General features: G+C 37.0%; 1 protein-coding gene across 5 annotated transcripts; it reads left to right on the top strand.

The window, feature by feature from the left end:
- The first annotated feature begins 77,774 nt into the window (after positions 1-77,774).
- On the top strand, positions 77,775-135,426 carry POT1 (protection of telomeres 1). 5 transcript variants are annotated; one of them, XR_007203125.1, is made up of 21 exons: positions 77,775-78,238; positions 78,873-78,881; positions 82,632-82,765; positions 86,901-86,973; positions 88,342-88,433; positions 92,162-92,272; positions 94,093-94,140; positions 95,315-95,429; positions 101,689-101,819; positions 108,125-108,415; positions 112,371-112,526; positions 118,615-118,775; positions 121,184-121,272; positions 122,401-122,445; positions 122,863-123,019; positions 124,297-124,502; positions 125,778-125,913; positions 128,486-128,580; positions 130,143-130,234; positions 130,788-131,025; positions 132,374-132,462. XR_007203125.1 is itself a non-coding variant. In XM_048301080.1 (21 exons), exons 3-21 carry the CDS (start codon positions 82,643-82,645, stop codon positions 133,621-133,623), a joined length of 2,340 nt encoding a protein of 779 aa, XP_048157037.1. In that variant the 5' UTR covers positions 77,775-78,238; positions 78,873-78,881; positions 82,632-82,642; the 3' UTR covers positions 133,624-135,426. The 5 variants fall into 5 exon arrangements, 3 of the variants coding, with proteins under 3 accessions (XP_048157037.1, XP_048157039.1, XP_048157038.1); XR_007203126.1 differs by having other exon boundaries at positions 130,620-131,025; XM_048301080.1 differs by lacking the exon at positions 130,788-131,025 and adding an exon at positions 133,511-135,426 and having other exon boundaries at positions 132,374-132,479.
- The last annotated feature ends 8,753 nt before the right edge of the window (positions 135,427-144,179 follow it).

Genomic DNA, 144,179 nt, shown 5'->3' with positions numbered 1-144,179 from the left:
ATTATCGTGGAAGTCTTTTATTGTATTACATGGAAACCAAACACACTTTAAACACTAATCTTAAAAGTCTCATAAATTTTTAAACAAACTCTTTTTTTCATTTTACCACCCAGCAAAATCCTTCCTTATGCTGCTCCTAACACAAATTTTTTTAACCAAGATTTCTCAGGTAAGTTTAATACCTTGTGAAGTGAGCCACGTACACTGAAAAGAGTTCAAGTAGTCTTATGAAAATGGGTGCAGCAGTTTGGATGCACACACCAACCATAAAATCATAGAATAATTTTTCTTGGAAAAGACCTGTAAGATTGAGTCCAACTGTACAGCTAACACTGCCAAGTCCACCAGTAAAATGTTTTCAGAGCTCATATGGGAAGAAGAGATGACTGCATGCTTTTTTTCTGATTCTCACCCTGTAGGAGAACCAGATGGGAATCATATGTCAGGTCCCTCAACTTGCACACAGGGAGTGCAAGGTATGTGGTGGATCACATCTGCACAACAGTTTAAATTCAGCTAAAAGAAGTTAAAAGCATACCAGAAAATATTTTCCTTTTAATGCTTTTTCTGTGTTTAGTGGGAATTGCCTTTCAGTAGTTTTTTCCGCTTTCACTTTTGTATCAGTGACTTACTCATTATTCTCTATTAAGCCACTGTTAGTTGCACATAAAACCAATTGCACATTCAAGAGTATGTTCTTAGGCTAACCAATACCTCTGTATGTAGACGACAAACTGTTAAACAATATACCATGCAATTGTTATTATTAATGTGTATAATTTGAAGAAAAATCAGAAGTTTCTTCTCACGTGTTTTTAGCTCTTTGGCATGACTGACAATGTGTTGGTCTGTTCTTCACAACTCTTTGGTGTGGAACTGCCACACAAGGAGTCTGTAACAGCATGAACATAATTTGTCATACTTTAGCAACACTTGATTCTTGAAAAAATCTTGGAAATATGCAAGGACACAAATTGATACTGACTCAGTGTCCTATTGAGAACAAAAAAAAGTGGAAGGGCTACTTCTTATGCAGGAAGAAATTGAAAAGGAGAGAAGATCCCTTCCAGCATGGAAAAACAGCTTTTTTTATGGTGTGATATTTCTCATACTGATATCAGTTTAATCATATAAATTACATTTAATTATGTGAATCAAGCTCAGGTCTTTCCATTGACTACAAGGACAGAAAAGAATGGCACTGTCAAAACCTAGCATTAGGTCAGATTAGCATCCCAAAAGACAATATAATGTAAGTGGGTTTGACTTGTTTTGTGTTTTAGACTTTAATGATTCTGTAATTAAGTATTTAAAACAAACACAGAATATTTGCCCACTTTGGGACCCTTGATTTGTGTATCTTAAATGGAAACAGGCTCTCATTATGCCTTACAAATCTAGCTAAGATTGTTAACTAAATCAACAAACAAAGGACAACAATCTGTCAAAAATAATGTCTTAGGCCTGTTTCCAGTGTCTTTCCTATTGCTTTTTATTAAGCATGTGGTAACAAAAAATATTGAAATTCAGCACATTAAAAAAGTTAACCCAGAATATCACATGCATTTATTTCCCATGCAACTGTTCTAATACCAGGGAAAATATCACAAAAAATAATCAAGGGAAAATAGCTTTTAATCTCATCAATTTGACAATTTATTGCCCATTATACTGTTGATGCATGGATTTCAAGTTTTGTGTCATATTAGTTATATATTGTAATTTAATGACCAACTCTTTTAAGTTGCTTTGAATATAAATATATATATATTAAAAGCCATGTATGTATATATGTACAATAATATATACATAGACACATTCAGTTTGTGCTTTTCTTATGCAAAATGTTCATCAGCACAGTTGCCTTGATGGTTGGCATCTGTCTGTTTTTAAGGGGCCACCTCACGAGGCCCCATCTTTGCAGCTGTGCCATGTGCAAAGGATTCCTGCACCCAAAGAAAAACCTTCCAAGAATGTAGATGTTTTAAATGTAAACTCTGGTCATGTTCTGCAAACAGTGATGTCATGACAATAAAAAGAGCTGGAAATGATGTCACCAGAAGGCTGACAAGTGGAACACCCTGAGCTGTTAGCATCCCCACACCACTGTGTATGCCCAGAGACTGCACAATATACAATGGGAATGACTCCAACTGCCAGGTCTTCTCTAGATCATATAAGTGACCTTAATACAGATCTTGATCTGAGAATACTCTCTCAACTAAGTTTTCATAAACCCCCTGCATTTTCCTGAAAAATCCCATGCTTCAGATTCTAACAAACCACCATTTTCCCAGGAAAATATAGCTTATTAAAAGAATAATCTTCCTTGCTGTAAGTGGGACACTTTTGTAAGCTGCTATTCACTTAGAAGGGTCTAGAATATCATTGTTCTTCATCAGGATCCCCTGCCTGTGTAAAGCACTTTTAGAAGTACTGTAGGTTGGATCCATCAAAGAACATGAAGGAGAACATTTTGGTTCTAAAATAATGATAATTATCTTATTTTTAAAAGCCTGCAAATAATCTTTAGCTTTTTTAGTGGACTATATTGGTTACGCTGTGTGGAAATGTAATACTTTCCTGACTGGTAATGAGATAGATGGGGTTTTTTTCTCCTTACTTTTCCCTTCAATCTCAGTGCTCCCTGAATTCCATGTGTCACTTGTCCCTCTTTCTCACTGTCCTTTCTCTACCATACACTAGAAACACAAACACATATATGTATGTATAACTTACACCTTCATGCACTCCTCCTCCTTCCTCTCCTACCTACAAGTTATTAGCTGAACACATCTTTCAAAAGCTATTATTGTTATAACTTCCCTTAAATGCCACTCTTATCTTTGCAAAACAATAAATGTTCCTGCATATGAAAGAGAATCCTAATTTCTTTGCCTGTTCTTACCAACATTCCCCCTCCACCCTAAAATTAGAGAAGCTGAAGTCAATTATTTTCGACAGTTTATGACCACATACCTTGCAGTGTATTTTCAAACTCAATTTGAACACATTTTCCCATTGCTAGCCTTAAAAATCAATTTAGTTCACAATATTAAAACTTCTCTTCTGAATCACATTTATTTGCTGCATGACATTTTTGAGTCAGCTTATTAGTGCGAGGGTCTGGTCCACATGCATCTGTGCATAGGATTGCATCTGGGATACCAGGGCAGACTTTGTCCCCATCCAAATAGGGACAAAGGTGGTGTGTGATTGCTGTTGAGTGATTTTACTGCTTGCACTGCTGACGGTCAGCAGACATGATTTATCAGAGAGAAGCTGTCAGTTTTAGTGAATGTACCTGGGGTTTTGAAAATATGCAGTTTGTGGCCAGGCAAATAGCAAAAATTTTAGCAAAAATGATTACATAAGCTATCAGTAAGAAGTTTAGCAATATTCATTATGCAAAAAGATTTATGTATGCTTATGAATGCATCCTAAAGTGAACTGCTTTTTTTGAACTATATTAAATTATTAAAATTCTGTGAAAATCTGATGAAAAATGTATTACATATATTTGCAATGAGTTAGTGTACTGGATGACACTAACAAAAAATGCTGTTCCTTAAAAATATTCTATAACGGCAATGATAAAAATGTAAGATTGTCAGAGACTGCAAAGCAGAGATAGATATAGTAGTCAGCTTTCATAGGTAGCACTCTTTAAACCAAAGGGAACTGCCTTTGGAATATTCACAAGATGGTGAAGAAAATGGAATGGGGCTCTGCAGTAGAAAAGACCACAGATTACATCTTTCTACTCCTACAGTATGAGTGGACATAGACAAGTTTTTAACACAGATTTAGCCAGCGTTTCAAACAGTGAGCATTGTAAATGTGCTACTGTGATAAACTTGCAGTCATCACCAAGGGAGCAAGAATTCTTATTCCATTGATGTAAATATTACTGTTCGTTTTACCAGCTCCTAAGTTCTGCTTTTCACCATTTTTCTTTCTTTTTCCTTTTGTTACTAGGCAACATAAGCAAAACTGTTCCACACCAAGAGAGCATCTTATCATTTATTTGAATGGGAAATGTCTGTGAACAGAAATAACAGATTTTGCTCTGATATTTTGACAAGTAACAAATAAATAAACATTTTAAGAATTAAGAAAATATTAATTTTTTGCCTGTTATATAGAATCAAAAGCCTTTTGGCTAGTCTCTAAGTTGGGATCTCCAAATCACCTCTTTCAGGTCACTGTCAACATATCAGCTAGTTTTAAGGGGAGCAGTCAGGCTAACTGAAAACTCTTGGAAAATTTCACAGAATCTCAGAATTACAAAATTGTTAAGGTTAAAAGGGACCACAGTGGGTCATCTGGATCCAACCTCCATGCTCAGGCAGGGTCATCCCAGAGCACATAGCCCAGGATTGTGTCCAGATCATTCTTGAATATCTCCAGTGAGGGAGACTCCACAGCCTCTCTGAGCAACCTGTTCAGTGCTCGGTCACTGCACAGTAAAGTTCTTCCTCATATTCAGGTGGAACTTCCTGTGCATCCATTTCTGCCCATTGCCTGTTGTAATTTCATGCCTTTAAAAAGTAGTATCATTAAAGCCAGCTGAATCCAAGAGACAATCATCATCCTCTAGTATGACCTAAATGTATTAAAGGCCAATGGCAATTTTACTACTTCTTAACATGTAAAGTGCCTGCTGGCATTAGTTTAGTGGGGAGTTTGGAATTCTTCTGTTGTAAAAACATCCAATCTGATGACTGGTTTTTATAGGTTAAGTCACAAGACTTGCAATGAAGGAAAGAATAAGTATAATAAAATATTATTAAAGAGAAAGTTAAAATACAGGGTGAAGGTAAGGAGAGAAACATCATTTTGAGTTTTATCTCAAAATACAGGACCACTTAGTTACGGTACTTGAATGAATCTGGAAGAGAGCCTAAAAGTTCTGTGGAACAGTGCTGCAGGACTGTAATACAATGGACCAGGGTAGCTATTTTGCACTTCAGCTATTGATTATGATGCTATTCATTCAGCCTTTATTCATCCTAAAGTATTCTTAAGGAATAACTAAGCCTAAAGCAAGCATCAGCTGAGAATCAACAAGAACTATTAAGTGCTCCATAAGGCATTACCGTAAGGCTGGCTTTACTAATTTATTGGTCAGCTAATTCTTTCTAGGAGGGGTCTCCTAGACAGTCCATCATTCCACTGTACAGAGGCAAATGACAGTGACCCTTTTCTTGCCCATACAAAGAAATCTAGTTCACACTGTTGATTTAGATCAAAAATCAAAGCTGAAATAAATCAATGCAAATTGATAGTACTGCATAAGAAAGACAAGGCAGGCCATATTCCCACACCAAAACAGAGCTGTAGGAGCAGTTATCTTTCAGGAGAGATCATCAATGTCATTATAAGCCAGCTCTTTTCTCTTTGGCATGACAGTAGGTATCTTCTCAACACCCCTCCTCTGCAGGAAAGATGTGACTTCTTAGGACATCTAGTAGATTTAGCAAAGCCCAGGGCATGTCATTGGTTAGCTGTGGTATAATTGCTGCAACCTTCTTCTCCTACCATCTATCTAGTTCTTTACTTTCTAAATGTTTCAGAAGATTTTAACTTTGCCTTCATCCTGAACCCAAAGCTCCAGTCCTCCTATACCTCATAATCCTTTCATACATATTTTATTGTGCACAAATCCACTATTGACCAATTGACTCACAAACCTGTACAATAGATGAATAAGATGTATTGATGATTATGAAAGTTCATCTACTGCTATTTGAAGGAAATCATGCAGAGAAATCTAGCAATATCTTCTTCTTTCAGTGAAATTGCCCAAATCAAGGAGTTGAATTAACATCTCCTTCCATTTCTTCTTTAATTTCATACCCTCATTTTACATTAAAGTCATAACCAAGATATTTTAACAATATAAAGTACTTTTCCCATTATTTTCTTTCACTAAAAAGCAGAAAGAAAGCTTTTTCAAAGTAAAAATTTATATAGTACCAAGAAGTGAGGTTATATTTTCTATTTTTTACTTTTCAGAATGTCCCATTTGCGTGGCTTCTCTCACAGATTGTGGATAACAGTCTTTTATAAATAATCTCCAAAAATAACCCAGCAGTTTCTAAACCTCCCACTCCTAGGAATTTTGGAGAGGTTTATATAATATTATTAATTGGGACAATATGCAAGTGTTCTGGAAGCATTTGTGCTAGTAAAGATGCCTTTGATCTTTGAAAGACAGACCTTGTTAACGCACACAAACTTTTAGCCACTTTCCATCTAGGTCTCACGAAAAAATTCATCAATGCCTGCTTGAGATGTCAAATAGCTAAGAACCTGGAAGAAACTGCATTTAATAACTGTTGTGCTTCTTGGAGATGTCTGAAAGAGAAGAAACTTAAGGAGAAGTTGCAAACTGAAGGGCTTGGACCACAGTTGATGAAACTAGATGAATGACTTTTGGAAAGCACAGAGAAAACTAGAGAGACACCAGATGGCTAGATCTCAGAGGAAACAGAGCTGCTCAGGTCAGAAACTGTCTGCAAGATTTTGATTCCCGAGCAAAGGAATACACTGTTTCCTCTTCTTTGTTCTTACTACACTCTTACTATACTCTTACTTCTTACTGAAATAGCACTTTTTTCACGTTCGTTCATTATCACAGAGAAATACAAGCAACAAAGAACTAACTCTGCCATCTTCTTGCCCTGATAAACAAACACATCAACAAGGATCCAAATAATTGTAAAGCACACAAACCCAAGAACTGTAAATGAGCAATTACTTGTACTTGTTTTTTAAAGACCAAAAGAACATGAAAAATATAATCTAAATTAGAAACTATATCCCTTAAGTTTGGCAACAAGGGATTTGGAGTGTTGTTGGAAGGGCTTGGAAAAAACATCAAAAAGAAATATGCAAAAAGATGACTTAACAGGAAAGATAAAAGTTGAGCTTATTGCCTTTCTTAAAACTAAAAATTAAAAAAAAAAGAAAATAAAAATGGATAATTAAAGAAAAAACATGTGAAATTAGATTGGTAACCAATAATCATGACTGGTCTTGCCTTATCAGTTTCCAATAATCCTGGGTTGGTTGTCATGCAAGTGAGAAATCATGGAATTTCTCTCTGATGTTGGCATTGATGGGAAACAGCACCCATGAGACAACCTGCTATGTAAACAATGATCCAACCAGAGATCTCTGTATGGAATAGCAACAGAATGAAAATGAAGGTAAGATAAATCCACTGGATTTTTAAAAGATTTTATACTTGTGGCTCTAAAGCATGAATTTCCACATGAAATTCAGGTTCCATGAAGATTTTCTAAAATGTAGGATTTTAATTTCTCTCTGCATCTCCATGAATTCTCCATACAGTGGGCTATCTAGGATTAAGTTAATGAAGTATCCCCTAATAGTGTAATGGAGTATTAAGAAATGCGTAAGTAATGGAGATATAGTGTGGATATTTTGGAGGCCAAAACTCAAATGATTTTCACATTGATTAAGAAATCCTGAGGAATTTGGATGCATTGGTTTTGGTAAAACCACAACAGTGGAAGATGGTGGGTCAAATCCTCAAGTAAGCAATGTAAGATAAAGTTTGAAGAAAGACTTTCATATCCCATTTAAATCTGTAGTAGCAGGTAGTAGGTTGGAACATTTCTTTCAGTGGTGATAGAAAGCTTAATGATGTCAGAACCATCAGAAGCATCACCCATGACAAAATTAAGTGTTTTCATCTGGGAAACAGAAAACAATATTTTGTCAGCAGCATTTTGCAATTTTTTTTCTTCTTGCTATGTCTCTTTTGTCTTACTATCTTGGTTTGATTTGCAGTGTTGATACATCATGTGCAGAAATAGCTGTATTGGCGGAGGGGTTCATCCAGGAAAAAACTAGAAGTGTTAAGTAATGCCATATTTTCCCACCTGATTTCATATTCAAGCTTTCCACATAAAAGGGATGCCATTTTCTATCAATTAGGTAGTTCAAAGACCTTCTGACAAATGGCAAATAATTTGAAAGCCATCTTCTATTGTAACTCATATATAAAATATATATGAGTTATATATATTTTATATATATATATCTTAAATAACAAGATCTTAAATAACAATTTGATTGAGAAGAGAATTATACATGGGAATTTAATTCCTGCCAACACTCAGGGATTTGGTTGTTTTTCCAGAAAGAAAAGATTTGTACCCATTTGTCTTAGAGGGCTAGTAATAAAATAGATTTTCAGATCTAGGCAGACTGTTCAAACCCAGACCTTTTCTGTCTAGGAAAGAAAGAACAGATATTTTATGACTGCTCCATGCCTTAGGTAGAATCAGCATCATTGTCCTTGTAAACTGCCACTTTCATTGTGTAGAAAAGATGTGAAGACCTGAATGGCAAAAGTTATTCCTAAATGTGATTTATGTGGGTCAGGGTTAAAATAAATTGTGTGTAAAATTTTACATTGACTTACAGTATTTTGAATATTAAAGACTCAATGGGATCTGTCTAAAATCTAGACATCAGTTTTAGAGACTTTAGAGTTTTAGAGTTCTCAAGTACTGCTTTGCTTCTGAAGAGGTGCCAAGCCTTTACTCAGACCCTCCAAGGCAGGTGCGCAGAGTTCTATTCTCTAAACATCAGAAAAATTGAAATTTTTGTTCCTAAGGCTACTCATCTTTCATAATTAAAAAAAAAAAAAAAAAATTTGCTAATTTTAACATTTCATAGAAGAGTAACTTGCTCTCTGCAATTGATAACAGACCTTGCTTCACGTACGTGAATTCCAAAGCAAGTTAGAAGTTTCTGTGTTTGAGCCTTTCCTGCCAGTGACCAGTAGCCAAAAGTTTGGTGTCTAAAATGTTTAATTACAGATAATCAAAATACATTCCACCTGTCATATCAAGTTTTCACCAGCACAAGGGCCATCCTGATTTAACAAGCAAGTTTAAAGTTCTTTCTGATTTTGTTTTTACGACCAAATGCAGCTTTATTACTCCATTCATATTCTTCTACTCATAGCACACTAGGTACAAATTCTTCAGACACATGCATTTCAGGCTGTCACATGTGTTCTCCTTCTGGAAACCTATATTTAGTCATCAGACCATAATGTTCATCACTATCATATTTGAAAGAACACAGGATTTATATTTATCACAACCTCATGAATGTAACTAATTCCTCACATGTAATACAAAAGAAAAAATCTCTTTAAGCTTTTCCTGTCTGATGATGAATTTGTACACTTTACTGCTCAAAATTCTTCAGACAAGGCTTTTTACTAATCATGACTTCATTAAATAAAATAAAACAAACGAGCAAACATATGGCCCAGTGGTGGGATGCCAGTAACCTGAAAGTATTGCTTTTCTTTCGAAAAAACTATCAGCCTAAATTTTCAGTATCTGGAGGGAAAGATGCTATTATCATAGCATGGCTCTAGAAGTCTCTTGATTCTAATACTAACTCTGGAGAAAGTGGGGGGAGGGGTTGGGGAGGAGGAAGGGAAGGGAGGAAGCCTAATAACTTCTTTAAAAAGGAAGAACAAAACAATAAACCTAGTGTCTAAAGGCAGATGACAAACTGAAAAATGTCTTGCTTATCTACTAATAGTGGTAACTTTATAATCAGTTCTTAATATTGAGTGTATTTTTTAAATTTGCTACATAGAATTCATGCCTATATTTACTATGAGAACTGAGTTATCTGAAATATCTGCAGTTTCTTAGCCTCAAAGTGCTCTCTCATGTGTCCCAAATCTGCCAGCAAAACTTTTCCACTGCTGTTGTCTTCTAACATAGTTGACACTAATGGTCCAGTCAACTTCTCTTCCAAACAACCTGGTATAAATAAATTAGCAAGCAGTGGGTTCACTTGGAGCTGCAAAGGGGCGGCAGCAGAATCCAAGTCTGTCAAATTGCCGAGGGAGACTTGGCCAAGCAGCTCCTGTGCAATGCGATGCTACAGTGTGATCCTTGCCTGCTCTGTGACCAAGTGTGCTGGAACCAGGGGGTCAGTCCAGCAGTTAGCTGCTCCTCATACTCAGGAGGGGAAGGAGTCGTTCCACTGGGGCCCAGCTGTCACTGGATCCTAACTGGAAGGTAGAGATATGGCCTTACCCTCTCATCTGCCCTGTCACTTCACTCCCTCTCTGTCATCTGCCCATTCATCCTGACAGCTTGGGAGAGAAGTTTCAGAGATGTGCAAATATAATTATGCAGTAGTAGCATAGTCAAGTGACCAGGAAATCCTATCTCTGAGCAGCTCAAATTCTTCATGTCATAAAATCAGCACTTAATTATTATTACAGGAGACTTTCTAATATGCCCTTACAGGAAAATCAGCCTAGCCAAATCTGCCAAATATTATACTGGAACTTTAAGATAAAATCCGTATTAGGCAAAGTGACCTCTACTTTGCGCATCTCATGGTAGATAGCTTTTTTAGGTCAGGAACTGCACCTACATCAATTCTCAGATTTTTCAATTTCAAAGAACTATAGGTTATTGGTTCTACATGCAGCAGTGTAAAAAGCAATCTCTAAGAATGCAGTGGAGATTTAACAATCTCTGAGCATTGTGGTAAGTGTTTTAAAGTTCCCTTTGCCCTGATATCTTAGTACATGGCCAGCAGTTAGTGGGTGCTATGGGACTTATTTGACATTTGATGCTTCTGAGTGCTAGTAAAAATAGCAGCCTTTTGGTTCAGAAGATCAGGTGTCTGCAATAGTGAGTCAGGGGATGACACATGCCAGTTAGTTGAAGGACTGGAGGTGGGATTCTAATTGAGTTGAGTCTGTGTGAATTGAATCAACAATCAAAAACCTAAAAATGCATGGCCCTGACAGGATCTGAGGGAGAAAAATGGTGGCTGGGATGACTTAGTGAAGACAAGTAAACCAACCAAAATCAGTGTCAAAGAAGGGGAGAGAAGGGATTTCTTCTCTCCCTCTATCATTAAAAATCAAATTGTAGATGTGCTGCCTGTGTGAGGCTGGGATTCCAGCTGCTGTCTTGAACTCAGTTTCTAAACTGTCTCGTTAGACTGGACAGGGTGGAGAGGAAGGGAGACTGGGACAGAAAGGAAGAAGGATAATAGTTTCCCAGGAAAGCTGGCTAGTGCTTACTAGTATTTATGCTTTAAGAGAAATGGGAGCATTTTGGGTAAGGAAAGATTTCTCTGCAGTATTTGATAGTCTGCAGAAGTACACAGGAAGAGAAAGCAGCTAAAGTTCTTGGCTCTTTGGTAGAGACACTTTCTTTCCTCCTGTTTGAGACTGGTAAGGAAAATGTTAAGGCTATCATCTCTAGTAAGGCTGCATTCAGAATCAGGACTAGGATGATGTTACTCTAATTCCAGCACTGCAGGCAGAAAAACTGATCAGCACAGATTAGGAGAAGCAATTACCCTAGTGAGGAGCAGCACCTATTTGGATGGGGAATTAAATACAGTAAACATAGTCTAAAAATACTCCAAGTACATTATAAAGCTCACTGAAAATGCCTAAACCTTATAGCTAGGTCTGTGCTTAGATTTCTTGAAATATTCCTGTGTGTCTTTGCCCCTGTAGCCATTGCAACCTGATCTCAAGTACTACTGTTGCTGGGTATGATTTGGACATGATTCAGGTGCCACAGGGATGCAAAACTCATGATCATCTTCGAAAACTATTATTATCTTCCATGTTATATTTTGCAGAAATACTTTACAACGATTTTCTAGCATTACATGAGAAGGATTAAATTATGTGGTGAGTAAAAGAAAACAACTCACATGCAATCTTTTTCCATCAAATATAGTCACGTTCTCTAGAAATGCAGCTTTTCACAATCCCCTTTCCCAGCAAAAAATGATGGCTGAAAATCCAAAACAGTCCAAAGTTTTAGATTTTACATATCTCTTTTCTTGACACTAATACTGGAAAAAGGCAGTAAATTATGAATGAAATGTTTAACCAGGAGTTGGATTATTCAAATAGAAAAAACTTCAAAATTATTCAAATTAAAGGTTAGTTCCATTAAAAAAAAATTGTAGGCATTTCTTTCTACTTGATCAATCTTAACAGACCTAAAGAATAAGTTGAAAAGGAAAATAAAGTGCATCAAAGATTCCTAACTAAATTCAACACTTTGGTGAATATTTAAATTAACAACTTGAATATATTCAAATTAATATATGGCAATGTGTACATTTTAAGAACATCCTTTGATTTTTTTCCAAACTAAAATTTTGTTCTGCAGGTTTTAGCCATACACTTGAAAATATTCAACCACCCAATTTTATTGCATATTTAGGCAGACAAACTGAATTCAGAAATGTGTTCATCTTGTTTTGCCAGAGGAATGTTAGCTTTAACACAGGCAAAAGGTTTTTCACTACAGAATCATTAACCAGAGCTGAAATTCTCAGCTCAGTGTATCTGTTTCTTAAACAAAAGATATTGCCCTGCAAAAGAAGTAAATGAGAAGAGGCCCTGCAAATCAAAGTTGCTGCTCTTCATCTTTTGTGTGGGAGGACTGCCAAGTGAATGCAATTCAACAGCCCATTTGCATCAGCCTGGCTTATATATGCACTGAGGGAGGCAGGAGTTTGGCAAGCTGTGTCAGCAGGTTACCTTGCCATTGTGAAAAAGCAAAGCAACAGCATGCTAGGCATAATGAGACAAATGTTGTGCATTCAGGTCTCCAAAGTCTTTTCTTGCTAAAGGAGAAGAAAAGACTGGCCTGCATTAACACTCTGGATATGCTTCTTGTTTACATGGCCCCATCAATTGCATTTTCCTCACTGAGGTGTTAAAGGTGCATTTATGAATACAGTAAGTCAAGCCTGTGATATGATTAAAGTCTTATTTCTTGTATATTATATGTCATGGAAAAGAACATGTTAAGAGTATGAGCCATCTGTAATTTATATCAGGACTGGAGCAAAAGTGTCTTGGTTCATTTAATGGAAATCAGCTATACCTTGTTGCAGGTTTCACATGGCATGTATGAAGAGGCCAGGAAACAGAAGTGACACGGAGGAAGAGGTGAATGAGACAGAAAATACTTGGTTCTGCAGAACAAGCTTCTCCTCATCAAAAGGGGAACACTTGACCAGCATTAAAAAAGGAAATGGTGACTTCTACAAACTTATGAGTTTGTAGAAGTTCTGAGTTGTAGAAGTTTGTTTGCAAAGCCTGGAGCATTCCCTAGGAGTTGCTATGGACAGCAAAGCTGGGGCAAGGGAGCAGCCTGAAGAGTGCCTCATAGAAGCACCCAAGGGTATGACATGGAAGGAGTAGGTTCAGTGTTAGCAGCCTGCTGTTGCTGCTGCCAGCACTTATGAGGAAAGTTAGCAAGGTGGACAGGAAGGCAAGGCCCAGGAGGAGGAACAGGAAGGCAGTGGACAGAGTGCAGACATAGTACTTTGCTATGTGTCTGGTTCAGTGAAATAACCTGACCCCTCTCCTTTCTTATAGATTCAGGCTCTCCTTTTGCACTGATACACTGACAATTGCTGCCATCTGTCTAAAGGAATATGACAGCAACCTCAATATTTTATTTAGCTGACACAATGGATTCACACATACATAGGGAGTCATATCATTAGCACTGCTTTCTCCACCACCTATAAGTAGTCTTATGTCCCTTCCTCTGCTAGAGCTGTAAGAGTAGCCCTAAGGCTGATCTAAATTACTGCGCTACAGAGTTGTCATGGTAACAGGAACTGGCTGAGCAACCCAGGCATTTTATCTTTTCCTTGAACATATTCTGAACGCTACATTCAGAACAGGGATTGCAGCTGTGCCATCCCCACGGGCTTCCTTTCTCTCATAGAGCATGATCTGATTCCCAGCTAAATCAGACTTCTGCCTGCTTTACAACATGTGAGTGGCAGATCTCTGCCAAAAAGGTTTCCAGAATCTGCTGAATGATTTTAGTGGTCAGAACTGTCATTCTACACTTGGTATATCAACAGGCACATTACATTTCAAAATATCCCTTTACTGGAACTTGCTAAACAACTTGTGGAACTTTTAAAAATACATACTCTCATAAAAATTCAACTTGTGTCAAAAGACACTCTTGTGTTTCCTTTCCAGAAGTATTCAAATGAATCACTCACTACAAAAGTGTTATAAAAGATAACAAAAAATAAGTAATGCGTGAGGAAAGGAAACCTTCTGGCAATAATAAAAACAGAATAATCTGAATTCAGGAACCTTATTTCTGGAGCCTCCTGTTCCTACCATAGAGATATTCTTTGCATGAACTTTAATGTTTATTAATCTTGTGGAACTTGGGTGCCCCTTCACTTGGAATTTGTCTGTCTTTAAGATTATAAAGTATTCAAAGAATAAAGAAAGATAAGCACGGTTATCCTGGTTATCTAGACAGTAAGTTGTGATATTAGAATGGTACTGAATTTGACAAAAGGAGAATACAGAGATAGAAGATTCTTCTTAAAGAGAAAAGACCTGCCTGTGGCTTTGCCTTGGATTCTTCACACTGAAGGGTAGAACACATGAGTGTCTTCTGTAAGAACTTTGTGGATGAGGCTCTGCTGATCATAAAAAAACTGTGCTGGATTAGCCTTTAGAGTCTGGGTGGATCAGTGGAGAACGGGCTTAATTTTGCCCATTTAACAGATTATTGAAACAGATGGTAGAGAGCTGAATGGCATATGACTGCAGCTAATGGAGCATTGCCTGTGCAGCTCTACTCCAGATTCTGATCTGATGATTAAGATATTTGCTGCCTGAAGTGGATGAGTGGAGAAGAACCATATACGGTGCTACCCAATTTACAGTTTTTAAAGTCAGGGAGCTGGAGCTCGTTATGACATGCTACTCAGCTCACTTTTGCACAGAATACCTCATTTATGGAGTAATAGGTTGGGCCACATTCCTAACACCAGGATTTAATTCCCTTATCATATGCAGTGTTTGTAATATTAGTCAGTTCTTCCCATTCATCTAACACATTTCAGCTCCACATTCAAAGATTTGAGTATGTGAATCCTTCCAAATAAAGAGCAATCATCTAAGAAAATGACCTAACAGGTTATTTTCCTCCTTCATACCAGTAGTAATATAGCCTTTGGTTCCTGTTTCAGCAATAGCTTTGCTTCAAAAGGACTTTCCTGTCAATACATGCTTAGCTATGATGGCTGCCACTGCTGAAAAAAAATATAAAGATTATCAGGAAAAAAAGAAAGAACATTAACAGTCTTTATATTACTGGAGCATTAAGACTCATAGTCAAATATTTACTGTGCTCAAAATAAACCCAGGATACCCAGAAAATATTTGGAATCAAAGCATTGAGCAAATTAATTAAGCTAAGGAGAGCAAAGAGCAATGATACAATGCAGGTTTACAGTTAGGGATATAAATTTTGTCATTCTTATTCCACCATATTAAATATTTGAAAATATTTTAAAATTGCACATCAAGAATTGTCGGTAGAGAATGGCAATGAATATCCTCCAAGGGCAAAACAAAGAAAATTTCACACTCCCTGGAGAAAACTGTTGCACAAAAATGCAAGTGAAGGATTTTGTGTGCATAGCCCTTCCGGAAAGAAGAGGAGGAAGAGGAATCACACAAAGATACTTCTCACTGTCTAATCTCATAAGTGCGGTAGCTGGAAGGAAAAATATCATTACTCACACTTCCTTTCCATCAGAAAGCTCCTTCTCATAACTAAGCACAAGACCCCTCTATTTTTGTGTGCACGAGAAATAGGACTGTCAGGCTTCTGCTGTGCAGAAAGTACTACCAGAGTAGTTTGCTTTTATTGGTTTGTGGGTTGGGAGGCTGGTTTGATTAGTTGCATAGCAATTTATTAAATGATAGAATCATGTCTTCCAAGTTTTGAGGGGATTTTCATGACAAAAGAAAGAATAATTTTCACTTAAAGCCAGCTTCTGAGTGGATTACTTATAGACTGAAGTACAAATTCTAATTGCTACATCTATCTAAAAGCTCTTCATTTTCTCTCTAGTCCTCTAACAAAGGAAACAGATCTATTGACCATCTGATGACTGCCATTTCTTTTGTTTTTCCTCTACTTCTGGACATCCAGGCTTTCTAATATAGCAGTCTACAATGTAAAAAAAATCTTCTGTAAGAAGATTTTTATTTTCTGACATAGAAAATATGTCTTGTTGCAGTCTCTTGGGAGCTTACATGACTATTCTTCAGAGTCAAGAACTTCCAAGATGGTACACAGCAGAAGCAGGATTCTTTTGGGTTTTCTGCTCGGGAAAGGATATACTCTAGGTATTCATACAGGATGCAACAAATACATGCTCAGAGATATGTATATGTGTATATACATATATACACACAAGTACGTGAATGTATATCTATTTCCATATGTGTATATAAATGCATATATATCGGGTTACAATTTGTTTTTATGCAAACTCTATTAAATGCGATGGAAATGTCTGAGCTCCTTTATGACTTTTTTATGCATATGCCGTTCTCATTCACATACTTAGTGAAGTAAAACTCTTCGTAATGCAGCATCCTGGAAGAGTTTCTGCAAACTACATTCTTGATCCTTGCAAATTTGAGACAGATTATAGCATTTAAAGGAATAAATTAATCTGTGGTTTCTCCTCTGTAATTCCAGTTAATTTTTCATAGTGTAAGTATTTAGCACATAAAGCTCTTCTGATTCCCAGTGTCACTTGGGGGGTTAATTTGACATCTAAGCAATCTTTATCTCTGCACTCCAGATACACATACCACAGGGAGTGACCTGACACCTTCTCAGGTAAGGTGACAGCTCCCAGAGATATGCACATTTTTCTGATAATCCATCATCTTTTCAAACTCTCTTTTTTTTTTTTTTTTTTTTGTCATGGTCTTTGAATCAATAGAAACAAGATGTTTTGATGGCAGCCTTTTACTGCCTACTTGCCTATTTCAGTGCTTTGCTTAGATACTGGCTCCCATGCCTGTTTCATAATCCAGTTCCTCCTCTGACTTGTAAACAAGGTAAGTAGTATGATTATGTTCACAGTTATGCTGTGCTTGAAATTTAAACAATACAAAAGGTTAAGCAGTGACTGAAATAGGCATTTAACTCATCTATTTTCCTGCTCCTTCCTGAGGAACATTCAAAGTTGGTATAAGAGCATTTTACTCTGACCTCAGTATGCTGTGACACCTGTTTTGACTGTAGTACCTTGAACGTGTGGGTTCTTTGTAACTCAAACAAAATCTTCCATTTCGAAGCTGGGTACCCCACCTCCACTGCTATAGAGGCAGGATATTGGCCAGTGAATAGTTGCACAAAAGCTGGAGAGACTGGCCTTTTGGATGGTTACAAGGACCAGGATGATAAAGAGTTTAGAGCATGTTTTGCATATTGAAAACATACGTTCAAATACTAGATCCCAGTGTAGAGCATGAGGATAGAGAAGGGTCTCCCTAACACTACGCTTTGTCTCTGAACTAGTTTCTTCTGATTCCCCCCTTCCTATTCCCACAGACTCCACACTGGATTTTGAGAAACTTTCCTAAATTATGATAAAAAAACACCAAAAAATTCTCTGTTAACTCGGCACTGAACACCCAATGCTTCCCAAAGTCTTAAAGATCCAATTTATTGGTTCATTGCCTAACCCATTGGTTCATAAGAAGATGTGAAATGGAGGGAACATGAAAAGTGTTTTTCCCTAAATCAGATTTCTGTCATTTTCTAAAGGATCCTCTAACCAGGGACTACAATGACAAGAGTGCCTACAGTCCACAGGGAAAAAAATATAGCAGGATTTTCAGAGTGGTGTCTTTTCCAATAATACCACCTGACTTCCCCAACTCTGCTGACTCTACCACATGGAATATGCAATTTCCTGCAAATTTACTTGTAGCTTTGCAGGCTGGAAGTGTAGCAAAGCAATGGAACTGATGTGTTGTTTCAAGCAGGATTTTCTTCTAAAGCTGTATTTATTTGGCTTAGTTTCAAAATACACAGGAAACTTCAATGTAGTGATGGATTTGCTTTCATCTGAAATAAAAAGAATTTATGCTACTCATTGTTCAAGAAAAATCAAACTGCAGAATTTGAATTTTGCTTAAAATAATTTTCTTTCTGACATATTTCACTTTAAGGACTGGAAACAAAATTCAACCAAAGCTGAAGCTTCCTGTTCTTCCAAATCCATGGAAAAGCTCAAGTCACAGCTTTCAGTTCTCAGAAAGTTCAGTGCATGAATACAGACAGAGATCTTCAACAAATAATACCTTTTCACCCAGCTGAGCTGAAAGGAGCTATCTATCACCCAGGAATCCTGATACAGCTGTTCACTGCCCAAGAGTATCAAGGGCCAGAACATCTCTATCCCACAGCAGTAGAACAGCTACTTTTAAAAAGTACATCTCTCTAACTGTCTTCCCTTACCATGCCAGATGTCTGTAGCTGTTTGGGCTGGAGTAACACAGAGCCAACAAGTACACTGTGAGGCTGGAAAGGAGGAATAAAGACTGTCACCTTGAAAAAGCAATAGGACTGTGTGTGGAATGGCAATCAACAAGGGTGATACAACGACCTCTGAATAAGCTGTTTGGATAATGTCTTGGGAGCTGGCACTGCATGAAGGTAAATTTTAAAACATAAACAATACAATGAGATTTCTTGATGAGCCTTCTGGGTACACTGGAGGCATGGAATCTAAGTCCACTGGTGCTTTAAGCATCAAAGCTCAAATACTTTAAATGATCAGAAGCTTAAATTAGTTATTTTTATTACCATATTTTAATTCATAATAATTGTAACACTACTTGCATACAGAATATCAAAAGAAATAGGCCATTGTAAATCTACACCTATACTTTTTAATTGGCATAATTCTTCTGAACTGTGAGCTTAAAAATGCAGCTAGAGCTATTTTTTAGAATATGCATTTTCTTATTTACTTATTTCTAGAATAAAATGGAAAAACTCTTGGGTCATTTATTTTAAGCCATAATTTCTGACAAGTTGTGAATTAACTTAGATTGCAAAATCACCTTGAAAAGCTCATCCAACTAGTTTTGTAGAAAAAGAAATAAGGATTTAAATACTCTGGGAAAATAGTGCTTTCAGTAATTTTTCTTCAATAAGACCATAAGAAACTTCTGGAGTTCTTACATCCTGTTGTATGTCTGTACCCTTGCCCTCTCCATCCCCTTCAAAACATTACAGAACATTGTGGATTAACTGGGTAGGATTCTTCTGTCTAAATATCGATGTCTACAGAAGCTAAGCAGAGTTGGCAAATATGATATAGCAGATGTAGACTTTGACAGCATTAGATTTTATGATTGTGACACAGAGAGGATGTAATGCAAAACTTCTCCAGCACTTTCCTGAACAGATGGGAAAGTATCCAGAAGTAACTTCCTTACATGAAGTCTCAGGGAGGGGGAGACATGACACAGAGAATAAACGGTCATGAACAGAAAACAGGCTCATGTATATATATATAAATAAATCTAAATAAAATGAAATCTTCATGTCACTTGTACTAAGTAGATTAATCACATCTGACTTGACTTGTTTCAGTAAACATTTAATTCCAAAGAATTATTCCTCTGTGTTCAATATATGAAAATAAATACAACAGTGAAATAGTTTTGAGTTGTTTTTAGAATACAATCTAACAGAATCAGTGTAGCATCACTGTGAAAATTTTAAATCAACATGATATTTTAAAAAAACCCCCATCAGATAAACTATTTGATAAAAAAAACCACCAACTCACATTTTAGAAGTTTCTACCTAAGTATAAATATGAAAAATTTGTCTGCAGTGCCATATGCATTTAGTGGATGTAGTGCAAAAATAGAGATGAGCATCTAAAGTCTCTTAAATCATGTCACCCTCTCTGATGTTCTGAGAGGCACTATTAAAATATACTTTTGATATAATATATCCATATTGACTACTTTGCATATAAATATATACACTAAGTCAGCATATACTTCTTGTATTTTGAAAATTACAGTTAAAGGTATGTATGTGCTGAATAACACTCAAGAAATTTATTGAAGGAGTTAGAAGTAAGGATGGAGAGAAATATAGCAGGCAAATGAGGAAGAAAGAGCTATTTTTTGCCGAGGGATTTCGAAAACATTCATTTTTGAATCCACTCCTCTTGAAGTTAATGATAAAACTCTTATGGATTTTGGTGACAAAAAGACAAGTTCCCAGACCTTTTGAAATTTCCTTCCTATCAGTATCTCTCACTACTGAAGTGTTGCTTCTGTGACTTCATGCTTAACAGAACAAAAGAAAACTCTATTCTTTTGAGACTGTGAGAGTGGAGGCAGAAGGAGTGAAAGAATAATGACAGAGCAAGAAATAAAGAGCTAGAATTTCTTTTACTGTGCAGCTGAAGCCAATGGAGCAACACATGCCACATAAGGAGGAAACCATGGAAGTTTGTTAATAATTTGTGTCCTCTGAAAACATATGCAGCACATTATTTCATAGCCACTGCCCTCAATATATAGTCTGTCCAAAAGTATCATTATAAAACAAACAAACAAAAAAATATGCATAGATTAGGAATCCCTCAGATCTTTATAGTTCTCAGGCTCTAAGAAGAGTTGATGTATTGTTGTAGCTTCTGCTTTTATACAAACAAGGCTGAAGTAATTATTCCCTAGGAATGATTTAGGGGGTTTCAGTATCTTACATGTTTTTATCACTCTGTTTCTGCTATCATCCTAAAATGAATTTTAGCTTGCTATTTTTTGAATATATTGTAATGAAAATTGCAAATTTAAAATAAGGTTTTCTGATATCAGGATATCCTTTTCATCAACCATACAACTTCTGTGATGACTTTTAAAGTAAATAGTCTCTTGCATGAACTTTCTAATTAACAGTTAAAAAGAAACTGAATGTATGCAATAAACTCCGTGACTTGAATATCTCAAAATTAAGTATCCCTTTTCTATAACTGGCTTTTCACTTAAGGAATAAATGTCCCGGGAAATCCCACTGTGTTGTTTTCTGTGTCTACCATACATGTGCTGAAAGTTTCCCTTTTACTAATTTCTTAGCTACATCACAACTAAGGACTGTAAACTAGCATCAGTTTTGCTGGGTCTTTGCAATCTCACATCCTTTTGGGGTCAAAAACGAGTTATGGCTAAGCACCAAAGGATAAGGAAATATGGTCAGCAAACCAGAAGTCAGACACAGATAACCAAACCCCGTTTCAAGGTGATGGAGGTCCCCTGCCCAATATTGCTGCGAGAGGCTACAAGTTTAGATCTCTTCATTGGCCAACTGCTGCCATTAGACTATGACAAAGCATTCAGTAACCTTAACAATTAAAGGCTAGACCAATGAGTAATTATCAATTTCTAGATTATTTTTCAGCTCTAGCACTGATCAAAAGCTGAGGACTTTTATGAAAAAAATTGCCTAGTGTCAGAGACTGAAATATTATAATTTATGACTTAAACATTTTCTTGAAGGACTTTTAAAAACTGTATTACAAAAGCTGCAAAGAAGACTACCACACCCTGAATGGGGGCCTGACTGAGGCCTTACACCACTCGCTGATGAAGATAAAGTAACAACTCAGGGCTGGGGACATTCACTGAGCACAGGCTCAATACCTCCAAGATGAGGACCACAGCCCCAGGGCTATCAGCTGCCAGGCTCACACAGACCCCCACACCAAAAGGGTGGGGGGAGGCAAGGCTTTGGGTGTGTGGTGGAAAAGCCTCTGGTCAGAGGTGCAGTGACTGCCCATCCTCCACTGTGCAGAGCCCAGCTGAGGGGTCCTCACTGCAGGGGGAGAAGCTTATCCACAGCAGAAGGGGGTGACATGGCCCATCACAGGGGCCCCCCAAAGGGGTCCCCAGACCCTGCACCAGAGATGATGCAACAGACCCTCAGTGTTCCAGGGGACGGTGTCAAGCCAGCCCCTGCAAAGGGAGATGTGGGCGTTCCCACCTGGCCCACAGTGTATATTAATCCACGGGATTCTGCCCTCTTTGGCATGCGGTGTTGTGGCCACGTCAGCAACGAGGAACCCTCACCACCAGCAGAGCAGATGGAGGGGAGCAATGAGATGTCATTGGGACCCTTGGATGGGTGATATGCTTCCACCTAACCCCTGTCACCTCTCCCTGTTCCCCCACCCCCACGCACACTTCTTTTTTTCTATTTCTTTCTTTCTCTTCTCTTTCCTTCTCTATGCCTCTCTATTATTAAATAAAATACATCCATTTTTTGGCATCAACATCTAACCTCATTTGGTTTTAATCTCATTTCTGGGAATATTTTGAACCTTCTAAGTTCTTTCCAGCACAGACTTAGCTTTCTTTGCTTTTCTGGGTTTAAACCAGATCGTAACACCTAGTTGATGCATTTTTATAGTGTCCTTTTTAAAAAAAGTCATTTAATATAACTTTTAGGATGAGTACAGTCTTATAGCCAAAAGGGAATAAATGACAACCAACCAATCCCAAACCCAATAAAACTTATGTTTACTTTGGTTACTTCCTGCTCTAAATATTACAGAAAAGGTTTTTTAAAATCTGGAAAAATTTTTTTTTTATGTTGCTTTTTATAAAAGATCATATTTAAGTGATCAAGTTGATTGGTAACAGCCAACATGGCAAATCATGCCTGACAAATTTTGTGGCATTCTATGATGGGGCTACAGCACTGGCAGATCCAGCAGAGCAACTAACATCATCTACTTGGATTTCTGCAAAGCATTTGACACTATCCCACATGACATCCTTGTCTCCAAATCAGAGAGACTTGGATTCTAACCCCTCAGCATTCTATGATAAGTTCCTTTGCAATAAACTGTGTTGAGAGGAAAGGGTTAGAAACAGAAGAATGGTGAGGAGAATGGTAGATTGGCTCAAGTACCCTTGCAGCTGGGAATGCCAAGGCCTGGAGAATGACAGCGTGGAAAATCACACATATTTTGCCTTCTGCTGTTGATCCTCTGTCTGTTTGAGAAGTAGAATTTCTGTGTAGAGATAGCATAGGTGTTTGCAGAGACTTGGAGGCACTCTCACAGACCTGCTTGAGCTCCCAGTCTTGGGAAAGAGAATATGAAACTCAGAGATCATAAAAGAGCACAGGGGAGATCACAGCATGGGTTACACTGGCCCTTAATAAATGCAGGCAAACAGCAGCCTCGCTGACTGCTAGGACAGGGTCAGCATGATGGTGCCAGCATTCCCACTTTTGTGCTCCACCTGGGTGTTGCCTTGGGATCCTCCAACCGGGGAAGTCATGAAATAAATTTACTCTTTGCATTTCAGCCATGGTTTTGTGGTGGTTCTGGATGCCTGCCTGTGTCAACTCACACAACTAGTATAACCATTTCAAAATGGCATAGAATAACCCAAAAGAGCTAAAGATTTTGCTTCTGGAACTGTCCTTCCCATCACCAATAAAAATTTTCAAAATATTTATACAAGTATAATATAAGTTTTATAGTATAAGTTTTAATAATAGACATCTGAGGTATGGCAATAATTCCTTGTACTTAGAAAGTCAATATAATTGTTCTCGCATATTTTTATAAGTTATAGCCCAGTGCCAACTGACTTTAATAGTTACTATTTAATAACAGTATTTCACATTATAACTGCTTACCACAAAATAGTGTATATTAACCACATAGAGTGTCAGAAATACAGCTGCATTTGGGTTTGTTTGGTAACTGAGATTGCCAATGATAACAAGAATACACAGCTGTTGAAAACAAAAGCCTTCTCAGGACAAAAATTACTTCATTATTACTACATTCAGTAAGGCTGGCAGGGGTCTTTCAAAGGAAGTGCTTTCATTTAATTAATAGCTGGAAAAAAATATAAATTTGGACACTTAGCTGAAATGTTGTTTCCTAACATTACCTCCCCTCATTTTGATACCTTTCATAAAAGGTATTATCGTTATCCAGATTCTCAGTGTCTCATAAAAGGGATATGCTAAAATGGATGGGAAATTCTATTGAGGCTAACTGTTGTTTTGGAAATCATATCTATAAGGTCATTACTTTATTTCTGGAAGCACAATCTTCAAATAACTAGGACTGTTCAAAGTATACACAGTAAATAATCCAGAAACCTGCTGATTCTCATCCAGCAAACTGATCCTTATGAAGAAAGAGAATTGTGGCAATCTGTTCACCCATTGTTTTTCCTGTTTTGCATTGCTACCCCTCTTTTCCTCGCCCCTAGTCCTGGCCACTCCCTTGGGCTCCTGTACCCCAACCCTGCCCAGCTACCGCCCCTGAGCCCCTGAGAAAAACCCCCCACACCTGGACCACGAGGTCTCTCTGCCTCTGGGGATCGTGGGGGCAAGATGTGATTAAAGTCCTCTCAACCCTCATGGGAGACCCTTCTTTCCTCCCTTGCCATCACTGGTTGTAGCGCTGATAGCTGCCGGAGCAAGACCGTGGGGCTGTCTGAAATGGACTCTGGGATGTGACCGGGTCGCATTGCCCTAAGCAGCCCCGCTGAGCTCTCAGAAAGCTACAGCCTGCTAAGCTAAATCTAGCAATTAGAGAATACAGGCTAGAATCTCAGCTTTTATTGCTACCTCATGGATGAGTTCAAGATGAATATGCAACATATCCAGCATATCCTACAGTGATTTAAATGTTTTATTCCCATTTCAGCAAAGAGAGCAATTAAATCCTACAAGAGAACTAGAACAACATTTCTTTCTTTTTCTTTCTTTCTTCCTTTCTTTCTTTCTTCTCTCATTAATAATCTCTCAGATATAATAAACATTCAGGCAACTTCTCTTTCTGGATGTGGGACACAAAAGGACCAGTGGAGTTTTAACCAAGTAAGAAAGGATGACTGTCGGATTCCTGGCAAATGCTGTGATTCTCTTGGGACCTCACCTTAGAAAGACAGAATAGTAATGCTTTCTGCTTTTGTTCGACACATAGACTTGTTAATTTATGACCAATGACTGATCATTTAAACTCCCATGGTGGTGATTCTTTGCTCTATTCTTCTGCATCACCTGACTTGCAGATCAAAGCAGATAAGGGAAAGCCATCCTAGACCATGTTCAGACCTCTCTTTATGGAGGAGACAGATGTTTACAGAGATGACTGTCATGTGGATAAAAGGACAATCTAGGTAGTTAAATTGTCTGTTCTACACCTCTGCAGACAAGAAAAGGTATTAATGCATTAAGGTTTTGTTCTCTGTGTGTGTTACTTTTTTTTTCCTTGAAAAGCAATTGTTTGAGAAAATTCACCCAAGATTTTCTTCCTTTAAAGTTAAAGGTAGATCTTAAATTTAAAAGCTGAGTATACACTAACTTTGACAGAAGAAAAAATACAGATCAGTCAGCAATCAATAGAAGAGTCTGGCCTTCTGCATTTGAATCCTGTAAGGCACTGTTGCCAGAGAGAGCTCCCAGGTTTGTTAAAACATCTCCCTCCCTCTCTTCCTTCTTCCTTTGAAGTAAATTTCTTTCTCCTGCCATTACTGCTGTCACTGCTAAATTATATATGCCCTCATTTTCTAAAAACTCTGCATCAGGTACAGTAGTCAAGCACCATTTTCTTCTGTAGCTTACAGCTGTACGAAACTCGGGTTTTCATGAGTTTTCAGGTAATTCTCCCTCCTTTAATGCATCACCTTTTTATTATGTATACTCCAAAAAGGAGGAATATCCTCCACTCAGAGTGTTGGAATAAAGTAGGCTTGTTCCAGTTCCACAGTGTTAGCCCCCAGCATGTCTTCCACAATAGAAAGATTTTCCATGGTTCAGAATCAAATTTAGGAAAACCAAACCAATTAATCAAGGTACAATTACACTGTAAAATTAGGACTGTCTCCCAAAATGCTTAAATCTGCTGGAATATTCAGTTTCTCTTTGGCAAATATAAGTAAATATCTTCATTAGCTGAGGTCTCAATAATATGAAACACTGAAAAAAAGAAAAAGCAAAAAATAAAAGTGTGCTGAACTGGAAAGGAAGAGTCATGTTACTTGTGCCTAAATATGATCTCAAGGTAACCAGCTAAAGTCCATAGTAAATCTAGTGTAACTTTGACTAAATGAGGCAGACCTGCAGTCTTAGAAATAGAAAAGTGTTGTCTTGGTTTGTTTTTTTTCTATTTTGGTCTGTTCTTTCTGTAGTAGTTCACAACATAATCAAATAAATACAATATCTGTTTGTCTATAATCATGTACCAAAAGGGTGAAAAACAAGATAAAGGAAATATATTCTCATCTTCTGCAGGAAGATAATGGACTTGTACTGAAATCAACCAGAACATTTTTTAGCAATTGTATTCTAGATTGCTGCAGTTTTCCGCTTCAAAGTTAAGCAACTAAATCTAAAGGCACTTCACAATACAAGAGGAATCTGAAGTCTTTTAGAGGTGGTTTACTGGAAATTGGGCAATTCAAGAAGTTCCTTGAAAATAGAAGATTAAATGAGGAGTGTCAATATCCATCTATAGATCTGCTAGTAAGGAGCCAAAAAGCCATTTTGTTGCAAAAAACCTAGCAATGCACCTTTTTATCAGATCCAAATTCCACCAAAGTCAAAGGTTTTTACATTGCCTTAAGTAGGCTCTATTTCAAGGCCAAAATTAAGGAAAAGGGTGCAGTCAGGACAGACGTCAATGCAAAATGCTCTTATATTGGGGAAGGTGTTGGTTTGAGTGTACAGACTGTATTAGTGCCCGCCAAACCGGAAAAATGGATGGAACCTTTTCCAAAATACAGCCCTAGTCTGACTGAATAAAATGGCCTTTTCCTGATAACTTCCCACACAAATAGCAGTATGTCTGTCTTTACCTGCAAACTGTCAGTCATGCTGCAATGAGCACAGACATCATGAGTCACTCTTCTTCGAGCTCTTATCTCTGCTCATAGCAACAAATAAGCCTCAAAAATCAATCCAGATCTGACTCCTCATATCTTTTGGGATTTTTTTTTTTTTTTTTAATATTAACTAAAGGTATTGCATGTTTTGGGTACAAAATTAGAGAATGTAAAATTGTGAGTATAATTAAGTGAAATGTCAAACAGCCTGGAATGCACCTGTAATTGTGTTACCACCTTGCAATAAAAATGTAAGCTAACTCCCAGGCCTTTAGAGCCTTTTTTATGTTACTCTTCTAGGCTTATGGCAGCCTAGTTCTTGCCTTTTATAGGCTACTACAAATTTCAAAGCAACACAGTGCATATCTCTTCTACAAGTCAGAAGAAGATACATACATAATAAATGCCTTGAAATACAGTAAAAGGATCTACAATTAATGACTTGACATACAATGTCTTCCCCAAAGGGTTGCTACCTTCCTACCTTCATTCTATTGTCGTCCAAGATGTACTAAATGGAAATATTAGTTATCTTGTATATCACCTATAAACCTATCTATTTAGGGACTTCCTTTGCCACTAGGTTTTGTGGAAATAACTATTCCACAAGTTTCCTTAGTTTGACGCCTTCTTCCAAAAGAGTATAAGGAGGTCTGCCAAAACAGAATTACCTTCCAGAGTGTCCGAGTTAAATATTTGAGAGAAATCAATATTCCACATTCTAACCAATATCCTTGCTGAATATGAAAATAAATACTTTTTCTGTAACTACATCTGTAATGGGATCCCCCATACTCTGAAAAAATACATCCATTTTGATTTTGGTTATAGTTTCAACAAAGTCTTACAGATCACCATCAACTGAAATACTTTCCTCCCTAAAAGTTTCACTGAAAATTTAAAGTCACACTGGAAAACACTGTAACAGAAAAATAGCAATCCTATTTAACCTGCAGATTTGTTACTGTTTAAACTACTTGAGTTCAGGATAGAACTTTGCTTAAAAATGGAAATAATTACATGACCAAAAGTGACACAATTTCTGCTTTGTGAACATCTATATCAGAAGAAAAGCATTCCTGTAAAAAAATTACTCCTTTTCAGTGAGTTTGGTGAACACTTAACTGACGGCACACTTTTACCACTATGATCACAATTGTACGACTGGCATATGTAAAGACCTTAGAAATGCAATGTGTTGTTTCTCTATTCTCCTCCTAGCCTTGCTGCTTAATTTGCTTATTTATCTTATATATGGTCTTTCCCATAATCAATAAGAAAGAAAAGCTAGTTCTAAAATCAGATTTAATTGATGGAAAAGCATCAGTTTCAATCCAAAAGTACCGTTTATAAGTTCAGTACCAAAAGCTGTTTTAATTTCCCTCTGGATTTGAGTAGCCTTCAATTGCATTATCACTTCTTCAAATGAGCAAAGGAAAATAAGAAAAGAGTAGTGAAATCTAGTACTTACATTGAATGCAAGGATGGATTTTATTTTTGTGAGAGGTAATTACAATGTTCATGAAGTGGGAGAGATGCATGAGAAGAGTGTTACAGCAAAGCTCGATACTGCAACCCCTGCCAAAAAGTCCCTCCACCTGTTAATCATTCTGCAAGATATTTCTAGTTTGGGCAAAAGGAAGTAAGGTGCTACACTGTGCAAGTTTGATATAACATCGTTCAAGACACTGCAAGAGGATGTGTCAGCACAAATACGAAAGCCATAAGTAATAAAAGCCTCAAATAATATATATGCACTCTCTCTGCCATCATTATGCACCATCATTCATGAATGTCACCATGCATTCTTGCTGAATCTTCTGGCAGGTGTCCATTAGGGCCATTTACTGTCAAGTAAGCATTCTCCTTCATGGTACAGGTGATCCTTTCATTGCTTGTCAGAGAAACCTACAGAAAGATCCAAAGATAATGGATATCTTGGAAGCCGACTGTAAAAAAAATTTCCTAAAAAGAAAGAAAATAAAAATTATGCTCCTTTGGACATTTTTCTAAATTAATTTCAAAATTTGGAATGCAAGTGTGGACTTTATTTTCACAATATCAGGAAATTATTAATCAGAGCAAAGCTGAAACCCATACCCACCGTATAGGTTCAGGGTGTATGAGAGGGAGTGCACTTGAAAAGTGGATTTCAGGAGTGTTATCAGAACTTTTGGCTAGAATTGTAGTGTATAAACTCCTAAAAAATCAATACGGAGCAACAGTAGTTAAGCTCTGCATTCAGTGCTGTAACTTCTTCTCTGAATGTTCCCAGTTCTTAATGTCAGCAGATGCTTTTCTCTGTTCAATAGCTTGAGAGACAGCAAAGGTGCCAAGTGAACCTCCAGCCTTTACCCCAATGTACAGTACAGCTCTACAAGCTTTTAGGAACATCCAGAGAAGCGTAATACAAAGAGATGTTATAGGACAAAACTGCTATTGTCTACCACTGCAAAAGCGTTGCAAAGTGAATAACCCACAAAGTGGACCTGCTGTATTGTGACTGACATCAGGCTAGGATGAAAAAACATTTATTATACCATTAATCTCCATTGGAACCAAACACTTCTTTGCATCAGAAGAGTGGTGAAAATACACACACTCATACAAACACATAATTATCAGCTTCACAATTCAGACCTAAAGTGACTTTCAATGTAATCCAGGCTGATTGACAAAGTCAGTGAAAGCTACTGACAGACAGATAACACAAACTGATTAATTTTTTTTCAGACAAAAGAAGTTTTCTTAAAATAGATGAAAAAGACCATCCTGTCATACCAAGCAACATTTGGAGGTCTACATTTCAAGTGCTGTGTCAATGTGAGAATTCTTCATTATATTATTCATTAACTCTCAAAAACAGTAGGAAGAATTACCTAAAGTAACATAATCTGTATTTTATTATTCCTCCATCCAGGCTTGACACTTGTGGAAAAGTTATTTCACTTTTAAGTGGAATGCTAAGATACAGCAATGAAAAAAATAACAACAATTTTTTTTTCACTATTCTTTCTAAGCTACATAGCTGCCTCCCTTTAGTTTGAACTTTATGCTTGTACTCTGTTGTGGTTGCAGCTTATACTAAAGAAGTGTGAATCACAGCTTATATTAAACAAGTCGGAATCAATGCTGTGAATAGAGATTCGATCTTTTCTTCACAAATTCTGTTAATAAGATTTCTGGATTCATTCTGGCTAACTTTACCTGTCCTAAAGTTAGTGGTCTAGTCTAACCTCATTATCTGTCTTTCCTCCATGGTCAATACAGCAGGCGAGATGAGCAGATACCCTCACAGGCACATTTATATGGCTTTCCACTGTCACCTTCTGAGGTGGCTTACTGGCAGCAGAAGTGAAGCCCACCTGCTTAGCCGCTGTCAGAGATGTCAGTGAAAGATGTTTGGTCTGACAGCCATGAAGCTCTGCGGAGCCCAGCTACACTGCCTTCCACTCCAGCCTTACTCCACTGAAACAAGGGACACAGAAAAAAGGATTTGGAGTCAATTTTTTACTTATTTTACACCCTTGCAAGTCCATATGTCTTAACTAAAGAGCAACTTCAGACCTATTCGGGAGTGTTTGGAAAATTCAGAAGATGGAAGAAAAAGAGAGTTTAAAATATAAGGTTAAAACTAACAATATCTGAAAATATAATTAATATATCAAGCTGGTTTTCAGATTTGCAGCAGAATACAATTTTACCTGCTTTAAAATGTATTTAACTAAGCCCTAGTTGGTAACAAATGGAAATATTCTTAATGCTTTTGTAAAGTTTTTCTATGCGATTTTTTCTGCATTTTTTTCAAATATCAACATCATGGTTTGTTAAAAGAGCTCCATCTTCTGGCAGCTGATAAAAAACAATTCATCATACATGAAGAAAGGCTTAAAATCATTTGCAGAATTTAATGAAAAATTGATCCTGAATAACCAATGTCAGCAGCTGCATTCCACAGAGACTTTGTGACATTTTTATTTTATAGTAATTTGTTACTTGTTAACCTCGATTTCTAACCTTTTGCCAGGAAACTTACTCATTATCAAATTAAAATAAAAGGGTGACATATTAGAAAAATCCTGAAGAAGGGAAGTAAATGTATAAGCAAAAAATTACTGAAAATTTATTTTGGCTTTTCAGAAAGAGCTGAATAAACATGAGAAGCATATTCTCTCACATTTTGTCTGCCTGCCTTACCAGTAACTCAATATTTAGAGAAGGTAGTCAATGCCAAAAGAGGAAGATGGCATTCTGCACTTTATCATGTTTTAGCACTCATCTCATCATTGATTTTATTACTAGGGGGCTTAGCCTCACTTGTTTTGCTTTTTTTTAAGAGGGTGTGTTGGAGGAAATGTAAGCTGAATCCCAAGGCTCTTCTCCCATGTTCTGCCAACAATGGCACATCTGGTTGGTGTTACAGCATCACAGATCTGAGGAAAAAGTAATTTAGGAGATTAATTACCCCTCTTTAGAGTATTTATGAATAGAATAGTTGCATTAACAGGTTGAAGGTTTTCTGTAGTAAAAAGTCTTTACATAAAGAATAACTGAAATGGTGACTAAAGAACCAACTTCCATATTTTTAATCATCTCTCTGTAAAAAGAAATCACATGAAAATGGAGAGACTGTGGAATCAGTTGTTTAGATATCTCTGAAATAATGATTCTGCATAATAACTTCCAAAAGAAAGGTTAAATATTTTAAAGTCTGAAATGGGATATCTGTGATAATTCCTCTTGCAGGAAATGCAAAAACAAGCAAGGAAATAGGAATACTCTTGTATTTTATAGCCATTTCATCATTAGTAATTAACTGTATATTCTGACAAATTTAATGAAAATTGTGTTTCAGTGAAGTAATTACTGAATATTCACTCTGAAACAATATTAGCAAAACAGATAGGAAAAAATTTGACATATATAATTCATCAGATTTTCCTCCCTACATTTTTCTTACCTTTAAATTAATTCATCTTTGAAGCTGTGTTTAGTATAGATTTACTTTAGAAAATCAGCTCCTTACCAGTGACACCTCTAAAATCATATTTAGACCTATTAATTTATCGCACATAAACTGGCGATAAGGAAAACAAATTCAGATAAAGGTTTTTAAAAATCCAAGGAGTAAAGCCTTTCATTCAGTTTTCACCCACCAGTAAGCTTCATGAAAATGAATCTGAGTAAAATTGACTTGTTTATTCCTGTGTACATCAAAGATGGAGAGAAAAATATACACATTCTTTTATGTACTTAAAATCTTTCTGTTGAAACAAGCGTGTTTAAAGAAAAGAGATATTATGTAGGGGCATTTCTGTCAGATATTGGTCATTTTCTCCTTCAAAAGAAATTTGTTTTGGTTTCAGGAGGCTATGGAAGTCTGAAAACTGAATATCAGTGAAGTATATAATCATCTGGAAAATAGTGGTGTAATGGAGGAAAGATATATTGTTCTAATAAAAACTAAGGCCCAGGGTACATGCAACATGTAAGAAAGATCATGGTCACGAAAACTAGATTCCAGTCTTTTCCCTGTTGGGTAAACACAGGCATGCATTTAATTTTCCCTGTTTCAGTTTCTTCCCCTTGAAAAATGTGATAACATCATTTGCCCCTCTAAAGAGAATTCTTGTTAAAAAAACATACCAGAGAGATCAGCCTGACTCAGTAAGTAGAATATCTGGCAGAACTATGACATCTGGCCATCATTCCTTACTTGAAGCTGCCCTGCTGTAGGGCTTCTATCTGCTGCTCTCCAGCCTGTTTACACTGTCCTGGACAGAGGCACTGTCTCTTGCAATACGGCATGAACGGTGTCTGTTGCTGTGGAGCCACCTGAGACCAGAGGGATATGCTTTATATTAATTGTATTTCAAATAATGGACCAAAATAAACAAATCACAGTGAAATTTCAGTGATTTATCTGTAAATACAGTCAGTAGAGTGAGGGAGTTTGGGTAGTCATATGGCTAAAAATCAGGAAAGAGGACACTTTATGGCATACCTAAAAATGCCAAATGCAAGAGAAACCTAGTTTCAGGCAAAATTATGTTACTACAATATAAAAAAGAAAGAGATAACGATACTGACATTTTTTCATAAATCACATTTCATTAGATGTGTCTTCAGATATATATATAAATATTTTCAGAGGTAGAGGGAACAGCAAGCTCTCAACAATAAATACATCACTTTTTCATGCAAATTATCTTCATAAAATATTGTGCTGTGTCTTAACATCACATGTCAGTTCTAAATCATTGCTTCTAAATTTGGAAATGACTGTGGCAATGTCATTTCTCCTTATTTTTCCATAACACAGTTGTTTAATCCACTACCAATACTGATTCCTCTTTATGGAGCTGTAAAGGCAGCAGGGGAGAGCTGATACTGTGCCTAGACAGAGGAGACCTCTTCCAAGGCAATCATCTGAAGGAGAAGCTCTGTCCCAATGCTGTGCCACATCCAGAATCTGGGAACCATCAGCCCATTACAGGTACTAAGCTACTGGGATTTATTTATCCCTCAGGCACAATCGACAAGCAATTATAAAACAAAATACTATACATGGAGTGACACACAATCCTTCTTTAACTTTACAGGTACTTACGCAAGCCTGCTGTAGCCAATGTACAATGAGTTCCCCTACAGAATAAACAGGCTAAACCATCAAACAGGATTGGCTTTTAAAGTTTCGTATATAACAGGCTTTCTCAGATTCTTCTGTGGCACTCAGGTGTCACTCTGGCTCCTCAGAGTCTTAAAAGCAGATATGTAAGTGTCCTCTCTAGACAGAAAAAGCTATTGCATGAAAGATTAAGCAATGGACGTTTAAGTGTCATATTCTGTAGAACTATGGCTTTCTTCAGTAACAGACAACTTCTAATTTGTACATCTTTGATTAAGTCAGTAGGAAATCCTAGAGAGAGACTGATTTGGTCACGTGTTACATTACTGAGAAGTTTTGTATCGCCATATCCCACCTCCTTTTTTTGAAGTGCTGTGAAGTGGATGTTTAGAGCTCTCAATATTCAGGAGCAAAGATGGAAGAGGACAAAAATATCACCCCAGCCAAAAAGACACATAAACAGATGTCCTGAATAGTCATTAAAGAGCAATACCTCTATGCATGTTTGGAATCACACGTGCTCTCCTGCATCCTTCAGAAACAATATAACATATCCGTCTACTGAAATTCAGCATATCTTTTCCATATTATTTATTTCATTTTTATTACTGAAGCAGCATAATAAAGACACGTTAAACATAGAAGCTTCAGGGACTTATTTCATAGTGTATCAAGCAATTATATATTGAAGGAGATGAAATAATAGTATCCTTAATGTAACTTCCCAGCCAGGGCCTGCAAAAGAAACTGCTGGAAGCTAGAAAATTATAAAAATAAGAAAATTAGGAAGAAAAATAATTATAAAGTTCTATCCAAGACTACCTTGCCCTAATGTTCTTTTCTTCACATTCGTAAGAGATTTGAACTGTTTGAAAAAAGACTAATAAAGATCAGTCAGAAAGGGGGGGATGAGAGGGAGAGGGTTATCATTTCTATTAAATAGAAAAGACTTATGAAGGATTAACTCTACTGTTCCTTATGCATATTAAAATATACTTGTATAATACAATTTAGTTCATTTTAGCTTTCCATTCTTTTCATATCTCTTTGAGAGAGGGGATGTATTCTGAAGATAAACAGATTAGTAATACACAGATGCTGCAAATAAAGTCTTGCATATATGAACAATCTAAACATAAGGTTGATGCCAAGAGAAAATATTAATTTGTCAGTAAATGTGTAATTGTAACTAGCCACAGATTTGGCAAGGAGACAAAGAAAACATCCACACAGAGGACTTTCATGCCAGAAAATGAAGCTAAACTGAAGAAGATAAATTGCACCCCATCAACAAGCTGGCCAGGTATAGCATGAGCTTGTGCTCTCTGGATAGCAGGAACTCAGGGCCAGCCCACAGATTTGTTCTATTTCTGGCAATGGCACAACCCTCAAAGAAATCAGAATACAATAAACAAATTAACAAATAAATGTTAGAGTTACTGTCAGAAAACTAAGCCCTGGCATTTTGTTAAAAAGACATTTTAGTGCTCAGCAGAAGACAGATCTGCTGCTGTCTTACACAGCATTTACAGATCTTCATAGTGCTTTGAACACCAATTTCAATGAGAAAGATATTACTTATTTATAACAACACAACTTCCTATTGATGTCTGTACACAGGAGGCACAGGAAAGGGTGGTGCCTACTGGTTTCTGCTGTGCTATAAGGTTCCAAACCCTTTGGAATGGAAGGGGCTCCTTTCAAAAGGCAGACATCACCCGGTAGGACCATTTGCTGTTACCCTCGTCTCAGAGCTGAGGAATCATGGCCCAGGAGACAAGTACATCGGCAGCTCTTGGTGTTGACACCACAGTTTTGCAGGAAAAGTAAAATATAGCTATGGGGATCCCAAACTTCTGTTTAAGTATGGATATCTTCAATTCACCTTCCTTCTTACTACTGGCAACAATGTTACCTCTTAAAACCACACAGGCATTTTCTCCTTTGTGGTAATCTAATCTATTTTTACTTATAGATAGATACTCATCTCTTTCTTTAAGGGACTAAAATCAGTTTTGGGCCATGCATATCCTTACTTATCACTCAAAAGTGCAGAAAGTTAACAGATTAAAAAATAAAAAAAATCAAAAGAGGAAAATAATGACAATCACCCACAATAAACTACTGAGCCCCAGCTATATGAGAGCATTATGTGGCTTTCCAAGGGAAATAAAATGTGATGTGGAGCCCTGTACTACTTTCTAAGCTCCCATGTAATACTAGACTTAGGAACACTGTGAGATGCCGACTTTTATTTTCTCTAGTAGTCGAGGAAGTTAGGGTTGACCTTGCTGCCACACACTGTAAGCACCAAAAGGAAGACTCCAGATTTTTTTACAGATCAATCTACTGAAAGACCAGTAAAGAACATTCTCCTTTTTAAGTGTGATGAGTAATAAAAGTACTAGAATATGAGTTAATTTAGACAAAGATGCTGTGTTAACTTGCAATGTAGAGTTGACTTTTGCTACTGTTGTATTAGCAAAGCTACGCAGCATAGAGGACAGATTTGCATCTACTCACTCAGTCTCCATGCAGAATTCTACTTTATATTTTGATTAGGAAGGAACTATGGTGTTTGAGTCAGATAAGGAGACTAGCACTGATCTCCATGGTACTCTTTTATCTTATATATTATTGCTGTGTTTGCAAAACCTCAGGCATTGATTTCATTCATAGTTTATATTTTCACCAGAAATTCCATCACAATGAAGGTCAGAAAAGGGAAAACTGTGTGTACAGTATATTACTTCTATTTTTCTCTGGACACCTCTGCATGCATTATTTCTGTTTCATGACTGTGATATCCACAGCAGAAAAGAGAGAAGGCCACATTAAACTTCAGGAGTCTACTGGCTGCTATCAGAATGCACATGCTTCTGTGCACCATAATATATGCTGAACACAGCTGAGCATGACAGGAAGGCTAGAGGAGACATCAGAAGCCAAATTATCACTAGTCTGTGTCAGTAGAGAACACAGAGATGATTTCTCTGCAGGTGAAATTAAAATGAACTTACCTAAATTTTTAACACATTTTGCATCTCCCTCAGACAGAAGAAAAAGCAAATTTACAGTAAGTATAACATGCTACATGGCAAATATTTGAGCTAAGCCAGGTTAGTGACTGAATTTATTGGGAAAAGATTTCATTAAAGAAAAAAACCCCATAACTGTAGTTGTGACTCCTGCATTGCAGCTTGTATATTTCATTGTAGAATTGAGAACAAAATTCTGATATACTTTCATGTTGCATCATCTTTAACCATGCAAGATTTCCCTTTTTCTTAACACCAAACTTTCAACTATAATAATCCATTAAAATTGGCACACATTCTGCAGTGTCTGATGAGACAAAAATGACAAAAATTAATTGGGACTGTTACTAATCAAAGAAAAGGCCCTTATTGTCTTCTGTATGTTAGCTTATGCTAACTTTATTTAAAATTCATATTAAATTTCTGAGTTAAGAGGAGGCTTAGATCTGCCAGCTTCATAGACTTTTACCTTGGTTCACTTCTTTCTTTTTTCTTCCTTAGACTATGACTGCACTTTTGAGAAGGCTATTTTACACTAATATCCTCCTAATAAATGAACCCAATACAAGAAACTGTTTCTCAGATAAAACCCTTTCAGTACAAGGATGATAAAGCAAAAGGAGCAGCGGTAGCAAAAGCACTTGTCATTTACCTAATTGAAAGTAGTATCTAGTAAGTTTGATGACCTCACCTTCCTCTAAGGCCCCTTTATTACCTGTGGATTCATTTTTTACGTTGAGCAAAGTTATATTCTTGGAAATAATCATGCAAATTGTATTTACACTGAAGTTTTTGCAAGTATTAGTATACTTATTTCAAATCCTTCTAATAAGCAGAGCCTCCTCTCCAGAGTCTACAAGCATGAGGCAGGTCTTGAGACACAGTTAAAGAGGGAGATCAAACTGCCTCTCTATAAAAACAAAATGAGGCTGTTTGCCCCAGTAAAGACATTGCAAAAACCTACTCACCATACAAACTACAATACAGGACTTACATTTTGGGAGAAGGAAGATCCAGTGCCCTTTGTGCAACAATTCTGGCCAGATCTAGCCCTGAGAAACAAAGTCTGCTTGAGAGACAGACGTATTAAACAAGATCATCTTGATCCTCACCTATGCTGCCACCCCAAGCAGTATGAAATGTCCTCAGAAGCCTTAGGACAGCTTTTTCCTGTTAGTATAGGCAGTGTCCTTCTTTGCAGCAGCTTCCATTCTTGCACCCACAGGCAGGCTTCAACTGTCACCAATCTGCCCAGTGTCTGAATCTTGCGATTTTCTGTGATTGTAATATACGTGGAAAAGAAAAAGGACTAAATTCTGCCCCTAAAGTATTTTCAATAAATAGACTTCTCAACTTCAGGTGCACTGACAGATAGCACACAGCCTTCCTTTCCAAGTGTCTCTGGTGTTCCCTCACCTTTCCATGATTCATCAATATCCCAGCCTACTCATATTTAACACTTTCACCCAGTCACTGCCAAACTTCTATTCATATTAGATGCTTCCAGTCAGCGGTGCACCAAACCTTGCACTGATCTTCTTTCATTCATTTAAAATTCCCTTGCAGGGCACAAATTATGTTTATTGGTTTCAGGAGTAGTTTTTAAGCATCCTCTGCTCTGAACCCTTCTGCTAGTTTTTTTGTTGGATATTACAAGTTTACCAGATTATATGGTGATTCTTTAAAATGCCACAAGTCAATCAGGGTCAGCACTAAATGACAGAATTCGAGAAGGACTGACTATTGGAGAAATTGCTTGTATTCAATGTAGGTTATTTATTCCCAAAATTAAAAACCAAAAACATGAGATAAAAAGGGAACTGGATGAGGAAAGGGCAATGTTTTTGAACCTGATTAAGAAAGAGGTTTTTCTAGTTTGCAGGTAGCTGAAATCTGCTGGTGCTTACAGTCTGTCTACCTGTGTTTCAAACACAGACATCACTACTCATTTCAGAGTATTTTGATTTCAGTTTACACAATTTCCATTCCCCCTGGTGACTGCTACTTGATATTAATTCAGAGCAAAATTGCATGTCACTCTACTGTCTGTTCTTTGCTGCTGCATGCCAGTCTGAATTTGGTTGTATTTCTGTGGCAGGTGACTAAATCTTATTTACCCATATCTCCATGGATTTGTGATACCTAATTACTGCTTTGAAAGCTCTCCAAGATCACTGATTTTAAAAAAATCACAATACAGTGCTCCTAATATCTTCAATTTGAAAGCCCAACATTTTCTCTGAGAAGAGCTGCAAAAGAAAGACATTATCATTATGCTTGCTTTTTCTGTTTGTTGGGGGTTTTTTTAAGCATCTAGATCAGCCAATTCCACCATCACTGCCCTGTAAAATGTATCAGGCTAAATCTAAACATATTAAAACACTCCAGAACCATTATCTTTCACACAGAGCATTCATTCATCCTCAGAACATAAACTCAGTTCCTCATAATAACAGTCTGTTACCAAAACAGGTCTCTGACAGAAAAAATGTATTCTGTATGAAGTCTATATGTGGATCACAGAAGCACTTAGAGTCACTGTATCTGGCTCTTGACAAAATGGAGATAGGCATTTGTATTACTTTTTTTCTGTTTTGCATGCTGAAACTTCTCTGCAGCTGGGCTCCAAAAAGAAAATCCTAAAGTACTTCAATTGGAGTATAAAGAAATACAAAACTAGATTTTGGCTGTAAAGTTTTAGCAGTACTCTAATTCTAGATCTCATAGGCCACTGAAAGAGTTATGAATTAATTTCCAAGATTTCTACTAGGCTGCTGGGGAAAGAGTGGAAGGAAAAAGAAAAAAAAATAGTATTTTTCTGGACTCTAATAGAACAAGGAGTCTTATCAGCAATATAAAATACTTGTGTGGCTCAGGAATTCTGTTCATGAAAAGAAACTAGACACCAAGGTATAATTTTGACAATATTGTTCTGTAGCAGCTACAGGCACCACCACGTTGGAGGAACCTCGAGCTGCTCTGTAAGAGATGTTTCCAGCCTTTCTTTCTTTTTTCCTAATCCATCAAGTCCTAAGCTGCTACTTCTTAGAAACACATGCAGTTTCACTTCATGCCTTTCCAAATTCACCAACAGGAGGCTTAAATTTTTATCTCTGGAATCATGAACAGTCACTTTTCTTTATTAAAAAATCAATTTTTCCCCATAACTTGCAGTCCTGTGGTTTACTCTAGATTATTATGATCTGTATTTTAATGTCTTACATCAGCAGAAACAGAATGCAGGCATTTATTAGCACATTTATCATTTGTTCCTATTTAGGAGCATAGTCCATGTCTTATTAAAATAAGCTGGTTATTTATCTCCAAAAATTTAGAGCTAGAAATCATAATATAAAGTTATTTTCCCCAAAAAGTATTTTGGAAAAATAAAATGAGATATTTTTTGCCTTAATTGAAAGGAACATAAAATAGAAGAGGATATTTCATTTTGATAAACATAAAATAAAGGAGGATATTTCTTTTTCAAAATCAATATCCATGTCTATTTCTTCTAAACATACAGAGTCATATCTATAACAAAACCACAACCTCACAAATTCAGTGATAAAAGAGTCAATTCTTTTTCTGGGCTGTCACTCTACTTTCTGTCGCACTTCTTTATCAGAAACATTGAAAGAAACCTTGTTTCTTGAGTAAACCCCATGATGTTGGTGACTTGACTGCCACCTCTGGGGATTTTCCCCCCGGGCTATTGGTTCTAGTGTTAAAGACTTTTTCTTAATGTCTAACTTAAGAGTTTCCTTTCCTACCTTTAGATCATCATTTCTTGTTATGCCATCTTCTCAGACATTGTAATTCCTTTAATTCCTTTTTATTGCTACTTTGATGGAGTTTATAAACTTGCTTCTCTTAAGACATCTCCTTCCTAAAGTATAAAATGTTGTTATTTCCCCTATGTTTATCCTTGGACTGGATTATTCTTGTTGGTTCTCATTGTATTTTCTAACTCCCTCTGCTCATGCCTGCAGTTTGTCAAGAAACATGCCCAGTGACATGCCAAGTTCCTTCACACTGTTCTGGAGTATCAGAACAATACATGAGCTTTTCATTCTGTTACAAACCTCATATTGAATATTGAATTCAATAGATTCAATATTGAATCTACAGAAGTTTACAAAGTTTGGCTGTATTCTCACTTGCTGTCCCCAGGGTCAAAGGACAGGACCTGGCAGGAGGCGCATTTGTTTTCCTGCCTTGTTTTCCTCCAGCCGGGAACAGGGGAAACCAGGGGTGCAGCAAGCCACAGCCCCAGCTCCAGGTGCCCTGACAAGATGTGTGATTATTACTTTAATATCCTATAATCACTTTGTTTTGCAGTGTGTTTCACAGAACTTTTATTCTTTTGGTAGGGTAGGTTATTTTGCAATTAGCTTTTGTGTCTCAGTATTTTCCTTGCCCAGCTAGTACTGATTTTCAGATAATCCTTCTGTTTTGCTGGAAACAAGACAGGGTACTGGAGGAGACACACAAGACGCAGAAATGAAGTACTGAATTGTGCTGAGCCACAAACTTCTGTCTCTCAAATAAAAATAAGTGCTTTCAAAAACGTTAATATGAATCTTGTAAAGAGGAGTGATAGATCAAAATGTAATCATCATACAAGTATACTAAAAAAATCACTTTTTAAAAAAGATCCACCACTATTAAATTATCTTCTTCCCAGGTGAAAGAGCTTTACTGAGAAAAATTTATTTGTTCTGCTAAGGAGTACCGAACTGGTAGAAAAAAAAGATACACAAGTGTTTGGAAAACTAGAAAATAAACCCATAAACAGTTATGATTGAGTAGGTATCTCTGATGTCATCATTGTTAGGACTACAGCATGATATAGTCATCTAAACTAATTTGAAGAAATAAAAAATGCATAAAAAGAAGCAAGCCAGAAATGGGAAATGAACAGTGACAATAAGCAAGAACTGGGCATGTTTCTGAGTATTGTTGTCCTGGGTTGCAGTGTATTCTATTACCATCCCCATCAGCTGTTGAAATCAGGTGGGGCAGTGTTTCTTTGCCTCCTCCCCCCAGACTATCTTTCTGTTAATGGCCCATCATTGTCCTGCAGCATGACTCAGAGATAACTCCCTCCGGACTATCTCCTGTTAATGAGCCTAATCAACACTTGGCCTCATGACTCGTTACCCCATTGTGAGATGCTCCACCCAGAGGGAGGAACCAAGCATCCCATCGTGGATATAATCTGAGGCTGAACACCAGAGACACCGGGCTTCCCACTGGATTTCCAGAGGACAGGAGCTACACAGCCACCACTGGACTTCCTGAGGAAGAGCAGACTGTTTCCTACAGGATCACTGCTTCAGAGGACTGCAGCCACCATTCTACCAGACTGCTACCACCACCCTGCCTAACAGGGTGTCAGGTTGTACCTTGACTCTGTCAGTTTGACAGTGTTTTCTTTTTACCTTTTTTTTTTTCCCCCTTTTCTTTAATTTCCATTAAATTGTTATTCTGACTTAGTGCCTCCCACTGGTTTGTTTTCAAACTAGTACAATTGTGTTATATTTGTACCACAATAGATGCTATCTGCAAACATAACTGTGATTCAAGTCACACTTTATTCTGCAAAAGTTCAATCCCTTTTACCTCAGTAATCCTATTCCCCTTCCTAACCCTGTTAAATTCTTTGATTTGCTATTGCCATGCTAGACAGTAAATCCATGTCCCAGTATTTTGGTCTGGCTGGTATACATCATATGACATGCTATTTTATAACTGATAGATAGAAGTCCTTTACTGAATTCATTTTACAAGATAAATCAGGATATTGAGCACAAGGGAATGCTTTCATTTGACAAAATCACTTTAGTAAATCTATCCATCTCATTAGACACCAAATATGGTTACTTTTCCAAAAAGAGGTTTAGATAAGTGGTCATGTGCTGGGCCTCAATCCTGTGATGAGGAGGCCAGTGCCCATATATCAGTGCCCATCTATATCTATCTATATCTATATATCTATATCTGTATCTATCTATATCATCTATATCCCATAACTATATCTATATATCTATATCTATATCTGTCTATCCATATAGTGTCAGTGGCATATTCACAGAACCTTTCCCACCTCCTAATCACCTTTCCTTATTGTTTTCTTTTTCTTTTTGTATAATCAGAGCGTAAGGGGTTAACACAGCTAACACTGAAATCATGTGGATTTGTGCAAACAGACTAAAAGATTAAGCTGATCATCTTTCTGTATATTTCTCTGTGTGTGCCCTATCAAGGATGGACTTTCTGGGGAAAGGAGAAATGTGGAGGTCATATAGGCAACCCCATAGAGCTATGCAGAAGAGAGTGGCATTCAGCAGTGTCTGGGAATGTATATGTTTGCTCACTGCTGTATTTTTTTCTTAAATTTAACTTATTGGTATTGAATTACTGTGACCTTTCTCTTAAGTTCTTTCTGACTCTCCTCAGTATGTAATATATGTGTGTATATATATATGCAGACAGATAAATATTTCAGTTCTAATAACTAGAAGAACAGAATCACAGCTACTTACACAATTCCATTCCATCCCTGTCATTTCAGAAATACAAACAGTATGTGTCTTTTTTGATTTTTCTCTTTTTTAAATTTTTTTTTTTTTTTTTTTGCTGGAATATGAAACAAGACAGAGGAAACACATTTCCACACTGCCATCCACTGATAAAGTCACTAGGACTGTTATTCGCCAGATTCCATTTGCAGCCTGTGTGGTGTGCTGCTGGGAGAGCTGACAGCCAGAGGAGGAATGATGGTTTGGGGTCAAATTCTGCTCTGCTACCCAGGAGGAACCCTCCAAGTAACTCTAGTGACTTTGAAAGCAAAGAGTACGTGCATTGCCACAAAATTCCAACATGCATCAAGATACAATGTAATCATTGGGCAGAGAATCTCCCTTCACTAGATATAAAATTAACGTTTTCTGCAAATGTTTTAGAAAACACTCTCATTTTCAGCCATGTCAGGCCAGCTACAGTGACTGTTGAAGCCCACAAGAGTCCTAAAAGAAGCCAGTTGGAACTCTCCCTGTTATCAGTTCTGATGTTGAAGGCTTTCAAATATTTCTTTCCTTATTTCACAGACTTCAATCTGATTTTAAATTACCAGTCTTACTATGAAAGCTGATGTAGGAACAAAATTCTTGTATAGTTGTTGAATAAAAGAAAGTGAGTCAAAAGAAGAAAGCTGCAGGCCAGAGAGATCAGTTCCAGCAACACTGCTCTTAGCTCTGATTTCTCTTGAAGTTCTTCCCCCTGTTCATTCATTTTTGGCACCATTTCAAACACAAGGAAATAAATGTGAAAGTCTTCTCTCTAGTAAAAATCCCATTTATAGGGCAACCATGTACATGTTTGTTTCTCTACATTTTCTCTCCTATAATTCTTAATTATTCAGCCTAACACTCTCTGTTTAAATACATTTGTTTCAAACAGCAGCAAAACCAGCCCACTACATTATCTTGTATTTCTAGTAGAGTTTTTTCTTTTTCATTTATAGCCTGTTTTCTTTCCATGCCAAGATTTATCTTTGGTACTGCTTGCAATAATTATTATGTGCAAACATCAACATCCCTGTGGGGCACTGTTGTAATGAGGATCAAGAAATTCCACTTAAAAAACAGGGAGGGGAAGAAATGGGAGGTATTAGCACCACATTTTACTTTTAAAGCTACTCTTCTGCCAGTCAAAGGAAATCAACCAATGTTACTTTTTGTTTCCAAAAATGCATAAAAATTAACTATAAGCAAAGCCTTTTTTTACAAAGGAATACCTAACAGATTTAATTATGAGGGAAGACTGCGACACTTATGGAATTAATATGACACTATATTCAAATCTTTTCCGTATCCTTCCTACACTAGAGATTGCTGAGCTGGCCCCACTGCCGCAGAAGAGTCAGAAATTTGATTTTTAATGTCATAATCACAGCAATTAGCACATAGTGTCTGGATTTTGACAGTTCAGGCAGAAGCAGAAGAGTCTGTTAAGTTTGGTCTACTGAGAGGGCAAAAAAAAAGCAAAACCAAAAAATCCACACACAAAACACCCCTCAAAACAAAAGAAAACCCAGACAGAATTAGAGCAATCCTGCAGAGCTTATTCTACACATGCAGAGGGATTGGTTTCTCTAAGTGGTTCACCTTCATGACCTGTAGTATAATCAATAAACACTGGCTGCCAAATCTAGACTTAGTAAATTTTTAACGAAAGAGATGTTTAAATACTGAGTTATTTAATTTTCATCATCAAAATACATGCTTCAATGACAAGTTAAAAATTGCTTGCAGTGTTTCCTGTGGGAGAACAAAAATTAGAGCCGGGGCCACTGAGCACTTTTCCTTTGGACTTGAGCTGCTAACAGGGGGTAAATGTCTTTTTGCTCTCTCTTCGTTTTACTCTTTATTTCCCCTGACAAGGTCAATTTTTTTAAGGGAAAAGGAAACTGGATTACTGAATATAAAATCTGTAATAGGATAAAAAAAATACGCCTTATTATCTGAATGAGGCAAAAATTCCTAATGTTCTATAGTGTTTCATGAGTGTCATCAGCCAGTCCTACTCTGTGTTGTTATTCTGAATAAAAGAACCTGTACAGGAGCAAGTCTGTATAATAAATGCATTTTAAAGTGTTTCAGTTTAAGGGAAATTGAAACAGATGTGAGTATAAAAGACCATATTGTCTGTTCTATTCCATCCATTTTTTCAGCATCAGGCAGAAATATGGCTATATATCCATTTCTTACTTAATCTTTCTGCAGGTTACCTGCTTTATGTCGAGAGCTGTTGAAAGGCTACAATGCTGATGCAAATTCTTACTGGTTTACAACGTTTTCAGGTCTGTTATCAATTAGCACAGATCATTTCAGGTCCAAGGTTAAAGTATGTTATGAAAAGTCAGGTACAGAGCAGGCTTGGGAATCAGGGAGAGAACATGGGATCTTTTAGTCTTCCTTTTTTATCTCCTTCGGGGTACAATAGAGAGAAAGGATCAAGAGAATTGAAACAAAATAGTGTGTCGTTAGCCAAGATTTCTTCTATTTTCATGTGTTGCAAAGTACTGCCACTCTTTCAGCTTCTGCTGTTCACTGGGAAAGGACTGAGTATAATCTGGCATCATTTAGGGTATGTTTTTAAAGGCTTTTTTCTTCTGTGGTGGCAAATGTGGATAATCAAATGGTCTTCATGGCTAAAACATTACCTGCTTTGAAGTTCATGGGATTGGATTTCCTCACCTGACTGTAGCAGCAGGAACATGCTACTCAGCATGTGATACTGCACAAGCTCTGCATCTCTGCATCATTCAGCAGTTTTGGTTTACAGCAGCTGCAGACCCTACTTTCTGTTTAACACAGGACAAAATTTCATTTTCTGTGGTCAATACATAATTTAAGCAAGGGGTTGTGATGAACAAACATCTGGTGAAAAAACGTCTCAGGACAATATATTCAAACTAATTTTGGAAGGTGAGTTAATAAAGTTAAAATTTCATCCTCTCCTTTATGTCTGTTTTGTTCATTTAGAAGTAGGATTTATTTCACTTAACTATGTGCCTAGTTTGGATTTGTCATTGTGCTCTAACCTGTGGAGAGAAATGAGCATACCCAAAGGGAATTAGTCTCATTCTGTATTAGAAATGTATTTCTGGCTATAATGGCCCACACTCTGAAAATATCCTCACTGACTAAAGAGCCGTCTATATAATCACCTTAGGCTGAACATGTAATTTTCACACAACTAAAGTTAGGTGAGACATATCCTATTAAAGTGTCAATGAAGTTATATTCATAACATTTTCTTGGCTAATAGAAAAAGCTTATCCACAAAATTCGTATGTAGATTTCTGTGTTATCAACAAATAACTTGTTTTTAATTAAAGTTTTCACTTGTTGTCAAGGAAATATCAAGCCACCTACTTTCATGCTCTCCTCCACTTTGGAAGTGTGTAGCTGTCCATCAACAATAGCCATTGTTCTGTGACTAAAGCAAATTTATAAAAATTACTGCTCTGGATTCTTAAAATGTAACATATAAAGTGAGGAATCATACTAAACAAGACCTGGACTCTTGAAGGATGGCAGATAACATAATTTTGTTGTTAAAGGTGGACCTTAATTACCTTCTTGAACCTCCTTTATTATGGTTGTTATGGACAGAGTCTATAACACTTGCTTCCAGACATATAAGCCAGGAAAAATTAAACTCTTAATTTCCCCTTTAGTTCACTTCAACATCTGTAGAAGTACAAAGCAGAACACAAATCTATTGATTGTTTATTTAAAAAAAAATTAATTTATTCTGCCACTAAATCCTCCAAGTAACATACAGTAATTTCTAGCTGTTAAGAAAATCCAGACATATCTTTTTCAAGTGTTATGCAATTCTGTATGCAAGCAGTGTGTGATGGTAGTTCAAGGTACTTTTTTCTTACTGCCAAACACAAAACTGGCTTCTTTCATTTTCTCTAATCTAGTCTTATATAGAATATCCTCTTAAATGGGACTAACACTATCTGAGAAATATTTACATTTTTACCAGAAGATTAAAAATGAGATTTGTAAGTCAAAAAATTTTTTGAAATTTTTGCAGACAGCGTTTTCCAAAGCCATCCCAGAGAGATCATGATTCTTTTTTTATGCCAGGTCCTCTGTCAAATCATTTGTACTGTCACTATAAGATTTCATGCTGAAAAGGAAGGCAGCAGTCCTTTTTTGTGTGACAGACACACCACAAACCTGCTTTTTAGCTAAAAAATGTGAAATGTTTGTCATGTTATTGGCATGAATGCACCAGTCAATACAGTTCTGCAAAGATGATAACACAAGATATGAACAATTTCTTTTCCTGTTATGTTTTCTTGTTACTCCCAGGTAATGTATGTTAGGTAATGCTTTCTGTGCCTGATCTAAATGGTATTTAGAGTCACTACAGCAGACATTCAAGATCAAGTTGTAATGATTCATGTTCAAATGACTGGAAATACCCAGTTTGGTTTCTAGTGCATGAGAAAGACATGGATATGGCAACAACGAGGAGGACCAAGAACTGAGGCTTTGAGATTCCTGAGATGAAATATGGCAAAGAAAGGGTGCTCTTTAATGTTTTTGAACTGCAAAAAAACCCCAAACCTGATCAGCTGATTAGAGTGTTATTGTCCCCTTCTGTGCCTACTTGCAAACTACGTGTAAAAGACTTCCTGCAGTGAGAGATTATACCAAGGGCTGAATATCTTCTCTTACTCTTTTAACCTGATGTACCTACTAACATACTTACTATGTTAATTCCAAAAGACTAAAGATTCTCAGAAGAATGCTCATGAATATTTCAAGCCTTCTTCTGCCAAGACGTGCATCCTATCTTCTAAAATTATATGTGCCCTGAGCTATAGAAGTGCAATTTCCATTTAGTTTGTCTGAGGTGTGTCAAAGGGGTACAATACTCTATGCAGCAGAACAGGCATGCACTGTATTTCATATATTCTTGCCTTTTCATAGAAAAATCACACACAGTAAATGTTTTCTGTTGACTCAAGATAGTGAGAGCAAACTGGATGGCATAAAAAGAGACAACAGTGTGAATGCACACTGCTGAAACTTGAAGAATCTTATTCAAACAATTATTTCCTTTTTCTTTTATTTCCCGCTCATTATGCAAGCAGCAGACATACCACACAGATGAGCACAGTGTGAATGCTTATATTAATAGGTTTTCCTCAAAGTATACTTTCAAAAATATTAATTTGCTCAAATTATACGTGCATCAGGTAAATCACTTTAACAAACTAAAATCCTGTAGAGTTTGACTCAAAATCCTGTCATAGGTCATACTCACAAGTTTTAAAAGGCATACAACTTGACATGAACAAACATGAACTTGATATCAACTTATACCTGCTGAGCAATAAGAGATCTTAATATGATCTCAATTGATATGCCATACCTATGTGTTATCAAATATGAACAGAAAGACACCCCAGTAGAAACCCCTCAGTGATCAGAGGAGGTTGAGCGCTCTTGCAAAGTCTTTTTAATGGCTAAAGCACACTGCAATTAGAAAAACGCCACCATTTTTAACTGCTTTAGCAGAGGAGACCATACTTAGTATAATGTTGTGTCACTAGTATTTTCCACAAAGTTCATTGTTTATTTGTAGCCACGTGATACAGGCATCACTGAGTTTAATACAGATTAGAATTTAATTACTATTTCAGTGTTTACATGCTGTATTAGTTTTAGTCCATAGACATGAGAAGCATCTGAATGTGAAAGGGTTTTGTCACTGTGTCAGATCAAGACCATTTGTATGGTAATGTGAGCTCCAGTCTTTTGCACCAAATAGAGAAACTGATCATTGTACCAGAGCCTAAAGGAAAGGTAAAACTATGATCTCTGGGAAACAGAGACATTTTCATTGAGTCCCTTAATGCTAAAACATAGAAATATATTAAAAACAGCTTTTCTATTTGGTTTCAATGAATTCCTGTAAGCTTTATTTACCTTTCAGATTATTTTTTTATTTGAAGAATATCTTACAATATTTTAAAAGTTACAAAGGCAGATATGGACGTAAAATATTATTAATATATTTAATTATTTCATTATTTATGTTAATTTGGACATTTCTTAAAGGTATTAAATCTTAAATCAAATGATTTAAGTGAGATGATTGACAGTGAGAAAAAGAATCTGGGCTTTGTTCCCGGAGGCCAAAAATAAAATCTTCTTCTCCATTTCCAGGTGATTTTTTCGACACAGCTGACAGTATCAATGACTTGTTTCAGTTTGAAGCTTAGGAATTGCAGGTGGAGACCGTGACTTCAAAGCTGAGAACATGTAAGAAATTTCTTGCATTTCACCACAGCTGATGGTCAACTCACCAATCTTAAATGAGGGTTATAATAATCTAGAGAAAAAAAAAAAACAAGAATAAAAAGGTTAAAAAAATCACTCAATAGGTAAAGAACTAAAAGGATTTAGTGTCCCAGATCTGTAGATGGAAGGAAATCTGAAGAGAAGAAGATCAGCAAGAATGCTGACACTTGGCAAAAGCATATCTATGAGTGAAACTTCATATTTAGCAATATTTTTTCAGTCTGTCCCTGTAACATTTCTAAAGTTACCTATTGCTCACCATGACTGAATATGCATGGTAGCTGGAGGGGCTGAAGAGAAAGGTAAGAGGAGATGTCCTGACTGTCCTTTACACCACAGTGAACGGCTGCCAGTATCCCCCAGAGAGGGAGCATGGAAGTTTACACAGACCTTCAGGAGATGCTTACAGAAGTGAAGGCCTAAGTTTTTTCTAGAGCAGTAAGGACAGGATAATGCAAATGAAAAGGTGGTTCAATCATGTGAAAAGCTGGGGATGTCTTACTGGGGTGGCTGGTGAACATACGTTACAAGGAACAGAGAGTTTTCAGTAAGACAAGTCCCTAGTGCCACAAGAACCACTTTATGTTAGGGTGACCAAAAAGGCTTCTCCCAGGATGCGTGTTCTGTTCTGTTAATCTATCCCAGTTTGGATTCCCCAGTTGGCTGTCAGCCTCTATCCCTCGTCACTCCCCCAGAGTTCCCCATTGGTCCCCGTTCCCTGGTCCCACCTTTTCCCCACCCCCAGATAAAACTGTGAGTTTTGCGATCATGTTGGTATTTGCCTCTGCACCCTTCGGCAGTGTAGCAGCAATAAATGCTCCTGGCAGAACGCACACAAATGCCCTTCTCGGCTCTGTGCTACCGACTGTAACACTGAACCCACCCGTGCGGCTGTGGGGGCACGCGGGACCCCACGGAGCTGAGCAGGGACAATATTATCTTACCACTGGGAGAATTTATTTAAGGCTTAATTCTCTCAACTGTTGAAATCTATGTAAATAGATGAGAAAATACACAGAAAAGACAAATGTTCAATTACTAAATTGATGAAGAAAGTTGTAAAAAAATCATGTGGTGTCCATGCATTATTTCACTTCAAAGGGAAAAGAAAATCAGGCAATCAAAGCCACAGGAAATAGAAGGACTGCAAGAGGAGAAAAATGATAGGATTTATAGGTTAAAAGGTGCTGGGAACACAGTCTTTGATAGACTGAAATCTAATATACTTTGAAAATTTGGTGAGGGCAGTAAAAAGCTAAGAAAACTTTTGCACTCTTGCAAGGAACGAAACAGAAGAATCTGAATTACTGCCTTAGAATATATAAAAATATTTACAAGCAGCAGACAGATAAGAATAATAAAACATAGCTTCTGAAAGACATCTATTATTAAAGAGATAGAAATAAAAGTGCTGAAAAAACATTAAGTAAATAATATTCCAGGGAAAAGGGATTGAGCAGATGAAACTATGTCAAACACTGGAAAAACACATAAAGAAATTTGTTCTAAGGTCTAGAATGAACTTTAAATTCTGCTGTTGTCTCAATTCCTATGACAATTCATTTATATTATGCAGATTTAAATAGTCCTGAGAATACAGGGTGGAACACAGATTTCCTGTACTGCACTGGACCATTCAATTCTTTCTTGTAAACTTTTTTGTGCATTTGGTGTGCTCTGAGGATCTCTGGCCATTGGTTAATCCAGGGACTTTGGCTATGAAATACGCAGAGTTTTCTCAGAAGCTGAACTGCTTCTGTGCATAAGAAGGAGTGAAGGAAGTTCAGTCACAGAAGTTCACAGACCTGAGGAACTCTGAAGTTCAAAATGTTGATGCCAAATTAAATGACAAGTTCTGAGGAATAACCTTTCTTAATTACTGTGTTGCATGGTCCAGCAACATGGTCCCCATTTCACCAAAGACTATCCTAGGTGCCAAAGAAAACTCTGAATGTTATCTGGACTCAGCAAGATTTTAAAAACTCTTTGTTGAGACCTGTTTCACAAATCTCTTGATCACAGCAGAGACATTTCTTATGGGCTTATGGGTTTCTTATGGGTTTCTTATGGGTTTCTTATGTGTTTAGGTCATCTTCTCTTACTGGTAAGTATGAGGAAAGCCAGAATACATTACAGTTCCATGTATAATTTCTGCCCTAAGACAATCTACATGGCTTGTGGAAAGGAAGAGTTTGAGACAGAAAGGAAACAAAACAAATCAAATGACTAATAACACATTTTATTAGAGAGGTTAGGGAATGGGTCCTGCTCCTCAAATATCTTATCTTTCTAGCCTATTGCTAATGCAACACTTTGATGATTTATTTTTCAAAACATAGATATGAAAGGTATATATTTATGAATGCGGTGCTCCTTTCTAAATTCATTTACAAGTGTGTATATACAAATTTGCAGATATGTAAACAACTGCATGTTTACCTCAGGTGAAGCTAATAAATATTTAATGTATTTTAGAGCAAAATAACTTTTTCAAGCCAGTGCCACAGCTGAATCTAATCCTTGCTGACAGACTGTATTTTCACAATTACTTTTAAAGGACTGTTTCTCTTCATTTTATTAGTGCATGATAAAGTCAAGCCCTAAGGCATCCAATTTCTGAGTTAAGTGATGAAATATAGCAGTTTCTGAAGAGGACTAAATTAAAAAGATAGAAATTATGTTGAAAAAGAAAACCTCCACGCAGTGATTTTTTTAGAGACTTGGGCTGTGGCAATGAATATACAGTAACTCTAAGGTGACAGTACTTTATTGACAGCCCATAGGTTTTAGTTCCATTTCCATGCCTTTCAGTTGTACTAGGTACATGTTATTACAGAATATGAGACATTAATTAACCAATATGAGACAATTAATTAACCAATATGAGACAATATTAACCCTCTAATACTGTGCTGTTTACAGTCAGTTAAAAGACTTGGTAGGAAACCTACTGAGAGAGGCAACACTCTGGCAAACCAGCAACAGCTCTGTCAGGGGTGAGAGGATGCACTCTATCAATCAAAACCTCTTCATGTTGGAGTTGCAACAACAGGGACTGAAATCTGAACAGAAAATCTCTCTATCATTTCAAAATATACCTTTTTGTCTTATAAAAAAAAATTAAATAAGTAATTGTCCCAGTTTTAGAGGTAGGAGGCGGAGTTTAGCACTATTACACATCATCTACATCATCTTTGATGGACTGTCTCTCTAAGCACAGGTGGAAGCAGAAGCACAGCTGCTCTCCACTTGACTGGAGCTTGAGGAGAGGCTGCCGTCATCCAAGACTGCACGGTCATCACTGCAGGGTTGCTGTTCACCATTTTTCCAGCTGGGTGGAGCCCAGGCCTTGAAAAGGCAGCTCCTCTGCAGGAGCTTGCCATGGGGGTAACCCCAGGAGCCAGTGCAGTCACAGTCCCAGCCCGGGAGGCACCAAGAGAGACCCTGCACCCTGCGGACTCACCAGGTTGGCACAGCATCAGCGCAGGCTCCTGTTTTGGAGGGTGCCATTTCCCCAGGTTTCTTTTTGCTTTGCCCCTGTCTCCCCGTCATATGTCTGGCGGGGGAGTGCGTTGGCCTACAGAAATTTGTTTACCACATTGTTTTCTTTGTTCTCTTGGCCTGTGTAGTCTAACGCAGGAGCCCCCCTCCCCCCCACCGTGTTTTCTGCCTCCTTGGGGCCATGTGGTGTGGGAACAGCAGCTATCTTGGCTTTGCCCCACTGGTAAGTGACTTTCTGTGGGTAGGGCACTTCCTTTTTGTGTACTTTTGCTATTTGTGGTGTTGATGTTATTTGTGATTTTAGTAAATTGTTGTTTTTAACAACAGTGTTTTTCTCTCAGTATTGTCCCCTTGTCAAAGGAGGGGTGGTGGAAAGGGGAGCCCCTGAGGGTACACCACTAGTGACTTTCCTCTAAATGGACTTTGTGCCACTGATCACAACACTCTAGTCCTGGCTGCTCAGCTAGCTTTTAATCCTTCCTCACTCTCTGTTTATGTAACCCAGATTCTGTCAGCTAATCTATGATGATGTTATGGAAGAATCCATCAGAAGTGAACACCCACTTTTCTCCCTTCATCTACTAACCTGGTCACCTCACTGTACAAGGCTATCAGGTTGGTTAAGCAGGATTTTCCTTTCGTAAAGCACACTGACTACTCCTGACCATTTTCTTATGCTTTACTGTCTTGTGCTTCTAGTGACTCAGCACTTGTGGCTGCAACCATTCAGGCTGCATGGACTTCTGTATGTTCAGCTGAGTCCTCCTTAACATGGTCCTCCTCCATCAAGGGTTATTCTTCCTTGCTCCAGACTTTTCTCTGGTCTCAGGGGCTTATGATTCCCAAAGGCTGGTTTTGCCACTTAAGAGTGAAGAAAAGAGGGCACCAAGTACTTTGCTTTTTTCCATACCCTTTGTCAGCAGTTCCTCTTCTCTATGCAGCACTGGAGCCAGGTTTTCCTTAGTGTTCCCTTTGCTGTTTATGTACTCACATAATCCTTTCTTTTTATCCTTCTTATCCCTTTGCCATATTAAATTCCGGGTCAGCCTTGGCTTTCCTAACCCCATCCCTGCATGATCAGACAACTCTTGCAGAGCAGCCCACTCATGCTACTCCCTGGCACAGCGCTAACTTCCAAGGTTGGAGCAGGTTGCTCAAGGATTTGTGGGGCTTGGATTCTCCAACCTGTCTGTGCTACCAGTTCCTGAACTTCACTGCTCTCACTGTGAAGACATTTATGTACCTCCAAAAAGAATCTAGTTCCATTGTCTCTTACTCTGTTTCAGGAAGGAAAGACCTCCTTAGCCTAAACAAATTTGGCTTCAGAGCCCCTCTTCCTACACTATATTTTTCAGGCCCCCAATACCTTAGTGGCCCTCCACTATCTTCTTTCCAATTTCCTGATGTTTCTCTTCTACTGAAGCACCCAAACTGGACAATTGTAACAGGTTAATAACAAAAGATTTTAAATGATGGTCACCTTCAAAATTTTCACCTCTCTGAGTAATTCCTTTAATTAAAGAAAATAACTTCTGCCATTATTAAAGGGAAAACTATGCTGTCATTCAAGAGTTAAAAAATTATTCAATCTTTCTAGCTAGCCATCGTCATATCAGATGACATGGTTTGGGATATTTGAGAAACAATTTAATCCGGCAACTGAAGCAGCAGTTTCAGGAAACTGAAACTCGTTAATTGGATTAGGGTAAAAGTGAAACCTTCTTGTTCAAATACCATTTCTGCCTCCTCCGACTGTGAAATTCTTGTTCATCTGTTTTGCTTATTCTTTCCAATAGCCAAGAAGAAAGAAATGGACTGCAGTGATTTGATCATTTTAGATGCTTTCAGCCAACACTATAGGGTTCAGAGTCAGAGTTTTTATTTCAGAAAAAAATATCCAATAATTTAACAAAGCTTTCTTTTAACATGATGCCTTGGAAAGTTTGCACTTAGAATTTCAGGCCGATTGCTGAAACTCACAGAAAAGAATCAGGAACAAAATAAAGGAAAAAACCCAAACCTATGTGATTTGCTCACATAAAAAGGACTGACAGCATTATTAGTAATGCTCTAAAATATAGCAATAAAAATAAAATTAAGTCATAAAAATATATGTTTAAATGTCATTTAAAGCTTCAGCTAGACCTTATAAGCCAGATGATGCAAGCTTTAACATATTTTCTTCCTACATATTAGTACTACATTTCCTAACAGGAGCTGCAATATTTTACAGTGTAATAGGCAGAGATTATAATAAAATGGTTAAAGAACAGAGTTTAAAATGCTAATTTAATATTCTCATGCTTTGTGTGAAGTGGGGACCTATGTATGATATGTTTATGATGAGAGCTTCCTAACAGTGAGAAAGATTTGCCTATTTTTTCAGAGGTAATTAAGAAACAAAGCAATAAATCGAGCAACATTAGTACTGTGCAACATTTCTGAGGAGAGCTACTTTTCCCAAAATATAATTATTATTTATGACTAATCTTCTTCCCATACAGCATGTCTAGGGTCATTGATTCACTTTAGAACTTGTCAGTTAATGTCTCAAATGAGGACATTTAAGCCAACAGCAAACAGGAATGATGCTGAGATGGAAACGATGTAGAAGAATTTAAACCAAAAGGGGTAAACCAAAAAATATAATCAAAGCAAAAAGGAGAGTGTGCAAAATTTACATATTTGTTCTCACCTTCCAACAAAAAAATGTAATATAACACCAGTCTTAAAGTCTGCTTGCTCTTTCCATTAGATTTGTCTGCTTGGTTTCATCTTTTAAAAACAGGTCTATTGAAGGCTGATTCTATGCTTAGATTTTATGCTGACCAAATTGTTTTGTTTTTCTTGCAACAGAACTGGTTGCACATAGTCTGGTTAAAGGATACACATACACATTCCCCCTTGTACTCATCTCATACAAAGGTTCTTCAGGTAGGATGGGGAAGAGAGTTGGAAAAATGAGAACTCGTGGGTTGAAATAAAGGCAGTTTAATAGGGAACATAAATGTCACAGGCACAAGCAAAGCAAAACAAGGAGTGTTCAGCCATACCCAGGAAAGCAGGGCTCCATCACACATAATGGTGACTGGGGAAGACAAATGTCACCACTCCAAAAGTCCCACCCTTCCTTCCCCTCTCTTTATATGCTGAGCATGATGCCATATGATCTGGAATGTCCTTGGGTCGGCTGGGGTCAGAAGTCCTGGCTGTATCTTCTCCCACCTTCTTGTGCACCCCCAGCCTCCTCGCTGGTGGGGTGGTACAAGAAGCAGAAAGGCCCTTGACACTGTGCAAGCACCACTCAGCAATAACAAAAATATCTCTATATTATCAACACTGTTTTCAGGACAAATACAAACCACCACCCACTGAGAAGAAAATTAACTCTACCCCACTCAAAATAAGCACAGATGAATAATTTTGTAATAAATCACAGAAATAATAGGCCATTTAAACATAATCTAACAGCATTTTCATCTTAAAACGAAATGAGAGAATTGGGATTTGGGACATGTTCTCATCCCTCATGATGTGGCTGAACTGTGCGCTGGGAGTCCAGATGCTCTAAAGGTATGAGCAGCTCTTCAGGGTGCTCTAGGCCACACAACCTGTTGAATTTAGCTTAGCAAAACTGGAAGAGCCACTGAATTGGCAAAGGTCCCCAAGGCTAAGCCCCATCCCTTGACAAAGCTATTGCTGAGCAGCAAGTCAGGCTGTTCCACAGGGAGGGCAAACCTCAGCTGAGGCTACGCCCAGCACAGGCATCACTGCATCCCCACCAGCAGATCCCAGACCCACAGTATCTGAGCAGGGTGAGCAAAGCAGGGATGCCCACCACAGAGGGTTCCACCCACCATCCAGACAAAGATGAGGTAATGACTCAGTCTAATATCAGTCCAGGAAATCTAATCAACTGCTCTGCTCGGGACTGATGTGGGCAGTGCTAGAGATAGGCAGATAAGGTGAGACTAGGAGCCCAGGCTTGAGCTGAAATGAGACTTCTGGCCATGGTGACAGTGGGTAGGTAGGGGTCCAATGCGAGGCTTGACAGGGCACTAGAGGTATTTTATAATGAGACTCAGGAGGCCCAGAAGAGGATGCTTTCACTATTAGTAAGAGGAAAATGCTTTCAGCAGGGTTTCTAAACTGTCCTCCAACTTCTGTAGCAAAACATCCCAGTGTCATTAGAGTTAGAATTACCTTGGGTAACCGACTGTGAAGGAAAAGTAAATGATTGTAGATAGACCCATAAAAACAAAGAAATAATTAAATAGGTCCTTGTGGATGAGGAGCTTTCCAGAAAACAGAGCAATGGTTGAGCCTATTTATCATTTGGTAGATGGTGTTCTGACTTTACGGGAAGAATTAAAGCTGCTTATTACCTCTCCCATTTTCAGTATTGATCCTGGTGTTGTAAAAAATAGTGCTTGGATTATGATGCCAACTGGTTCCTGGAAAAGTCAACAGTACACAAACCATAAATTTCACATTTCCTCCCTGATGCAACAGCATTGCCCATCTTGCCTGTTTCACTCACGATTAATGTTAGGTAAATTTAAAATTATTAAAACCCTGGAAGTATAGATTAAAAGACCATCCTGCTCTCTGATTTCAGCCCCTTGGTTTCTGTTTTATAATGTAATTAATAAATTACTTAGTGTTTGAAGTAATTGGTGTTTTTGCCATCACTGTTTTTTCAGAGGCTACTTCAAGCTATTTTTTTGCATAGCCTGTAGTCAGGATGTGAAGTTGTCAATACTATTAACTCTTACAATCAAATGTTCCTGACATATTTTTTAAAATGGCTAATTTTATGACTGGTAATATAATGTTACTTATTTTATAAACAAAATTGGATCAATTCTGAGTCTGTGACACAGAAAGACCATTAAACAACTGATACCAAGGTCCCATCCTGTCAGGCAGCGATGGATGATCAGATCACCACCCTTTCCTCAGAAGCAGCACTAAGCCTCTTTCAAAGGTGTTTATTAAGCAAGTTGGAAAAATGGTATGATCAAAATTAACAGCTTTACTTGACATCCACATAGCACTGAAGTGTTGTAAGTAATTATGGTAGAGGGAATCTCCACCTGACAGAAATTCAATTGTGAAAGTTTTCTGCTTATAAGTTTTGCATCATTCTCCATCCCCCTCCCCAACTTTTCTCCAGTCTGTGGCAGAGGTATGATAATACTTGGCCAATAATGGACAAATGGATTTAAAAGAATCCTGTTTCCTCCTGCTCTGCATTTTCCAACTATCTGACTATTGCCAGTCTCTATTTATCTTATATATCATTTATCTTTATGCTATTGTAGCTACAAAGTACTACCAACAGTGAAAGAAGGTCACTAGGGCAGCCTTAGTACTGGCACTAGGGCTCTTCTGTGACAGACCTGGTTACAAGACCCAGGAATACTCTCAGTATTCAAGTGCTTGAGTGATGGATTTGCTGTGTAAATTTGGATAACCACAAGATACTCTTATTCATAAGAAAGATAAGAGACTGGCTCTTGGCTTGCCAATATTACAGAAACAGAAATATGCTTTGGACCACTGTTCACCAGAACTCAAGGGAAGCTGTTTAGTTAGTTGCTCAATGGTCTTTTATTGTCCAAGTATTAGTTAATACAACTGTACTACATTTTTGAAAAATAAAAATCCCATAGAGGAAGGATAGATTCCTGTACTCCAATTGCCAGCTTTAACTTTGGATGTTGTGAGCTGGATCCATATCTCTCTGAAGACCTGCAATTACTTTTTTTGTCAGGAAATCTGGGATAATAAAAAAAAACTAAGAAGAAAAACTAGGCTACTCAGAAGGGCTTGTAATAACTTACCTCTGGCCCTTAATAAATTCCTGTTGTTTCCTCTGAGTGAAATCACAGTTTTACAGCACAAGAATCCATGAATTACATTTTAAAACCTGAGGTGAAATTCTGAGGAGATAGTTTTTCCTTTCTTATATGAACTTTCACTAAAAGAGAGATGTCAAAATCAATACTGTCTTTCAAGACATCTGGCTTTTCGTTTGTTTTTTTTTTTTATTTTGTGGTCATGAAAATTTCTCATTTTTTTACAAATCCGACTTTACTAGTCTGCTCCATCTGACTATGGAATTTGAAAAAAAACTTTTCCTGTCCCTATATGTGATGCTGTTGCAATTACCGATGTTTGTCCTTTATATTAGCCATTGTGAGATGTCCTACTGATTTCACAAGGATTACTTATGTCAGTAATATTAAATGCCTACATCTGTGACTATAGAGAATTTAAAATAATGTGGTACATTGATTACTGTATGCTTTCAAGCACTTCTGCAGTTAACTCTACGCACTTCTTGCATTTTATGATATTTTGTTGCATATTTCATTTAAATCAAAGTCTATTGACAATTTTTTTTCAAAGAGTCAGTGTATGGATTCTGGTGATTCACGAGGGGCAAAAATATTAAATTTCTAGACCTTGATAGTTACAGAGAAAAGTTCAAACCTCTGAGATAGAACACTTATGGTAACTTGAAGCAGTAAGAGCAACTTTAATTTATTTCCTTAATTGACCCTTCAGTTTCCTAAGTAAGAAAGACCCAACTCACTTTTCTGAATGCAGTCTCAGTACTGAATGCAGTCTCTAGATTGCAAGAGATTAGACAGAATTTTATTGAGATTAAGTTAAAAATTAAAAGAAAAGACAAATGAGACACCTGACAATTATGCTACTAAATTAAATTTGCTGAGAGTATTCCTTGGTCTTGAAACCAAGTGGTACAGAAAAGCCTATTTCTGCACTAGTAACCATTGTTATCCTGGGATATTAGATGGTTGCATGCAAGCTATCTATTGGCAGTCCTCACTGGAACCTTCCAATTCCAGCATCATGCCCAGGAATTCTTTGAGTAAGTTACTCATGGCACATCAAAAAATCCTGCCAAAAACACTAGCTGAAAAGATAAAAGGTTTCTTTCACTGGCAGTTGTGTTCCAACACTCAGAACCATCATTACATACTGCATAAAGAGCTAGAAGTTTTTGTCAAGTATTAGGATTGTATGAAATATGTACATATAAAATTTTAGATGTACATAAAATAAACATATAAAAACTAAATGCTGTAACAGCCATATTATGTGGCAACAGCTCCTGTGGCTTCCTATGTACATTGCAGTCTCAAACACTATGTTTATTTATCCTGATTCAATTTTACATCATGGCCTTACATTGGGTTGATCTAATGCTATGTTTACATATTACTTTTCTGCTCCAAGTTACAGCTGGGGAGTCCCCTGGCAAGGGAACCTGCTGCATTTTCACTGGAGCAAACCTACAGAGCACAACACAGAGGCAAAGCACAACAATGTTCACATGTTCCTTTAGTCACATATGCTCTGACGTTGTTTATGGCCATTTTTCAAGAAAATCCTCTAAGTCATCAAGTTAGATCACAGTCTACTCTCTAGTTCATCATTCAGTAGAACAGCACCTTACATGGACAAGGCTGGAGTATATGGAACTGAAGACCAGTAGCTATTAGCAGGTTCCAAGTAGAATCTGTGATAACACACAACAATGGGGAATTTCTCCTGTCTAGGTAAACTCTGTTGGTGTCATGTTAATAAAAACTTGCATGCATGGAGCCCAGCTGGACTAGACAAATAAAACTGTTTCCATGCAGCTCCAACCAAATGCAAACTTCCTGGCTACTTGGAGCTGACCTGTTCTATTATGCCCAGCCTCTGGAAGATATTTTGAGTGCACAGATCATGACTTAGAGCAGAGGAAACTTATTGCAGGAGACTATCAAATACTTCTGGGTAATAGAAAATAGAAAGAACACTATGGCTCTTGTTGGCCAAACCCAGACATGATCATATCCTGTAGCTATTTCCAGTTGATTAACAGACTGAACACTTTCTCAAGGCACAAGAAATTGTTGAAGACTTTATGAACAAACTGCTTCACAAGTTACGGGCTGGGATAAATGTCTTGCACCCCAAAGAGTAAAAAACCATCCTCATATTTTGAAGCATTTTTCATCTCGAGGACAGAACATCAGGGGTTGGGGAATTTATAAACTGCCAGGTGAAACAGACAAATTGATTTCCAGAAAAGTGTTTTGAGCAAGAGTGGTTCGATTCATCAAATTTGGTATTTCTCTCTGCTGACAGAGAAAATGTCAGGTGTACTCGCACAAATCAAAGCACCTCAAGAAATGTTTGCATGCATGTCACAAGAACAAAAGAATTTTGTTATTACCCCAGGCTTTCTGACATATAACTGCACAGCAGGGCTAAGTATGCAGGTTAGTGCTGAGAATGTGAGGCAGAAGCAATTGTATAAAAGATTGTAAGTAATTTCTAGTCCTGTTTGTGCCATAAATCGTCCAAGGACTTTTGTGATTTTGTGAATATCATTTACATTCACATCTCTGCCCACATATTCAAGTAATCTCAAGCTTATACTCTGGTCAGTGAGTCCTGCTTTGGCCAGCACTGAAAGATCATTTCTTGTCCTCTGAAGCATCACTATATGTATGTTGTTCTGCTAAGCAACAAATGTGCTTTGTCTTTGTTCAGAGCCTGTGATCATTTTTCAGAAAAACCCAGTGCAGTTTTCAAAAAGCTGATCACTCCACTTCATGCAAGAGTTTAAGTCAGTACAGAAAACAGTAAAAGAATTCCATCCCTCAATATTTTTACATCACATCATGACATGCTACTGTGAATAGGCTGTATCATTCGATAAAGCACAGTGATGTGAACAAATCTTTAATTCCAGTTTAGAATTCCATACAGTCCCAATTGGTTTATATATTTGTATACTTACCCTCTTTTCCCTTATGTCATAGTTATAATCCCAGCTGGAAATGCAGTGATGCCTGTGCTGGGCGTAGCCTCAGCTGAGGTTTGCCCTCCCTGTGGAACAGCCTGACTTGCTGCTCAGCAATAGCTTTGTCAAGGGATGGGGCTTAGCCTTGGGGACCTTTGCCAATTCAGTGGCTCTTCCAGTTTTGCTAAGCTAAATTCAACAGGTTGTGTGGCCTAGAGCACCCTGAAGAGCTGCTCATACCTTTAGAGCATCTGGACTCCCAGCGCACAGTTCAGCCACATCATGAGGGCTGAGGGATCAGGATGAGAACACGTCCCAAATCCCAATTCTCTCATTTCGTTTTAAGATGAAAATGCTGCTGAATTCTGTTTAAATGGCGTCTTCTTCTCCCCACTGCAGTGGAATGGGGAGGAGAATCAAAAGTAAAACATGTAGGTTGAGATAAGAACAGTTTAATAACTGAAAGCAAAGTAAAATACAATAATAATAGTAAATAATAATAATGATAATAAAAAGGGAAAGAAAAGGACAAAAAATTAGTTACGCACAATACAATTGCTCCACCTGCTGACTGATGCCAGACCCCATTCCTGAACCTAGATCAGCCCCACTTGCAGGTAACTCCCCCAGTTTATATATTGGGCATGACATTCTATGGTGTGGAATATCCCTTCAGCCAGTGTTATCTACAGCACTGCATCAGCTACTGAGGAGAAATTAACTCTATCCTAGCTGAATCAAGGACATCCTAGTAATTTACACAGTTTTGCTTCTTTTAACTTGTGTCATCTGTTAAAACATGGTAGAAATCAATTTCACTAAAATAACACAAATCCTGTGTGAAAAGGAAGGAGAGAGAACTGTTAATATCCATCTTTTGTTGGTTAGCTGACATACGTATTGTAACAGCTTAATACCCTGCTCTTCTCTGCAATAGGGAAAAAATTAGCAAAAAATATTAAGTGGAAAACTTCATTGCTAACACAACTTTAAAGAGATGACAATATTTAAAGAATGCAGTTCTCAAGTTGTTTATCCAGCCAGCAAAAGAAGTGGGGTTATTTTGCTCACCTAAAGTGCCTAAAGGTTCTGTCCTCATCATTTTTATACCTCATGCTCTAACAGCTTATGGATCTGAACCAAACACTTTCTCAAGGGGAGCCCTGAGCTTTCCTAAACCAGTGAGAATTTTCAAACATAAATCTTTGCTGCACAGGAAACTCTCAGATGTTGTTAGATAATTTTTAATGAAGACCTCCTGCTACCTTCCAAGCCTCATTCTTTTGTTGAGATTTAAAAATATATTACACTATTTATAAATTAGTCACACTTCAAGAAATCTCTAGGGGTTTCCTTGCAGGTCTCTCAGGTTGCTTCACAGAAATGTTGACTTTATGAACTGTGAATGGATTGGAGAAACTGACAAATTTGTCAAGCCTGAATTGGAACATAAAGACAGCTTCTTTGATGCAGTAAATCATGTGAAAACTATTTCCAAGGAGCCTCTTGACAAGCTGTCAGGACAGTGGTTGGACAAGCACCAGGTAGCGTTACTCAGGACTGGAACAGCAACAGCAGTGAGGAAACATGTCATTTCAGCTCTGTATTCCACTTCTTGAGAACTGGTTGTCATATGATAGAAAATATCCTTTCTGTCAGATAGATTTTATGTGCTAGGGCTCTACAAACTGGCTGCTTTAAAAGGTGCACATTCTCTAAGCTCAGGCACAAAAGCTAAAATAGGCAGGTTCCCCTTTTCCCAGCCAGTCAGGAGAGACAGGATCTTTTACAGACTCCTTCAGAGATTACAGGTGAGGTTGCTTCCGCAAGTTCACTGTAAAATGGTTCAGCTCCTGGGTTCTTCTCAGCCCACTTCTCTAGCCAGTTGAGGTCTTTCTGAAGAGTAGGTAGCACAGCCATCAGCTGTTCCTCCCAGTTTTGCATCATATTCAAACTTGCTGAGGGTGCACTCTGTCCCCTTGTCCAGGCCATTAACAAAAATGTTTTGGGCAAAAATATATCAGCTCCTGGTTTACTTCACTAACAACTGCCCTCCTGCAGGACTTTGCTCTGATGAGCACAGTTGGAACAGCCAACAGATGAATGTGTTTTCTATTCTCTCAGACCAATTTTTGTTTTTCCAGACTATTTTCCTGTTGTTAGTTAGAAAAGACAATGGCAGTTACTGATTCTCACTTTCAGAGGATTTGCTCTTCTTTTTGAAAAATTGTGAACAATTTTCAGTAGTATTTTTAAAAAGTGTAATTATTACTGCACTGATTTAAAGGAAAAGCATGATATGAGAGTTGTGGCCCCACCTGATAAGGTCTGATGTTTCACAACACCTGATGACCTCCTTTGGGTTTTATAAGAGCCTTATAAAATTTAAAAATCTACTGTTGGAATAATCCTCTTTAGTTATCAATAAACTTAAAGGGCTAATTGTTAGCTGCTACCTTCTTTCAGAGCTCTTAATCATCTTAGTTTATTCCCTAGGGGATATTGTATAGCTTTACAATAAGTACTAGAGTCTGGTCAGATAGTAAAATGTTAATTGTATCTTTTATTGTTTTAAAAGCCTTATTTTTTTTTCTTGTCCTGCTGCTTTGTTGCCTTGTTTTCCATTTCAGTTCCTCATATCACCTTTCTCTGATTTTCTATGTAGAAATGCCTATGACAGTTAAATAATTCATGTAAAGATTGTTCATGACTTTCCGTAAATATCCATTAATGTCTGAAATGTCACTCTATAGAGAGAGTCCACATCAATTCTCAGATCACTACATGCAACACCTGTTCATATCAGTGGAAGCTGTGCTCTGTCATATATTATCATTTGAGTTCCATTTTATCAGTACCACCTGATAAACATTTCCAGAACAATCTGATTCCTGACATGAATATATGAAAGGAAGATTTTTAATATTCTGAGTAGTGTCTGATACTTTCTTTTGCAAGCACATCATGTGGGAAACCACTCTATATTTCAGTGGTTATTAAGTTTAGAGTAAGATTATGGTAGCAAATAGACCACCTACCAATCAATGTCTTGCTATTATCTTGCCTATGAACTTCATGATTGCTATCTCTGAATCTTTTTACCTGTGAGATGTCCCAAACGGCACTGCCCTAAGAAAACTCTGTAGAAAGTCCTCTCCATAGAGGCCAGAGACCCTGGCCACAGAACACAGAAACGCTCATCTTCTTTTCTTCTTCTGATGCCAAGAATTTCATGAAACTGCTATGAAGAATGACGGATGAGAAAAAAGGCAGAGTAGGTAGTGATGGCATTTTCAAGAGTTTAAGAGACGTACAAAGTAAGTATCCTCAATCACTACTGCAATCCATTTTTGCCTTTTTTTATTTCTGTTTGATTTCTACCATCATTTAGTAAAAAACACTAGCTGTGAGATATTTGAATTCTCTGAAATTGCAATTGGCTATTTCTCCAATGAAGGTAATGATGTACAATCTTTGTTATGATCCTTTTTCTAAACCTTGTTCACCACAATTCATGCCTTTTGACTTTTTTTCCCTCTTGACTTTTTCTCACAAGTGGACACTGGCTTCTGTCAGACCAACAAGAAAATGGACAGATGACTCACTAAGAAATTAGACTGCTGACCTTGGCAAAGCTTAATTTTCTGCTGTGTTAAAACTACCTTTCATCAAGCTGACCTTATTACCTTGCTGGCCTTCTCTTGCCTTGTGCTAGTTGAAAGCACTTACTGTCAGTGGCTGGTGTTCTCCTCAGGACAATGCAATGTTAGTTTCTGACACTAATTAGTATTAGAAAGTAATTTTATTACTAGAGTAATAAAATTAATAAATAAGAATAAAATTTGCCCATCCTGAAAGAAATTTAGAATTGGATGTCAATACAAATTAAGGTATCTTTGTCAATGCATAGCAGTATCTGTCGAATACCCCATAAGTCAGACTAATAACTAAAAAATATACAGTTTATATATTATTTGTTAAAATTAAAAGCTGTGAGGTAGGTTGAGAAGAAAGGAATTATTAAAGTTAATGAGAGCAAGCAGAACAGATTTCTGATTAATCTATTCAGTTCTCAAAGAGTGACGAGGGGATATGGATTTTCTGTTTGAAAATGCAATGTGGATAAAACCTTCTATGTTGGTGTGGCAAGGTTTTGGGGGTGAGTAGCTGCAGGGGTGGCCTCTGTAGAAGGAGGTCAGTGATTGTCCTGCACAGGACACAGTCATTTCCAGATAGCTCTCCACCCATCACAGGCCAAAGATGAACCCATCACTGAATTTGGTGCTGCCTCTGCAAAAATGTCTTTATCAAAGAATGGAAACTCTAGAAAGAGGAGGAGGGAACATGGAGAAAATGAGGAAACAGAGATAGGTGGAGGGAACCTAAGGGAAACAGCAAGAGAATACCGAGGTCAGAGAGGCAGGAGGTGTTCCACGGCAGAGCACATACTCCCAAAGGCACAGAGCCTGTGGAAGGCCCATGCCAAAGCAGAGAAGAAAGCAAAGGAGCACCAGAAGGAACCAATACATCCTGACTTGCAAACACTCCCACCCCTCCACCTTTGGATCCCTTGCCTCATTGAAAGCACTGAGCACAACCTGCAGCCATATCAAGCTGGGAGGTGAGGTGCCTGATGTGAAGTCAAGCTTGGGAAAAGGAGTGGTGTGTTTTCCCAAAATGTTTTAATGATTTTTTCTTTTTTTGCTTTTGTTTCTCAATACCTGAAAGAGTAATTAAGTATTTATATTAATTTGCAATAAATAATTTGCCCAGTTTGAGCCTACTCTGCCTGCCATAGCAATTGTGACCTCCTTGTCTTTATCTCAAAACACGAGCTATCTTCTTCTGTTCTGTTTGCTCTTCTGGCATGCTGAGGGTGAGAAGAGTGAGAAGGAGCTGTGTGGGTGCTTGGCTACCAGCCAGGACCAATGCACCACAGACCTTTTTGGTAATTATCTTTTTCATAATGTTGCTGACCTCTTCAGTAGTCCCCATTCCTAAACGGAAATGAACCTTGTTTATAGTAATCCTCCTAAGTCAAAGAGAAGCTAAAACTGCTATCCTCACTGCTGTAGAAGCTTCAAAGACAGCTTCACATTTGAAATGACATATTCAGATGTGTAGTGTTTGATCAATTGCAATGTTCTGCAAACTGAATGGCACAAAATATTCACATGAAAATAGCAAAGAAATACTCATATACACCAAGGTCAAGACGAATGTGATCTACATGACACTTCCTAGAGTCTTCCTGGAAAAGTGTCCAGTTTTCTTAAAAAACACTACCTTGGACATCCTCTCTACTGTTATAAATAATAATATTAATAAATATATGCAAATAAATTGACCACTTCATTTAAGAAAATACTATTTCTATTTGCGAAACCTACAAGCTCCAAATTTGGTGTGCTACTGTGCTGCTTCATGCTTGACTGCTTTCTTAAAGATGCAGAAGTCATTATCAGGAACCTTTGTCTGTATTTAATATCACAATGCAGCATCCAACTGCAATTTTTCAAAATAATTAGATGCTTGGTTGAGCACCTAGTCTTAGTCAACTCAGTTGAACACAATTGTTATTATGATATATCAGAAAATGCTGTTTACAATGTTTATTCCTTTTTTCTACTAATCAAATTATCAAAGAAATTCTAAAATCTATTTTTGAAACTTCTTAGCACTTCTTAGATTTTTATGTTAGCTAAAAAATGACAATTAAACTAATAATATTAAAACACACAAACCACAAAACTGGATGACATTGTCAATATACAATAAAGAACAAAGAACTAATGCAGCATGAAAATGCAGCAATGAACAATCAAGCAAGATTATTTAAAATAAAACTAAATGTCAGCTCTTAAGCTCATATTCATCACATCCAATCAAATACAATGAATACATACTAAGTCACAAAAAAAAGTGAGAAATTGTAAATATTTATTTCACAGCCCGCATATGAACAGACTTCCATCCTTGTCTAGTGATTACTTTGAGTTCACATAAACATCTGAGAATAATGCTGTCTGAGAATAATATAGCTTCAAGAAATGAATAAATTTAAAGTAAGCAAAGGTTTCAAGCAAAATCTTAAAGAACCATAGAAGAATGGAGTTAAAACGACCTTCAGAAGTTATCTTACCTATCTATCCATCTACTCTGAGACAAATCAGCTATAGCTAAACTAAATATTTTATTAACCTGGCCCAAAAAAATCCATTCAGTAATGCAGATCTCAGAAAAATTATTCCATGGCTCAGAATTAATTTTTTTTGGTCAGAAAGTCCATCCTATTGTCAAATATAAATAATTCATTGCAGAATTTAAGCTTATTACTTCTCCTATCTACCACGGACACACAAACAAACAAAAAAAATTCTTTCTTTAAAAAAACAGTTCTATTTTCATATACACATGACCCCACATTAGAAAACTTTTAGGCTAAATAACTCCAAATCTTTCTTCCACAGTCTTTTTGGTTGCCATGTGTCCTAAGCCTGTCCTCGTTCATACCGATGTCCTTCAGAATGCCTCCAACGGATCCATGTTTTTCTTCAACCTTTATAACAGAAATGTGACACATTACTTCAGCTTATCAGAACTCCTGAATAGGAAGGTTCTTTTATGTACCTTACAGGTTATTTCTGTAATTTGTTCTGTTTTGTTTTTAGAACAGAATGATGTGTCTGACTCACATGTGATTCATTCCTTTCTTCTCTAAAGAACTGCCACCTAGCCCATTGTTTATCCTTGTGTATTTACACTGTGACTATTTTTGCATAAGTGTAATATCTTCTGCTTGTCCCTATTGACTGCATCTTATTTTTTAACCATTTTCTTCAGTTGAACAAAATACCTTTGTAGAACAATGAAAAAACAACATTATCAGCATCTGCTTGTTGCAGTGGTTGAGGCCACCGCAGCAGTGACCAAGAAGCCACAGAGGCCCAAGACAGCTGAGGTTCACTGGTGGGCCGGCACCAATGTCTAAGGACACCTCTGGTCACAGCGAGTTCCCAGAGCCCTTTGTTTTATTATGTAGATTATTCTCCTTTGGTTGGCCCGTTGGCCTGCCACCCCTTTTACTCCCTATAAGTTCATGTTCTGGAAAGTTCTCCCTTGATTCAGTACCCCATTGGTTCTTGGTTCCCTTGACCCTCGCCTCGCCTTCCCCATTGGTTACTGTTATGTCACTCCATGTGCTCTCCACCCCTTGGCCCTCAACTGATTGGTTCCGATCCTCTGCCCACCCCTTGTTCCGCCCCCATATAAAACCCTGGACCCCTCCGTGTTCTGTGTCCTTTTTCCCTGGATCCGTCCTTGGAATAAACCCCTTGGAGCTCCACACAAGGGATCCCTCCCACCTCTTTGTCTCTGGCTGTGTTAGAAGAGCTATCCTGCTTTTGTGTGAGTGTGTGTGGCTGCACGCTACCATCTGCGCTGTGAGTCTGGGTGTGTTCTTGTGTGCGTGTGTGGCACCCCTGAGCGGATCCTGCGCTGGGACGCTTTTGGGAGGGACCCAGCATCAATTCCACCAACTGCATCTCACCGCGTCATCTGTTATCATTTAAGAGTCTTCAATTTATCATACTTCCTAGGTGTGTTATATTTTACAGAGCATGGCAACAAGACCATTGCCAAGGTTGTAAAAACATACCAGCATATTCTCATAATTCTGCAGGGCTTGAACATCTGCCCTGAGATTTCTGTGGAAACTGAGCTCATGTAGTACCTCTCAAAAGCTCAGCACTCTGTTACATAGGGTCTTGATACAGCTGAAAAATCCTTATTTCCACAAGATTCCATGTGGCTTTAAGTCCCATTGAAGTCCACAAGAATGTAAAACATCAAGTACAACACAGCTGCGCTCAAAAAAATGTGACCACTAGTGGATGAAATCACAAGCACTCTTGAGTTATGCTGTCCTGGTTCTGGCCAGGACAGGGTTAATTTTTTGCAGTAGCTGGGAGGGGGCATGGGTGGGGCATATGGTGGTATATATTCTATACCATCTCATGTCATTGGTGGGGGCAAGGGAAAGGGACTCTCTTTCAAGGAGAAGAGGTTCCTGCTAGTCAAGAAAACATGGCAGACAGAGCTCTCTGGTGTTGTCTGTTATCGGGGGTTTTTTTCCATGTGAATAATTTATTTTCTTGTACCTTCTGTCATTAGTATTGTTGCTGTTACTGTTCATTTTCTTGTTTCATTGTTGTTTCCAGTAAATTGTTCTTATCTCAACTTGTGACCTTTGACTTTTGTATCTCCAATTCTCCTCTCCATCCCACTGCAGAGGAGAGAAAGGGGAAAACGGGGAAGCAAGATAGAGTGGAGTGTGGTTTGGAGAGTCTCGGTGGGGGCACTGAATTGGGGACCACCTTTCCTAAGCCATGACATAAACAAATTCTAGAAGTAAAGATGAGTGCAAAATCATCACTAAATTGTTAGTTGCTAGTACAGAGGTCAGAAGTTTTTCCTGTGCTTTCCTCTTATTAGTTGCTAAGGCAGACTTTCATTTCTGTCATGATTAAAACAAATGGCATACTTTGCCTGACTTTGAATATTTTGGCTGTTTCCAAATGTAAAATAATGTTTATGTTTACCATGTTTTGGAAAACGCTGTTTCTGTTTTTCTGTAACAAAGAAGCTTTAAAAAGTAATCATCTAGCCTGAGAAAATAAACAGACAAAAATGTTTGGAAGACTGAAGACAAACATCTTCCAAGTTATAAGTGTTTTTAAATAAGGTGGTCTGTTATTCCTTGTAGAGCAGCTCCTGTTCAGTTTTTCATAGAACGCAGAAGCTAAAAAGGTTGAGAGCACTGGACACCCAATGCTTTAGCTTCAGGATACTGAAAAGCACTTAAGGCCCTTTGAGTTAAAACCTGAATTATGAACCTCTTAGAAAACATTCAGAATATCTCAGGATAGGAGGCGAACATGACTAGTGTGACAGATAAAGTCATTCTGTTTAAGCCACAGGTTTTTTCCCCTTCTCTATTTACTTAGTTTTAATTTTAATTTCATTTTCTTTTTACTTTTGTCTTACTGAAAGCCAAAAGAAATGCATCATTAAAAAATACATTGATGCAAAGCTGAATTGAGAATTAAATGTGTAAAAACGGGGGAAAAAAAAAAATTTGAAAAATCCTGCTGTAGTCAATGAAGACAGAATTATCAGTCTGTCCTATTGTCAAATACAAATAATTCATTACATAATTTAGGCATATTACTTCTCCTATGTACCATGGGCACACACATGAGCCCTAATAGCTAAAGGATTTTCAAGAAAGAGGAAAAAATGGGGTGCTTTTGGGGTATTTTATATATCCCAAAAGGTCCATATTTTAATAAAGTATAATTCATTTTATGTATAGAAGTTTCCTCCAGGCTGGAGAACTCATTGATGTCTGGAAAACTGGCACCATCATCATACAAATGAAAGCTAAATAACTTAATAGGAATAGGCTTCTCAGTAACATCTCTTCCCAAGTCTCCTTCAGCTTCTTGACATTTTTTTGTTTCAAAGTAGCTCAGTACATTTTAAGTTAACGCCAATTCTAATTTTACCAGTGTATTTTGACTACAAACCTAGTGGGGTGAAGACAGGCTCTTTTGTTCACCACTACATTGTTAAACACAATGATTTCAGTTCATGATGGCCTCTGTAGATTTTCACAGTGAGGAAAGTGATGCCTGTGATAATAACCATAGTTAGGCTTTCATTCTTGAAATGGAAGAACTTGAATTTTCCAGGTAAACTGTTTCATAAAGAATTCTATTTAAAGAATACTTTCTAAAGAAAAAAAATCTCAGGTTTTAGTACATGTTATAGAAAAGAAATTGCTTCCATTATTGAAAATTACAGAAGAAGAAACACTTTACCATTTTACAAGTAATACATAAATAGCTTTTATAGAAATAGTTCTGTTTATCTGCACTCACACAGTTGCACCCTTTAATAAGCTCTTTTAATGACTTTTTTGAAAATATATGCCTGGACTCCTGTCCACTGTTGTCTACAACCGAAGCACACATAACCAAAATTGATATGCAATGAATGGATGTACAAAAAAATGCTCCAACATTAAAAGATTGAACACTCCAGTGATGCCACTTTGTTTTTAATTACCTTGTAGTTATGAATGTTCTACTTTTCTCACAAAAATATCTTAACACATCCCTGGTTTTATTTCTGTGTTTCCAACAAAAGAAAAAATCCAATGCTTCTGAAGTGTAGGGGTTTCTTTTTGTTATCTTACTCCCAGGATATGTGTCACACTAACACATCAACTCTTTGAGAAATTATATAAATCAGATTTACTTTTTGCAGAAGCCTTCTTAGCCAGTGTAAGCTTACAAGCATCAATGAAAGAAGCACAAACTTCTATAGCTAGTCAGAACTCTGAGGCTTTAGAATAAAGAACAGTATTTCAACATTCTTAGAGCTAGTGACTATTTCAACTAAAATACAAAAAACTGCTATGCAAAGAGATAATAAATTTCCATCACTGATTTCTACAGAAGGCTTTTGGGTAGATGCCTTATTAGAAAATAAAATCGTATTGCTAGGAAAATTAGCTAAGAACACAACCACAGAGCAAACATATTTAATGAATGTATTAAATTTAGAAAAGAAAAATGTCTCATTTTAAACAAAGAAGGATACTCAATACCTGCAAACAGAAATCTAATCTGCAGTATCTGTGATGATTCAATAAATAGGAAACCTTTGGAACCAACGGAAAGACTAACATTAAATTCAAACAGCTTTGTGTCAGCTTCCAAAATTTACACTAACTGTAATAACTCAATATATTCTCTTAGCATTTATCTTAATAATGCTCAAAACCACAGTAAGTTTTGAAGCAGCCAGTTGGCACAAGAATCCTTTGCAAGAGACTCCCTGTACCACGCCTCACCTTCTTTTATGAGCCAACTTGGAGATTTTCAGGTACACTTTAGAGTTGCTGAGCTATAGAATTGCCACAAGCAGATGTGTCTCCAGGATGACATTAGTAGAGACTTTCTTCATTCCCTTGCCTACATTCAATGTCTTCTTCTATCCTGGATCCTCTCCCATTTCTTTTTCCTTATCTCCTAGATGTAGCAGAAAATTGTCTCCTGCTCAAAATGTGTCTTTCTTCACCCAATATTCCATTAGTGAGTTATTTAAAGCTGGCTTCTTCTGATCAGGGAGCCAGTCATGAATCTACTCAGTGATTCAGCTACTGAAATATCAGCAATAGTCTGTGAAAGTGTTCCATGCTATCATGTAACTTATACAAACCATAACCTATATAATTTGGTCTAGTAAGATTTATCCTTCTCTGCAAATCTTGCTTCTTAAATTATCATAACATACCCATTAAATACTTATAAACATAAGCTCTATTTTTTTTTACATTCACATAAGCTATATCCATGTAAATGAGCTTCAATCACATAGAACACTGATACAAGACAAACATCAAAGAATTACTAATTTTAGTACTTCATATGTACTTATTTCAAAATACTCTAATTCTGGTCTTGGCATTTCAGATTTCCCAGCAGTTACAACAAAAACTCATGGATCGGACTGCTCTTTACAGAAGGAAAATCCTTTAAGCACAGCACTTTGTAGTGAGAAACGTGCTATAGTCATATATATGATTTCTTATTGAGTGACTGCACATTAACTATTTTTATAAAGATGAAATTAGCCAAAATTCATTCCTGGAAATCATCCAGAAATTCTTAAATATTTATACTGTAATAATTTCTGTAATTTTAATAAATCTGGATTTTTTTACTTCTCCTAGCCTATCAATTCCAGCAAGCAACGCATAATTTCAGATGTAGTGCAAAGGATCTCTGCCTGAGTTTGGCCTGTATCCATAAAAGTTCAAGTAAAAATCAAGTGCTATCATCAAAGCAAAGCAAAAAGAGTAGAAAGAGCTGCATTTAGGCTGTGAAATGTCTCATGCTGAACTTAGAAAATGTTGTGGTGCGAGTAGCCACAGCCACAATGACCTCAGAGGGAACAACAGCATCTGAGTCCTTGCGGTCAGGCACTGATGTCTAAGATAACCTCTGTGGTGATGGCGAGTCCCCATAATCCTTTGTTTCCTTAATTCGATGGTTGCAAGTTGATTGGTTAAGTTCTCCCCTCCTAGTTTTATGTATAAGGCCATAAATATTTATCCCCTTAGTTGACTATGTATCAGTTCTAGAAAGTTCTATGTTACTCGATGCCCATTGGTTGTTCCCTGTGATCCCTCTTACGAGTTCCCCCATTGGTTGCTTCCTTGTTAACCCCTCCCCTATTGCCTTACCTGATTGGCTGTTACCCTTATCCCTGCCTTTCCTTCTCTGAGTATAAAATCCCTGGACCCTCTTGTGAATTGGGCTTTTTGTCCCTGGACCTTTCACCTGCAATAAACCCTGCTTGTGGAACCCATATGGAGAGTCCCTCCTGCTTCTTTGCCTCCATTGACGCCTCTACCACCTTGGCCCAGGGCTTGCTCCTCAGAGTGAGGGGCTTGCCCTCAAGATCACTGCTACTCACCTGCCGAGGGCTGTGATCAGCAAGATGCTGTGCCACCCTCCGAGCTATCCTTGGGCTTGGTGTCTCAGGAAAACATTATACCAAGGTAGCTGCTAATGAAGATAGCCTATAGCACAATTATTTTTCTACTGTTTACTAAGATATCAGAGGAAAATAAAATTGAAGAGATAGAATTTTCAGTATTGCTTAAGGACTTGACTGACACTGCAATGTGTGTTTGGAAACCAGTTTTTTGAGGTTTTTCTGGTTTTTAGGGTTTTTGAGGTTGGTTTTGGTTTTTTGTTTGGTTTTTTTTTTTTTGTTTTAGACCATGAGCTTGAGGCTAGTTTCCGAAACCCTTACCTAGTTTCCTGCCTCATTAAGAGAATAGTCTTCAGAAGCTCCTCTGACTAGGTATGGCTTAATGATAAGGCTTCTCATTTCTGAAAGCTTTGATTCAATGTCTTATGGTACATAAAATTTTGATGACCTTTTTGTCTTGCTCAAGTGAACGGAAAGTTTTTATTATTTTCAGTGAGATCAGAATTGCAGTTGCATTTGGGGATTTCAGGTGTTCCTAAACTGGTTAAGAGCATGTGTAACTTACATGTGGACCCCACACCAAAACATGGGTTCAAGAAATAACACTAATATCTTATTTTTTTTCTGGATGTTCATTTTGTAGCGTAAGCTTTAAGCATGGTTTTTTAAAAGCCACAAAGCAAACCAACAGAAAGATCAGAATTCTGGTTTTGGTGATTTTTTTTTTCTCTGCAGAGGTACTACTTTCTATTATGATACATACAAATTGCAGCTGCACATTTCTAGATTACTGCAAGTAGTATGAGAATACACACTCTTACTGGAACATTAAAAAATCACCTTCGTATGTAATTCATCTAACTTTTCATAAAATTTCTTGAATTAAAATGAGTAACTGAAGAGGAGGATAACTACCACAAAAAGGAAGGTTATAATTAAAGAAAAACAGACTTCAGGCTAAATTTCTGGCAGACCAAATTAATGTTTTGTTGATACATAAAACTGGTGTATTCTTTTATCAAAATCAAAATTCTGCTTATATACAGCTTCTCAGTCTTTCTCTTTTGATTATATTCAGGACAGAACAAAAAAACCTCCCATTCTTCTAGGTTTAAGATTACTTTATAGAAAGAATTTAATAATAAATTTAGAAAAAGTAACTGGAAACAGAAGCAGCAAAAGAGGAGAGAAGTAAGAGGAGAAGATCAAGTAACCATTTAAATTACTCTGGATATTTCCAAATTATTTTAATTTAATTCACCTATAATGTATAAGCTTTCCATGATTTCACTTCACCGTAATTTTAATTGCTAAACAGATCTTTTACAGATATGAAAAAAAGAAACTGAACAGAAAAGAGAAATGCATCAGTGTGTTAAAGCACAATTTTCTCACTGCATTCTTTCAAATTATCCATTTTTTTTTACCTAATGACAAGTAGCTCTAAAAATGTTTAATACCTCAAAATCCTTTGATGGAAACAAAGGATGTGGGCAAGTCACACCAATCTTCTCAGGCTATCTGCTGTAGCTGGCTTTTCAAACAGCAGATCATTAGCCCTCCATGTAAGCAACTGTGCTTAAATTCCCAGCTCTGTCTTAGCTCTGACTGTGGGCTACTTTTATCATGTCTGTATAACAAGGTCTTAATAATATTTTTGCTCATAATCAAGCATGGTACATCAATACCCAATGGAAGGTACAGGATTAAAATTTATTGAGAACTGTGATGATCAAAGAAAAAAAGCCTGTTCCAGAAAAGGTTGTCAACAGTGAAAATGAGTACAAAGCATAGATGTCCCTCCAGAGGCTTCCTGAACATGGATGGATCCAAGTTCCATTTTTTTGAATTGGATTTGAATTCCAAGTGTAACTATAAAACACTCCAGAGACATAACTAAAACAGTTCCAAAATAGGAGGAGGGTTGTGAAGGAAATTATTTGAAGGTAGAGAAAGGAGGAAATTATTTCCAGTGGGACTTTTTAAAAATCACTAAGTGATGAGAAACAAGAAAAGGAAAGCTGTCCCAGATATCCAGGACTGCAGAGATGGGAAAGGGAAGAGAGAAAGAGCACAGACTGGCAGCAGACATATCTCTGAGGTACTGGAGACAGAAAGCTGAAGTCTCTAAAGGAAGAAGCGTCACTGTTGCAATGCTGTGATTTTGAATTGGCAAGCACTGTAATTGGGATCTTGGCATGTGTCAGTGGGATCCTGGCATGTGTCAACTTGCAGCATCCAAACATCAGGAAGCCTCAGGGACCCCGCGTCGCTGTCAATGATGAATACTGGTTTCCAAAGCCATTTAAACAACAACAGACGCCAGCAAGCAGCATTGTGTTCTTTTCCCCCGTATTTTTTAACTTCTGCAGGTGACAGCTTTTATGTTCGCCTGAGCACGGCCGTGGCATCCACGTTTTACCGTCTACCCCGCCTCGGTCCGGCCCCTGCCGGCACTGAACGCGCCGTCCCAGAGAGGCTGGGAGCGGGCGCTGCCGCGGCGCTTCCCCAGCGCGCCGGCGCTGGAGTGGAGGCTGGGGAACAGCCTGCCCGGGAGCAGCCGCCCCACGGCCCGCACGGCTCCTGCAGGAGGGGCTGCACCGGCCCGGGGCACGGGGACAGCCGGGGCACAGGGACAGCCGGGGCACGGGGACAGCCAGGGTACAGGGACAGCCGGGGCCCGGGGACAGCCGGGGTACAGGGACAGCCGGGGCACGGGGACAGCCAGGGCACGGGGACAGCCAGGGTACAGGGACAGCCGGGGCCCGGGGACAGCCGGGGCCCGGGGACAGCCGGGGTACAGGGACAGCCGGGGCACGGGGACAGCCCGGCCACGGACAGGCCGCGCTTTGTTTTCGCCGCTTTTCCCTCGCCCGCCCTCGCCTCTGCCCCCGTCCCTGCCCCGTGCCATCCTGCTGAAGAGGAGTATGGCCACCATTCCAACACAGAATTAAAAATTGAAGAAAAACAGACTTCGGGCTAAACTTCTGGCACACCCAATTATTGTTCTGTTGACACATAAAACTGCGGTATTCTTTTATCAAAATTCTGCTTTTTTTCCTCTTTTGATTACATACAGGACAGGACACAAAAAACTCCCAATTCTTCTAGTTTAAGATTACTTTATAGAAAGAAGTTAATAGTAAATTTAGAAAAAGTAACTGGAAACAGAAGCAGCAAAAGAGGAGAGAAGTAAGAGGAGAAGACCAAGTAACCATTTAAATTACTCTGGAGTGCAATTGATGTTTCCAAATGATTTTAATTTAATTCACCTATAATGTGTAAGGCTTCCAGATTTCACTTCACCGTAATTTTATAGCTAAACAGATCTTTTACAGACATGAAAAAAAAAAGAACCAGAACAGAACAGAGAAAAGCATCAGTGCGTTCAGGTCAGGCCCCGGCCCCAGCCCTGCAGGACGGGGTGCCCGACGCCGCCGGTGCGCGTGCGCGCGCCGCCCGAGCATGCGCAGTGCGCGGCCGGCGCGCGGGGCGGGCGGAAGTGGCGCAGGCGGCCGGCGAGGCGGGCCAGGGATAGGGACCGGGACAAGCAGGGACCGGCGAGACAGGGGAACCGGCGGGTCTGCGGGCCTGGCTGTGTTTCCCGCTGTGAGACCTCCCCTCCTTCCCGCAGCTGCCCTGCACACGGGCTCTGCTCTGGGAACTGAGTCCCTGCACAGTGCCCCACGGGTTTGGAAGTTTTTTTCCGGGCACTAAGTAAACCGAAGGGGGAGTTTTGTTGTTAATACGCCTGCGCTGATGCATCTAAGGTCTTGTTTTAAAGATCTCGGTTTTTTGCAACTGGTGGACTGACTTTCTGGAGTGGTTAGTTCGTACCGTGTGAAGTGTGGGATCTGCAGTGTAGCTCTGTCCTCCTGAGGCCTTTGCTTTGCAGTGGATTGCTGCTTTCTAGCGCTGAAGTACTGTTGAGATAGTGATGGCTGTGTAAGAATCCCTTTTCCTCAGGTAATGTTGGATTGTGGTCTCTTGCACAATGTCAGATGAGTAAATTTTAATCTGAAATAAAGGAAATTTTGTTTGTTTGTTTGAGGAAACCTAGTTGTAGTCTAATGAAACTAAGTACCGCCTATGTGATCAAGAATAAGAATAGCCTAGGACATACTTCCCAAAAAAGATAAGTGCCTAAAGATCTGAAGCAAGAGCATGCTGAAGCCTTGCAGCTAAGGGAATGTGTCATGCTACTGACTTGATTTCTCCTTTTGTTAACCGGGCATGATGTTTTCACCTTGTGAGAATTCTCAAGGAAATAATAGATTACAAAATCAGACTTTTGCAAAAATACTAGACAAACTACACGCTTTGCTCACTAGTGATCCTTGTGATTTCGTTAAGACTTTTGTATGACAAAAGCTTTCTCTTGTCACGGCAGATTGGGTTTGTGGTAGTTCTGTACTGCCTATTCTGCTCAAGCCAAAAATGTTCATTTTTATGATAAAATTTTGCATAAAATATTGTAGGAGTGTATGGCTGTGTCTACATATGTGTGTTCTTTTATAATGAAGCATTACCTATTTCATAATTGTTTTAATTTTTGCACAATTAGCCCGAGTATTGCACTGACTGGTATTTCTGTTTACAGGGGCTTCAGGTATGTACCGCAGTGACTGACCGCATCAATAAGATGCTGATGCTCTTGACTATTCCTTCATTCTTCATGAAACTTTGGTGAGGTTTCCTCCAGAAGTCTACACAGACGTGTTTTATTCTCTGATTTGGAGAATGAGTTTTCTCTCTCTGCAAGTAGCAGTTGCTTTGATAGATAAGGAATCTGATTCTTCATGGCTTTGACTGCTACAGCATCCTTTTCTCAAAACAACATTATCCTCTTCATGTAATTTTTGTGTATGACTGAAGTATTTATTGGTTGTAGAGAAAGGACTGAATTTTCCAGTTTGCCTCTCACTTCTTGTCAGTTTTTTTGCTTTTCTGCTCCAAAGCTAATACCTCAATAGTTCTTGAAGAAAAGTTGTGTTCTAGGGGAGACTACAGAGGAATAGTGTTGAAGTAGATAGTTCCACTGTCAGAAATTTAAGGTCTATAAAATTAGTAGGCAGAATGTCAAGGATAGGGCAGAGCAGCACATAAGAGTTAAGACCATAGCCATCCTCAGTATTATATTTCACTTGAGTGATGCCTATCACATTCTCTTTGGGGGTGTTAAATTGTGGGTTACATCCTATATACAGTTTATAATCTACTTTAAACAGTTTACATCCTTTCATGTAGTTCTTTGTTAAAGTTGTTAAGCTCTTTGGTTGCTCACTGTCCATATTTTTGTCACTTTAATTACTGGAAGGTGAAAGGTATTTGTAGTTCACAGGCTTCTTCCTTCTGCTCTGTGTGTGTGTTGTGTCTCCCTCCTCTTCAAGGAGTGTCCCATGATTCTGTCTGCCTTTCTTGCGGTCTCTGTTGGTTTTGTTTTGGGTTTTTTTTCAGTATCCATACATATGAACAGCTCTGTTTACACCATTTACAGGCTTCTTAGGCTCAAGCTGGAATGATTCCTGTCAGTGTTGGTCAGGCTTTTGAGAGCAACAAAGATACTTGACAGACTTACTTTTTTTCACTCAGTTGTTCCTCAGGAGAGTTGGGACAAGGACCAAGGACAGCACTAACAGTATCTTCATGTAGATTTTGAAAGTCCATGCTCTATTAGTTTGTTTTTGAAAATTCATAATTCTTAGAGCTGGATATTCATATCTTTGGTTTTTCATTGCAGAGAACACAAATCTGGGAGCTTCAGAGATAATTGCCAGTTAGAACACATGACCTTAGTTTTATACATGCAGAAGTTTAAGATTTGGGAAAAAAACCCACTTGTTTTGTACAAGAATGTTGTTTACATAAATTTGAATTATAAAAAAATGCTCTGTGTTGTTAAGATATCTTCATGGGGAAGAAAAAAAAACTGGAAAAATCTATATAATGGCTCACATAGTGTAACAGAGAGAAACAGGATAAAAAAAAGGTGTTAATCTCTTATGTTGTATATCTCCCTGGCTCATTATACTGTTGCTGGGTGAAGATCAATATTGCTGATTAACTTTGAAGTTGACTCTTTCTAGGTGGAATAGATCAGCTTCTCAGTCTGCTAGAATAATGTGTGAAGTAGATACTTTGAACTGAAAAGCTGTGTAAATCTCCTAGTTGCACTTTCCGCTAGAGACTTGAAATCCTAGTAAGCTAATGACAATTCTGTCCTGGTTTGTGTTTGAAAACATACAGATAAAGGCATCGTTTTTAGCCTCATTTAGTAACATTTTATAGAAATTCTAATACCTCACTAGTCAAAGCAGTTGACAGAGATGGAACAGCATCTGCACCTTTGTAGCAGGCTTTTACTTGTCCTTCATCTCAAGCAGAAAGGGAAAGCTCTCTGGTACTGTACCTCCCAGCTCTCTGCTGCCATAAGTTGACCCTGGCTGGAAGCCAGGTGCCCACCAAAGCCGCTCTTACCATTCCCCTCAGGAGGACAGAGAAAATACAACTAAAACCTTGCTGGTTGTGACAGAGAGATCACTCACAGTTTACATGGACAAAAGAGACTCAAACAAAGGAATTTAACTTATTAATCATCAAATCAGGGTAGGATAATGACATATAAGAACAAATCTAAAGATCTTTCCCCCACCTCTCCCATTTTCTGGGCTCAGCTCCACTCCCAGTTTCTTTACCTCCTCCCCCTGAGCGGTACAGGGACAGAGAATGGGGATTGCGGTCAGTTCATAGTGCTTCATTTTTGCCTCCTTCCTCCTCATGTAAATAGGAAAAAACAAAACCAGTCATTCTGTGTGTAACCGTAGCAGCTGAGATGGCCTCAGACCAAAGTATTGCATTGATACCTTATGAGTGGCTGTGACTTCTTGCTTATATCTGATAGACAAGAGTAACAGCACTGGGGAGTTTCTTGGAAAATGGGGAAGGAGAAAGAAGGGTCGCTTACAACGAGGAGTAGTCATGAGTTATTAGTGAAGTCTGATATCTATGGATACTGGAATAACAATAAGGTGAATCTGTGATTTTTCTGAAGAATAAGGTACTTTTTAAAAGAGTGTCTGTAATGTTGCTGTCTGCACCTATATGTGTTGACCTATGTGTATAACTTAGGATCCAGTGGTCTTTCCATTTTGCAATGGTTTCCCAATTCCATTTCATTGTAAGTGAATATTTTGTAGGAATTCAGTCTGCTTAGCACTGAAGAAGCTCTTTTGAACTGTAACTGAAATGTAGTTTTTACTGAGTATAATTCCAAGTTTTTGTGTCCATTGAAAACTATAGGAAATACTTTCTTTCCTGTTCTTTACTATCATGTAAAAATTGCTAAAGCAGTTTGAAATTAGGACTGTGGCTATAATACTGTTATCTGGGTTTTCAGAAAACAGAAAGCATTTTTTGTTTAGTTTATTAAAACTTACTGAAAACAGATTGATAATGTTGTGGCTTTTCTGTAGGTACCTGCTTGAATTAAACGTACACACCAAAGACAAAGATACCCCCAGAAGAAATGAGATCAATGTAATGAGAAAATACAGCAATAACTACTTATTGCTAGATCACTTTTTTCTATTTCTCTTACATGTAACTTTGCTACAATAGACTGCTCTTCCTCTCCCCTATTCTCAGCATTATAACACTATCACTAATAATTTATTTCATTGACTTTTAGCACAGTGAGGGCAGACCATAGGTGACACAGTCATACATTTCTTAGCTTGTTCCCAGTGCCTTCCATGCTTAGCTACCCATCTTATTTTAAGATACCCATCTTATTTTATTTATTATTATTTCATTACTTAATTCTTTGATGAAAATGTTTTGATCAGTATGTAAGCATCTTTTGTTCATTTTGAGTTAAAATGACAGATGTTTTAATTTATTGCAGTCAAATTTTCTTATAGGGAAAAAAACTGAATATGGGGACTATCTGTCCATGACCTTGTGCTGGGGAAGGAGTCATTCAAAGTCTTTGCGTGGTTTTTATCTGCATTTCTGTACATAAGATATTAACATTGTTTACATTACCCTTTGCATTTATATGTATTTCTATTTATTTGTATGTAAAGTAATATTTTATTGCTATTTATGGTGTTTTGGAATGTTTGAAAAATCAAGTAATTTGGATGGTTGTCTACTGCCAAGGAAGTGTTATTTTCTTCTTGCTACTTACGGTACTAAGAGATGAGGCCAATCCCTCTGAAAATTGTTAGTCTCGCACAATTAAACTGTCTTGTTATGAAATAGGTCAATATTCCCATTCTGAGTTAAGATGCAACTTGTAGTAACTCTTAATTTGAACAAAATGAAGAGCTGCAGGACTCTTTTTATGATTTTTGTTTAGATAAAGCAGCTATGCCTGTTCAATTGATGAAGATCATTAAAGGGCAGTCTGAGACTCCACTACCAAGCCATTTGCAGAAGGAGAATTTGCAACATTTGAAAGAAGGCTGTGATCATACCAACAAATACGTTCAGGTAAACTGACCGGTAAACTGTCTTGCTTTGAAATAGCTCCTGTTACATTAGCAAGGCACTTCTGTATCCCAGCTCAGGTGGTGACTTTCTGCAACTGTGTATCTTTGGGTTGATCTGTTGCAAATCTTTAAGCAGTGGAAAATTATGACCTTATTGAACTTCATTGCATGTTGCTATTACCTTCATGGATTCACAGTCCTGCTCATTTCTCTTGTGTTATCAGACTAAAGTTTATAGGAGTTTCTCTTTTCAGAGTTTATAAGCTGTGGACCAATTTAAAAACACATGAATATGCCAAATGCTGTGCTGAAAATGTAGGGATTGGGGGAGGTTGAGTGGTATTTTGTTTTAAGAAAATTGTAATAAGCACCTCAATCCTGTTAAAGATCAGATTTCAGAGTAATGACTTCTAAAGTGTTCTCCTTTTGTATGAAACAATGCAATATCCAATTTTATGAAAAGTGTTGCTTATAGCAACTACCAGTATCAAGACTCAATTAGGTTTTTTTATTATTACCAAATGTGCACTTATACTTGACAGTAATCCCAAATATATTTTGGATTGGAAGTACAATCCTGCTGTACTAGCGAAATGCAGGAATACTTTTTTCATGCCTAAAACAAGTGTTCTCTGTAAAATGCATTGTCAATTCTTCAGTGTGTTATTTTTTTATCCTGTTTAACTTTTTTGGTCTGGCACTCTGAGAATTGTTTTAGGCATCCCTGATGTTCATGTGTCAGGAAATCAGCATAAACCCAGGCTTTCTTTCAGTCTGTTAATGAAAAAAAACAAGGGGGAAAAAATAAAGGCAAGCTGGTTCTGTAGAAAACCTGAGTTGTCTCAAATCCTTCAAAAAATGGCACAAACATTTCAAAAATATGAGCTGATCTAATGTTTTTCTGTATCCAAAAAAATTCATTTTTGCTTCCACAGCTGTATATTCTCAGTTCCAACTCTAGTGCTCATGTGACCCTGTGATTGAGTCCCTTCATGAGAAGGAGACTGGCAGAAGGCCATCTATATTGCTGGAGAGAGGATAATTTTCTGCTGCTCTCACTCTGCACTGGTTCATTGTGGTGTCATACTGATGCCAGGAGTGGTGCACTTTTGTAGAGCGAAGGGACAAAACTGCCCTGTTTGGAAGCAGGCAGCAGTTGAGTCGTGCAGGAGGTGATTTGACTGAGAATGATCCAGCCTCCCTTAGGTCTTGTAAAGGAACAAATGGAAACATCAATAACCACTGCTGCTAGCAAATGGGGTTTATTCCTCGGGGTGTAGTTTCTTGTCCCTGTTCACCTGCAGGATATATGGACTTTCAAGCTTTGAAGGGCTATGTCTGCAAGCAGTCCTGACATTGAAGAACAGGGATTCTTGTTCAGAAGGAAGTGGTGAAGAAGACAAAAACGGATTATAAATTAGAAAATGTTTCTGCCAAAATAAATGTTACCATTAGGAAAGCAGAGCAATTATTACCAGACATAGATTTGAAGCATGCAGTATTATAGCTGATTCTGAAAGGGAAAGTGCATAGAATGTCTTCTCAGACTTCTGCCTTATGTTAAGAGAACTTCCTGCTGGTGCTGACATGGATTAGTAGGTGACTAAAACAGCTTGGCATAAAAACAGCACAACTGGGGAGCTGATAAAGCTGATGCTAATGCACTGTTAAATGTGTAGGAAAATCCAGTTCTGCAGGCTGAGCTTGAAGTGAACCTTAGAATGCACTGATGTTAGGTTATCGTAGTGGTGGCACACTGTCACTCTAGACCTGCCAAAATAGGGATTAGGTCCTGCTTTGACAAGGAGAGAAGGGCAGAGGAGTATTTTTATGAAACATGTTCTGGGAAAAGCAACAAAAAACATTTGGGATGCTTCTGTCTGACTTGTGTGCCTCAGTCCTTTCATTCTTCTGCATGTTTTCATCCTCCTGGCATCTCTGTGAAAACTGCAAGTTTCAAATTTGTGGAAAAACAGCACAACCAATGTTAGTACCTCCTCAGTCAGCATGTCTGTTAACTAGACATGATGCTTCCTCCCATTGGTTCATCATCCTCGGGATTTTGCTGTGGCAAATCTGAACCAAACCTGAAAATCAGCTGCCAAATCAGCTACAGAACCAAACTGAAGGAGCGAGGCCTTATAAGGAAGGAGACATATGCACTGGAAGAATTGTACATGGTTTGAGAGTGAGTTTAGTGGCATATGGAATGTGGAGGGGTTTGGAAAAAGCTTGCTTCTGAACTCAATAAGCAGTGCAGGATTTGTGAGGGAAGAGTCAATTTGGGCAAGTTTTGCTAAGGTAGGTTCTTTAGAAGTTTGGAGCCCAAGAGTTCCAGGCATGTAGAGAAAGCAATGAGGAAGTGGGTAGCTGGGGAAGAGAACTATAGTGTAGGTGTTTGGGATACAAAGGAAAGTGGAAGGGCCAAACCATTACAGCGAAGAATGTGGTCCCAGAATTTGAAAACTCTTTGGAAGATACTGGGATGTAAAAGGAAAGATAAAAAATAAAGATGGTCAAAAGGCAATCACTGTCGCATCAATGTATTCCACTTTTAAATAGTGTGCTGGTGCAGATTGAAATTTCTTACTAAGAAAAAAATATATATGTAAATGTTGAGTGTTCCTGAGGTGACTGTTTCATTACAAAGACTTTATTACAAGAAAAATTCTGTAGTCTTTTATTTACCTGTGAGTACAGTTCAAGACAATCTCTGCAAGAACAGTTCTATATATATATATATATATATATGTGTGTCTGTATATACATATATATGTAAAGTGAAATTTTAAACAAAGTTGTAATTTTGAAAACAAGTGAGAAACCTTTCTGTTTTTAACAGGTAAGTTCCTACTTTTCACAGAGAAGACTAATGAGTTTCGTAAGGAGACCTAATTATCAAACTATTTTGGAAATCAGCATCTGCAAATAATGTTGAGGTTTTGTGGAGTCATATTATTTGTTTATAAAAGATAGTAAAATCTTGTTGAATTTGATTTGGATTACTTCTCAGTTAGTGTGTTGTAGCACAAATTTTACTCTGAAAGGCCTCTGGAGTAACAGTTCAGTGCTGCATATTTTATCCTGATATGGTTTAAGAAGCATTTGCTAGCATTTAAGTCCAGCTTACCGCTGAATATGTGTACTGTAAAATCACTGATTTACCTGACTGTCTTCTTAATGTTGCATTTATAGACAGATTGCCCTGCTCTCTTTTTACAAGAGAAACTTTTTACAAGAAACCTCTTAGTCTATTTTTGTGCTTTGTGTAGGTTTTTTAAAGCATTATATAGAGTCTGTTTTCAATATTTTGTTTTTCTTTATTGAACCAATTTTTGTGGTTTTATCATTGAAAAGGATACAGTGCTTTCCCTGCCATACTGTGAAAGAATACACTTGACTGACATTTTTGGTACTGTTGATGATAACGTCTTTCTAACTAGATGTGTTTGTTCCAAAGAGATGTTACCATCACTGGTAATCACCAGCACTCATTTTTGCTTCATTGTAACTTCAGCATCACAATAAAAAGAGTATTTCTAATTAATTGTTAAATCATAGTGTCTTTCAGAGCATTTGTATTATTGCCAAATAATTGGGACACTACAGTTTCAAAGCTTTGTAATACTCTTCTCACAGCTGTATTTTTTTTCCCCAGAAGATTATTTATCTTAATATGCATCTGTTATATCTTGACTGTGATTCTGTTCTGATATTTATGTTGTAATCCTTTGCCAGTATTTTTGGAGAAATTGCTTCACTACCTCTTTAGATGCCTTTCAGGTTTTGTGCTAAAACTCTAGTCTTTTATGCTATTTTTGCAACTAATGAAAGTTACATGTATAGTTCCATAGCTACTATTGTATTGTTTAATATAAGCTTATCATCTAGTCAGTAGCATCTAAGTAGTATTGACATTTAATACTTCCTAGGTTATATCTCAAGAGTGTTGCTTTTTAGTGCTGTCTATAGGACTTGTGGGGTTCTTTTGTTAAGAATTTAGATGGCAATTTGCACTTATTCCTTAAATTATGCCTTTTTTAGCTTACAGATGTTTCTGCTGTTATCAGTATTTGAGTAACTTAGAGGCATAGAGTCTTAGTTCACAACATTTTATTTTATTTTTTGCTTTTTAGGGAGTAGTTACTCTTTCCTACCCATTAACAAAACTCAGAGATGGAACAGACTTTTTCAAGATTGTTCTTCAAGGTACTACATTTAAATATACATTTTAAATTTATGGTACTACATCAGTAGTACCTGCTTTTGTATGGTGTTCAGTAGAATGTGAGATTTAAAATACTCTGTAAAACTGTTCATTTTCTACAAAAAGTTTATCTTAAACTTACGCCAGGTAAGTTAATGGAAACAATACAGTCTTTGTATTTCAGTAGACTTCTTGTTGAATGATTTTCTAAAATACTGCCCTAGAAATGGATTAGTTATATGTATAGCTTTAGTAGTGTATTTTCAAACTGCTTATCATAAGAAGGACTAACGAAATTGCACACATAATTGTTACCACATAATATATATAGCATATACTACGTAAGGGGACATTTAATATGGGTCAGTATTTTGATTCACAGCAAAATATTTGTGTTTCATTCTGTTTTAATTTAAGCATTTAAAAAAAAGGAAATTTCACTTGACTACTCAAGTATTTGAATATCAATAGCTAGACTAGCACTTTGAAAGGCCTAAGTTGTTCATCATGTAATAAATAATGCAAAAAAATATGTTCTTTTTAAGTCTTAAGCTTATCACCCCCTCCAGTCAGGAAGGTGGAGGAGGTAATTTGTCAGGTGTCTGTTGGATTCAAGGAACTTTCCATTTCCTTCCATTTCATTCTCAGCTTATTCCTTACAGTGGCTAGAGAATCATCACGAGCTCCCTCTGATCCTCCTGACTCCAGTGCCTGAGCAGCAGGCCTGGAATGTGCAGGTCCTGCCTAGTGACGCTGCTTGTGGCTGGTGTTAGCAGAGGTGGATGGAGTTGATGGGGTCTTAGTCAGTCTCCCTGCTGGCTTCAGAGTTCTCAGAGGGGTGCTTAACCTCCCTGAGCCTTGCTGATGTCAGTGACTGCTCAGGAGAGGAGAGAGTTTATGCACATTCTCCACAGAAACATAAGTTTGCACACCTAAATCATTGATGATGTTTCTGAAACAGTAAAAGGTAGAAAACTCAAAAAATAACAACATGATTTCTGCTTCAGTCCTCCTGGAAGGCTATTAATTAATATGTCTGTATCCTGGAATATCTTCAGTTTATAATAAATTCTACAATAGGATCTGTGTTAATGTGACTGGATAACATTGCCTCTCTAACACTGTACATTGGATTAGTGGAAATCTTTTAAAATTCTATTTAACTGTACATTGGTATACAACGTGCACATTTTAAATGGTCCTTTTAGGAAGAATATTCTGAGCAATATACCTGTAGTTAGCACACTTTGTTTATTAATTGAAAAGTGTTAAACTCTGTAGTTCAACTTGTTTTGTAAATCTTTTTCACTTCTGTTTTGTTTTGGAGAAGGTATAGTGATTGGAATCACTTTTGCTTTTTTCCCCTCTAGATTCGGATAACTTGTTTTCCCAGATCAACAGCATCAATGTCTTAATATATGGAAAAATGGCAGAGGATTGTGCAAAAATTATACGCCGTGGGGTAAAAAAACCACCAAAACATATATATGTATATATTCTTGTTTTAGGAATTGTTTTTCACAGATGAATGTTCACTTCTTGTCTTAGTCTACCTATCCCTAGAATTAGAAATAATCTCTTCGGTCCCTTCAAATCTATATATATGAACTAGAAAAAAAAAGTGTTTGCTTACGTAAATTCTTTCTCACACTAATACTGAAATAAAGCAATTCTTTTTATCAGTGCTGTTTACCTAGCAAGCAAATAATCATGAATATGGATAATAGAGAAGTCATCCATTTATATTCATATTTTGAATGTTTTGTCATCTGATAAGATAATTTTAGAATTAAATTCATTTCAAAGACAGTTACACTAAAAGATTAAAAAAAAAATTCAAAACTATGTGTACAGGGGTTTTTTTATTGGCTTGGTGCTGGTGTCTTGTTTTGTCAGAGATAGAAGCTTGGTTTGATTAGCTCCAGGTAAAAGACAAGTCAGCCTGTGAGTTTGTGAGACAGTGTGTTGCCACTAAAGGAGAACAAGATAAAAACAATTACCTCAGTCTTTTTATAAGATTGCCTGTCAGTTTACTGACATGTCAATATTAGCCAAATATCAAATTAAAATTAGTATATGATACATTATGAGCTCATGTTAGTGCTTTTTCATTTGTGATACACATTCACACTAAATCATAGAATGGTTGGGGCTGGAAGGCAGCTTTAAAGATCAGCCAGTTACAACCCCCCTGCCATGGGTAGGGACATATTTCACTACATTAGATTGCTCCAAAGCCCTGTCAACCTGACTTTGAACACTTCCAATGGTGGGACAGCCACAACTTCTCTGGGCAAATTGCAGTCTTTATACAGATTTCTCAATTCCATGGAATTTTGACAGGGAAGTCAGGGTTGGAAGTTCTTTAACTATTTTGGTAAATATGCAAGCTGCAGAATCTTTTTAAATTCAGTGAACTAATCTATTTTCTCCTCATAAAAATACAAATATTGAACAAGGCATTGAGCAGCAATTCGAAGATAAAAAGATCAGTACTAAAGAGCTGAGTAGGAAACTACAAACCACAGGCAACAACCCTTAGACAGCTGGAGTGTGCTAAAACCCCGGTTTGTTCTTCCCCAGTGAACTGAACCTTCATGGTCCTTACCTCATGTCTCAAATGAGATTTTAAGTTGGGAAGAATATGAATATGAGGAAACAATGATTTCTGAAGCTAGCAGCATTTGAAAAAAAAAAGCATTTTTTAGCCATTAAAGAATTACTTCATGAAGGTCCAATACTGTTTATTTGCTGCATGCCATTTCAGATTTTAGTATTTTTTAGTTTCCATGTCATTCTTGGCATAGTGTGAGAACTTTAGCTAAGTAGCCAGGGGGAGGAGTTGGCAATTTCCAAAAATGGGAGTAGCCATGTTGTCTCCTGAGAATCTTCTCATTCTGTAACAGAATAATCATCAGGAAAAATACTGTCTTTCCTGTATATCACACTTTTTGAATGAGGGAAATAGAATTTCTTTTTACCACTTAAAAATGTTGGTCGAATCTGAGTTTGTATATGCAGTGCACTTCTGTTGACATGGAAATCCACCAATTTATGTAAATAGCTTTGATTCCCAAGCCAATTACGAGATCTACTTAGCTAAAGGCGAAACGGAAACTAATCTATTTTGAAAACTAATATAACATTAAATTTCAAAGCACTGTGCAAATATTAGGTTTAGAAAGTTCAAGTCACAGCCTGTCAAAGTTGACTGGGAATTTGTAAAAAATCTGAGAATATATCTGTTCATTCTACCTAGATTTTGAGGTTAGTGCTGTCTTTTCCTGATGGGAATTGCACAGTCCTTCCACAGTTTGTTTTTATTTAATGTAGTGCTAGATATGGCAAATGTGTTACAGGAGAGTAATCACTAGTGACCTAATATTACTCAAAATTTTTTTCTTTTATTATCAGCCTGTTAAAAGGCTGAGTCTATGTAATTCTGAAGTTTCTTCTGACGGAGGAGAGCAAGATGAGAAGTCACCCGTACTGAGCTCCAATCCTGACTCAGCAACCACATCCCAGAACCTTGTGCAACCTAAATTTTAATACTGAAATGGGAATAATGTATAAGCAAGGCATAGCTCTTTAGATGAAGGTTGATTTTGCTGTTGAAGGAACATTCTGGATAGCATCAGCTAACAGTGAAAGACATGTACTAACTCCTGATTCCTGCAAAATTCATGGAGTTTCCTGAAGTTTATTTGTGTGTTCCTGGAAAGAATGAAACAACTTTCATGTTAGCAGGACGGTGTGTTAGAGGTGCAAGGAATACTGAGTGTTCTAATTGTTTTGACACATTTTAACTTACCTTTGAGTATGGCTTACTTCTACGTGACTTATATATTACTTTTTAATCAAAGTATACATTGTATTCCCATTTGTGACACTACCTGAAAGTCATCATGCCCTAAGTAGTTTCATTGTGAATTAAGCTGATTAAATTGTATTTTCTGCAGAAATTTTTTTTCCAATATTTTAATAACTACATATATAACTGTCACTTAATCTAGCAGCCTTTCTTTTTCTTGCACAAAACATTAAGGTTTTGGATCTTAAATCATTTAGAGTAGCATTGTCAGATTGCTGAAGTAGCAAAAAACCACGCTGTCATAGTGCAATATTTGGCTAAAACTGTCAGCTTTAATAAGAACACTCTTTTATTTGTTGTAATCAAATAAACACATGAGCAAAAGTTGCTCAGTAAAAGTTTATGGAAGTGCTTTTGGTAGAAGCTTGAATAGAAATAGGATTCCAAGTCTAATATGTTTATTGGAATGGAGCACACTGGCACAGCCCTGCTATACAGCTCTGATAGCAAGGGAGCTGACTATAAAGGAGATTTACATTGTATCAGATAGCTTTGTTCAATCACTTCTGATTACCTAAACGTATTTAATGTATTTTTTATCTTCTCCTTTTTCGTTTATTCTTTCTTTTTTTTTCTCTTTTTTATTTGGTGAGCTTGCTGCTAAAAACATGGGCTGCTGCTGGGACTTGAGTCATGTACCCTTTAAATCCTCCTTTTCTTGTTCATTTTGTGGTGTCTGAGGAGCTTTGTACCGAAGTGAAAATACAGTTACGATCACTTTCTGTGCTAGAATCTCAGGAGTGATGCCAGAGAAGTTTGTAATGTCTCTTTTGCTACCAGAAACCTACCTGTTGATTGACCTACCTATTTAATCCTGAAGGAAGATGTTTATCCAGCCAAAACAGAGTTTATAGGAGAGTTTCTTGAAAGTGCAGCTGTAAGTCAGTGAGAAAGAAGCTCCAAGAGAAGTGTTTTATCGCTGCTGATCTGATGTGTGATTTCTTTTCTACCTTAGTTAAGCTAACCAGAAAGGAGTCAGTCTTTAGTGTATTCAAAGAGGAATGATTCTTTTGCCTTATTCAGTGTGAATCTTCCTCCCTAGGCTTTGTCAAAAATAGCACTCTGTTACAGTAGCATCAAGAGTGTGAAAATGTTAGCAGAATTTAAAAGAAAAAAAGCTTTCTGGCATTTGTTGTAAATATAAATTCCATGGGTAAAAGAGCTAATTTGGGAAACTTAAAGGCAGTTTTTATAATTTGTTCAGGATTTTTGTTTCGTAAATGTCTTGAGACTTTGGGGTGACATTTCACATCATATAGTCTTAAAGTAGAACGTGTTAGAGTCTGAGTAATTTTCTGTTTATTGCTCTGTCCCCATAGGAAACCTTCATAGTTGCAGGATTTAAGGTGATAAAATTGCCTACAGTGAGAGAGGATGGTAGACATGGTTGTCACCTGGAAGTGTCTGAAGAAGCTGGATCAGCCATTTATGTATGTGGTTATCCAACTTTTTCTTTTTTTTTTTAATTTCCAAAATACTTACATTAGCATTTTGTTTTGTAATAGAAAAAAATAATAAAATCTATTAAAAATTGAAATGCTACAGATTATTTTACCTTGTTCATCAGGAAACAAGACACATCTGTGTTTGTGCACCTGTAATTTTATAATAAGCCTAACCAAGTTATTTTCCAGGTAAATTTCTGTTTGCAGAGTGCAAGAATTTGACTTTAGTTGACTTTAGATAGATTCCTAGAGCTGTTTAAACTACTTTTGTGCATAACACATTTCAATAATGCAGACAAGGTAGAGGGTGCAAATTTCAAATTTCAAATCTGTAATTTTTACTTTTCTCTAGTCTATGAGTTTGTTTGGCTTTAAGTCAAGTCATGAACTGCTGCCTTTCAAATACATGGATTGCTATAATCTAAATTTTATAAAGACAATTGTATCCTTTTGTCCTGAGTAAAATATTTGTTCTTTTTTGCTATTCTCACATCAGTGCTGTTTATTTTTGTCTGTATAGTTGTTTTCTAATTAAATCCTAAATTTAAGTGAAAATACTTTTTTTGTTTAATTCCAGAAAGGCTCTTTTGTTTTGGAATTGACCTCTATAGGTAACTAAAACTTGGCACATACCTCAGCGAGAAACAAAATTATTTAAAATGATAATGGAGACTGTTTCATGACATTCATTATCTGTTGATGGTGATGATGATGATGATATATATTGGTAGAAAGAGTATGTTTCATTGAAGATCATGGATAGCAAAACTGCCTTCAGTCTGAATAAGTGCATCTAAACTAAAAGTGCCTAAAAGGAGCTACATGAGGCTTTCAGCTGAGTATTGGCAGACCTCGTGACATACAGTCTAATCCCAAAGACACTGTGCAGCTCCCTGAATGCCTAGGTTGTGCTGAGGTGTTTATCTCATCATTGACCACAGAATGGAGCTTCTGGCACTTCATTTAGTGACACATGCATTGGATGTTTAACATTAATACAAGTGAGCAGACTTTGTGTGTGCTTCACTTTCTCAGTCACAGCTTCTCACTCGGCTGTTTAAAAGTAAAATCAGCTTCAGGAATGCGGCTGAGGAGGAGAGAAAAGCAGATCCCCAGCAGGAGTCGGCAGTGCTGAGGCAGTGCACCGCTGTGACACGGCGCCCTGTGACCGGCAGCCAGGCTGGGCTGTGGCCTCAGGACGGCAGCTGAGCCCTATGTTCCTCACAGAGAGAGTGGGGGGGTGTTGGCTTTTGGTCAAATCACCACAATTAGTTCTTTAAAAGACCTTACATTGAAGATAAGTTTGGCTTATAAGTAAGGCTCAAAAGGCTTAGGAACTATCTTTAAATAAAATTTATCCCATTCTGGTGAATTTTTTCCCCCAAAGGAAAGTAATAAGTTGCTGAGAATAGATCTCCTCTGAGCACTGACATGTATATACGTGTTTATGTACAAAACCTGAACCCGTTTAAGGTCTATGTTAAGCAAGTGCAGTTTTAAATTTGTAGCATCCAACTTCCAAATGCTACTCTATTAATGTGACCTAACATATTCAACTAAGTGACTTTAGAAAATGTATTTTTTTGAAGAAGCTTTTGTCTGAGTATAATTGCAGTAAATATTACTTTCTTTTCTTCTGTAGCTAAAATTTTACTAGATTCAGAGGTGATTCATATAGCAAAAATGTCTGTAGGGCTGGTTTGTATTTCCTTATAGTGTTGTATTTGCTATAAAGTTATCAAATGTTATATTTGCAGTGCCTTCAATTTTGTAATCAGAAAGCTTGGGGGTCTTTTTCTCCATAGATTTACACTACACCAGGAACAACTGCTGCTTCAGAAACTGCATCTGTGGTGAGTTTGCATTTGGGATGTTTTTAAATCACGTGAGATTAACTGCATGTAAATAAGAATGTGTGGAATTCGTTTTTGTTCCTGTTTTATTTACTTCCACTCTCTTGCCCCAGCAGTCATTTAGCTTTTACTTTTGCAAAGAATATACCTGGAACACAAAATAAAATATGAAAAAAGTAGCATGTTTTCAATACTTGTGGTATAGTTCCCTTCTTGATCTCCAGACTTCATGTCGGTTTAGGAACTTGGAACTATAAAGGTAACTGTTAGTCTAAATAAAATTGTATACTTGCGCTGTAGAAAAAAAAAGGAAATATGAAACTTCCTTTGATTTAAAATCAGACTTCATGTACTGATCTTAACATTTGTTTTGATTACTGCTGGGATCAAGCCTTTATGTGTCTAAATTAAAATTCTACAGGAAATAGTATTTTAAAGGCAGAGGAACTGGTTTATGAAATTTTAATGTTCTTTATCATGATCTTAAAGATTCAGTACCAATGGTGATAGAGCTTGTTTTCATATCATTTTTATTTACAGTTTGATTTTTTCAGTATAGTACTTGAAAACCGCAGTTATCAGTCAGTTTGACAGAACTCGTATCCTTTAAAAGAGTCAAATCAGGATATATTACAACCTTAAGAAGAGAGGAGAATAGTCCTGAAACTGTAGAAAGTAGTCCTTGCTTTCTTTAATCCTCCAGCAACTGTGGTCTTTCAATCAGAGGATGTGCACAGTGTCTGTGAGAGGTAACCCCCCCACCAGCCCAAGACAATGATTCTGTGCAGTGACACTGCCAAGCAGAAATACAAAGCTATTAATGTATGTGCTTTAAAAAGTCCTCTGGATGGACATGTTATAATGGATAAGTAAAAAATTATCTTTCATTACTCTTTATTGTAATGACTTTTACTCACCTGGTTCACGTATTGAAACTTATTTGAATTAACTGGTTGGCTTTTTGTAAGAAAGATGCAATCACAAAAAGAAATTAAAAGTCTTGTGTACTTTCTGAGTCTAAAGTGACTAAGATACAAAGAAATAGGTAATCCTTATTTCTTTTTTTAAGATTAAATAAACATGTTGAGGATGAATGATGTTAAAAGACAAAGTTCTGTATGAATGTTTGAATAATTTTTTTTTCTATTCCCTCAATTGTATCATTCCTTTTCAGTCTGTTGCTCCAAAATATGTGTATACTCCTCTGAATCATCTCAAAGATGGAACTATAGTGAACTTGTATGGCATTGTGAAATTCTTCAAGCCTCCATATGTTAGCAAAGGAACTGGTATGTACTATATTCAAGAGATTTGAAATCTCCTCCAGCGAGAACTGTTCTTACTATGTTTTTTAAAAATCAACCAGAACAACAAATTCACCTGATCCTTTGACCATAGCTTTGACCAGCTAGTAGCAAGGAAACAGAACAACAAATAGATAAGAGATACCAGTCAGCTTAGGCAGGCTGGTGGAGATAACAAATGAAAAAAGTTCTTAATGAAGATTTGTCATTTGTCGAGCTACTTTAACAAGGCTTTGGGGAACTGAGGACTTGGAACATCTTAATTAGACAAGCACTGATTGCTGGAAATCATTAGGGCTGCCATCCATTCCAGATATGTAAGAACAGTGAAGTTAAATGCACCGACTCTCAAAGTAGCATGTCTCCAAAGCAGCCAGGAGAGATTTTTTTCTACTGAGTTATTTGTCAAGTTAGTCATTTCGGTTTCTTAAGTAGTAGAAATTTAATAGGGAAAATGATTATTTATTTAACAACTAGTCCTTGCCTAAGTGTCATTAATAGCTTCCTGATATGTTTTCCCTGTATATTTTCAGTTGGCATTATTAAAATAACACAACAATATCAGTGGAGAACAGGGACACAATTTGATGTTAATATTTATGAAGATAGTTGTAATTCACTTGCTACTTTATAATGAAAATCTCTAAAACAGTTTTAATTAGTGTGGGGTTTTGAGTAAAAATATTCACTGATCAGTCAAATATTTCAATGTTGGTTTTTGATTTTTTTGCACAGTCCAGAATGATGTTTGCTTGAGAGGGTGCAAAATGGTCTATGATGGTTCTGCATTGTCAGGGCATGAAGTGGCTCTTGCAGAAGATTCTGTGGTTGCATTAGATCTGGCCCAATCTGGCACTAATACATTCTTTGTCTGATACTGTAATAGTAGAATCATGTAGCTTTAAGCTGATGCCCACTGGAAGCATGGAAAGTGGGGCCACTGTACTTAATCCACATGGGTCTTTATTCACTATATAGATACGCCCTGATGCTGCTCCTTCTTACACATGTTAAGGCTTAAGGCTGAGGCTTTGCACTGTGTTCCCACTGAAAGTGAGTACCACTGGAGTGGTACCTAATTTAGTCTTGTCTGTTTATATAGTCTATAATTAAAAGTGCATAATTGCTATTACCATTACTGCATTTAGGTGAGTGTTAAAACACTAGTGAATGAAATGAGTTTTCAGTGTATTTATAAATTATTTTTTACAGAGAAAGTTGTTTTAGCTAAGCACACTTTCGCTGGGGGCATAAAGTTTGAAATGTCTATATATGAGAACTTCATGAGTTCTGAAAACTGTCCAGGAAAGTACTTTGGGTCTTGCTTGGTAAAAGAGACAGATGGGATTTTGTCTGCTAGAAGATCTGTTGGAAGTGTTTGAAACTCTATTCTAACTTTCCTTCCCCAATAATTTAAGAGCCTTAAGATACTTTAAATTTTTAACAAAGATGATATTCTCCTCTCTCTCCTCCCTTAATCCTAAGGATATCTCAAGTATTTAACCTTGAGATTTAAAAGAAAAAAATGTAAATAGAAAAAAAAGAGCCTCTGTCTTTGTAGTGTCCAATTACAGAGATTATGTGCTTGACCATGAAAGTTTTAGGACATTACAACGTGACAGTACTGCTACCCCAACCCTTTTTTTGCATGGACCCCTAGAGATTAGAATAATGTTCTTTTCCCTTCTGTTCAGTGTGGTTATATGCATTTCTTTTTTAAATAACCACTGTTTCTTATCTTAAAGTATAGAAAATAAATAAAAGATAAAAAGATATTTAAAGGGAATGAAAAAAATAATAAATAGTTTAATAAATAGTTAATAGAAATCTCAAGACAGATACTTTGATCTGCAGTTTACAAATGATGGCATTGAAACATCTGTTTAGCCAGATGCTTCTGGTAGTTACTGGATTGTTTGTATCTCTGAAGTGTATCACCATGTTAGAAATAACAAGCTCTAGTAAAACAGTTTGATTCTTTAGAGGTTTTGTTTTGGGCTTCTGCAATATATGTTTGTATGTACATATATATATACACACATGCATAGGAGTGTGTGTACGTTTGTACTAATTTTCTTCTGTCTTGTTGAAATATAAATGGTAAATCGACTGGGTCAGCTGCTTGGTGTTAATGCAGACACTTGTGTATTGAATGGCCTCAGTAATTCTTGAAAACAGTATTAATGTTTCATATTGTTTTCAAGAGAGAATAATTTGCTACAATAATCTCTCTCTTTTTTGTGTGTATTGAAATAAAAGAAACAGAAGGCAGTCTTTAATTAGAGTCCCTGACTGCTAACAACATTGCCCAAAACCTTTTTATCTCTTTGAAGGGTGAAGTTACTGGTTCAAGGTAGTGGGTTTTCCAGTAAATGTTACTGAGGAATAAATACGTGATTGCCCAAAGGGGGAAGTATAATTAGATCGATGCTTTCCACCTTAGCAATTTATACAAGCATATTTGTCAGGAACTGCTGAAGTCCCAGTAAAACTACAATAAATGTTTAATCAGTAAATCCTAAACAACTTGTAAGTCCTACAGTATCAATAACTACTAATCTGGAAAGCTTTTGTAGCAATTCTGGTTTTCTTAGGATGACTGAAAAGTGCATTTGTATGTGAAGCTGTGGGGTTTGGGGTTTTAGTGTTTGTTTTTTATCTATCTGTACATACTGTGGAGAAATGCTGATTTTCTGTTCATGCTAATGACTGTCATAACAGTCCATAAAAGAGTGGAAATGCTATGACATTATGAAAGGAAAGCTGTAACCTGAAGAATGAATCTAGACTGCCATGATAGTGGAGGCAATTCAAGATTTTCATGACTGTTACAGGGCTGCAAGAGATTCATGTTTCAAACTATTTAAAGTCAGGACCTAGAAGCTTGACAATCAGCATTCTCCATGCAGATAGTGTAACCTTGTACTGATTACCAAATAGTTGTGGATTTTTTATGAAATGAAATAACTCTTTAACAAGTTACGGAAATTGTATTCAAGTTACGGAAATTGTATTCTTAAAGAACAATAAGGACTAATCTGAAGGAATATAAAAAGCATGTAAGATGCATGCAGACCATCACTCTATACTTTCATTTAAATTAAACATCAGTTATGTCTCCTTGTTTTCATAAACACCAATTCTGGGCAGTTACAGGCATCCTTCCAGGTAGCTATCCATGGCAGGTGGTGTCCCTCACATGATGTTAAGCCTATGTGAGAATACCTCTTCATAATAATTAAATATATTTTTAAAAAGGTAGGTACGTTTTGAAGTTCTGTGTAGTGTCAGCTGAAATTCAGTGCTTTTACTGAGACAATGTAGTATGAAAGTAAAAAGCCTTCTTCTGTAGCATATAAATTTGCTGAACTGTGCATCCGTTGTGTCATATTTTTAAGACAGATTATTGCAAGTAAAATCTACCAGTGATAAAAATTCTCTTTTAAAGAAAATCAGTGGATTTTTTAAATCAGTGGAATAAATTTCTCTAGTAAAGGAAAATTGACTCCAATAGGTAAACTTTCATTATTTATTTATTTATTTATTAGCTTGGTAATGAAGGGATTTTGCTTTGTTGGAAAGTATACTGAGAAAAATCAAGTGTGACCAATGACATTATATTGTTTTCTTTAACTCTGGGACATTATTTAAATTCAGCAATTCTGTTTAGAGTTTGACTCACTATTTTTTTAGAAAAATGAATTAATTCACTGATCTATAATGCTACTGTGGAAAACAGAAAACAATTCTCACATTTCGGCTGGAAAAGAAAAGACAGGTGGCTTTTTATTTTTAACTTTCAAAAAGGACTTTGCTGAATGATGATTTGATTTTAAAAAATCAGTCTTTATGCATTGTTCTCAAAGACCTCTACTGTAATTAGGTTTATTGTAGAAGTGGTGTTTTGAGGTGATAGTGAGGAATGGAAGACTAAAGTCACAGAGACAGAGAACCTGTATTATGTAGAATGTGTTCCCTGGCTATGTTAAGCAAGTGTAATACTTTATACTGCTTTGACTAAGATGATTATCAGTCTTACATGATTATGCTAATTACACAGAAAATTGAGGCAGTGTGTTAACTTCTACCATTAAATAGGCAGCTGCACATGTATGAAGCTGACTAGGCTGTATAATCACAGCATCAAAGAGTAACCACAATTCTAATGTGGAATTTTTTGCTATTTCCTGTTGATTCTGATGTTGGATTATATCAGTGCACTGTGGCATGTTATTCTATATCCCCAAAGGATTGTAAATCTATGAACCATATGGGTTTTTTCTTAATTGCTCATTTTGCTCATATTTGCAACAGCTCTTTTAAGTTAACCTCTAGAATTCATACATTCAAAAAATCATAAAATTCATAAATTCATGTATCCAAAGAAACACATCAGTCTTTGGATTACAGTAGTAAATACTTGCAGTTTTGTCAGCCAGTGACTGGAGTTTATTCATGACATTCCTGGCATAAAATGTCAAAATAGACTATGTGGACCTTGTGCCTTTGATGGGAGTGTGGAAAAGAGTGATCTCAGCAACTTTCGAATGCAAAAGAAGATAATTTATCATTATTGAGTCTATGTAAAGATCTTGGGAAAGAAGAAGAGTACTAGTTTTATAGAAATACAGAAGGTTTTTATGTATGTAGGAAAAGTTTTATTTCTCGGTAAGCCTTCGGTGGATTTCTTTCACCACTTCATTCACTCAAATCATGAGGGAATTTAAACTTTTTAGTTTAAATGATAGCAAAATTTAAGGGTGTATGTGCTGGAAACAGAAGAATATTTCTTTTGCACCACATGTTTTAATCCAGTCTTACACACCTGTCTTCATGTTTGGGGAATCTGTTCAGAGTTTACGTGACTACGACTATCATCTTTCTATGACTGCCTTCCTGTAGCTTTTTTATATAAGGCAAATCTGTTCGTTTTACTAGACTGAGAGCATTCTCTTTCACAGCTGTCAAGCAACAACTTACATGTCTGCATCTTTGTAACGTGCATGATGGAGATTCCATTGACTTTGTTTTAGAACTACGGCACCTTTGTTCAGTTCCCAGATACAGAAACTCTGGTGTAGTGTCATTATCACTAATTGCCTCATAGAATTACAGCTAAGGGAAGTGGGGGGTTTTGATCCTTAGATTTTTTTTCTTTCCTGTTTGGGTTTTTCTCTTTAAGAGATGACTGTCAGGGCAAAACAGATTTGATTTGGGGAATTTAATTCATTGCCAGTTAACGTCTAATCGAATAACTTACTCAGATATTGAGAAACAAAAAAAACATTTGAACACTTAGGGAGAAAACCTTTCCTCCACCTTTCCCAGGTTCAGCATCACTCCAGACAGCCCCCCTTCCTCCTTCCTACCCTCTGTTCCTCTGGCTATGGCTACAGGTGTCTCTTGGAGGGGCAGTAGGTGGTACAGGAGGTTGGGGGCAGGATGTAGTGTTTCTTTCTGCTGCCACTTGGTTTCTCAGGTAGGTTACCAGCTACCGTGTTGAGAAAGAGCAAATGTGCTTTTACTGTGTTTTACTTTTATAAGGTATCAGAGCACACATGCTTCTGTAAGCTGAAATGGAAAATACAGGTTTTATTTATGTCATCTGCAAATACTGCTCTGTTCTGGGCTGGTCTGCATTGTCATCTTTGTATCTTGTTTTAATTTTACTTTTTAGATCATTATTAGAAGTGAAATTCTATGAAGTTTAACTTCAAAAGGGCGTATTTCATATTTTTACTTTATAACTACCACTGTGTGACTTTATTCTTGTGATATATAGATATAGATATATATATATATCTTGCATATTTTGTTGAAGTGAAGGATATGTAATTTATGCTTTAATTTGCTTTTAGAACTTGTAGAACTCATTACCTTTTCAGAAGGCTGTGCAAAATAAATCTTAGAGAATGATTTTAAAATTGTACATATGCTCCTCATTTTGTAGAACAAGTAATTGAAAAGTGAAAGAATAGCATGCCTGTTGCAGACAGAAAAAAAAGGATTGTGTGTTCTTGCTCACAGAGCTGTGCTTAATCACACATTTCATTTTTGGGCTAATTATTGGCAAGATGGGCCAAACTTCAGTTGTTACAATAGTGTAAAAAAATTAACTTTGAAAGAGTTACACAGATGATAGCAGAAAATACTGGCCATAGGGCTGTTCCTCCCAAATTTAATATCTGTGTATTAATAATTCCATAATGCCTGTTATTCATTCAGACACTTTTATATTTTACAGATTACTGCTCAGTTGTAACACTTGTGGACCCATCAAATGTGAAGTTAACATGCACTCTTTTTAATGGAAATCTAGATTCTCTGCCAAAAATTTACAAAGTTGGTGATATTGTTCGATTTCACAGAATAAAGGTATGTACTAGGATGGGGGGGGTTTATGTGCTTGCTTTTCTGCAGTGAGAGGACCATAGGAATAATTTAGTTCTACATGTAAAGAGATTAACACTTGGAGACATTGGATAAAACACCTGATGGTTAAAACAGCTGTGGCTATGGTATGGACCAAAGCTGAAAGGAAACTGACATTTTTTCAACACCAACAATATTTATTAAACTACTTGACAAAAAAATCATGTGGTACTTCTAGATGAAAGGAGTTTAACCGAGATAAATCTGCACAATTTATTTCTCTTTGAAGTGGTAGAATTGAGGAGTTTCTTTATGTCTTTTGTTGTGTAGCAGTTTAGGTCAGCTGGAGAGTCACTCCAGTAAAGGGAGTCTGTCTGGGCTTGTTAGTGTGCAGTGTGCTCCAGCTGCTGCTTCGGTGTTTTCCTGCCTTACTCCCTGTTCATCTGTATCAAAGGGCATGCAGGAAACTGTTTATAGCTTTGATACTGCTTCTGTTGGATGTTTTTTTTATGCCTGCTGCAACTGTATAGGGAAGAAGAACCACCCTACAAGGACTGAATGGAAGTCTTTTAATGCTGGACCATACTTAAAGAGCTGCAGAATAGGACCAAAGATGTGATTTTACCATTAATTTGCAACATAACCATACATAATTATGTATTTGCTTTTTGTGTAAAATAATTATAGCAGAAATTAATAAATGTCATGAAAGAGAGCAGTGGAAAAAAAAAAAACAAGGCAAAAAACCCCCAGTTTGCTTATTTGAACACTCCTGAGAGATCTAGGAAATTTAGGATTGTACAAAAGGATGATAAAAGGGATAAATATCTGTAGTGCTAAGCATGTACATTATGATATGCTGTAGCAGGAGAACAAAGAAGAAAACTCCATGATAATAGATATAAAAAGTAAGATTTATCCAGTATTTGAGTTTCGTACCACTGAGATTGTTAAGAAAGAACTTGTTAAGATTCAGCAAGAGTCTTCAGTTATTCCTGTATATAACAAGTATTTACAATCGAGAGAGAAATTAGCTAGCCTATTCTGGGTTAGTATAAGGTTTCTCTAAGGTCATCTGTCGATATAATAAAGGTGGAATTAAATTGTATTTCTATTTTGAAGCTTGTGTTGCTGATCAGTACTTGAGATGTGTTACTAGTCTTGGAAGTTCATGAATTTAACTTCAGATGGGAAAGACACTAAATTTTAATATTTTCTCTGAATCCATCATGATGAGTGTTATACAGATACACTCATTTCAGAAATTCAGTGGAGATAAAAACTTACTTATTGCTTCTGAAAACACAGTGCACATTTTATAATAAAGATGTGAAAAAGGAGAAGGTAGAAAGGAGCTGGTCAAAATAAAAGAATTGAAAAGTTGCACAGCTGTGGTAGGTCAGTATTGGATTTCTAAGTACACATTAAGAAAATAAACAAGACCACTGTCAGGAAATTTATGTATAAATTTATGCGAACATAGTATTGTCTAACTTCCACTATTTATTTTTATCAGAAACTTACTAAGGAAACCTACTGATAAAGCCAGGTTAAGGGACTTCACCGTTCTGATTTGGCATCACTTTTTTTGAGATCATTCTAGAATCCTTGTCAGTTGGTACTCTATCATTCTCCAAGATGATGTTCTGGTATTTAAAGAGAGCATCTATCAATTCACTTCTCATAAACACTTTTTTTTCATCGTGGTTGAGCTGTTCTAAGTGGTTTCCAGTCCTAACAGACCACCAGCTGCTCACAATTTGTGTCTCTTCAGATGCATGAGCTGAGAGCTTGTTTAATTACTTTCAAAGTTAAAATGATCTAGAGTCACTAAGTTGCCCTTTTCTGGATGGGAATGTTCTGACTATCCCAGACTAAGAAACAGGTACTTTGGAACTTTTCATATCTGATCTGAGGAGGTAGAAGTCTGACACAAAAGCCTGGTGCCAACTTCTGGGAATGAACTGGGAGGGGGAGGACCTCTTTCTCTTTCAGCCACAACCAGCATAGTAGCTATGAATACTGTGCAACACAGTTTTGAATTAAAAAAAAAAACAACATCTCTTAATTAGATTTCTAATTACACTTTCTTCCGTTCCTCCTTCACTCTTTTGTGCTGTTGTCTTCAGGCCTTAATCACCTTGTCTTAGCTTGCTGAATGGAAAGCAATCAAAGGTAGCAGAGGCCATAGTCTGTCAGAGCTGTGCTTGCCAATGAGGACAGATAGATATACACAGTCCTTAGAGTGTGTGTTTATGTTCTGTCTGCCCCAGATGTGCTTTCAAGGGACTTCCAGGAAGTTGACATTGATAGCAAACACATTTTAAAAATTACTGCTCCCAGTTACACTATTGGCTACTAATGGATAACTTCTCCTCATAGTAACAGAGATGTTGGCAAGATCTGATGGTCAGAGCTAATAAGAATTTAATGAAGATGATTCTGTTAGAATTACTCTGAGTAGACAGTAATTTAATTTGCTCAGTATTTGTTGCAGAGAAGGAAAATTTTAAGTGTCTTAGTAACAGAATTGGGAAATTATCTAGTTGTAATTACATTTCTGTTAGTATTTCTTGAAATTGGTCTTTATGCACATAATCTTATGATGAGTTCTAATGCATTGCAGAATTTAGTGATTGCAGTACTGTACCTGGGCTTTCAGCCACAATCAGTGCTCTGCAGAGATTGTGGAAGGCAAGCCCCCCCATCTTCCAATATAAAAGCCAGGCCTGTGATCTATTTGTCTAGTCCCCTTCTATCGTCAGGGCAAAGGAGGAGTTTTCTTACGTGGATTTTTCTTGGAACTTCTTTTTTATTTTTCACTGTGAATGCTCTTAATATCTTAGAATTAATGCCTAATTGTTACACTGTTAAAGAGAGGGAAGAGGCAGCCTGCTGGTACTGGCTAAACCTGCAATATTGTTAATTTTCTTTTAGAAGGTGCCCGCAGATGGTTTTGGTAGTTCAGTTTTCTTCTTGCTATATTTAAACATATTCAAAATGGTTTAATTTATACTTCAAATGACTTCTCTATTTCATTAGTATCTCTCTGTTCATACAGCTGGAGGTACAAGTAAACCAGGATTACATTATTAAAATGTAAGAAAATATAATCATCATACTGTATTATCCAAATTTGTTTAGACTATTTACTTAAGATGAGACAACATTTACAAAATATAAAGAAATATACAAGATGCATTCTGGTGGGTTTTTTTCTGACAGGATACTTTTCTTCATAAAAATATTATCAGTGGCAATCATAAAAAAAATAAAATCTTCCTTCTTAGTATAAAAACATGTACAGTAACTTGGTATATGTTGTTTCCCTAGGCATTTTTTGATATTCTAAGATGATCTGTGACTGCAGTGGTTTCATAATAGTCCTTTGCTTCTATAATTTAACAATCAGTTTTGATGGAAAACTACCTTGGAGATGCTATTATTCCAGCTTTATACACTACTTACTATCACACTTTTCCATTTAGTGAGATGAATAACACCATCTTCAGTTAAAAAAAAAAAAAAAAAGGCTTTTACTTTGCTGTAAGTCTATTTATAAATATTTCAAGATTAGCTTCTTTTCAATACCCATATTCAGGATAGTGTTGTACCCCATAGAAATCACTAGAATTTATTGTCCATGCAGTATGTTAAGGTGACATTTCTCCTATTGTTCTTTAGTTTACAAAATCTCTGCCAGAGACTCCTGCAATATGTATTGGAATTTACTTGCTTGCTTAGAACAAGCCAAATGTATTTTTTCTGCTCCATTTTTGTCCCAGAGGATATTTTTATTTAGCAACCATTATTTATTGAAATTATTGAAAATTTTCAGGGACTTTTTAAATAGACAGCTGTCTGCCCCACTTCCCTGTTATTCCCCCATTCACCCTCCCCCACCAGTTTTTTAAAAAAATATCACCATGTCCTCTAGAAATGGCACAAAATCTACTGAAGGGAATTGTCATATGCAAAAGTCCCAGATTGACTCTTTTCTAAGTCTAATTCAATTTCAAAACCGTTTGGAAAATACAACATGCTTACAGTATCAATGCTTAACTTGAGCTGAGATCTACTTAAGAGTGCCATAATAAAACAGCATTTGCCCATAGAGTTTGTTCATTTTACACTCCATTGATCCCTCATCACTTTAGCAATGATTTATTTTTAAAGGACAAGCCCAGAGAATTTCTGTTGACCATCACCTGCTCTGTGGGTCTGACATAAATAATTTTCCAGCTGTGAAATAGTTTTGTTCTGTAACCCATTCTACATTTTCTTCTCCTGTTTCTTCTGTTGTTCACTAAATAATACTGTTGAATTCTGTGTATGTGTGAGAGCACTCAGTGGCTTCTCCACCTGCCTGAGCCTAAGGACATCTGGTTTTGCTTAAGATCGTTGGTAATTTTCTCATCATGACAGTTGAGACTTATCTTCTTACATATTTTATTTCTTTATTTTTATTTTATAATTGCCTTTTCCTACATTAAGGCTGATTTCAAATTCATTAAATGAGAGTACTGAGAGATGTCAGGAGTACAGTATGTTTGAGGTCAGCCTCCGAAATGCTCAAAGCATGACATAAAGGATTCGGGAGAAGAGGAAAATAACTTACGGTGAAATGTTGGTGGAAGCCCAGGGAGACAAAGTAGTTTCTTTCTGGTTTCATGAATAGTTTAGAGCCTTCACAGAAGACTAGGACAGTATTTTTACTAAGAAAGAAATCAAGATATTTTTATGATCATATAAAAGAATTAGTGAACAAATAAATGGATAGGTAAATTAGAAATCAAAACACTTTGAGAAACATTTACATGTCAGACAAGATATGAAAAATACTCTTGAAGTATATTTTGATACAGGATGAATAGCTAAAAGTGATGAAAGAGAGTTTTCCTCCCCTCTGGATGTTACCTGTTTACAGAACCTATGGAATATAATGCCAGTGACAGCAACTGAAGTAAATATGTACATTTCTATTAGATAACATCTTACAGGGGAACATGTTTTTCCAGATCATGGATAATGGGGAGCAAATTGATTATAAAACTATGTATTTTCCTTATTCGTCCAGAGGCTTTTCTTGTATTTTCAATATTTAAATTAAAGGTTAAAAAACTAAAGCTTTGCAGTGTTTCACTGAAGAAAAACATCATGAATTGGTGTGTTCCATTGGTGAGGTGTGAAGAATGCTTAACTAAATTGAAGTTTATCTTAGAGATGACCCTTAATGCATTTATGCATTATGTCAAAGTAGCAGGGATGAGAGGAGTTCCTGTCACCAAGATTGAACTGCTTTGTTTATGAATTTCCAAGGTCAATGAATGCTTGATTTGTGCGCTTTTTAAATTTCACCCTGTTTATAAAATATAGGCCTAAATCATTGGCAATGTTTTGCTGTTTAGAACTTCTCACACACATTTCATGTTCCGTACTTTAAAGTCAGTAGGATTCTCAACCATTTAAAAATTGAGCCCTGGGAATCCCATACTAGACTGTCTCACAAATGCAATGTTCGTGCGTGCCATTGCTTATTTGGTAACCCGACATTAATTAAAAAGGGATGGATCAAAACAGAGTCATGCAGTGCTTTGATATGGATAAATCTATAATTGGAGGGAGCAATAAGACTAGACTAGATCCTTGACGGAATGCTTCAGACTTTAAATACTGTTTTATATGGCAGCAGATACACAGCTAAATCAGCAGGATTCAAGAGGCCTGCCACATGCAGGGCAATAGACATTGAGTGATTGTGAAAGCTGTATTCATAATTCAAGGAATGAAAGCTCATCACTGTTTGCTTTATGGAAAAAAAAATACCTCCTTGAGCTGATATTTTCTTTTTCAGTTCCATAATATTGGGAAATGGGGCTATTGTAAGGGGCCAAGACCAGAAATCCATAATAACTTTGCCATCACTCTGCTATGTAACCCCTAAAAATTAATTTCTCTTGTGCCTTAGTTTCCCCATTTCTAACAGCAATCCTGATGTGTTCCCCACACAAATATTTTGACGTGTGTAAAAAGTACTCTGCAGAGATGCTGTATATTTACATTAGGTATTAGTCTGCCTCTTCAGAAATTGTTTGTGTAAGATTGTATTTCTGCTCATGCATTTTGCTTGCTTATTAATATTAATTTTATCTTTTTGTTCTGTTTTTATTTTGGCTCTGTTCTCCCAATAGAACCAGGAACAGAAATGATCAATGGTCCATTTTTCATGCACATGATAAAGCAGAAATATATTTGTTTTTCCATGCAGTGCAAACTTTTTTTTTTTCCTCATTCATATTTTATTACAGATCAGGGAATACAATGGACAGATGCAGGGAATTACCAGTGCAGGATTTGCATCCTTAACATTTGATGGAACTGTAGGAGCTCCAGTAGTTCCTCGAACTTCTAGCAAAGTGTACACTTTCATGGATGAAGAACAGAAAACAATAGAAGAATTACGTATTTGGGCAGCCAGTAATATTTCCATCTCTGGACCAGCAGCAAGATTGTCTGGTGTTCAGCCAATGCTGTTCTTTGATCTCACTTGTCAGCTGGTAGGAAAAGCAAAAGTGGATGGATCTTCTTTTCTTCTAAAGGTAGACTTATTTTTTAAAATAATTTGTTAGATTGACTAAGACACTGTGATACATTTTTCAGTAAAAAAGACATATTAACTAATTTAAATAATATTATGTAGAGAAATATTTTGAGTGTAAGCAAATCTGTGATCCTTGGCCATTTTGTTTCTATGGAAAGAAAATGGAAAGCCCAGTACTCTTTGAAGTTGATCACCTGATTCGGTTTTTTAGAGAGGTTTATGAAGATGGTGTTACATAGATCATCATTTCACAAAGATTTGTAGATAAATATTGCAATATTTTTTAACCTTGAAGAATCTTGTTGGTTTTAAACTTTATCCTTCTTTTTTAGTTAGCAGCATTTACTGCTTGTTTTTCTGGATTTTCTGGATATGATTAGTGCAGTAAGTAGCACTGTAAAAAACAAATGAATGGATTATGTTACCATGATGGATTTCAGGTAGCTTCTTTTAGTTATACGTAAGCACTTTGGGCATCAGTGCTCAATGAAAATACAAAATTCAAAGAGCCACAGAACAGGAGAGCAATTTCTGAAGGTGATCCTTAATATTAGGTAAATAAAAAGGAGGTCTCCATAATATTCCTAATTTTAGCTCAGATGTATCAGTCTGGTGTTATTCTAAAACTCATCTGTACTTATTTTTTAACTTGATCGTTACAACATGAGTAATAATCAAGCTGTTACTTTCCATTTTATGACTTCATAAAATTATATATTGGTTCTACTGTGTTAAACTGTATTGTTACAATATTTTTAGAAGTAGCACTTGGCATTACTCTTTCATTGAAGTAGCAAAGATATTTCACATACAGAACAATGCATTACTACACAGAAACAAACCTTAAGTGCATGCTATAACATATTCTGCAAGTGCTACAAACATTTCCATTTAATTATTCCTTGTGAAATAGATGTCAAATGAGACCCAGTAAAATTTCAGGACTTTGTGGACTGTAATTAAATTGTTCATTAGTAAGTGTATCTTCAGCATTGAAGGGCCCTTTGCAAGGACAGAGACAAATGCTTTCTTAAATTATTACTTCTTTACATGCTTTTCTGTGTTGTAAGACCTGAAGTCGATTTTGTCACTTTTGTACAGCAAAGGTAATGACTTGGGGAAATCTTAGGATAGATTTAGGAAGGCAAAAGTTTGAGGTCAAATAATGGTAGATCAGTTTTTTAGCATAAAATATTAAATACTTAAATATGTATTACAATACATTGTATAAGCTTAAAAATGTTATGTTAGCATTCTGTTTCTAATTTCCTCTATTTTTCAACAATGGCAAAATCCATTTCTGTTATCAAATACTGGTCGTGACAGATTTCTGATTCTTTTTTTGATTTGCTAAATAAAAAAAAATCAAACAAAACAACCAATTCAATATGAGCTCAAATTGAGTGATTATTAAATATTACTTTATTGTATTATTTTGGTTATGCATTTTATAATAATAATTTACATTTATTTTATTCCAAATATATCAGTTACATTAATGGTTGATTATACTATGAAAAATCATTATTATTTTAAGCACTGATCTCATGTACGTAGTGGAGATTGCTTCAAAAACAACTAAAATAAATTTCAGCAATTTTGTGCATCACCTATAGCATAACTTGTAAATTACACTTGATGAATTAATTGCTATTTGCACAGCAGCAGAGTTGGACATGGTATGGGTATCACTGACCTGTTAGTGTTTACCATTTTCTGAGAATTTTGTTATTCAAATTGGTGAAGACTAAAGAATGCACACTAGTAGTTATTCTGTCATTTATGCCTTTCATAAGAGTTTTATTATTATTCTTTTCTTCCTTTCTGTCTATCAGTTAAATTGTGTACATTAGGGTAAGTTGTACAATGAGCATATTCTGCTGAAAATAGGAACAGGTGTTTTGTCTCTCTCATTTCAGTGTTTTCCAACCATGGTGATCAAAGGTTATCACTAACTTTAGCTCCAATCTGTTCATGACTAGTAATAGAACAATTTGTTTCTTATTCAGAATTAATTTAACCAGTGCTGGGTTTTAGTCCAGTATTCATTTTTGAAACCAGAACAGTTTGAAACCAGAATGTTTTCGTGTTTTGTGTAAAGTAGAGCTGCCAAGCTCCTCAGGTAGAGCACTTTATCTGTTTTCATACTTGTGCAAGGAAAAACCCAAACCCAACTCTACTTTTCAAAGGATTTTTTTTTCTTGTAAAGAAACTTCACTAACTTATAAATTCCTCCAAAAGGTGCCCTGGTGCCAGCTCTGTTAGTTCCTCTGGCGAAGGACATTTTAGAACTAAGTCATCCTTCTTCTGAACAGGGAGTTTGCAGGTTATTTTAATCCATTTGTCAGATCATCTCTCCAATGCAGAATTACCAAAGTTTCTCAAGTAAAGCCAGTTGAAAAATAATGGAAAACTTGACAAACTTAAAGGTTTTTTATTTTGTCAAAGTGACTAAATTTGTAATATATGTGCTCTAAATTTGTTTTCAAGATGAGTTCTGGAAAAGATATGATAATTCAAGCAATAGGCAATCTCTCTTTCAAAGGTGGTTTTAAGTATTTCATGGTACAGGATCAGAAGATAATAGGCTTTTTTTAATCTGTGGCAGCATATACAGCTTCATTATCTGGGTCCTTCAGAATACACTCTTACTTGGCAACATTAATTTGATGTCATGGGTCATTTTCACTGTGAACAGTTTTCCCTTTTATCTCTTGATTTTGGATGCATATTCTGCGAATGATATTCATAGTGCATTTATACATGGCTTTGCTGATTCTTAGATCTTTTCCTGTGCGTCTGTTGATCCAAAGCAGTTAAGCATAAGGGGTAGAAACCCTTTAAAAATCAGGCTTTGGTGTCCTTTTTTCTTGTGCTCTGCAGTGCCTAACTCATGGGACAAAGCACCTTGGTATCACAAACTGTCTGAAAATTGAAAAATAGGTTCTTCTGTTGAACCTATATGTATGAAATCCTGTGAAAAGCAGCCTTTCAGAAGTATAGTCCAAATGCTTCTAGATTTTTATTTTACTATGCCAGTATTTCAGGCCATTATTTTTGAGTCTTTGAGAAGAGTATATCTGCAAAAACTCAGGAAACCATAGTTTACAGAATGATGTTTGGGTTAAGTGGTAAGATTTTCTTTTCAAGGTGTTAAGCCTGTCAGTAAACTTACCTTTTCACAACACTTTGATAGCTGAAAAATAACTACTGATATTTCAGTACTTGGAGTGTATCAAGGATTTAGCTCTAGGCAAGCAAGTTTTAGAATCCTTGTTAATAAATATAGGTTAAGTACTGATGTTTTTCTAATATGTTCTGGATAACGAGCAGTGTATGCTGATATAGGAGATCATCAGTAATTAAGTCAATATGTGCTGTGTACTCAGTCTTCACATTCTGTAGCTAGAGTGGTTAAAAAACCCCTATAGAAGGATTAAAATACTAAGTACAGACAGTTGTGCATATGATGAATTCTAAGAGTTGTAATAGCTAACCCTGAGATTGTCTCAGCTGGTCAGAGCATGGTGCTAAGAGCACCAAGGTTGTGGGTTCAATCCCCAGGTGGACCATTCACTTAAGAGTTGGACTTGATGATCTTTGTGGGTCCCTTCCAGCTCAGAATATTGTGTTATTCTGTGCTGGATAAACAGCTGAGGTTTTGTTACAGCTGTTCTTTTTGGGTTTTTTATTTAAATATTAACTAATTCCAGGTCTTAGTACTTGATTGTGTTCTCTGTAGAGGTTATTTTATGCTCTGTAAGAAATAATAATTTTTAAAATCCCATAAGGTCTAATTCAAGTATTTTAAGGACTTCTAGAATGATATTGCAACTAAGATTTCTTATAGTTAACAATTTCTAATCAAGCAAAATAATTTTAAACAAAAAGTTGTTTAAAACCTGAAACTAAAGTATTCTGAGCACATTGAAATAGTTCCTTTGTTGTTGCAGGTCTGGGATGGCACAAAATGTCCCTACCCCACGTGGAAGGTGCCTGTAGAAGCAAAAGACCTGGAAGGAGAAAAAGTTCTTCTTCATCAGCTGAGAAATCTAGCAGTGGACATTCTAGTCTATGATAATCATGTACAACTGGCAGAATCACTTAAGGTAATGCGTAGTTTGGTGTTTCAGACTCTTTTTTTTGTGGCCTATTTTCTGCTTAGAAATCACTTCAGAGAATGCATCAATTCAGCTCTGCTGTAATTAGTTTCATGTGCCTCTTTATCTTTCACTGTATTTCCCATACCTTTTATTTGAATGCAAAACTCCTTCAACATGTGCTAAACAGGCTCATTACCGAAAAATTGCCATGAAAAAAATTCTTCCAATTAAGCAGTTCTTTCCAGATACTGTAATAGAATAGATAATACAGTGAAAATAATGCACTTAGAAAATGTATTCTATGCTTTAGAATTATTTTTAAATTATACAATGCAGTGTTAAACCTGTAGTCCTGTTAAAGACCTTTAATTCTAAAGTCAATAGAAGATTTTCTGTTCTATAAACTTCTGCAGTTTGCAGTGCAATCTTCATTTAGTAGGTCAGTAGTGTTGATTATGCTTAGATGGAAAAAACAACAACACAATTAAACATTTGATCTTCAGCAATACTGCCATCTTGCTTCTGAATACAGGAACTTGGCAAAGACTTCATCTTTCATTTCATGCCTTGCCCTCTATACTCAAGATCATTTTTAAGAAAACATTGACCAGAAAATAAAGATAAGTGATAACCATTTTTTCTGCTGGGTCTATTAGCAGACATGAAATCAATTTCATAAATTAACACCCATTCATAAGTAAATTACAGATAGCAAAATAAGTGTAAGAATTTGTGTAAGAATTCATAGCAAAACTGACAGAAGTATTTCATTATTTGAAACTTTTATTACTTACGAGTTCTCTTCTAGAATTTTTCTCTTGCTAACTGGTATAAAAAACTGATGTTCCAGTGAAATGTTGTTTTGAATATGAAGAAAAAAAGTATCTTAATATTAATAAAACATATTTTCCTGAGTAGCTGATAATAATCCCTTTATTTTTCTTTCCCATTTATATTCAGGAATTTAATCGCATCTTGAGTATGTGATGTGCGGGATGTCTTCATCACCTTTCTCAATTTTTTACTTCCTATCTACTTACTCTTTCTCATTTCTGAAGCATTTTTACCTTTGCTGGATACTGCACTGTGTAGTAGAAGCTCTAATAATTTCAAAGGAAATTGTTAAGAAACCTCCTTTGACCTCTTGTGGGTGTTTTTCTCCTTCTGGCTACATCCAAACTTGCAGTAGTTTCAGTCATGCAAGCTGTAGAAGTTTCAAAATAGATAATTTTTGTACACTCTTAGTGGAGTTATCAAATAAAAAGGGCTGATATGCTGACAATTAAATTTCAGAAATATTTATTAATTTCAGATTGCAACACATAGAATTAATTGTACTTCACAGAATTTTATATACATACATATATATATGTATAAAATAAAATTTGGGGGGAACTCTCCTAAAATGGAAGGTTTTATTAAAGGTTTTTAAATACTAGTGGAAATCATGTAATATCATAAAAAAGTATAATCAAAATATATATGGTATTTTACTGAGTTCAGGGTCTTGCTATGCAAAGTGTTTTTTAAAAATTCGTGTATGTAACAATATAGAACTGGAGAGTGCTTAGTGTATCCACATGCACCTTCTTAAGTGTGATTAGGTATTTTGCCAATTTGTGGTTTCAGAAACAGTAAAAAGTGCACTATTTTTCAATCATCGCTTCTACATTTAACACTAGCTTAGAATGGCCTTTTTTAATGTAAATTGTTACAGAATTTTTAGGTTACACTCTCGCCTGTTGTTGTGTGCCATTTGCAGTGATAGTTGCAGGTTGGAAATGACGTTTTATGTAGGAGCAATCTGTTTTACACAACCTTGATAACAAGAAGGGCAGATTTAAAAAAAACCTGAAATACATGTTCTTATTTTAAAATGGTATCTGTAGGCACATGTTCAGACAAGGAAGCTCTGAATAAGTACTATGCAGAGAAAGTGGGTAGTGTATTACAGGGAATTTTTGGCGAATCCTGGAGCACAGTGTCAGGGATATTGCTGCAAGAGTTTGTTAAAAACTTCTTGTTTAGATTGTTTGTCCAGAGAACACTGAAGATATGAGCACTTTATCTCATTTTCTAAGACAAATAATACTTAAAATTTTTAATGGAGAGAACTTCAGTTAAACATTGAAGGTATGTTACAGTTGATACTGTAATTAGACTTTTTTTCCCTATATTTACTGGCCTCCCTTTCCTGCTGGGTAAGATTGTGGCTTTTCAGAATTTGGGGAATTTGGGAAAACACAACACAGAAAGAATTTTCAGAAATCTCATCTCTAAAGTAGATTATTACCCTGGTCATAAGGACATGGCAAGACCTACAACTAAGCAAAGAAAATGGTGTTCACTGCTTTTGCTTGAATTTCCCTCTTCCTCTGGCTGCCTGGAGTGCACGAGGCACTCATTCTCATTACTGTAGGAACCCCAGCCTACAACTAATGGTCTGGAATACAGTTGCTCCACATTCTTAAGCCCTTCCAGTTTTCCAGAAGTTCTCAAGGTTCACTGACTTTGCTGTGCAGTTTGGGAATAGGTCTGTGACATGAGTTTCTCCATCGGGGCATTTTACTTAGGTGGTAAGCATCAAGATGAGTGAGTGTCAGTGGTCAGTCAGTGCACAGCAGGGGTCCAGCTGCCCACAGTTGGTCAGAGATTTCCTTATGTTCTGTCTTTCACTGAATGTGTGGTCCTTGCATTCCTCTTCCGGCTTGATACCATCGATTCTGTGTTGCCATGCATTTTATGGATAATACAATTAAAACAATTAACCTTGAGCATACATATGAGTCCTAGTCCATAGTTTCACAGTATTTGCTTTGTGTTACCTATCTTCAGATGTAGAATTTGTATATTTTCAGCTGTTTCTCCCACCATATCACATCATGTCTTTTTTAATAGTAGTTTAGACTAAGAATTCTTGCTTTCTTAGTGCCAGAGCCACATTTTCAACATACAACTTAAATGAGTTACTACATGGCTGCAATAAGTAGCTTCATATTTTTCAGACCTAGGTAGCATTCCTTTGACACGTCAGTTGTATTCTCCCACTTCTGTCTTTTTACTCATTGAAAGGGGAAAAAATCCCAAAAGACAATACTCCTAAGTCCTTCAAACTCTTAAATGGATTTAAGTTTGTATTTCTTACTGCCAAGGTTGGTGCCCAAATGTTGTGTGTATGCTTTATCTCATTGGCAGAAAGCTGTGCACCATTTACTCAGTAAAATTAGACTGCTGATGCAATAAAAATGATGACAAAGAAATCCCATTGAATATAATCAACCATAAAAATAGGCATAAAAATAAGTACAGGTGAATTTGTTATGTGATTCCTGTAGATAAAGACAGTTTCTTGTCATGAGTGCCTTTTTGGACAAACATGAATATTTACCTGCCATGATAAATGCTGTTATGAATTCACCAGTGTGAATGTGAACACAACCCTATATGTTTTGAAATAATCATGAGTATTTCCTATGCTAAAAAGTTGTTTTAGTTAGCTACTTACAGGGGACTACATAAATGACTTCTGCATTTTGATTCTGTCTAGCCTTAATATGTATTCTTTAAATAGTCATATTTGAATTAAACTGAAAATAGGGTATTAGTATATTTTATATTACTGCAAGAACTCCGTTAATTTCACTTTTAAATGAATTTCCTCTAAATGAGGTAGGTCATAAAGAGAGCTGCTGTAAAGTCAAGTAAGGGGCTGGTTTTGTACTAGATTTTAGTGATGTCTCTGTAAATTGTGGTGTTTAATGTAGATTAAAATTTCTTCTTAGTCAAGTATATAAAGTTCTCGGTCTGCAGGTGTTCTGTAAACAACAGAAATACAGTAACATTTTTATCCATAACATCCACATTTGCTCTCTGCTTTTAACGGTAAGCAAGGCTGCCTCCCAAAGGAATCCACGGAAACGGCATCCTGTCCACCCAGGCATCTCTGGGCTGACTTTCAGAACCTTATGGACTTCTTGAGTATTTGGCAATGCTGATTATTATGCATCTCTTTTTTATAGTTTGAAGTGATATTAAAATATATAAAATAATAACATTTTCAGAAAAGGATCTACTAAGTGTTTGTATTGGAAGATTATTTTATAGTGATGATAAGTCTTGCAAAGTGAATGTTGCACTAAAACATAGTTCAGTTGACTTTTGTGTGAATTTCAGCACACAAGTTTAGAAGGCAGACACAGCATTTTATATTCTTAGCTTCTGAGCTCTTCTCTCCCATATTTAATTTTTTGTGTTTATACATAGAGAAAATACTTACTTTTTATATACTATTTTTGAAAAAAAGAAATTTGTCAATCAAAATCACCTTTTCCTGCTTATATGCAAATTACTCTTGGTGGTAGGGAAGTAGTTTGTTACTGTTTTATTTACATAAGGTTATTCCATAAGCAGAACTTAGCTAAGAACTTTTAAAAAAAACTTTCTCCAGAAATATTTGTCATAGTCATTAGATTAGTCTTATGATATGAGTGTCATTTGCGTTTTTTGATATTCAACATAATTAGGTGAAATCAGCATCTGGAAAGGGGAAAAAAAAGTCTTTGGATAAGCCTCTTAACTGCCATCTAAATGCACAAGCTGTCCTGGTGGTGCTTTGAATGAACAAAATGAGCAGCCTCCTAACAGTGCAGATCAATTAAAAGTCTGGTAAGAGCTCCATGCCAGAAGCAAAATAGGTGCAGGCTGAAGTGCACTTTTTATGTCCCTGCTGCCACAATTGGAAAATATGCTGCCTTTTTCATGTGTGATTATTGTTTAAAAGAGCAGTTTGATATCCACATTATGTAGTCATAGTTTGTTCCTTGATACAAAGGAGGATTCTAGACACAGGTTGCTGCTCCATCTGCTTTTATGCATATACCCATGTGTTTAAAAGTGTTGTACTATGGCATGACCAATCCAATCTAATAGGAATACTTTTTCAGTTTCTGCTGGTTAAAATGGGACCTGAAGGTGAAATGTGACTTAATAAACTGACTGCTGTAATATTAATTTTAATTGAAGTAATTTTAAAATAATTTGTCATTTGTATTAGGCTATTTTAAAGATGTTTAGAATGAATATAAATCCAGGATGTTGAATGTGTGTAGCTTGTGAGCTATCAGCTGGATCTCAGGTAATATATTTGGGTAACTGTGTAATTGAGTCTCCAGATTATCTATCTGTAGAACATTGGGCTTGGTTTTGTTTTGTTTGTAGGGTATGTGGGTTTTCTTTGGGGGGTAATGGGAGTGGTATTTTGAAATAAGTGCAAAGTTATGAAGATGTGTTCAGTGTTCAGCACTCCATAACTTCTTTTTTAATAGGTGATTGTATAAGTTAGCCTAAGTCCATTTGTATAAACTTGACAAAACTGTTTCAGAAAACACAAAATCATTGTAAGCAAAACAGGAAGCATGTTCTCCATGTACCTGAAGAGAAGATCTAACAGACATAGGAAAAGTGCCGAGATCTTTCAGTTTCTAACACATGTTGTCTTTTGTACTGGGGCTAAAAAAATGTTATCCGTAATGTAAGATATGATGGAGAAATCTGAGTAAGCAGATATGTTTGTATGTACATGTAAACAGATAGTAAACCGTGCACGATGATGAGCAGGAGGTCAATTGCTAAATGTGATCATACATGGACCAATCACAGGACGTCAGTCTCTGCGGGGTTGTGTTGAGAATATAGAAGGCAAATTGTGCCCTCAGGAAAGGGCTCGTTTCATCTGTCTTCTGCAGTCTGTTTGAGAATCAGATTTACTACGAAGGCTTATTCTGGTTCTGAATCACCCTTTGCTGCCAGTAATGTTTTCTGATAAAGCAAAACAAGCAGGTCACACAGAGAGGTTTTGCAGTTTCCATACTTGAAATACTTAAAACCCACCTGGAAACAACCCTAAGAAGTCTGCTCTAGCTGACTCTGCTTTGGGCACAGGAGTTGAACAGGGTAATCGCCAGAGGTCCCTGCCAGCTTCAGCTGTTCTGTGATTCAGTTAAAACAGGGAAGAAGCTTCATGAGTACTAGAATTTTCCATGTAAATAACTAACTTTGTGTTATCAAAGTGGGTTGGTTTTTTTTTTCCTTTCAGATTGGAAGTTTTCTGAGAATTTACAGTATTCATACAAAACAAGCAAGTGCTGACAATGAAGATGTCTCACATATAGAATTTCATCTTCATGGTGGCACCTGTTATGGTCGAGGAATAGGAGTCTTGCCAGAAAGTAACCCAGATGTTAAGGAACTAAAAGCGTAAGTACTATGTGTAGATGTTTGTTTTTTTCTAGCTGATTCTTGAAAACTCTAGGCTAATGTAACAGCTGTACAGTTTAGAATTTTAAATATATCTAAGAATCAGACACTCAAGAACAGAACATGTCTTTAGCACTACTAAGATGAAGAGTATTTGGAGGGATAGGTAAATAAAAGGCAACTTTTTCAAATTTAAATCCAGTAGGGCTCAAGACTTCTGTTTTATAGTGCTGTAGTAGTAAAGCCTGGCCATATTGACATACTTAACGCTGTTTTATAGTGGCATCGCCTTGCTTCAGCAAATAAATTAAGCACATTTTAAATGTGTGTGTTACTTGAAAGCGGTGAGATTTAAAGATATTCAAAATGAAGCAGTTAATTTACATTCTTTACTGAACTGTGTTACATTCATAAGGCATCAGAATCATTTAGTTTTAAAAAGACCTTTAAGATCATCAAGTCCAACTGTAAGCCTTGTCCAAGTCCCCCACTAAACCATGTCTCTAAGCGCCACATCTACATGACTTTAAAACACCTCCAGGGATGATGACTCCACCACTTGCCTGAGCTGCTTGTTCCAACTCTTGACAACCCTTTCCATGAAGAAATTTTTCTTAATATCCAATGTAAACCTCCCCAGGCGCAACTTGAAGCCATTTCCTCTCCTGTCTCTTGTTGCCTGGGAGTAGAGGCTGACCCCACCTCAACAACCTCCTGTCACGTTGTTGTAGAGATAAGTGATAAAGTCCCTCTGAGATTCCTCTCCTCCAAGCTAAACCATCCCAGCTCCTCACAGGACTTGTGCTTCAGCCCCTTCACCAGGTCCTTTTCTGCTGGGCCTCTTTCCAACCACTCTGCCCCAGCCTGTAGCACTGCATGGGGTTGTTGTGACCCAAGTGCACTCACCGTGTTGAGCCTCATATACGTGGCCTTGGCCATCACTCCAGCCTGTCCAGAGTCCCCTGCAGAGCCTTCCTACTCTCCAACAGATCAACACTCCTGCTCAGCTTGGGGCCATCCACAAACTTACTGAGGGTGCCCTCAGTCACCTCGTCCTAATCACTGGTAGAGATATTAAACAGAATTGGCCCCAGTACTGAGCCCTGGGGAACAGCATTTGTTAGTGGCCACCAGCTGGAGGTAACTCCATTCACCACCACTCTCTGGGCCTAGCCTTCCAGCCAGGTTTTACTCAGTAGATAAGCAGCCAGCCAAGCCATGACAGCCAGTTTCTCCAGGAGAATGCTGTGGGAAACAGTGTCAAAGGCTTTACTAAGGTCCAGGTAAACTACATCCCCAGCTGTTTCTGCATCCACTAAGCAGGTCAGTTTGTCATAAAAGGAGATGAAGTTGGTCAGGCAGGACATGTCTCTCATAAACCCATGCTGGCTACATCTGATCCCCTGGGTATCCTTTATGTGCTACATGATGGCACACAAGGTGATCTGCTCCACGACCTCCAGCACTGAGGTCAGGCTGACAGGCCTGTAGTTCCCTGGATCATCCCTCTGACCCTTCTCATAGATGACCATCTACAGTAATTTTCAGTCTGCTGGAACCTTCTCACTTATCCAGGACTGCTGATAAATGATGGAAAGTGGCTTGTTGAGCACTTTTGCCAGCTCCCTCAGTATCTATGGGTGGATCCCAGCCAGCCCCATAAATTTGTGTGTGTCTAAGTGGTATAGCAGGTCAGTGACCATTTCCTCTGAGATTATGGAGGCTTCATTCTGCTCCCCATCCTTGTCTCCCAGCTCAGGGGTCTGGGTACTCAGAGAATAATTGGTCTTACTATTAAGACTGAGGGAAAGAAGGCATGAAGTACATTGGCATTTTCCTCATCCTTTGTCCTTCCTATGTTTCCCCTTACATCCAAAAAACGATGGAGATTCTCCTTAGTTCTCCTTTTGTTGATTGTATGTTTGAAGAAACTATTTTTGATGTCTCATACAGCAATAGCCAGATAAAGTTCTAGTCAGATTTTGGCACTTCTAATTTTCTGCCTGCATAACATCCTTGTAGTCCTCTTGAATGGTCTGCTCCTTTTTCCGAAGGCTATAAACCTTTTTCTTCCTTAGGAAAGGCTAAGTAAGCAAAGTCCATATTCCATTATCAGGAATTCTGTTTCCAGTAGTACGTATTTCTTCTTGCACAATTTTATGTTTAATGTTCCAGAAGTGATTTGGAAAGTGTCTTATCTGCATAATTAATATAATCTCCTGCAACTTTTGGCTCAGTTGAGTTTTATTTCTCTGCTGGAACATTTATGTCTGAACATTATACCTGTGTATTGATAATAAATAGGTTTCATATAAGTGTCTGTGTAATCCTGTATATATATGTGTGTGTGTATGATGATTTATAAAAGATTTCTTTAAGTTATAAAATATTTAGTAATTTATCTTTAGATTCTTAGAATCTGTGGATCTGGCAGACAGTCAGAAAATGGAAAACACGTGTTCAATGGACTTAGACAGCACTTTTGGCAATGTTACAGGTAAGAGCAACTGAAAGCTGATTTGCTCTTTGTTCTAATAGATATATATATGGTCAAGATAAGGTCACAGTTACTGCTTCCCTATGTGTGTAATGTTACTTTCACATTCAAAGCTTTAGAGAGTTCTTTCGGTTTATTCGACTGGAAATTTACATTACTCTTTCTGTCTCCCAGCACAAGCATTTCATATTACATGGAAAGATACTTTCATAGGAGTTAGTGAATAAATTCTTAAACACAGGTGGTGTTCTTAATCATACTATTAGATCACAAAGCAGAGTTACGTAAGTTCCTCCCTCTAAAGGGCAATTCCACAGGGACAGGCACTGAAAACGCTACTAAACAGCTGCCTGTTGAGGAGCCCTTCTTAAGCCATTGGATGGAAAGTTGTGTCAGTGGCAGAGCTGTAAGGTGCACTTCCATGGAACAGTGATATCTTATAAACTGTTCTACAGACCCCATATTATTTTCTGAATGGTGTTTTTAGCCCAAGATAAGAGTAACTAAAAGGGAATTAAACTCTAAAGCTGGTTGGACATAGTCTGTATCTTTGCTTCTAGCTTTTAAAAATCTGTGTTACTCAGCCATTATTAACATAAAAACACAGGACATTTCTAAAAGGATCCAAAAGTCAAGAATAAATAAATAAATGCTTCATGTCCAGTCCATAACTGAAAATTTTGAAAAAAATTTGCACTTATTTACTGCATTCTCTGTGTGTAGTAGAGGTTGTTCAGAGGAGGGACCAGGCAGTCCGTATTGGTTTTAGAATAATGTATTTATGTTCTTGTCCAGAAGGATTACAGGGGATGAATACAATTTATGTCAGCAGATCATTCATAGTATACTTCTGAAAAATGTTCACTTTGATAACATTACTATTTAATGTATATACTGACTTCCCCTCTAATATACTAACTCTTGATATGCAATGTTTGTCTCCTGCTTACTCTGCTTTTGTTGTTGTTGTTGTATTGTTTTCATACATTATTGGGATTTTCATTTTCATTTGTTCAGCTTTTGGTTTTGTGTGTGTATCTACATGTCTGTCTACCTATTTTGTGCGTGTCCATATGATAAAAAAGAAAGGAAGCAAGGAAAATAATTAGGAATTCTTACTGATTTTAGATCTTGAATTGGACTTACAGAGATGTCAGCAGTTATCTGTTACAGGTAGGTAACATTTTGACCTTAAGGTGAATTTTAATTTTGCTAAAGAACAAAAGCTATTTTGAAACATTATCTTAAAGGTTATTGTAGGAAGAGCTATTCTAAGAGTATAAATTCCAAGAGTATAAATGCATGTATGTTGTCTTGGGTTTATTTGTTGTTTAAAGGAATAGAGCATATTTGTATATTCTGCTTTCATATGTTTTTTCTACACCATGCTCCTGCAGCCTGGTATGATTTATCTTACAGACTGTAATAAGAAGTTGTATTGATAAAACTGAGGCTGCAGCTGGGAAGGAAGGAAAAGTTTGAAATAAGGGAAGAATGCATACCTGCGATTGCCATTTCCTGTATTACAAATATTACGGTGATTAATAGTATACCTGGTGCTTTTTCCTCTGTCTGTGTATTGTTTTGCAGTATTAACAGATCATCAGGATTTGAGTAACACAGAACTGAAAACAATAACGAACAGCACAGCTCCTCAACAGTATCGCATTAGAGCAAAGCTGAGAACTTATAAACCCCAAAAACTCCATCAGTCTGTTAAACTTCATTGTTCCAAATGCAACTCTTTGTAAGTGTTTCACACAGTATAAGTAAGTAGAAATTGCTCTGTATATTTTGCCTAGATTTTCAGTGTGTTTTCAACCTTTTCTTGTGTAAGATGAGCTGAATGTAAATGTATATCATTTTGAGCAAAGATTTGAAACTCACTGATAATAAGTAGGAAATTTTGAAATCATCAGATGAGTTCCATTTACGGAATCCTTTTAGTGCTTCCAAAACAATTTTTTTTTTTTTATTTTCAAATGCAGCAGTGCAGTTTTTTCCATACCATAGTTGTATTTAAATATCTTAAGTGTTTCTTTATTGCAGTTTTAAAATAGGACATGCAAAGAGGTATACTAATCTCCTAATGAATTAATAAAATATGTTTGACTACAGTGTGTCTTCCAGACAAGGCATCTTTTCTGGATCCAAAAATATCAGGCAAATCACACAACTTCAGGTTATTCCCTCGGGTCCTGTCACTGGTCACCAGAGAGAAGAGATCAGTGCCTGCCCCTCCTCTTCCCCTCATGAGAAGTTTTAACTGCAATGAGGTCTCCCCTCAGTTTCCTTCAGGCTGAACAGACCACGTGCCCTCAGCTGCTCCTCATATGGCTTCCTCTCAAGGCCCTTCACCGTCTTTGTTGCCCTGCTTTGTGCACTCTCAGAGATCTTTTCCAACCTAATTGATTCTGTAATATTGGTACAATTAGGATGGCCTGCATTATTGCTTCTCTGTGTATGACAAGTGGAAACGTATAAATGGTGTACTCCAGCAGGACTGGATAGAAACTGTGTGGTGCAGTTGCAGATTTCCCTTTACTTTCCTTTTATGTGAAGCTATTCTAGTAGTGTCCTTTTTTTTCTTTTTTCTCCCTCAATATATGCAAAGTCAAATAGACTAAAACATAAAACTCGAAATAATACAAGGTTATGCGGTCTTTTCACTCTAATGAAGTGGTATGCAGTTTGTGGCCCTTTTAAGGCCCAACTGAAATCACATAAAGCTGATAGATTTGGTTTTCTGTGGATTTTCATTTGTGTGGGATGTAACCATTAGGCTGCCTCTGCTCCTACGTAAGTTAGCATATTGCTTAGCATATTTATTAACATGGAAAGTCATAATATACTATACAACTCTAAATGTTTAAACTGATAAAACAATGAGAATATTTTTCCTGTATGCCCTTTAACTCTCATGACTATATTCTAATATTTATTTGGAGTACTGTCACCCTTGTTGGTAGATTGCCTGAGGAGAAGCTGTTAGAATTTACTTACTCATTTTGGAAATGGTTTTAGGCAAGAAGTTCCATATGGAGATGACTTTGATTTCATTTTACACGGCTCTGCCAATACTGCCCCAAACCCAGAATTACACAATACATCCTGGTATGAATCTGTAACGTGGACTACTCAAGACCAGAAACAAAGGGAAATAGCCATCCATTTTGTGAAGCACGATGAAATGCTTCAACATCCTGAAGACACCTTGCTTATGATAGAAGGTAAGGTAAATTGCAAATACACCAATTCTTACAGCACAGTGTCCACTCTGAGTATGTACAAAGTAAAGATATGTGTTGAAGTTGTATTCAGTGTAAGTAGTGATGATCATAAAGGCATCTTCAAAGAACAGAAAAACTGAGCTGGAACTATAAGTTACTGTTGTCCAAACAGGCGATGGTAGTCTGTGAAGGTCTTGTAAGGTGCTTCTGTCTATTTTAAAATGATGCCAATATTGTTTATTGTTGATTATGCTAAAATTAACATCTGAATATGGTTTCTTTTCTTCTAGCTGTGCTTACTGGTTTTTCAGTTCTGATTTAAAAACTTGCTGAGTCTCCTAAACAAGCCTATTTTTAGTGTTGATGTGGAAAAGCTTTGAAAGGCTTCTGGTAGTACAAGCCTCCAATTAACTTTGTCAGCCTCTGGATGTCAGTGTTGTTTCAGATTAATAGAGCTTCTCTCAGTGTGAGGTTTTTTGGGTTGGTGTGGTTTTTATCAGATTTCCTCAGGGAAGAGAAATAGCCACTGACCTTTAAACAAAGCAATTTAGGTACTACTGAGGAATTTTTAATATAATAAAAATAATAAATAATTGCATATAGCATCACTCAGAGTTTATAACAAAGTCTTCAATTGTGCTCAAGTAGTGATGTGAATTAGCAAGTATAAGTCAGGTGGTCCTTTGTGTGAGGGTCAATGACCCCTTTTGTTTTCTGCTTTCTTTTATAATGGATTAGTTCTGATAGCTGCTTTATTTCTGATGTGTTCCAAACTGGTTTCAATCTAACTTTTGCTTTCTGAGAAAAAAAAAAAAGAATCTATTTCTTCTCTGTTTTCCTAAAACAGCTGAGCAATATAACTCAGTAAATCTATTTTCAGGTATTAAAGTGTCAGCAACTAAGTATATTGGTATATGGATATGTGGATATTAAAGGTCAGTTTGGCTGCTTTGTTTTTTTTCCTAGCAAAATGGCTAGTAAAATCATAGGAGTAATTATATGAAAATGATGTTTACTAAATACAACTTCTTGGTCATAGTGTTATGTTACAGCTATGAGGAAGATATTAAGGCATCTTCTTTGATAAATGTCTATCCTTGTTTCTCAATTGAGTCTGTTGTTGAGTAAAAGTGAGAAGGTATTGGGCTATTTTTTGGGTTTTTGGTAGTGGATATTAATTATTATTGAAGGCCCTGAAATCAACTGAGAAGTGTAAGTTGTTCAATTTATTTCTGGCTACTGTTTAAGAAACAATGTTTTTTCGGTTTTTAATAGGTGGAACATTAAAAGAAATCTGGAAGCTTACAAAAAGATTTAAGTGTGTTATTCCTGTGAGATCCACAGAAGATGATCTTGAATTATTAGATCTTTCAGCTCCTTTTCTTCTACAAGGGAATGTAAAATATTATGGGTAGGTTAAAAGTATTTGTTGATACTTCAGTAGTTGCAGTAATAGATAGCATTTTCTTCAGTAATTCAGACTGCAGTGCTGAAGGGATAATTTTCCCAAAGATTCTTTGATGTAAAATACATAGCATGATGTGGAGCATGATCCACAGTACTGACATCAGGGATGAAATGCCATATCATTTGATACCTTGTATCAAAGGACTGACTGCAGTTCTGCTCTTGCTCTGTAAATCTTAAGTCCTTAATTACACAGCTCTCCAGTTTCAGTTTTGTCTGTGGTGCATGGGTAGGGCAGTGTGCTATAGAAATGGAAACACACGTGCAGTGCAGAGTACCTAAATACCTCTTTTAGTCCAGATCTTCCATTTTCTGGTCTCACTTAGACTAAAGTCAAAACATACATTGTTTTTAAAACTGTATGCTATGGGGTTTTATATATACATATACAGCATAACAGATAATATTTAAATAGAGATCCAGGAAATAATCTCAGCCTGTAAATCTACAACTCATTCTCTCTCATTCTTAGTGTTGGGAAAGCTTGAGGTTAGGAAGCAGTAACGAACGGACTGTGGACAGCCTTACCTTACCATTTGTAATTTATTGTGATCCAGAGCACTGCAAAGTGCCTTACCTGTTTGTGGATGTCATTCACTGTCGAGTGACTTCAAGAGGTTTCTGAATTCCACAATTTCAAAGCTGTGGAATACAGTACGCGTCTCTAGATCTGGTATCTCTGCTCTGCCATGCAGTGCCATGTTCCTGCTCAAAGAGAGCTGTCAGCTGTGTTTTCTCCCAGTAGTGCCCAGCAGCTTGGCCGTTCAGGCAGAGCGCAGTGCAGCGGTGCACTACGCCACGTCTGCAGGCAGTAAAAAATCGTCTGTGCAGAAATACTCTGTGTTTCATGTGAACTCTAAAGTTTCCCATAAGGGCCATCCATAAAATGAATACAGGTAATTGTTTCTCTTTGTCATACATAGTTTTGACCTTTCCAGATATTGCTGTCTACCGCTTTTTTAAAATAAAAGCAGTATATGGGTACTCCTACTGGGACAGTATCTTCACCAATACAAAGTATTTCCCCTTGCACTTTCATAATCCATATATTTCCCCAGCTACACACAACTCACCTTCAGACATTGTTCTCTCTTCAAATGGTTTGACTGTAAAAGTGAATGGTTTATAAAATATTCCATGATTGTTTATAGGATATTTAGGAAGGAACCTCACAAATATGCTGACATTTCAGAGCTATGTTTTATGCACGTTTTTATCAGTGCCATCTACTTAGCAAAGTCTAGAGAAGATTTTGTATGATAGAATGAATTATATGTGTGTGCATATGCATGTACATTCATCTATATATAAAAATAAACACAGATGCTGCATATAAGAAGCAAAATTCAGAGTTAATTTATTGGAGTTTGAGTGGGTTTTTGAAAGGAAAAAAGTGACTTTGCTGAGCTTGACTTTGTATCACTTAAGCAGAAAGTAGTTTTATTGATTTTTATTATATGCTTTGCATATGATCCTAAAAGATAATAAATGTTTATTTCAAGTTCTAACTGTAATATACTAATACAGAAGCTTAATTTGAAACAAATACTTTTGTTCTGTAATTTCATTCCTTAAGGCAAATGCGAGCAACTTTGAAAACAGTTCTTCAATATTTCCGTCCACTTGCAACATTAGCTTACTATGTCATGTGTAAAATTTATAATAATTGGTGTAAATACACCATGAATAAAATAGAGTGTTTTAACCACTCTTAGTTAATATTCTCAGCATAGGCAAAGCCAAATTTCTCTTGTAACTCTGTAATGGGTTTAGAATGTGCTAGAAGTTCAGATTCATTCCTTTTTTTACAAAGTGAGAAGTAATGGCACATGTACATATGTTTAGCAATGTAGTGATCTTAGAATCATAGAATGGTTTGGGTTGAAAGGGACCTTTCATGATCATCTAATCCAATCCCCTGCCTTGGGCAGAGACACCTTGCACTACACCAGGTTGCTCAGCTCCATCCAGTCTCATCTTGAACACTTCCAGGTATAGGGCATCCAGAATGTTTCTGGACAACCTGTTCCAGTGCCTCCTTCTTTGCAAAGTATTTCTTCTTTCTGCACAATCTACATCTACCCTCTTTCAGTTTAAAGCTCTTTCTCCTTGTTCTTCACTACAGGCTCTGGTTAAAACTCTCTCTGTTTTTCTTATAAGCCCCTTTTATACATTGAAAGGTCACAGTAGGGTCTGCCTGGAGCCCTCTTGTTTTCCAGGCTTAACAACCCCCGCTCTCTCAACCTTGATGTACAGTTTTATTCCTGTCTGTTGACTGAAGTGGTCTTTTCCAGATTTTTATCTCCTCATGGATAGTTCAAAAACAGCATTAAGGGTTTTGTTGTGCTCTAAAGCTGGTGTGTCTGGTAAAATAGTTACTTCAAGCAGCAACAGAAATACTTCTGCACTTTCACTGTGTAAGAAAATCAGAATTTTTGATTTTTTTCTGTGCAGAACACTTCTAGTACAAATACATCAGTGTTTGGTTAGTCTCCGTCTCTTGTTTTAAATGCTAGGTGCAAGCAGTGTTCAACTCCAAAGCCTATCAAGAATCTAAGTTCCATTGCAGCAGAACAGCAACCGTCATGGGAGCCAACTGAAGTAGCACAAGGTCAGCTGACATGATCCTGTCCTGAAATACTTTTGTGCCTTGATTCTGTAGTTTTGATATGAAATAGTTTGATTTGCAGCTCTGGATTGCAATGTTGTACAGAAAGCATGTAATTATGGTCATGTTGAATATGGTGCTGTAAAATTCATTCACCTTTTACCAGTTGAAATAACATACTTTCTTTTGGAACTATTGCAGTATGAATTAAAGGATTTTATATGTTGACTAGTTTCTTCTACCACAGGTATCAGTAGTAACACTTACCGTAGTGCAGATGTCATGAATTTTTGGTTGTAGATGTTACTTTTAAACTGTGTATGTACTTGCAGTACTAGAAGTTAGTCTTGCTTTTCCTTTTGAAGATACAGTTTTTCTGACCTGAACTAAAGAGAGTCTTATTTAATGACTTGTACAAGTCAGATTTTTATCTTCTGTAAACCTTATGTTAAGGATGTTCTAGAGAGTCTGCAAGAGATAATATTCAAATGAAAGGAATTATACCAGAACAATTATGTGTATTCTATGCTTTGTGTGTTCCTTTTGTTACTGTATGCAGTCAGCATGTTAAAATGCTGGAAATTGAGTTTAAAACCTTACAACGCATTAAGGAAAAAGAATATTTGCATGTTTATCAATTCATATTCTAACATATTAAGTTGGAATATCTAGCAGTATATAAGTTTGGTAAACACATTCTAAAAGAAGAAAACTATTTGAGCAATACAGTGATTTTCTTAAATAAACTGTCGTAATTGTATCCTATTAAATAATTGTAAGGTAATATATAACTGGCAGTGATTGACAGTTCTCAAAATGAAAACAGTATTAATGCTTCCTGACAGTTACACTATTTTATGTATCTATTCTTCTATCATCTGTATTTTCAGACTAAATTATAAACCTGCAAGTATATCATATAAGTTGAACAAAAAATAACTACCAGTTTAAGTAGGTGTACCCAGAAAAAACTGATGCAGAGCTGTAGTAACTTTGTCTGTTTCAGTTATTTTACGTTTGCAGTGTAACAGTTACTGCTGCCCGTGAGGGAGTGACTGTAGTTATTTACTTACACTGGAATACTTTCAGAACTGCCAGCAAAGTTTTTTCTGAACAAGCTTGGTAGCTTTTACTATGTCATAGGAAATAAACTGTTTTCCTCAGAAGATAGTTTTCAGGTGAAATTCTTACTAGCACTGAATTAAGAGCACCTCTCTAATCTTCCATGGATAAAAGAACACAGGAGTTGGAGGATCCTACTAAGGTGGGATCTAGGATCTAAGCAAATATTAGCTTTTTGTTTACTAGCATGGGAATAAGTATTTAAAAATCTTTATGTGTTTTTATAGGCTCATCTATTAAAGTGTTACTACAAAAATTGCAATGTGGTCTTAAAAGATAAATGATGTTTTGCTGTTCAGAGCCTCTATGTTTTGGTCTGTTACTTTATACTTTTAATGACAGTATCCAAAGTCAGTTACTATTAAAGGAGGGATATTGTCAGCTCGAGTTATAGTTTGCCTTGCATATTCTCTCAGAGAAACATCAATTTTTCTTTTCTTCAGTTTTAGGTATTGAACTGCTCCAGTATGTTTTTATTATGAAGTTTACACTGGTTGATGAAACAGGAGCACTAAATGCATACCTTTTTGATTATGTAAGTAAATCTGGGTAAAGATAGACTCTACAGATGATGTGTGTTTGGATTTTATTTGTTTTTAAAAATAACAAATGTATGTAGACAAATATTCATTCTGTGTTACCTGCAGTGTTTTGGAGGAATAATTACAATGCTGTAAGGTTGTGAATACTGTACAGAGTATAGAATATTAAAGCATAAAGACAAAACTGAAGCCTAAAGATAGATTATTTGGTATTTCCATAAACTTTTATGTATTTCTATAGCTGAATTTCTCTTTTATTGGCAATATTAAATTATGCCGCCTGAATGCTGTGTGAATGATAGGAGTGTTTCAGTATTTATGCAGCTAACTTATGCATTAGTTTAAAATCTCATTACCTCTTTTTTTAACTCTCAATAGAATCTATCCATTGAGTAATGCTTGATGTTTTTGTTTCACATGATCATGAGGTAAGGAGACCTTCTTTCCCTAGGCAGAACTCAGCTATGTCTGTTCAGATATTTATCGTGGATTTCAGAAGCAGTTTATTCAACTACTTTACTAACCTTAGAATTAACCTATCTTCAGTTTTCTCTGAAGCAACTTAAGGCCATTACTGCTACCTGAGACACTGAAGAATGGATGGTTTTCCTGTCACTGCAATGTGGGTGTGACAAAATGCGATGGAGAAGGAATTTAGTTGGATTTTTTTTATGCACAGCAGTGCAGTTTAATGTGTCTATATCTGCACATTTTCCACCATTATATTAAATTACTTTGGATGGGACTTTGAAGAGAATACTCTTCCTTGTTTAATTTTAAGACTGTAAGTAAAAGTAATATCACAAAAAATTTAGTTTTTCATAAAATACATGGTGTTTTAACAGCAAAAGACTTCAAAGACTACAATCCCCATTTCAGCTAGTCATCTTTTCATTCTACTGTCCTTTTTCCTTTTTATATCGAGAAACTAGACTGCAAAAGGAAGGTGGGGGATTTAAACCATCTCTTGATGCAAAATTCCAAAAATTTTTACTTCAGGGTGGCTCACTTTCTTATCAGATACTGCTCAGTACTGCAGTTTAGCTGAAGTAAAATACCCACAATTTCTTCTGAAGTGCCAGCTGCTCACATTCCTGCTGGTGGTACTTCAAAGGCAAGCCAATAGTTTCCAAGCCTAAATTCCAGTCCTTCAGCACCATCTGAGAAGGAACTGGGACGCTTTGAAGTGCAGCTTTACAGTAGCTTCCAGTTGCACTTCCATAGGAACACAGTGCTTTTCTTTCCTCCCCTCCTTATAGGAAAAGTCAGTGAAGCAAAAAAATGAAAAAGTTTTATACTGAGAAGAAGAGTTGGAAGAGAGAGGGTTATCTGTGTCAATTTTGCTGCTGGATTATCTTTTAACTTCTGATCATTGCCATTAAGCATGTCATACAAAAATTATGCAGAGGCAGATTATTCTGTATTTGTGTCTTGTAACAAAAATGAGAAATTACTAACAAAAATCTTAGCTCACTCTGAGAAGTTGTAACACGATCAGCCTTTAGAGATACAAAATCAGGTGACAAACTTGGAAAGAATAAACTTGGAGTTTTTTAGTCATGCATACTGTATGTGGTTTAATAATACACAGAAAATGTTTAGCTAACATTTTAATGTTCCATTTATTATTTTCTGTCTCCATTCAGAAATGTACCCCACAGTATAAGACTTTTTCCATAGTTTCTAAAACTCAAAAAATGAAACTCACACTAAGGAAGTTCCACAGATACAAAGCCAGGTTGCGGTGCCCCTTGTTTTCAAGTGATTTTGTTCCTCTCAAGATGGGAAGGACTGTTGAGGGGGACTGACCATCCTCTCTGGCCATAATGTTGTCTGATATTGTCTTGTTACAGAGGTTCATGAGGGATATCTGCCAGTTATGTATAGAGACCTACAGGTGTGCTTTCTGTAGGCGGCTGTAGTCCCTAAATACTCTGGGGTACTGAAAAACAGACTGTTAATTTTTTCAGACAGTTCGGAGTTTTTTCTGTATCTGAACAGTTTTTTGAAATAATATTATTCTTATGTTGTGTTACCTGATTTTAAGTTCCTAAAAGAACATGCAGTCAAGGTTCTGGCTAATGATTTCTTACGCCTCTTTCAACACCTCATATTTTTCTGTTCTCTTTCAGGAAAAGTTTTTCCAAATTCCTGCCTCTGAAATCTTAACTAACAGTTTTCTTCAGCAGAAGATGCAGATGACCATGAATACGCTCTGTCCCCCGGGAAGAAAATTAGGTCAGCTTGCTGTTATTTTATAAGGGGGTGGGAAGAGAAAGGGTCTTTCAGTCTGCTATTGCATATGCAAAGTCTTAGAATTCAACTTATGCGCAGGCAAAACTCAAAACAGAGAAATGCTGGAGTCTGAAAGCAGAGTTCCAATTAATTTGTTCTGAGACACCTTTAATATTAGCTCTCCCTTTGACAAAGAAAATAAATGGTTCAGTAAATTCTCATGTAGCATGCAGTGATGTGTGAATACAGTCATGCCTGTGCAGGCACTAGCATACCATCTGTATTCATATGGAAGTTAACCAGAACACCCTTGTACTGGATGTCGCAGCATGTTAAGGAAAAACTGAAAGGAAATTCAGCGTATGGCACATGGTTTGTGTGTTACCCTGCTTTTGATTGCACGTGCTGATTTAGAGCATCCCTTGCCATGGGAAATATCCATGGAAATTGAGCAAATCCTTAATCCAAATCCATTTACAGAGATTTTTGTTCAATGTATGTGTTGTGGCACAAAGTAGCTCTGCCTAAACTACACATGTCTAAGGTAGCTGGATGTGTGATGCAGCTCCAACCTCCAGTGCATACTGCAAATACATACATGGCTGTCAGTGACCACTGCAATCGCCCTGGAGTCTTTGCCATACTTAGAAAAAGTTGTCCTATAAGATTGTAAAGGATTTTCCCTTTGAGACCATTGAAATTGTCTCATTGAGACACATGGAGATGAATTTTTATTATTGGAAAGTCTTTACATATATGTGTTTTATACTGTGGCACAACTACTGGGTCCGAGTGTTTTGTGGAGTGCTGGTGCAGGGAGGACAAGTCTTGGAAGACTGTCACTAAACACCATTTCAGATCTTGTGGGAAACTTAAAAGATACCAATTGGAATTTCAAAGTTAACAGTTAATTTTTCTTCTTACTAACTATTGTATGTGTTTAGCTATCCTAGTTAAGATCCTGCTCAAGTTATACTTGCCTCCTATAAAAATTAGAAATGAATATTGAACAGTAATTTGGATTTTGTTGGTAGGTGACTTGCCGTGGCTGGAATGCTTCATCAGGTCCTATAATGTCAGAGATGCAACGAAAAATCAAGTTTATTACCAAATTTTTGACACTACAGTTGCTGAAGATGTTGTATAGTTGTATGTTGCTAATTGGAAGTAATCCATTAAGAATCAATTTCGGGGGCGGGGGTTGGGGGTTGGGATCAGAGACTGTATTTAAAAAAAAAAAAAATCTTTGTTCCTTTCTGAGGAATTCAACCTGTATGTATGAATTTTTAGTTTATATATGAATGGGAATGGGAATTATACTTTTGATATATTTGCTGTTTTCCTGGCATACAACTTCATGATCTGAGGGCAAGTGGAGGTCCTAAGCTTTTCACTGGAAGCCGCTTGGCTTAGGTTGACGGAAGCAATCTACTATCCATCTATACTTCAAAAAGGCAGTGATGAGGTTACTCTAAACTCGTGAATTTTACTCAGAAAAATGTAGTCAGGATGATGCTGTGTGTTCATTTTTGTATTAAATTATGTCAACAGAGGTAGAGAAAAGGAGCTCTTCAGTAAACTCAGACTACTTTGTGCAAGCCAATATTACTATTCTCGGACAGTTTGACAGGGAGGTTGTTTTTTAGAGATTTCTTTGATTTTGTACTGATACATACATTTAGACAAACTCCTCCTGTTAGTAATACTCAGGTAACTGCTACATGTACCAGTTACTGTAGATTCTGATGGGGTTGTGAACATGACCATGTAATGATTATCACTAAAATTACAGGCAAGCCATGAAATAAGTTAGTGTAAAATTGTAAAATGAATATTGGCATTTGGTAGATGGTAATGATTCTGGGGTGGCCCTGTTAGGTACCAAAGTCGTTAGCATGCTTATTAGCTGGGTCTGTTTTCAAAGGCTCTCGTGTATCTGGCTAAAAGTACTGTCAGATTGCACTGCCTCGATCTGCCTTTTCCATCTTACATAATCAGATTGTGGGGCTAAATTTAGAGATATAGAACTGATCTGGTGCTATCATAGATTGAAAATTCTGCTGGACTAGAAAATTATGTGGTGGTCTTACTTTGCATTTGGAAGTCTCTAGGACAAATTCAGGACATGTTTCTGTAAGGATAATTAATGTAGAAATCCCTGTCAAATCAAATGCTTTACATCAGAGCAAAATTACTTAGTATTTACAGCAGCTGTTTTTAAAGAAGTTCAGAAGCAAAATGGAATATTTGAGTAGATTATTATTTTGATAGTAGATGACATTTTATTTTTTTTCATTTTTCAGGGCCATTTAGTAGATTATGCAATTTGTCATTTAAAGTTTCATCAAATTTCTTGGTAATTTTCTTATATTGTAAAAAATTATACTGGGTTTATAAGTTGTAAGCAAGGATATTGTTCTTTATTGATCAGTGTCTAGGGACAACCAATATTAAAAGTGGTGAGTGCATATTTCCTTTAAAAATTCTGAAAAATAAAACAATTTTGAATTGAACCAGCAGTTTATCAAAGAGTCTACTGACTTAAGAAGGTTTTCTAGAATCTTTGCATAAATGCATCAACAAAAAAAACTTACGGCAAATGAATATTATAAAACTTTAGAAACTGGCCATACCCACATGTTCTCAGAAGTTAAAGGCTACATTGAAGGCAATCTTTTCTGCTTTTATTGTACAGAGTGTATGAAAATGTGAGTTTCTATTTTTAGATTTTTTTGTTAACAACTCTGAAAGATATTGATATTGTACACTTTTTCTAAATGAGTCTTTATAAAGTAATAAATAAAAAGATGTTTTGAACTCCAGTGTAAAATAAATCAGTTTCACCGCATACCTTGTCTGAATCCCTGCCTAAAAACTATGTATGCATCACATGGGTTTTTTTACTATTGAATATTGTATTAAAATGTTTAATAAAGATTTCTCCAAATAATTAGGTTTTTCTTCTATTTGTCTTTTAGTCTCTATTTCATAACTGGGAAAACTTTGTTGTCAGTAGCCTTCATCCAACTCCAAATGAATGCTCCAAATGAATGTGTAGTTTGTTGGATTGAAATGTACATTTCATTCTCTTTCTAAATATAGTGTGTAGAAATAAATTAATAATTACATATTTGTTCATACTAAAGATCACTGTATAGAAAGGAGTTACTGGACAGACATTTAAAATTGGGTCCTATTGGTAGCCTTTGTACAGAGCAGTGGAACATGTACTGAGGTGGGACTTGACCTTGGATACCTATCCTGGTCAGTGCTGAGAGCTGCAAGTGTCTGACTGAGGGGTGAAATCCTGAGACTGTTGTGTCCTGCATGTGCAGCACCAGCAGACTCTGGTTTCTGAAAGATGAGTGTCTCAGGCAGCAATGACTTTTAGCCATTACTTACAATTTTCTTAATTACAAATAAAAGTCTTGTTTCCTTTGGTGAGTTTCGTGACCAGGTGTGTGATTTCAGTTTCTAAAACATTAATAAAAGTTCAAATGTCTACTCTAATAGTTGTTAAATTACTGAACTATATATTCAAAGACACTCAAAATTTGAACCAATAGGAGATCAGGTTAATATTGGTACACTAAGATCCACTGAGAACTCCAGGCACGTGTTGCTGGTTTCACATCTTTTTTCTTCTTCCATATATATCCCAGCATATAGGAAAACTGAATCAAAACATCACTTTCCTACTAGAAATGGAAAATACGCATGGAATGTGAAGTATATCACACACATCAACATCATCAAGGGGGAAGAATATCTGAGTATGAAAGGAGAAACTGTGAGGGAAAATAATAGAACTATAAAAGACCAAAAAAGGAACATGAACCCATTCCCCACTCCAATTACATGGATAAGTGAAGAAAAAGTGATAAAATTGAAAGTAAAAAGGAAAAAGGTATTTTCAGGGAAAAAAGAAAAGAAAACAAAATAGATTTGGAATAGTGTTTTTGAGGGTGCCATTTGTTGTAATTGCTAGATTTAGCTTAGCAGGCTGTAGCTTCCTGAGAGCTCAGCGGGGCTGCTTAGGGCAATGCGACCCGGTCACATCCCAGAGTCCATTTCAGACAGCCCCGCGGTCTTGCTCCGGCAGCTATCAGCTCTACAACCAGTGATGGCAAGGGAGGCAAGAAGGGTCTCCCATAGGAGTTTGAGAGGACTTTAATCACATCTTGTCCCAGCAACCCTCAGAGGCAGAGAGACTTCGTGGTCCGGGTGCGAGGAGCGTTTGTCAGGGGCTCAGGGGCGGTCCCTGGGTGGGGTTGGGGTACAGGAACCAATAGGGAGAGCCTGAGGGAGTGGCCAAGGCTAGAGGCAAGGGAAAAGTGGGAGACTAGGAAAAGCAATGGGTTAACTGATCGCCACAGGTGCCTGTGTAATTTTGCTCCTTGCAGTTGGTGTTTTAAGGACATTTAAAAACTTAAAGACTTTGGAAGTCTCTCCAAATTCAGTGGAATTTAAGCTCTTGGATGTGTCATACTCTTGAAAATCCAGTTGGAAAGACAGAATGTAAATAAATAACATATTGCAGAAACAAGGAGGCATTCCGTGTTTATGACCTGCTGTTCAGTAGTGATTGAACTTTCTCATCAGCCTTTGTAGTTACGGGATGCAGAGATTTTACAGACAAGGCTTTGAAATGCTTAGCTTAATACTAATCCTTTGGCTACTGAGCAGCAGGAAGTGGGATTGTAAGAAGGACAGTAGAGCCCACAGGGTACAAGCTGCGGTTTGCAACAGAAGGAAGAGAGTTTATTGTCTTCACAGGGGTAAGTGCTTAGCTTTTCAATACCACAGTGTTTTAGATCATGAGAATGTATGCACATTAGGTCACTTTTTTGGCCAAGCCATTGCACTGAGATGTGAAACTGGCCGGAGCTAGGATACTACCCTATAGGGCAAGGCCAAATATTTAAATGGAGTTGTGAAAAAATTAAGCAAATATATATGTTCAAGTTCTTCAGGTGGAATGGGACCACTGCAAAAAATTTCTGTTCAGTGGAGAAAAAAAAATCCAAGTAAGAATTTATTTCCACTATTATTCAAAGTGTACAGTGAATGTTAAGAATTGGAAACAAAAAATCAGCATACGATGGAGGCAGAAGGAAAGAACAATTCCAGAGGATAGTAATAAAAACAAGAAGTGATAGTAGAGAGTCTTTATGAGACAGTTTGCTGCAGCTCCTGTTCACAGCATTTCCTAGACATTAAATTCCCAGGAAGAACTATGGTTTGGGAAAACATTCATCTGATGATGGAATACCAGATCCAAAGTGCTTGAAAAATGTAGAGCAGATTTATGCTGTAATTAATGAATTCATATTTGTGGTAAAGCTATGGGTGGACTTCACCCCTGAACAATGTGCTACAATGTGTTTTTCCTTGTTTTCTGCTGCAACTCATACACGCCTACAGAGGTGTCTCCGTAAAACTGCTGTTTCAGTACCATTTGTCTACAGAAGCAGAGTAGACTGAAAGTCTAGGAATAAAACTACGTCAAGCAGATTATTTTAATTTGAATTTTTTACAAGTAAACTAGGAGGAAATATGCTGAATGGGGAAATATGTGCCAGCAAGGAAGAAGTTGGGATTTTTTTTTTTAATATCAACTGTACTATTACACGAAGCTTTAAACATAAATTTGTTCTGTGCCTTCTACTTACTGTGTGTGTGCAGGCTGTGGACTGACACTGCTAAAAAAATACAGTTCTGTACAAGTGACACCTTTAGAATTGAGTCCATATTCAGCTGTAATTTCAAAGGCCAGCTATCAGATAGCTTTGAATTATGGAGGTGTTACTTCACTGAAAGGAATTCTCTGGATGATGGCAGTTTAAAAATTGCTGCTTGAATTTTTTGATTAAAAGAGCAGCAAAACTAAAACTGAAATCTGCTGCTTGAACAGATTTAATTACAAATTTTCTTTCTTTCTTTTTCTGTCTACCAATGAGCCCTTAAGCAACTCAAAGTCCCTCTGAAGCAGTGTTTGAAGTGACAAGTATGATCAGTCACTCACAGGGTATGTATTAACCAAAGGGGCTCTTTATTGTTTTTAACAGGGTGGGAAAGGGGCTTTCACCACCCAGCTGTCTTTAATGCTGTCACTCTGACATAAATTCATTTCCTACTCCATCTTGAAGGATACACTTTTCCTAACATATTTCCTATGCTAAAAGGGATGAAATCCCATTAATAAAAATGGAAACATTGGAGTGATTGTGTTTGGCACAAGCCCGGGATATAGCGATGTCAGAGGCCATCTAGACATGCTGCCCTGTGGTCTCCTATCATGCAAAGGTACCCAGGTATGTGTAGTGATGTGGTGTCCTGGTTCTGGTCAGGACAGGGGTAATTTTTTGCAGTAGCCAGGAGTGGGCATGGCTGGGATGCAGAGCTTATGCTCTACCACCTCAGATCATTGCCAGGGGTGGGGAGAAGGGACTCTCTTCTCATAAGAAGGGGTATTACTGTCTCCGTCCCGGCTCCGTGGGGTCCCGCGTGCCCCCACAGCCGCACGGGTGGGCTCAGTGTTACAGTCGGTAGCACAGAGCCGAGAAGGGCATTTGTGTGCGTTCTGGCAGGAGCATTTATTGCTGCGACACTGCCGAAGGGTGCAGAGGCAAATACGAACATGATCCCAAAACTCACAGTTTTATCTGGGGGTGGGGAAAAGGCGGGACCAGGGAACGGGGACCAATGGGGAAGCTCTGGGGGAGTGACGAGGGGTAGAGGCTGACAGCCAACCGGGGAATCCAAACTGGGATAGATTAACAGAACAGAACAAGCATCCTGAGAGAAGGCTTTCTGGTCGCCCTAACCTTGACTAGTAAGACCCTGGCACCAGAGACTCTTACCAAGAGCTCTCTCTGTCCCTTGTGCCACAGGCCAATCGGCCACCACAAAGAGGTTCCTTGCAGTGGAGTAAGCATGGCAGAGGGAGCCCTCTGGTATTTTCTACTATTGGGGATTTTTTCCTTGTGCATAATTTATTTTCTTGTACTGTCTGTCGTTAGTATTGTTGCTATTGTAGTATTGTTGCTGTTACTGTTCATTTTCTTGTTTCATTGCTCTTTCCAGTAAATTGTTCTTATCTCAAGCTCTGACCTTTGCCTTTTGTGTCTCCAATTCTCTTCTCCGCTACAGGGGACGGAGAGGGGAAATTGGGGAGAGCAGAGCATGGTTCGGAGAGTCTCGGTGGGGGCACTGAATTGGAGACTGCCATTCCTAAGCCATGACATGTGTAAGGTCTTGCTGCCAGAAAACTGCATTTGACTTAAAGGGAAATGGCTGGCTCCGTTATTTGCTGTTTTGTTGAGAGTAAACCAAACAGCCTTAAAAGTAAGGAGAAAGGCGAAGTATTGCTTTTTCCCTAGAGATCAGTCGATGCATTTGTTTAGCAAGGTGCCATGGCTTGGGTCCTTCTTGCAGGAAATAGAAGCAGAAAAGAAAGCTTCAAAAGCTTTGTTTGAAGAGTTGGGAAAGGTCAGAAGTTACACATGAAGGAACAATGAGGAATGAGGAGTGAACCTTAAATGTCTAACATGGCACTTCTATAAATCAGATTTTTTACCTTGCAAATCCTAATGCAAATCTGTTGACTGCGATACTCTATATGATTTGATAATAAATAACATTTTGAATATTATTCCAATCTGTTGTAAGTGATTAACTAGACTAACTCACAATTATATTTCTAAACAAGTTTAATTCCTCTAGGTCCAATTACTGGAAATTGCTTTTATCCTTTATAAACTGTATGGAAAAAGAATTGGCAAAATTACAATATTTGTCATTCACCAAGTGGCAGGACCTACTCACATCAGATCATTTTTTCCCACAAGGACGATATTCCACAGTGATACCTTCAAAGTGTACCTTTTCACAGCAAGCTTATCGAGGCAGTGTAAAAATAGCAATAGTTTTCAAAACTCATTTAGCTCTGCTATAAGGCCTAGAAAAATGTGAATGTCTGGCCTACTTTTCAGTCTGGGTAAAGAGGTACCTGATGTGATGTGACAGAGCAGGGAATCCTGAACCCTTTTCTTAGGGGCTATGGCAAAGGCATGGAAGCCTCATTTTAAATATCGAGGTCATTGGCTAATAAGTGTCAGGAAAGCACAGAGCTGTACCAAATACTGTCAAGAGCACGTGCAACAAAGCAAATCAGAACTGGAAATCAATTATAATTGAAACTGTCACACGAAAAAATGGAACAGTGATATATTCTGCTTTTGGCAATTCAGTTTTGGTAAAGAATTTTCATCTGGAACTTAAATCAAATAGCAAATAAAAACTTAATCTGATGAAAAGCACAACAAGACTACATGCTCAAACAGAGCAGAGGCCCCAGAAGAGGCACTCTATTGAAAAGCAGTTTTTTTCTTACATACAACTGCTTTATACCATAGTATAACTGATCAAGGTATACATAACAAATTCACAGGTAACCAATTTTCATGTATTCAATATGTATTAACCATAATTACATGTGTAGTGCCTTATCTTGTGCACTTCACATAATGTATACACCTCTTTGGGGACTGTATCTTTATCGAGGTAAGAGTATTAGAGTGCACTATCCCTGGACTCTTCAAAGCTGAGTCCGGATTCCAAACCTGACAGCTGTCAATGACAGATGAATCTGTACCTGGGAATGCCAGTGAACACCAAGCTGGCAAACCCCAGCCCCAGTGGAATGCTGTGTGGTGGGCTGTCACAAGGAGGGCTCCTCTGACTCTGCAACAGCTGCACTTCCCAGCTTCCAAAGGGACTCAGATTGCTGTCACCTCCTCTACAATTTCCATACTTAAATCATCTAACAAGCTCTGCGTGTCAATGCCTTTCTTACTGGGATCCCAAAAGAACTGGTACCTCTTCAGTGTAAAACACCATCAATTTTCAAAGAATGTATCAGTACTCTCCTGTTGGTCCTCAAAATCATTTTCTAAGGTTGTTTATTAAAAATTGCAGCAGTTGGTCTAGATCTAAAAGGGAGCACTGACAAGTTCAAAATAGAAGCAGCAGATTTAAATCACAGTTTACATAACTGTGTCTGAACAGTTTCAAAACACATATGGAAGACTGTGCACCTGTGCCCAGTACAGCCTCTAACTTTGCAGGCTCAGGAGCAGATGCTTGCACTAAGACACTGATGTCTGGCCACTGCTGCCTGAGATGTCCTGGTCTTAGTTAAAGAGAAAAGCAGGAAAATTGACAACATAATAACTTGGAAAGTTGTTAATCCAAAAATTCTGGCATGTTCACTGATGGAGTAGAGTCAGGCCCTTGATGAGATGTGGGATTTTGATAAACACAAATAAATTTGGTTATGATCCATAAATGGTTTGATTGGCCAAATTAAGAGCAGGAATAACATGAGGCAGAAATGTGCAGTGTGCTACCCTTCTGTCCCCAGCTGTCTGACAAATATTATTTAACACTCAGGGTTGTATACTTTCCTGTACTAGACACACACACCTTAGCTGATAGTTGGTAATAGAGGTCTTGGGCATTTTAATCAAGAGAAGAACTTAACACTTAAGGCCTAGTTGTACAACCAACCTATCTGTTTCGCATAGTGCAGAAACACAGCCAAATTTTTAAGGTTAAATCAGCCCCTTAGAAATTAGACAATCTGTTACCACTTCTACCCAACTGTGCTTCAGGCAGCAGCACTATATCTATTAATTCTTCTAGCACTAAGAGACATGCAAGTGGATGGAAAGGGCTTCAAAAAATTGAGCAAATGAGTATCACATCTCTTCTTTTAATAGTACTGGAAGTACTGCAGCCCCAAAGGTATATGTACTCAGTGAAAGAAAATGTTGTCTTATTTATCAAGATGTAAAAGGAATTGAGAGATTCTTCACAGATTTCTCTCAATTTAGATATTATTGTTATTATCTGCAGATACTGTAAAATAAGTGCTTTCCTTGTAAATAAGATCTTCATGACAGACCCTCTAGCATGAGCCTTTTACTCTTCCTCTGTTTTGTAATGGGAATCTCTTTGGCATATATCTGGAGGATGTTTAAGCTTTTCATGTTTAACCTTATTGTTCTGGCGGCATCAGGATACTTTATAAAGGGAAATCCACTTAAATCTACAATACGCAAATTGAGAATGATAACCAAAAATTTGCTTTAGACAAGAGACAAGCATAAATGCAAGCATAGTAAGTCTTTCGTGAGTCCTGCAGTGCTGTCCAAGAAAAGGATGACATTTATTTTTTTGCATAAGTTTTGCCATAGGCTCATTCCTTTGGCCATCCATGTGTCCACTTCGGCACAATCCAAAGTGCAAACATATACAGTATTTATTGAGGCAGTGGCTATCATCTGGATAGGTCAGTCCATGTATTCAGCTATTACCTTTTCAGCCACTTGAGTTACAAAGAGCATTATGAAACTGAAGCAGCTTCAAGGTGTACCAGTAAATTTAGGTATTCCTTCAGGACAGATGGATGAAACAAGTGGTCAGATTAAACTATTTCCCAATATCTGAAGTAATTGCTAGTATCTGAAGTAAACAATGACAGCCCTGAATGAAAACCATGCTAGATTTAATACTCTTTGGGAAGTAAGATTTGTACTTGCCTTTTTTTTCTTTTTTTTTTTTAAATCAGCATAGCAATAGAGCAATTTAATTCACTGTGGTAATACTTCAAACTTAGCTGAGCCCATCAAGTGAGATTCAAACACAGATCAGGAAAGAAAAAATTAATTCTGACACAACAAGCTGAAAGGGAACAATAATTAGTCAGAAAACATATGTTTAGAAAATCACAGTAGCAACTATATTTTATTGCAATTTACTTAAAAGAGTAAGACCTCAGCCTGAGCAGACATATTATCTTGTTAGAAGTACATCTGAAGTATTTCCTTTTTTATCTCCATGGACAGAAAACATCTGACTAATACATAATTTTTAAGCCAGTCTAGCCAGGAACCACAGCCAGACTTGGGAATCATGTGTGCTGTGTCCCTCACAGACAGGCATATGGAGACAGTCTTTGTTGCAAGTTGTGTGTGCTTATGATGAGATGCAACTCATAAATAAAACAGATGAATGGGGGGCATGTGAATAGAAATATATGGGGTTTTTTCCCCTTACCTACTCTTATTTAGGCAGGATTGTCCTGAGAACATACAGAGAAAGAGGTTTTGTCTTTAATAAATTTTGGGTTCATTCATCACCAAAACCTGTTGGATTATTTCTTGCTTCCAGAAGTCATTAAAAGCCTGGCAGCTGTTCCTGACTGTCCTGTTCTGCAAATCCTTTCTGAATTTTGAGAATTTCACCATCAAAAAATGCTAAAAGAGCTTAACTGAGAATTTTCAATTTTTAAATGATAGTGAGTTAGAGGGAAGCAACTCTCTCTTCACACAAGCTGCTATTGTATTGGCAGCAAATCCACTCCCAGATTTACATTTGTACCCAGCTGTGTTCTTCTATACCCCCTCTCCAAAAGTTTATCATCTCTGGATTTGAGCATGGCAGCTCTCCAAACAAATTTTAAGTGTTCTGGCCTAAAATAAAAGATTCCTTAAAAAAGAAATGTTAGAAAGTGATCACTTAGTCTGCATTATTCCACAAACGCACCTGTGAAGAGTCACATGAAAATCTGGGTTATCAGAGCTAAGACGGAGTGGGAATAAGTGACAGAAATGGTGGATGTAGCTTTTTTAACGGGAT

The sequence above is a fragment of the Corvus hawaiiensis genome, chromosome 4 (assembly GCF_020740725.1).
Source record: "Corvus hawaiiensis isolate bCorHaw1 chromosome 4, bCorHaw1.pri.cur, whole genome shotgun sequence".
Classification (NCBI taxonomy): domain Eukaryota; kingdom Metazoa; phylum Chordata; class Aves; order Passeriformes; family Corvidae; genus Corvus; species Corvus hawaiiensis.
Note: the sequence above shows the minus strand (reverse complement) of the source record. Positions and strands in the feature narration are given on the sequence as shown.

Bases quoted from the DNA above. Each gene is read 5' to 3' on its own strand.
- POT1 (XM_048301080.1), top strand. From the start codon at position 82,643: ATGCCTGTTCAATTGATGAAGATCATTAAAGGGCAGTCTGAGACTCCA. The intron at 101,820-108,124 runs GTATGTACTAGG...ATTTTATTACAG, and splicing joins TTCGATTTCACAGAATAAAG to ATCAGGGAATACAATGGACA. The intron at 125,914-128,485 runs GTAGGTTAAAAG...TTTAAATGCTAG, and splicing joins GGGAATGTAAAATATTATGG to GTGCAAGCAGTGTTCAACTC.